The following is a 134,806-nucleotide window of genomic DNA, read 5'->3' as shown; positions in this document are numbered from 1 at the left end:
AGTTACCCATTTCTACTTACAGATCTATAAAGTGTGCTTTATATATCTGAGGCCATTTTATTAAATGCATGCAAATGTAGAATTATTATATCTTCCTGGTGAATTGAAATTGTAAGAAGGAATCCTCTATCTGTAGGAATGCTTTTTGCTTATTTTTTTTCTGAAACTAATAACATCAGCTTCCTTTTTTTTAGATTTATTTATTTATTCATGAAAGACACAGAGAGAGAGAGAGACAGACAGAGGCAGAGACATAGGCAGAGGGAGAAGCAGGCTCCAGGCAGGAAGCCCAATGTGGGACTCGATCCTGGGGACTCCAGGATCATGCCCTGGGCCAAAGGCAGATGCTCAACCGCTGAGCCACCCAGGCATCCCCATCAGCTTCTTTTTAATTACTGTTATGTGGCATATCTATTTCCGTTCTTTGGCTCAATTTAAAGACCCAAAGATGTGCTTAGGTATGTGTTTCTTGGAGGTGTCTTTTGGAAATAGCATGTTGTGGTTTTAATATATATATATATATATATATATATATATATATATATATATATATAAATATAATTGGAGTTTGATTAGCCAACATATAGTATAACACCCAGCATTCATCCTGTCAAGTGCCCCCCTCAGTGCCCGTCACCCAGTCACCCCATCCCCCCGCCCACCTCCCCTTCCACTACCCCTTGTTCATTTCCCAAGTTAGGAGTCTCTCATTTGTCATCCTCTCTGATTTTTCCCACTCATTTTCTCTCCTTTCCCCTATAATCCCTTTCACTATTTTTTCTATTCCCCATATGAGTGAAACCATATAGTGATTGTCCTTCTCGGATTGACTTACTTCACTCAGCATAATACCCTCCAGTTCCATCCAGGTTAAGGCAAATGGTGGGTATTCATCGTTTCAATGGCTGAGTAATGTTGTAGTTTTAATCTAATCTGATAACTTCTTTTGATGGGAACATTAGGCCTTCCATATATACTTTTCAGTACATGTGAGCTTAAATCTTCTTCACTGCTTTCTATTTACCCACCTCACCTAGAGTTATGTAATCTTTTCTTGACTTCTTTCAGATTGGGTTAGAATTCTTCTGTTAGGATTCTATTACAATTAGTCTATTATTCTACTTTTCCCTCTATTGGTTTGGAAGTTATACACTTTTTCTCTTCTTTTACTGGCCAAGGACTTAAAAGATCCATTCTTGATTCATCAAAGCCTAATGTTAATTGGCACTTTTATCTTCATACTAGACAATGAAAGGATCTCAGAATACTTTAACTTCATTTACCTGTCATTATATATGCCGTTGTTTTTGTGAAATTTAATTATGTATATATAAAGGTATTTGGATATGTATTGTAATATAGTATTATTGTTTTCTATGCCAAATGTTTATTGAGATTTATCTTCATATTAACTATTTACTTCTCTACCTCCTCAACTTTCCATGTGAGGTCATTTTCCTTCTGTATGAAAAACATCCAGTAGGACATTCTATCCTGTTAGAGGTAACTCCTTCCAATCTTTGTTTACCTAAAAGTAGCTCTGTTCCACCTAATTCTTAAAAGATATTTCCCCTAGGAATAGAATTCTAGGTTTAGCATCTTTTGTCACAGTGGAAGCATCAAGCTAACAAGTTCTGACTTCCATACTGGCTGGTGAGCTGTTCATCTTCTTGTTTAATACATTCTTTGAAGTTTTTTCTGTGTCATTGGGTTATTCCAGTTTTACTATGATATGTATAGGTGTGGATGTTTTTAAGTAGTAATGCTGCTTCAGATTCTTTGCGCTTTTAAATTTGTGGATTCATATCTTCAGTTTTGGTAAATTCTCAGCTGTTAGGTACCCTCATTCTGTGACTCCAATAAAGGTATATTAGACCTTATCACCATAACCCCTATACCTCTTAATATCTCATTTTCATCCCTTTGTCCCCGCTACTCCCTCCTCAGGCTTCATTCTGGATATACCTTATATTTCAGTTCACTAAGTCAGTTCATTAGCTGTGCAATCTTCCATTAAATTGATATTCTGTTTTTCAGTTAGAGACTTTCCATTTGTTCCTTTTTTTATAGTATGTCAAATAGTATTCAAATTTGACTTTATCTTGCTTAAACATTATTTTAAAAACTGTATGTGTTGACATCTGGCAGGGGCTTTCTCTGATGCTGATCTCTGAGTCTGTCACAGATTTCCTGCATTAGTTTCCCTCTGCCCAAATACTTAGAGTACTTTCTGTTTTCCTAGTTGGAACCTGATACACTGCAATCTGCCAAGTTCTCAACCATGGGCCTTAAAACTTTCCACACATTTTTTTTTTCACTGCTCTCCTTTATATTTTGTTAACTTTCAGCGAAAGGGAACTTGGTTCAGGAGCCATATAATTGTGGTTTAAAGCCAGGAGTCTAATACATACTAGAAGAAAGAATCCCTTCTCAAAGAGTCCTAACCTTTGTAAATAATTTTTGGATAATATTTTTGGGGGGGGGGCACACTGCCATCCTCTCAATTTGTTTCAGTTGGCCTGTCATCAAGCAAATTCATCCTCTCCTTCCACAAAACAATATCTGAGATACAGATGTTAGTTATTAACTAAAAGTTAAATCATCTTGAAGCTATTTCAATTACATATTTAAAATTTATCATTCAGAAGTTACTTATTCCAAAAAAAAAAGTTATTTCTTAGAACTTGTCCTCTGAAGATACAATTAAAACAAAACAACACACTTCAATTAGCACAAACTTTGAACTCCTAGGTCCCAGCTTCTTTATCAGAAGGCTTTTTTTCCCTCTAAAAATAAAGATAAAAGCATGTTACAAAAAAATGCTAGAATAGCAATACTCTATAATTTTTTTCTTCCTGTGATCTTACTACCCTCTTTCTCATCAAAAAAAAAGAATTTTTTTTTGCTACTTTTATAGGAAGTTACATCATTTCCCAGTTCTGCTCTCACTTCCCCCCACATCTAGAATCTTTGATGTTACCTAGTTCATCTGTGGATATGCTGACTAGTGGGGCTTGGAGCAACCAGAACCTTCCTCCTCCCTTGGCTCCTTAGCTCTCTCTGAAGTTGACTGACCCTGTCATGGCCTGTGTGGGGATCTGCCCTTCTGCAAAGTAGTCCTTGACTTAGACTACTCTCTAAGTAGTGTGCCTAATCAGTCAGGGGGGAAGACAGCAGACAAACACCATAGTAGAACTTCTGCACAAACATAGTCTTGATGACTCAGTGACCCCATGCTAATTGCTGTGGGGCTTACACCTGCGGATCCCCACTTACTTCTTCCACCATCCTGACACCCTTTTTTAGCCAGTCCCAAACTGCAGTATTTCTGGTGGGCTGCCAACTAGTGTAAAGGTACCACAGACATACACCCCTTGTAGGGTTAGAATAAGCTCCTCATTTAATTAACAAACTTCAAAATCTTATGAGAAGCAAGATGGCATCTGGGCAGAGAAGAAGCAGATTCAGCACATCACAGTCATGTTCACCTCAGTGCCCAGGGTCCCTAAGTGGCTAGGATCTGACCAGATCTGGAACATATTTTTCTTGTCAGGACACAACCATTTTAAACTTAAGGATAACATAACTGTTTTTGGAATCTAAGCCAATAATCTGTGCATTTACACTTTTAAGAATTTATACAGATAAGAGGTTCTCACTGATCCTGAACCAGATCCAGCAACACCAGGGAGCAGATGAAGGAAGTATATTTGAGGTAGCACCATGCCCTGTTCAAAGAGACACTTTTGCTTCCAAACATTTGCTTTCGATTTTTCACAGAAACGAACCTTACTAAACATGCATTTATGTGGTTGTTCTCCTTTCTTTGTAAGGACATAGTCATCTTTTGCATTCTTTCGAAGCATTTCCTAATAACTTATGGCATAGTTATACCATAACTTAACCAGTCCTCAGTGATAAACATTTGGGTTGTTTCCAGTTTTTTTTTTTTTTTTTTTGCTAGTATAAGCAGTTTTGCAATAAAATATATTTTCTCACCCTTACAGATATTTATCTGAAAAATACATTTTTTTTCTTTTTTTAGAATCATAAAAATTAATCTCTTTTTTGGTTTAAGAAATTCTTTTATCTGAGTATAGCTGACAAACAATGTTACATTAGTTTGAGGAGTACAACATAATGATTTGATAAGTTTATACCTTATGATATGCAAGTGTCACCATACAACACTATATAATATCATTGGCTATATTTGAAGGTTACATTTCTTTTTTTTTTTTCTTTTAAAGATTTTTATTTATTTATTCATGAGAGAGAGAGAGAGATGCAGAGACATAGGGAGAGAGAGAAGCTGGCTCCCTGCAGGGAGCCCAATGCAGGACTCCATCCCCATACCTGGGATCACGTCCTGAGCCAAAAGCAGACGCTCAATGCCTTAGCCATCCAGGCATCCCTGAATGTTACATTTCTAAAGGCAGAATTGTTGAGTCAAAATTTGCCTTATATTTTTGATTGTGTGAACTTGCTATCCAAAAATATTGTAACAACTTACACTTCCAACAGTAGTGTATAGAACTTCCCAATTTCCCCATACCTTCACCAACACTAGGTATTATCAACATTTTTTATCTTTGACAAGCTAATATTTGAAAAATGGAATCTACTGGGTTTTTTTTTTAAATCTTGAAACTGGGGCAGCCCCAGTGGCTCAGTGGTTTAGTGCCGCCTTCAGCCCAGGGTGTGATCCTGGAGACCCTGGATTGAGTCCCATGTCGGGCTCCCTGAATGGAATCTGCTTCTCCCTTTGCCTGTGTCTCTGCCTCTCTCTGTGTGTGTCTCTCATGAATAAATAAATAAAATCTTTAAAAAAAGAAGTAAATCTTGAAACTGTCTCAAAGAAAAATGGGAAGTACAATATAAAACTTCATTTCTTCCTGAACCATTTGAAAACTAAATTGCTGACAAGACATCCTATAACCTTTGAATACTTTTAGTATATATTTTCTACAAGCAAGTATCTTCTACATAACAACCATAAAATCATAAAATTGTCAAAATCAGATTAACGTTGACTCAGTACTGCCACCCAATGGTCTGAACCCTTCCAAGTTTCTTTAATTGTCCCAGTAATGTCCTTTGTAATAAAAATATTCAGTTCATAATCATGCATTGCTAATTTAGTTTCTGCATCTTTTTGGTCTTCTTCAATCTAGAATAACGCTCCCATCTTAGAACAAGTGTCTCTCAAGCCTGTACAAGTATCAGAATCATGTGGTGAGCTTATTAAAACACAGACTACTGGGCCCCAGGGCTCTTGACTTAGGGATTGATTGGCTAAGAATTTGCAGAAATTCTCAGGTGATGTAGATTCTGTTGGTCCAGGGACAGAGCCTCTCCACATTAAGTCCACCAGCATGACTGGTCCCTGATTACTCATTACTCATGAGGCTTGTGCACAAAATGGAAGGTGAAGATGTAGTTGTATCTTCTTAGAATTTAAAATAATGCTTCATACTACCAATAAGTAATGTTTTTAAAAAAGAATTATTAAATGTGGTTATATTAGTTTTCCATTGCCACAATTTGGTGGCTTAAAACAACATAAACTTGTTATGTTAGAGTTCTGGAGACCAGAAGTCCCAAATAGATGTCTTTGGCCTAAAATCAGGGTGTCAGCTGAAGTTGCATTCTTTCAGGAGGTTATAGAGGAGAATCCATTCCTTGTCTTTTCCAGATTCTACAGGCTCTCTGTATCCTGCTCCTATGGCCTACTTCCACCTTTTTTTTTTTTTTTTAAGATTTTATTTATTTATTCATTCCTGAGAGAGAGAGAGAGGGAGAGGCAGAGACACAGAGGGAGAAGAAGGCTCCATATAGGGAACCGATGTGGGACTTGATCCCGGGTCTCCAGGATTACACCCTGGGCCGAAGGCAGGTGCTAAACCGCTGAGCCACCTAGGGATCCCCTCTACTTCCATCTTCTAAGCCAACAATGGCCAGACAAGAATTTCCCAGGCTGTATTAATTCTGACTCCCTCTTACAAGTATAAGAACTTCTCCCTCTGCCTATGTCTCTGCCTTTTCTCTGTGTCTAAATAAATATTTATTTATTTATTCATGAGAGACACAGACAGAGAGAGAGGCAGAGACAGGCAGAGGGAGAAGCAGTCTCCTCGCAGGGAGCCCAATGTGGGACTCGATCCCGGATCCTTGGATCACGCCCTGAGCCGAAGACAGGTGCGCCCAACCGCTGAGCCACACAGGCATCCCTAAATAGATAAAATATTAAAAAAAAAAAAAAAAAAAAGAACATTGAGCCACCAGGATAATATAGAATAACATCTTTATTTTATTTTTAATTTATTTATGATAGGCACACAGTGAGAGAGAGAGAGGCAGAGACACAGGCAGAGGGAGAAGCAGGCTCCATGCACCGGGAGCCCGATGTGGGATTCGATCCCGGGTCTCCGGGATCGTGCCCTGGGCCAAAGGCAGGCGCCAAACCGCTGCACCACCCAGGGATCCCCGAATAACATCTTTATTTCAAGATCTTAAACATCTGCAAAGTCTGTTTTGCCGTGTGAGGCAACGTATTTACAGATTTTGAGGATTAGGACATCTTTGGGGTCCATTACTCTACCTATCAGAGAAGACCACTAGCTGTTTACCAAACTGTTATTCCCTTCTATGGGCACACAGCTAGACTACATTTTCCATACTTATTTGCAGATGGGTGAGGTCTCTCAAAAGGAATGTGAGAGGCACCTGGGGGGCTCAGTGGTTAAGCGTCTGCCTTTGGCTCAGGTCGTGATCCCGGGGTCCTGGATAGAATCCCTCATCAAGCTCCCCAGCGGGGGGCCTGCTTCTCCCTCTGCCTGTCTCTGCCTCTCTCTGTGTCTCTCATGAATAGCTAAATAAAATCTAAAAAAAAAAAAAAAAAGGAATGTGAGTGGAACTGTGTGTTCTTTCCACATCAGGCCTACAAGAACCTCTTTTGGAGGTTCTTCCTGTTCTTTCTGCTTTCTCAGGACCTTAGAGGATGTGCTATCAAAGTACTTCCCTACTTCTCTGCCTCTTTCCACTATCAGATTTCATGAGCTGGGGCCTCACTTTGGTAGAAATCTGGAAATGGGAGGGAGTGGGGACTGACCTGGCCTGGGAGGTCAGGGAAAGACACAATGAAGAGGTAGTGTTCTAGCTGAGGGCTGAGCACTGAGGCTGAGGAGGCATTAGCCAAGAAAAGAAGGAAGAAGAAAGTCAACAGGCAGACACACTGCTAGAAAGAGGCTGAACTTAAAAGGCACCAGCAAATACATGTAGTAACTGGATAGGATGTATGTGAAAGAGAGAGGGAAAGTACTCTGGGGACAGGGCAGGGGTTGAAGGTGGGGTGTGAAGAAGAGCTGGTGAGTGAGGTGCACTAAAGATGGGGCTAGAGCTCCAAAGTCAGCCTGGATTGTTGACTCTGCAGAGCTGCAGTTGGAGCTCAAACCCTCAACCCAGCCAAAGCTGTCAGGCACCACCAGAAATGTGACCTGGTGCCTGGTGCCCTGCTCAGGTGCTCTAAGAAGCTTGGGTATCTGGGCTGTGACTGTGGGCCCATTCTAATATGTAAAAACATGAGGACAACTAAGAAGATGGGTGGAAGCAACTAAGGCTCCTTTTCTCCTGGCTTGTGTCCAGAAAGATTTCCATCCCAGCGGAGGTGCTTAGAAGACAGGTATGTGTGGACCTCTGAGCAGGGAAACCTTGGGTCTGTTTCACTGTCCCTATTCTTAGAGCCACGCTGTTCTAAGGCTGATTCAAAAAGATCCCAGATATGGAAGGGTAGGCTGTGAGCACTGCGGAAGAACTCTTTGCACATAACCACTTAGTCCAAACCCTGCATTAAGAGACCAGAAAAAATAGTAGCATAGTTTCTAACAGGTCAAATCCATGTCCCTGGGATGTCTACCACAGCCCCCTGAAGTTCCTGCATGAGAAAGCTTACAGCTGCCAGAAGAATTCAGTTTATTCCAGCCAACACATAAGGATAAGGTCCCTGTCTCCCAGTCTCTGCAAGAGAGTGGGAGCCTAGTTTTCATAAGCACTAGTTAGCAAATCCAGATGGCCTCATCCTGCACCTATATATTTCTACTTTCCTGATTCTGCTCACCACCCCCACTGCATTTCCCCCAGTGACCACACTCAAAGCAAGATGGGATTTTTCAATGTTGAGATTATTATTTTCTCCTGAGATTGAGAACTGTTTGAGTGTGGAAGAGGGATTGGGTGGGAAAGCAAATGAGCTTCCGTGTGAGGAGGTGCGGCCAGGCTCTGGACAGTTACCTCAGGTTCTGCTTGTCAGGATGGTGGTGACCAGGGAGTAGAGGTCCAGCTCTAAAGTATAACAAAGTGCCTCTAGCTAAGTCATTTCATTGATTTGAGATTCTCTTTCCACCTTGGCACACTGATCTGTAAAATGGTCTTCAAACTTTTTTATGTGTAGCAACTTATTTTTCAGATAGGAATTTAGATAATTCTCTCAAATAGATGACAATAGAGCTTCTTTAGTAGAGTGGAGAATTGAGAGGTTGCCCACTGGGTCTAACAGACTCTCCTGAGGGAACTGAATTACCTCCAAAGAACCTGCTACCACAGAAACTACTGTTCCAAGGCACCCAATCTCACCTTCTTCCACTTAGCAGTCAGACCCCACCCAGAAGAGTTTTGTCAGGGCACATGTCCAGCTTCCCTCAAGCTTCTAACCAAGTAAAAGGGCAGCTCTCAGGTAATTCCCTGAAAAGAAAGCTTAGTCCTCTGCTTCCTCTGCCTTTTTCCACCTGGCTGGGAGAGGGGATAATGGAGTGGCATCTTGAACCCACAGGTAGATACCATGTATTGATGGTGTAAAGTCAGTGTGTCAGCATCATTGCACAGTGACCTTGTGGAGCACAGCAACATTGTTCTGAACCACCCCCCTACCTACCACTATACTATTATTGGCTTGTCTTGTTAAAGGCAGTGTGTTTGGGTCTTTTCGGAAAGTGGATCAGCCAGTTGCTTAACCAGGAGAGCAAGGCTCAAAGGAGGAGTTTGATAACTTCTACATTACCTACTCTCAGCCTTCAGCCATGCTCAACTTACGGAAGGCCATTTCACTTATTATGACACATGTTCCCATGTGGCTTTGGCTCACTTTTAAAACTTCCTCAACTCTACCCCAATAAAGAAATCTGCAAGTTTGTTGAATGAGAGGATCAGAAGAGGGTTGGTTCATCCAATCAGTCATAAATGTAGATGCTAATTTCTAAAATGGTGTGAGAACACAAAGGAAATTAGTAGAAGATCTGATTTTTTTAAAATATTTTATTCATTTATTCATGAGAGACAGAGAGAGAGGCAGAGACACAGGCAGAGGGAGAAGCAGGCACCATGCAAGGAGCCCAATGCAGGACTCGATCCCGGGACTCCAGGATCACACCCTGGGCTGAAGGTAGGTGCCAAATCCCTGGGAAGCCACCCAGGGATCCCTGAAGATCTGATTTCTATTTCGTGCTCTTCTTGCATCAGTTCCTGCCAACTCCCACCTTTTATTTATGCTTACAATTCTTCCTCACTCCCCTTTCCCCTTGGATTTTTTCTGGAGTGCCTACATATGTTGTTCAAACATGTGACATCACATGGGTCCTGGCAGTAGGACACAGCTGACTCCTGGTAACTTGAGTACCAGGAAATGGTGATACCAAATGAGAGCAGTGCCGGGGAGGGGCGGGGGGGGGGGGGGGTGCTTCCTGCTGAGACACTGCCAAACCTCAGAGGGAAAACAAAAAAGGTCACGGGTCACCTACAAGAAAAAAAAGACAGCTGTAAAAAGAAATGTGACTTTAGCAACTTTATTTTCAGGTTGAAATCCTAGTAATTGCCATGATTTATGAGTCAGCCTAGGGTCTAGGTGTCTCATTATAGTTTTTTTTTTTAACTTTTTTAAATTTATTTTTTATTTATTCATGAGAGACACACAGAGAGAGAGAGGGAGAGACACAGGCAGAGGGAGAAGCAGGCTCCATGCAGGGAACTTGATGTGGGACTCCATCCGGGTCTTCAGGATCACACCCTGGGCTGAAGGCGGCACTAAACCGCCAAGCCCCTCAGGCTGCCCACATACACTATTTCTAATTTTTACAGAATTACTCAAGGTAAACATTCTTACTCTCATTTTATAAATGAAACAAGTTCAGAGGAAGATTAGGGATTTAAACCCAGCCTTGACCCTTTCCCCCCTCATGCCACCCTGCCTTCCACTTTAGACAAGAAATATGAAGTATTAAAAACTGACCTTGGAGAATGTGATTAATATTATGTGTCAATTTAGCTGACCATGGTGCCCAGTTATGTGATCAACTACCATTCTGGATGTTTCTGTGAGAGTGTTTTTGGTTGAGAGATTAACATTTAAATTGATATACCAAAGCAGATTGCCCTCCATCATATGGGTGGGGCTCATCTAATTGAAGACATGCATTGACCAGACAGACTGACCTCCCCTGAGCCAGGAGAAATTCCACCAGGATTGGGCATTCAGACTTCAAGTGCAGCGTCAGAGCTACTCCTTGGGTCTTCTTTCTGCAGGCCCACGCTGCAGATTTGGGAGAAAACTGTTCTCAGAGATGAATGCTGGTAGATTACAAACCAAAGGAACCAGAGAGAAAGTTGATACACCGCTATAGGCTGTTCTGAACTGCTTTCCTGCAGCTTCTGGGGTTTCTCTGTGAATGGCACAGGGGTAAGTGAGCCATGCAAAGATGCCGAGGTCAGACTAGTGGACTCTCTTCTTCCCAGTTTGTAAATATGCACCTGTGTCAGAGTTCCTCTTCCTGGGCTTACAAGAGGACTACATTTCCCAGTCTTCCTTGTAATTAGGGGTGATGATGGGACTGGGTTCTGTTCAATGAAATGTGGGTGGTGTGATGTAACTACATCCTGGTTTGGCCCACAAAAATTGTAATCCTCCAGCTCTCTCTTCCATTATTCCAGCAACCTGGGAGTTCATATTCAAAATGAGTTGACTAGAAGATGGAGAAGGGCCACCAGCACTATATTAGGCTTTGTATGAGCAAGAAATAAACCTTAAACACATTAATTCACTGAGATTTGGGGTTTACTGGTTTCCTCCCCCTAGGCTATTCTGTGCTGACAAAAGCAGCATCCAGTTAGTCTCTGTATTGTTCAGAAGGAGCCAGGCTGCTGTAACAAAGAGAGTCAATGATACAATGTTTTTAAAATACAACAGGCAACTGATCTGGTTTTTTTATATGTATATTTTCAATTGAAGTTCAGTTTGCCAACATATAACACCCAGTGCTCATCCCGTCAAGTGCCCTCCTCAGTGCCCGTCACCCAATCACTCCATCCCCCTGCCCACCTCCCCTTCCACTACCCCTTGTTTGTTTCCCAAAGTTAGGAGTCTCTCATGTTTTGTCACCCTCTCTAATTTTTCCCACTCAGTTTCCCTCCTTTCCCCTATAATCCCTTTCACTATTTCTTATATTCCCTGTATGAGTGAAACCATATAATGATTTTCCTCCAATTGACTTACTTCACTCAGCATAATACCCTCCAGTTCCATCCACATCAAAGCAAATGGTGGGTATTCATCCTTTCTGATGGCTGAGTAATATTTCATTGTATATATAGACCACATATTTATCCATTCATCTGTTGATAGACATCGAGGCTCCTTCCACAATTTGGCTATTGTGGACATTGCTGCTATAAACATTGGGGTGCAGTTGTCCCGGTGAAGCAACTGATCTGTTTACACAAGTTGTGCCATGTGATTATTTTCACAGGTATCTCAGTTTGGATGACAAATTATATGGATATCCTACTTAAGGAATAAAGAACTGTATATTTCTCTCACTTCACAGTCCAAAGTAAGCACTCCTGCCTGGCAGCTCTGTCCTGAGTTCCTTTTATGTAATTGCTCTGCAAATTTCAGGGAATTGTTGTCATCTGGATGGTTGGAGCTGGGCTACTGCCATGTGAGGTTGTCATCAGTGACTTTTTGAATTTTTTTTTTTTTTTGAGAAAGAGAAAGAATATGCACACAAGTCAGTGTGCTCGAGCAAGGGGGAGGGGCAGAGGGAGAGGGAGACAATCTCAAGGAAACCTTATGTTCAGTGCAAAGCCTGAGTGGGGCTCAATCTCATCACCCTGAGGTCATGACCTGAGCTGAAATCAAGAGTCGGATGCTTAACCAAGTGAGCCAACCTGGGGAATATAAATAATAGTGAAAGGGAATATAAGGGAAGGGAGAAGAAATGTGTGGGAAATATCAGAAAGGGAGACAGAACGTAAAGACTGCTAACTCTGGGAAACGAACTAGGGGTGATAGAAGGGGAGGAGGGCGGGGGGTGGGAGTGAATGGGTGACGGGCACTGGGGGTTATTCTGTATGTTAGTAAATTGAACACCAATAAAAAATAAATTTAAAAAATTAAAAAATAAATAAATAAATAAATAAATTAAAAAAAAAAAAAAGTCGGATGCTTAACCAAGTGAGCCAACCAGTGCCCTGACTTTCTGATGTTTTAATCTTCTGATTCCCATGGTTAATGAAAGACCAAAGTGGAGGCTACAGTTTGAATATACACCTAAGCCCAAACATTCTTAGTCACATAATCAAAACATAAAACTGTTCTGATTTTTCCAAAATGGTGATTCTGACCTTAACCAAAGTTAAGCTTTCTTCATGTTAGCATAACCTATAGTTTTCCTACTCACCTACACACAAATAAGCTTATGTTGTGCTTCTACTCTAAAAAGAATATCAGTTTCTTCTAACCAATCACAATAGAAAACAATGTATTTCCTCATGCTCTATAAATTGAGCTGTAATAGCTGAGAGCCAGCTATAACCACTTTTGGTTTGAAGTCTTCCTGTTCATGAATAGTTTGTTTCTATCTCAAAATATTCATATCAAATAAGTTTCTCTGGATTTTCTCTTTACATCATTCTAGACTATAAGCACAAAGAGACCAGAATCCAATCTTTTTGTTTCTAACTTATTTTGAGATCATTAGATTCACAAGCAGCTGTAAGAACACAGAGATCTTTTACCTAGTTTCTCTATAATAGTAACATCTTACAAAAGTATTATATAATATCACAACTAGGATGTCTATATTGGTACAAGCAAAAGATCTTGTACAGATTTCCTCAGTTTTACTTGTACTTGTATGGGCATGTGCGTGTGTTATTTGGTTCTATGCAATTTTATCACATTTGTGACCACCACCACAGACGAGAGGCAGAAAGGCCAAATCACTTCCTCCCAGGCCTGGAGCAATGCCTGTCGCCAAGAAGTTGAATTAATTAATTAATTAATTAATTAATTAATACTGTCCTAGCTAGGGTTCTCAGAAGTGGTAACAGAGATGCAAAAATCCTCCAATGTAAATAACATACAGACAACAGTGCAGAGGTAGGACTGGTAGGGACAGTGGTGCCATATGCTTCTGGGCCAGGTGACTGCTGCAGCCCACCATGTCCTCCGCTGGTGGGCAGGGCAAAGTCAGTGCATGCCCAGTCCTTACAAGTGCAAGGCCTAGAGGTTGCACACATTGCTTCCCTCCCATCCCTTTGGCCAGAATGCAGTTGAAAGGACACAGCAAGCTACAAGGGAGGCTGAGGTTGATGGTGCTATATGCTTGCTACTCCTCCTTCCTTCCTGCCCTTGGTAAGGTTCCCCAAGATGAAGAGTACTTTCCTACGCCACTGATGTTCGGCTTTGGCCAGGGGAATGTGGGCAAAAGTGACAATGTGTTGGTTCTGAGCCAAGGCCTGAAGGGGCCTGTCACATTTCTCCTCATCCCACTGGCACAGTTGCCACCCTCTGTGAGAAGAGTCTGCTCAAATTAATATTGTGAAAATTTCAATGTTACCCAGGGCAATTTACATGTTTAATGCAATCCCTATCAAAATACCATGGACTTTCTTCAGAGAGTTAGAACAAATTATTTTAAGATTTGTGTGGAATCAGAAAAGACCCCGAAAATCCAGGGGAATTTTAAAAAAGAAAAACATAGCTGGGGGCATCACAATGCCAGATGTCAGGTTGTACTACAAAGCTGTGGTCATCAAGACAGTGTGGTACTGGCACAAAAACAGACACATAGATCAATGGAACAGAATAGAGAACCCAGAAGTGGACACTCAACTTTATGGTCAACTAATATTCGAAAAAGGAGGAAAGACTATCCACTGGAAGAAAGTCTCTTCAATAAATGGTGCTGGGAAAATTGGACATCCACATGCAGAAGAATGAAACTAGACCACCCTCTTGCACCAGCACCATACACAAAGATAAACTCAAAATGGATGAAAGATCTTAATGTGAGACAAGATTCCATCAAAATCCTAGAGGAGAACACAGGCAACACCCTTTTTGAACTCGGCCACAGTAACTTCTTGCAAGATACATCCACTAAGGCAAAAGAAACAAAAGCAAAAATGAACTATTGGGACTTCATCCAGATAAGAAGCTTTTGCACAGCAAAGGATACAGTCAACAAAACTCAAAGACAACCTACAGAATGGGAGAAGATATTTGCAAATGACGTATCAGATAAAGGGCTAGTTTCCAAGATCTATAAAGAACTTCTTAAACTCAACACCAAAGAAACAAACAATCCAATCATGAAATGGGCAAAAGACATGAAGAGAAATCTCACAGAGGAAGACATAGACATGGCCAACATGCACATGAGAAAATGCTCTGCATCACTGGCCATCAAGGAAATACAAATCAAAACCACAATGAGATACCACCTCACACCAGTGAGAATGGGGAAAATTAACAAGGCAGGGAAAATTAACAAGACAATAAACCACAAATGTTGGAGAGGATGCGGAGAAAAGGGAACCCTCTTGTACTGTTGGTGGGAATGTGAACTGGTTCAGCCACTCTGGAAAACTGTGTGGAGGTTCCTCAAAGAGTTAAAAATAGACCTGCCCTACGACCCAGCAATTGCACTGCTGGGGATTTACCCCAAAGACTCAGATGCAATGAAAAGCCGGGACACCTGCACCCAGGTGTTTCTAGCAGCAATGTTAACAATAGCCAGACTGGAAGGAGCCTCGGTGTCCATCGAAATATGAATGGATGAAGAAGATGTGGTTTATGTATACAATGGAATATTACTCAGCCATTAGAAACGACAAATACCCACCATTTGCTTCGATGTGGATGGAACTGGAGGGTATTATGCTGAGTGAAATGAGTCAATCGGAGAAGGACAAACATTATATGGTCTCATTCATTTGGGGAATATAAATAATAGTGAAAGGGAATAGAGGGGAAGGGAGAAGAAATGGGTAGGAAATATCAGAAAGGGAGACAGAACATGAGAGACTTCTAACTCTGGGAAAGGAACTAGGGGTGGTGGAAGGGGAGGTGGGCGGGGGATGGGGGTGACTGGGTGGCGGGCACTGAGGGGGCACTTGACGGAATGAGCGCTGGGGTGTTATTCTGTATGTAGGCAAATTGAAAACCAATAAAAAATAAATTTATTATTAAAAAAGAGAGAGAGAGAGAGAGAAGAGCTTGCCCAGGAAGGTAGTAGGATAAGACAAATGGAGATACCCTAAATCTGTTCATGGCCTGAGCAGAGCGGCCTCTGCTGAACTGCAAGAAAAACAAATGGCTTTTTTTTTTTTTTCAGTGGAGGAGCGGGGAGCCACTGAGATTTGGGTTGCTCATTTGCAGCATTAATGCAGCAGAAACTTCACGTATTAGCCATGAGTTCAGCCTTCACTGAGGAGCTCTGTGAGAAGAACACATATTAGTGTACCATAAGAATTTAGTGGGTATGAGAGGGGTCCTTCCTGGACAGAATGAAGGCAACCCAACCTGGGGGGGGGGGGGTCCTTTAGGAGTCCAAGGCATTGCCTAGTTGGCTTTTAGTTCCCATGAATATAATGTGAGAGGACCAAATTGTGAATGGAAGCCCTGGATATGGGCAGACCTGGGCCAACTGAAATGGAGAGAGCAGCCTGGGAGCTCCTCTGTATGGAGGCATCTTAAAAATGAAGTGCAGGTTCTTTGTGGGAGAATGATGATAATGGAAAATTGTGTCTGTCTTAAGACACAAGTGAAACTGTCACATTCACTAAAATGTTTGAAAGAGTTTTCTCTTTGAGTCAGGAGGTAGTGCTAATTAAAAAAAAGCCTGAAATAAATGTATTTCACCATATTAAATAGTTAATTAGTGTGTCTGTTGCTAGTATAGCTGTAGAGAAAGCTGCCATTCCAGTTGGCCTCCTATACAAGATTTGGAATGCATGCAAAGGCAACTGATGCATCTACCAGATCAATCAAACTTTGCCTCTAAAGGATCATTTCTCCATGGTGCCTGGGCACCTCAGCACTTAAAATCTGCATGATGAAAGCAGCCTTTTAAAGGAAGCTTAGCTGTCTGTACTACTTGCTGACTATCCTGCCAAGAATTCGGGTGTATAGAATTGGCATCCAATTTTTTCTGCCTGGGATACTGCTAGAAATATGCAAGAGGTAAAAAGCTTTTGAAAGCACAGCAATTTAGGAGTGAATATCCATTTTGAGGTAGATGAATTAGTCCCTGATAAAGTACTGGCTGCTTATTTGAAACTGAGGAAAATGAAACATAGCTTAAAACATTTCTTCAAATACAAATACATCCTAAATTTTACTTAGGTTGTTTTTGTTTGTTGTTTTTGTTTTTTGGTATTTATCATCAAACTTTTTGTTGTGAAAATTTAAAAACACTTAAAAATGCTTAAAGACTAGAACCACAAAGTCCTTCTATCTAGATTCATTGGTTGTCAATGTTTTAGCATATTTGCTTTTCCTCCTTCTCTCCCCTCTCCTCACACACCAAAATACACTAGTTTTGAAAATAAGAAGACATCATGATCTCTAATACTTCAGCATGATTCTCCTAAAAACAAGGGCAATCTCCTATATAACACAATGCCAGTATTACACTTAAGAAAATTAACAATCATTCTACAATCACAACTAATATCCCAGCCATATTTATTTATTTTAATATTTTATTTATTTATTCATGAGAGACACAGAGAAAGAGAGAGAGGCAGAGACACAGGCAGAGGGAGAAGCAGGCTCCATGCAGGGAGCCCGATGTGGGACTCGATCCTGGGACTCCAGGATCACACCCCGGGCTGAAGGCAGACGCTCAACCGCTGAGCCACCCAGGCGTCCCCCAGCCGTATTTAAATTTTCCCACTTGTCTCCTAAAGATTTCTATTCATTTCCCCAATGATCTAATTAAGGTTTACAGATTCCATCTGGAGGTTAATCTGGAAACTCTCCTCCATCTTCGGTTTGGCTTTGACTTATGCTGATTTTTCAAGAATCCAGACCAAATAACTTATAGAAAGTCACACATTCGTCTGATTGTATTTGGATGGTGTTCTCTTTTACTTTTAAACCTGTATTATCCTTAAAATGAAGTTAAGTCTGGAGACTTGATTAGGTTTAGGTTAAACTTTTCTTTTCTTTTTTTTTTTTTTTGAATACCTCAGAGGCATCTCATAAGAATGTTCATACACTGGGTTTTCTCCACTAGTGGTTATGCTGAAAGTGATGGCTTGGTTAAGACAGTGACTGCCAAACCACCACAAGGAAGTGTCTCCCTGGAAATGGAGACTGAGGCAAAGTTCACAGGCTAAAGTTTTATGACAAGTGCAATCCTATTAATGCAAAAAAGGTGGAAAAACAGAATTGAAGCAGAAAAAGAGAGAAAATGAATACCATGTGGTTTGTTGCCAAGCTGGCTCTGGTTTCATAAGCAGCTCCACTTGGTCATGTGAGACATCTTTGGAGGTGCTCTGTGGCACCACTGCTTCTTTTTTTTTTTTTTTTTTTTGGCACCACTGCTTCTGGGTAGAGTCCTTCTCTGGCACAAAGTGTGCAGTGTGTTAATGCCCCTGTACTTCTGAGTGTTACCAGTGCTTGTGGGCAGCTGCTGGGAAAGCCAGGGCTTCTGTAGGTCCCGTGTTGGACTTGGGCATGGGAGCTTCTGTCTACCTTTCTGGTGTAATGACAGCCTTGCCAAAGACAGAGATGTCTTGTAGGAGGTGAGGTGACAAGATGGAGGCTGGAGCTTTACAACCATCACTGGGGCCAGGAATCAGGACAAGTGGGTCTTGAGAAGTAAGCAGGGCTAAAAGCATCTGTGTGAATGGGCACATATTGGGTCCAATACCAAAAGAAACATCTTTCTCTTTGAAATTAGTAATGATCTGTGGAGTGCTATTTTGCCCCTGTAGGAATATTCTATGGCCCAACTACTTTTTATGTAATGGTTTTAGTACCCATTGATTATTCTTGTCTGAACCAGTTATAACATCAGGAGTTGCATGGTATGGGGGCTAGTTGTGCTCACTGCTATACCAGGGTGTCATTTCTTCTAGACTCTTCAGGGACACAAGTAGGAATATATTTGTGTGTGTGTGTGTGTGTGTGTGTGTGTGTGTGTGTGTGTGTATGAAGTAGCATGAGTTCATATTGTTTTTTTTGTTGTTGTTGTTTTTATTCATGAGAGAAACAGAGAGAGAGAGAGAGAGAGAGAGGCAGAGAGACACAGGCAGAGGGAGAAGCAGGCTCCATGCAGGTAGCCCAACATGGGACTCAATCCTGGGACTCTAGGATCACATCCTGGGCTGAAGGCAGCGCTAAACCTCTGAGCCACCCAGGCTGCCGGAGTTCATATTGTTATTGGCATTATTAAACAGTATTTTTCTTAAAATTCTTTTTATATTTTCTTTTTCCTTTGATGTTGGAAATTCTTGGTTACCAATAATATTAATGTAGGGTATAGTCAGAATAGTATGTTAAGTTACCCAAAATAACTTTCTCTTTCCTTGTTGGTTCAGTAACTAGTTTTATATAGAGTTAGGTTATTTGTTTCTTTTAAGCTCCAGGTTTAATGGATTTTCTTTATGATTAACTTTTGTTTTTGAGGTTGTTGTTTTTTAAGATTTTATTCATTTATTCATTACACACACACACACACACACACAGAGGCAGAGACACAGGCAGAGGGAGAAGAAGGCTCCATACAGGGAGCCCGATGTGGAACTTGATACTGGGACTCCAGGATCACGCCCTGGGCCAAAGGCAGGTGCTAAACTGCTGAGCCACCCAGGGATCCCCTGTTTTTGAGTTAAAAAAAAATATATGGTTCAAAAATCAATCAACACATTTAGTTAGAGAAGCCTCACTCCCATGCGCATCTTCTTCACTCTGTTTTATTTTCATTCATTTCTGATTTCTCCTTTCCTGCATTTCTTTTTGCAAAAATCAGCAAATATGGAGTTACAGTTGTGGAACAACACAAGGATTAAGGATATGGTCTCCCTCAAAACTTAACTACTAATATCTCACTATAGTATTATATACTGTATCCTTGTGATAAAATAAGCTTGAGAAAAGGTTATTAAGGAAATCATAAGGAAGAGAAAATACATTTACAGTATTGTATTGTACTATACTGTACTTATATAAGTGAACCCATTCAATTCAAATTGTATTGTTCAAGGGTTAATACACATTTTAATTTCCCCTTTTTTCTTAGCAAAATGGAGAACACTAAATACTCTGTTCTTTGTCTAGACTTTTTTTCTTTTAATAACATATATGCAAGGAATTGTTCCATATTGGTTCATAGATAGCTTAAATGCTAAAATTCACTGTTTACTATATACATATGTCAAGTGTATTAGGGTAGGCCAGGCAATGTTGCAATAACAGAGAAATCCCCAATTCTTCACAAATAAAGGTTGGTTTCTCGCTCACATAAAGTCCTATATGGGGGAGCACTGGGTGGCTCAGTGGTTGAGCTTCTGCCTTTGGCTCAGGGTGTGATCTTGGAGTTCTGGGATAGAGTCCTGCATGGGGGGCTCCCCACAGGGAGCCTGCTTCTCTCTCTGCCTATGTCTGTGTCTGTCTCTCTCTCTCTGTGCCTCTCATGAATAAATAAAATCTCTAAAAGAAAGTCCTATGTGGGGTAGGACACCCTCCTATGCCTTACAGCCACATGACTTGGAGCATATGTCCCCCATGATAGCCAGGCTGGGTAGCCAAGCCTGGAAACAGCCCATGCCACATGGCCCCAGAGCAATACAAGGGAGGTTGAAAATGTGTCTCATTCGTCATGAAGGGGAAACAGAAACAGGATTTGGTGAATTATATAGCATCATCTCTGCCACAACAGACTTCACATTCATCCTCTTATATAAACCCCACAACAGTTCTACAAGTTAAGTACTTTTATTATGCCCATCTTACAGCAGAGGACATTGAAGCTTCAAGCTTTTTAAAAATTTTATTTATTAATTCATGAGAGGCACACAGAGAGAGGCAAAGACACAGGCAGGGAGAAAAACAGGCTTTCTGTGGGGAGCCCAATGTGGGATTCAATCCCAGGATCCTGGGATCATGACCTGAGCCAAAGGCAGATGCTCAACCACTGAGCCACCCAGGCGTCCCGAGGCATCAAGCTTCTATATTCCTTTCAAAATTAGAGTGTTCCTGTGTGTCAAGATTAATTTCAGATCCAGGTGTATCTGGTATAGCCCACTAAGAAACCACAGCAAACCCATTTCATCCATGCATAAAAGCAAAATTTGCAGAAACGGAGATCAGAGCAATTGGTGTAGGAAATAAATATTTAGACTTAGGATTCATAAGCTATTTCTTACAAAAAAGTGCAAAATAAAAATTAAACCCCTGGAACCATAAAGACTAAAGCATCACAGGACTCGGTGTTTCAGTAACATTGGATGATAAAACAGCTTTATTTATAATTTCTGAATCACGAGCTAAATGTTATAGAATTTTTTTGAAGTACAAAGTGAGATTGTAAACACTTTCTTCCTCTTCCTAAGTAAAAGCATCATATGTTCACTGGATGTTAGAAATAATGACTCTTTCAAAACCATTTGGGATAGTTCTGAGGAATTAAACCAGGTAATCTCCATAGAATTTTAAGTTGAAAAACCTTCCTTTTAGAGGAGGAAATAAATAAAATTTAAAGGCCATTTGGACAGTGCTTTTAGTATCACATTTATTATATTTATATTTTTAAGAATTTTATTTATTTATTCATGAGAGACACAGAGACAGAGGCTGAGACATAAGCAGAGGGAGAAGAAGGCTCCCTGTGGGGAGCCCAATGTGGGGCTCAACTGCTGAGCCACCCAGGCATCCCCTTCCTTAACGTTTTTAATGGGGAAACAATGTATTATTCTTGGAATGCCTATGCTATTTTCCATTACCCTACAAACTTGGTCCTCTGGGCTCAAATTTGTACAATTTACAACTTCATTTCTAACATTTTACTATGTATCTATGAGACTATGGCCGATCTCTTTTTAGGGATTTGGCTTACTGGAATCTGTAAATTTCACTCAGGTTTTAGCCCAAAGTCCTTCCTCATTCACTGTGTCATGTTTCTGTTCTCATTTTCTCAAAATGATTAGGTTAAGTCTTCAGCATTCTGTATCTCTCTCCCACTCCTCTTAGTTTTGATTCCACACCTTCCCAGGCAGGATTTCCATATAGTGCTTCATTAAAACTTTGGTTTCCTCTGTGGCTGCTCCCATCTAGTGACACCTTACAGCTGTTCACTCTCCACTCCAGTCCCCCAAGATATTGCTGGGGGTTGGATGGTACTAAAGAAGATGGAAAGGAATAAGACTAGGGACAGCTGCACCACAATAAATTCCAATACAAGGCAAAGAAGAATCAGTGCTGACAATTATGGTGGTCTCAAAGAGGGAGTAGCATTTGAGATGGTAATAAAAGACTTCCAAAGATTTTGTGGGAGAAGAGAAGAATGAAGTAGAACCCAGCCTAAGGGAGGGGAGATGAATTCGGAGTCTCCATGTCTCTCAGACCAAAGATCCCTGGTCTCTTCCCTGGAATGAAGTGCCTGTGGTATTCTAGGTATTGTCAAAGTCCAGAAAAAAGTAAGTTATTTTTTTATACACAAACACACACATATACACACAAACATACACATCCCATTCTCTACTGAAATTCTATTGTTTTTTGCCCACTCAAGAAAGTATCTTAGAATTAAAGCATGTGGGATGCCTGGATGGCTTGTAGGTCAAGCATCCAACTCCTGGTTTCAGCTCAGGTCATGATCTCATGGTCATGGGATCCAGCCCCTTGTTGAGTCCTGCATTGGGCTTTCTGCTCAGTAGAGAGTCTGCTTGAGATTCTTCTTCTTTTTAAATATTTTATTTAAATTCAATTTGCCAACACATAGTATAACACCCAGTGTTCATCTCATCAAGTGCCCTCCTTAGTAACCCTCTGCTTGGGATTCTTTCTCCCCTTTCCCTCTGCCCCTCCTCCTTGCGCACATGCTCTCTTTCAAATACATAAATATATTTTTTAAAGATTTTATTTATTTATTCATGAGAGACGAGAGAGAGAGAGAGGCAGAGACACAGGCAGAGGGAGAAGCAGGCTTCATGCAGGGAGCCTGACGTGGGACTCGATCCCAGATCCCCAGGATCAGGCCCTGGACTGAAGGCGGCACTAAACCGCTGAGCCACCAGGGCTGCCCCTACATAAATAAATCTTAAAAAAAACAAACAAAAAACCAAAAACCTGCAAGCATGCAAGCTTGATATTTCCACAGACAAGATCTCAAATGGGTCTGATTATTTAGCTGGGCCAGCCTGCTAACAGGTACTAGGACTGAATCAGTGCGTGACACAGCACACAGGTGACTGCCACACTGAGTGAGACAGCTGGGAGTTGCTAGGCACAGGAAAGGATTATTAACTCCCAGAAGCCTGTGGCTTCTTTTTTTCTTTTCCCCCTTAAACAGTTTCCAGATGATTCCAGATGAGTGTTTGCTGGGGTGTTGGGTTGCCTTTAACTTAGATTCCTCCATTATTCTGAAGTAGCCTATTGCGGGGGTGGGGTGGAGTTGGGGGGATGGGAGACACTTGTGGACCACACCCTTGTCCCAGAGTAAGATAGAAAACAGCAAATCACACATCTAGCAAAAGATCAGAGATGGTACTTTGAAAGATTTATGTTATGTCCTTTACTATTTATGACTAATCAATATTACTAAAAGTTATTTAAAATGTTTCTAATAATTAGAATGACCATTCTGGTTTAAAACTCATTTCAAAAAAGATAAATTATGATGAGGTTCTAATGATAGTTTGGGGGTAATAGTTGTAACTTTTCTCCCAATTACTTTCAAGTGCTCCTGTATGAGGAGAAGCTTTGAAGGATTTGGTTGCAGTATGTGAGAGCTGGTCACTGCAGTCAGGACCTTTAGGATCCAAGCACCCCGACACCCAAACCAGCTTAGATTATAAGGAGTAGGAATATTCCTGTTTGAGCTTGATTCTGCTTGAAGTAAAGCATTCCTGACCCCAAACTAGGAGCTACTCTCTCCTTCCCATTAAGACCTTGCTGGTGACCCACGTAACACCTGGAGGTACTCTGAATTGACTTTTTGTCCTTCTAAACACTTTACTTTAGTACTTCTGAAATGTCTTCAGTTTTATACTTGTAAATTTCTTTTTTCTTTCTTGAGAGTAAGTCTCCTCTTTCCCTCTGACATTCAGTATGAGGGAAATACTGAATATTTATCAGTATTCAGATAAATACTGAAGGCAAAAGGCACTTCTGTTTTGGACTGTGCTCCCTTGACTTCTCCCTTCTCCTTTTCCTCTTTCTCTCTCCCAGCTACCCCCACCATCTTTGGAGGCTCAGGAGGGAAGCCTCAGCCTCTTGGCATCTGGAGCCAAGGTTTTTTTATACTCACTAGGTAAATGGACAACTTCAATAATGGAGCTGGTTTAAGGAAGTACTAATCTGAGCAAAATGCTCTTTGTTTAAATGCAAATTCACAGATTTAAAAACAAACCAACACAGTGATAGAATTTATCATTGTTAAAGAAAGGTGTTTAAAAACAGATCAGCTTTCACTATGACCCGTCATACTTTGAGAGCCCTGAGAAAGGGACAGGCCAGGTGAGAAATAGAGTAGCTTCCTAAGGGGGAACAGGGGAAGGTGGGCCTCAGGGCTTTCTCTTTCCTTGGATGGAGAGGGCATTAAGTGATTGCTCATGAAAACTCAGTGTGACCACCACCGTGGCATTTTCTGATTGCTATCTGTAAACCTCTAAACCCCATAGATATTTACATTTCTGTTTGCAGTTTTAAGAGTTCCCACAGCCCTTGTTCCATTTGATCCTCAAGAATACCTTGGCAGGGGTGAAGGATAGATTTCATTATCTGCACCTCGGAAAAGAAAACCTAATCTTCCACCACAGAAATCAGAGGAGCCAGGATCTGAGCTGGCAGGTAAATAAATGTTCACTGAATTAAACCAATACAGAAATATGTGAGTGTTTTAAGGTACCAGGTCTCTGTCCTAAAGAAACTCATAATCTATTTGGGGAGAAATGCTCAAAATTAAAATAAATTAAAATAATAATACCATTTATTAAAGAAAGACCAGATACAAAATGGTCTTTCATTGTGACATGAAGAAAGTGCTGTGACTCTAAGTGTACTTAAGTAGATTTCATCCCATGACTGAATTGAAATACCCAGTATCTTGCACCTGCCACTCATCTCAAGTTGCTTCTTAATATTCTGGGATTTACTAGGATTCCTTACAGTGTCTTTAAGAAGTCCAGCTTTACACTTAACTGTGGTGATGTCTGAGCTTGTTACATCCTCCTCAGTCCTATATTCGAAGTGCAACTCTGGCTCTCCCCACTCTCCTTTTTTTAATTTTAAATTTTTAAAGCCAAAAGGAACATGAAAAAGGGAGTAGGTGTTATCTGTCTTCAGTGTTCCAGAAAAGGCCAACCTCAACTCCTGGATTTGCTGCAGGAAGTAGAGTTTAGAAAATGGTCTGATTTTAGTCAATCAGATTTTATTGGAGGCATTTAGAAGGAGGGTGTTTTAGGAAAGAACACTCACCAGGCCAAAGAGAATGAGAGAAGACAAAGTCAGAACATGCTCACGGTCAGGACTATATCCACCTGACACAGAAGAATAATGGCGTGATAATTATGTGTGTATGGATAGGGATAATTAATAGGGATAACATATTTAAAATTGTTATCTCCAAAAGTCTAGGATGGCACTAGCTGTCAATGCTCTCCAGAAAATGCAAATTATCCCCAAACATCTTCATCTGGGGATTCGTGGCTTTTTATGTGGAGACTATGGTCCCATCCCCTTATTTGCTCCTTGTATCACATTGGCAAAAACAGATACAAACGTTTCTAGTGTACTCCTAAATATTTATTCTGAAGGCAGAGCATGAGCAGCAAGACCAGACTTCTGGCCTAACTGCTGCTGACACCTGCAATGTCAAATTAGCACAAAGATAGACTTGAAAGGCAAGTAACAAGCTGGGAAAATATTTGCAATATAAGTAACAATATTTTATTTTATATTCTATAAAGAGTTCTTACAAATGAGTGACACAAAGATAAGTCCAAATGGGCAAAACTGAAAGTAGGCAATTGAAAAGAGTGATATAAAAACAGGTTCCACTTTACCAGTAATGAAGAAAACACACCTTATAAACAATACAAAACCACTCTTCTATCAGATTGGCAGAGATGACAAAGAATGGTAAGACAGTGCTGGTAGGAAGGCAGAGAAAAGGAGTCTCCCACCTGCTGGTGTTAAAGCAGTCTCACTTTTATGTAGGTCTCTTGAGAACATGAATCAAAAGCCTTCAATCATGAGTGCACCTCTTGACAACAGTTCCAGGATTTTATCCTGAGGAAATAATTAGGGATGTGCACAGAGATGTAGCTACAAGTAATTTTGTGAAATGCTGGAAACAACCTAAATGTAAAAAAGACAGGGACTAGAATTATGGTACATTTGTATAATGGGATATGAAGCAGTCTTTAAAAATGACACAGAAGTATTTTTTTGACATGGAAAAATGTTCATAATATATTAATCTAATTATAATATGATCATAGGCTTGATTATTTCTAGATGTTTTTATTTTTCATTTTGCTTATTTACAGTTTACTGTTTTTCTGTAATGAATGTCCATTTCTTTTATAATAATTTTAAAGACCGGGTAATTATGTGAAGATAAAAGGATAGAAAAAAAGGCATTAATAAATTCTGAATTCACTGGAAGTAAACTGTAACTAATCATTAATAAACATTTACTTCTAGCATTTACCTTGAATTAACTAGATTGTTTTCCTGCCATCAGAGCTAAGAAGGCCTAGAATAAAAAATAACTTGAGTTATAAAAAATAAAGGTAGAATTTAGGCATTACCTGTCTTTGAACTGTGAAATCTGTACCTGTTATGTGTCTGTATGTGTGTCTAGAAAATATTTGGAGGGATATCCACTAAATTTAAAAGTAGTGCCCTTCAGCAGGGTGGGATTAGAGGGGGAAGGAAGCTAATTTTTTTCTTGACACTACTCTCTGTATTGTTTGACTTATTAGAACAAGCATGCAAAAATCTATCCTTAAAAAGCATATTATGGGGATCCCTGGGTGGCGCAGCGGTTTGGCGCCTGCCTTTGGCCCAGGGCGCGATCCTGGAGACGCGGGATCGAATCCCACGTCGGGCTCCCGGTGCATGGAGCCTGCTTCTCCCTCTGCCTGTGTCTCTGCCTCTCTCTCTCTCTCTCTCTGTGTGTGACTATCATAAACAAATAAAAAATAAAAAAAAAGCATATTATGAATATTTAGAAATGTGAACAGTATCCATGGTATGGTGAGAAAAAAATCATAATGCAAAGTATACTGTACTTATAGTTTCTCTCTACATGTGAGAATACTCATGAAAATAGCTGTTCAAGTTTATTTATTTGTTCATTTATCCCACAAATATCTGTTAAGCACCTACTAAGGGCTCTGCATTGGGATAAAGCAAGGAATCAAAAGCCAAATATGTCTATTAGAAAGCCATAAATTCCAAATATGGAATTTATATTCTAGCTGGGATAGACAAACAAGAAGTAGTAATCATAATGCATGTTCGTTGATAAGTGAGTGCTATGGAAAATTGGACCTGATTAAGATAGACTGGCACTGCTGTGAGGGGGTTACATGGGTTGGTTAGGGAAGGCCTCACTGAGGTGACATTTAAGAAAATGTTTAAAAGAGGTGAGGGCGTATATTAGGCAAATATCTGGAAGAGCTTTATAAGCAGAGGGAACAGCCAGTACAAAGCCCTTGAGATGGGTTCAAGGAAAAGCAATGAAGGCAGTGTGGCTGAGTCAGAATCAGCAAAGGGAGAGCAGGTCAGAGAAAACCAGGGCAGTTAGGTGGTGTTGGGCTCTTTAAGGACTTTGGATTTTTTTTCCAAGTGAACTGGGAAGCCACTGTGTGGTTTTGAGTGGAGAAATGCCAGGATCCTTTTGGCTGTTGTATGGTGATCAGGCTTTTGGGGGTAGGGGAATACAGCAGAGACCTGGTTGTTTGGGTGAGGGATGGAGGTTGCTGTGGGGATGCTGAGGTGTTAGATACTAGATATAGTTTGAAAGTAGGGTCACACGGCCTTAGCCTGGCTCCTCGCTGGGCCCCTGCCCCTTGGATGCCTTTTATTTCTTTATTTTTTTCCCCCTGTCTTCCTACCTTGATAGAAGCGCGAACTCTTCTCACTGTGGCATTCTAGCTGTTCTCTCTTTAAATCTCAAGCCAAATTCGTAGGTTTTCAGGATGATTTGAAAGTTATCTAGGTAATTTGGTGGGGACAGGGGACTTGGGGACCCTACTCTTCCGCCACCATGTGGGTACAGGATGTAAGAGAAGTGTATGAGGATGGCTCTAAAGGTTTGGGCCTGAGTAAATCAAGTGGAGTTGCCATTAAGTCAGAAGAGAAAGACAGCTGTATCGAATATGTCTGAGTTGGGAAAGAACTTATTTGTGGATCTGTTATGTTTGACTGTAATAGCAATATAAATTCTGTTTTAAGAATGTTTCTAATACTGTGATGACATCTTCCCAAATAAATCATTTCAAGACTCTTGACATTCCCAGTACATTTCTGGTACTAAAAATATACCTTAGTCAGTGCTAGTGATCTGGAGAAATCATGGGAATAGAATATATGCTAGAAGACTGGGGCCTAGGCTTCAATTTTCAAAAAATGGGGAAAAAAACAAGGGTTGCAAGGGCTGCAAATCCATCTACAGAACATGTGAACTCCAAAAATTACTTATAGGTCCTCTTGGATTCAGCTTGGAGTTGAGCAAGTCAGACTAATATATGTACTAGAAAAATCCAGACTTTCCTTCCATAGGTCTTTTCTACTCTATACAACTCTTCACTTCTGATGCCCTCTAACACCAAATGTGTGGTTTTTTTTCCTCCCACAAAGCAATTTTCTGTGATGCCAGCTGGTTGTCCTACAATTTAACTGACTCCTGACACTATCTACCTGGAGGTAGCTATTGCATTAGGTCCCACAGTCCCATGAGACTGACCCCACTTCAGATAACCAATCATAAGGATCAGGTGCCCAAGTTACCCACAGTTTCTGTCTGACTTGGCTACAAATTGGCGGATCCCAGGATCTCCTCCCTTTGGATTTGATTATTTGCTAGAGCAGCTCACAGAACTCAGGAAAACACTTATTTACATTCACCAATTTATTAAAGGATACAGATGAACAGCCAGATGAAGAGATACATAGGGTGGGGTGTGGGAGGGTGTAAAGTAGAGAAGCTTCTGTACCCAAGGAACCACAGTCAATGACCAAATATTGGAACAAATGATGCTCCTAGTGCTCTTATCACTTAAGAAATTCCAAGGTTTTTTAGGAACTTTGAGCCAGGAATGAAATGAAGACCAAATATACATATTCCTTCTCGTAAATAATAAGAAGATATGCCAGAAGTCTGAAGCTCAGGGTAGCATTTTCAGAAAGGAGGAAAAAACAGAGGCTGCCAATCCGTTCCTAGTCTTGGCAAGGTTCTAAGATATGTCATTAAAGGAATGAGATATGAACTCCAAAAATTAGCAGTGGCTCCTTCTGGGATTCAAGTTGAATTTAAGAGTAAGTCAGGCCAATATATTTAGGAAAAAACAAACAACAATCAGGGCCATTTTGGGTCTTGGAAGTCCCCTGCAGGCATGGAAATGTTTCTTCCGGGAGAGGTCTCAGATGGAACATGATAGTGGCAGCACCCGGTAGTGTTACAGACTGGGAGGCTGGAGGCCACCTCTACTGCTTTCTAGTCCTGAAATTGCAGGCTGGCTCTCTGCTGTTCTGGGATGGTAACCGAGTATTAATACTAGGAGTATGAATATTATTAATACTTCGCAAGTATTAATACTTTAAAGTATTATTACTTTAAGCCAAGTCAGACAGAAGTTGTGGGTAACTTGGGCACCTGCTACTTATGATTTAAAGTATTAATACTGGGGATCCCTGGGTGGCTCAGCGGTTCGGCGCCTGCCTTTGGCCCAGGGCACGATCCTGCAGTCCCGGGATCGAGTCCCGCGTCCGGCTCCTTGCACGGAGCCTGCTTCTCCCTCTGCCTGTGTCTCTGCCTCTCTCTCTCTCTCTATGTCTATCATGAGTAAATAAAACCTTCAAATAAATAAAGTATTAATACTTTACTCGAGTATTAATGCTTGTAAACTGCTTCGCACAGCGTGTACGTTACTGAGGGCGCGGGGCAGGGGGCATTCATTTTAGAGTACTCTTCTTACCCTTTTCTTTCTCTTTTCTGACCCAAGGAACCGTCTTGCCTGAGCGAGAGAGGCAGCGAGAAAAAGTGAGCGATGAAGAAAATAAAACTTTCCTTCGGTCCTGCCGCAGAGCTGTCAGCACGGGAACGGCTAACACGGCCCTCGGCGCTTCCGGAATTGTTCCTCGCCGGGAGCACCCACAGCCGGAGCCCTCGGCAGCTTCCGGTCCGCGGGCGGTTGCTAGGCGACCTCGGGCCAGCAGCGGCCAAGCTGCCCACCCCCTCCCCGCCCCAGTCCCACCCGCAGACCCGCCAGGCGTCCACACGGGCGACCCGCCGAGGCGCCAGGACGCATGCGCACTTGTCACTGCGCTGTGCGAGCGACGCGAGCTCCCGCCCTTCGCCGTGCTCTGTGCCCCGCCCCTTCTCGTGCTGTAGCCCCGAGCTCCGTTCTGTTTCAGACCTGGCCCTGCCCACGCCTCGTCTTCAGTCTTGGGAACAGTGCGGACCCACGTCCCGCGCTCTCGTGGTGGCGGTGGTGGTGGGTGGGATGGAGAAGGGTACGGTGGCAGAATGAGGCCAGAGCAGGGGAGGCGGCACTTGCGGACTCACTTCCGGACCACGGGCGGAAGCGGATGCGGCGGAGGGTGGGAGGGGGGCCCCGAGCGCGAGGGGAGGGTCCGGCCGCCGCGGGTCCAGGGGGTGGGGTCTGGGCCGCCTGTCCGGACCCAGCTTGGGGCCTGGACTCGGACCTGGGAGGGCCTCGGCTTCCGGCTGACACCCGGCCGGCGGGACCCAGGTAACGAGGCAGATGGGGCGAGGGTCGTCCGGGCTGTAGAGCGTGCGGGCGGGGGCGACCAGGGAGGGTCGCAGTGTCACTCCTTTCTGCGGCGAACACAGAGCACTGGGTTCGGAGGAGAAGGGTGGGAGGAGTTAAACTCGTGGCGGGGGGCGGGGGTCATGTGAACGCCACGCCCCTACAGGAAGGAAGGGTGTGTGTGTGTGTGTGTGTGTGTGTGCGCGCGCGCGCCTTTAGGAATGAATTTAGAAGGGAGGGGGCGACTGGCAAGGGTCTTCCCAACTGTGTAGCTATTGCTGGCAGGACTCAGGCCTCTATTCCAGGACGGTTCTCCCAGTGGCCCCGGGAAGAGTTTGAGATGAGGAATCACATCCCTGGCACAGTCTTGGAGGCAGAGGGGGAGATGAGGGTGAAGGGAAAGGAGCGAAGAATGTATGTGCAAGGTGCCAGCATCTAGGTCTGGGATGGATTTAGTTCATTCAGGGAGAGCTGATTAAAAAACTGAACACTCTAAGAAGCTTGGGAGATGCAGGAGATTAGTGTGTGGCAAGAACAAGAGAGCGGGGAGAAGGATGTTCTTTTCTCTGTTTTTTACAAGACAGTCGATTGATGATAGAGCAGAGTAAAGGAATCTAATTTAGGTAAGGGAAGGAGAGGTGGGCGGGGGGATGGGGTGACTGGGTGACGGGCACTGACGGGAGCACTTGATGGGATGAGCACTGGGTGTTACGCTATATGTTGGCAAATCGAACTCCAATAAAAAAATGTACAAAAAAACAATTTAGTTAAGGGGTCTTAGGAATCCATTTGGGCAAATAATAGATTAGAAAATGTCATAATGTCTAAATATTCCACAGGTTAACACTGAAATCAGCCTCTGGCCATGCCGGTTCAATGGCTTGTTTCTTCTCATGAACCCCAGCAGAAGACAGACGGGCCGGCCCTCACAGTGGATGGCTTCCCTTCCCTGAGCAAGAGATGGGATAGAACCTGGGATCTGCCAGACACCAGACTCTGGGCTAAATAAACCAGCTGAATGAAGGAATGTAACAGACCCCTGAGAGGGACACTGAACCCTGCAGTGGGGGGGGAGGGGCCTGGACATACCCCTTCCCCCCCCCCCAGACTCCTCCCCTTCAGAGTCCACTCAGCCATGGACTTTGGACCTGGATAAGAGGAGAGAAACTGCACTTTGGTGTATCTGATTTGGTATTCTAAGTTTTGGAAATGGACTGCTGGAAGGGGGTTTGGTGATCTCCAGGGTAGCAGCTAAGAGAAGAGAAGAAAGGTAAGTCTCGTGTCTCACTTCCCACTTGGTGCCTTTTTGCTTGCTGCTCTTGTGCAGAAAATGTTCAGTGGGGCAAATCTGGGGACACTGCCATTTAGGAAGTGCCTGATGAGAACCCTTACCACATGGGTACAAAGGAAGCTTCAATCTGTTTCACTCTCTTAGAATGCAGACTTGTTTCCAGCCTCTCTTTACCCAGGCAGAAGGAGCACCTTCTAAGGGGTTGTGTGCAATGGCAGTTGTGAAATCAGGCCTAGGAGAACATGAAAACAATTTAGGCTTCTGAAGAGAGGTTGAATTAGATTATAAGGGCTAACGCTGATTCAACACATTAGGGCTAAGTAAGACTCTAGATTACCCAGGCAGATGCAGGCTGCTGTGTTTTGGGGAACTAACTGAATAGAGCTGCCTTGGCGGGGAGGATTGAAGATGGTCTAGATAACTTCCTAAATTATCTCTCTTTCTCCTCTGTCTATAAGGGGGTTTAGGCCATGAAACTTCAGGTGACAGCAGAGGAACAGAATACATGTTTGAGATCAGTTGAATTTTTATTCTAGCTCTGACTTTGTTAGTGTGCACCCTAGATATGTCAGTTTATTTCTGCCACGTTTTGTTCACCCAAAAGACGGGCATAACTAACTTTATACATCTCTCACACGTTGTTACTGGAAGCAAACGAAAGGATAGATTTTGAAAAGTATCCAGGGCCATGTACATGTAAAACAGTACCATTGACATTGCTTGATGATGCTTGTATAATTGTTACATACAAAAACTGAATTAGGGGTTCTGTTCTTTTCTTGAATTAGTGTACTGGCAAAAACCTTTGATGTCTTCAATTAAAAGCCTACCCTGAATTTATCTCATTTTGTTGCTGTTAAACAGTACTTGAGATCATCAAGTGATGGTGGAAAAGGTGCATAAGTCCAGGAGAACTTAGGTTGAGGGATTCTGGTCCTTAGGGCTCTCCACACTTGTGACAAGTGTGCTTCTTGGGGGTAGCAGATTAAAGAGGGGTGGAGGAAAGTATAAGTCTGAAGGGCCAAGTGTGTGGTTAGGAGACAGAGCCCCATTTCTTGGAGTAATTGCTGAGCCTTTTCTTCTGGTGGCATACCCTGGTATTTTCTCCTGCTCTTTAAGATGACAGTTTTTTTGGACTGCCATCTTTTTAGCCCTTTATATTTTTTGCAGGTTCTCTTCCCATTTAAGCAGGGAACTGCTTCTTGTCACTCCTTGTTGCTCCTTCCTTGAACTCCGGTTCAAGATAGGCATAGTGACGACAAACAGGAGATGTGTTGAGAATTTTGATAGAGGGCTGTGGTGACCTGGTGCCGGGGCAGGAAGCCTGGCTTCTAGCATATCTTTGCCTCTCACTGGATGTGTAACATCTCATATTCATTGGGGGCTGGCAGCAAGAACTAAGGTCCTTTGCAAGCTGAAAATGATAGTATTTATGACTTAGTTTCTTTTTCCCTCCTCCTTCTTTTCTTGCCTGCCTTCCCCCAGTAGTGAGCTGTTTCTTCTCTGGTGTGAGGCTTACTTGGGGCTATACCTTTCAGGCCAAGCTTCTACTTTAGAAGGTCTGGATGTCAGGGTAGCATGTCACCTACCCCAGCTGGGCCCAGCAAATTCCTGGTGCCAGTCCTTGCAAGGCATACCTGGTCCAGGATGCATCTGCAACTCTCATCTTACCTGGAAGGCCTCTGAGCACTTAGAAGCATTTAAAGTACCACAGAGTTGTGCTGTATTTACATGGTGTTCATGTTACATGAAGCGTCCAGGCTGTTGTGTCACTTTTCTGTCACCATGTTGTTGTAAGGAAGAGAACAGGGATTATTTCCCCAGTTTGATATTTAAGGGGAAGGAAGCTACAGAAGCCCTGAGCATAAAGGGCTTTCCTAAGTGTGGAGAAGCAGACACTGTAATTGCCTGCCCAGTGTGGTGCTGTGTCTACAGCATCTGACCTGATAAGGGCCATCTGGATTCTGCTGCAAACCTTCAGGGAGGGGAATTCAGTGCCCTATCAGACAGCATCTCTGGTAAGACATTTCCTTCCTAGACTTAACCAGAATTCCTCTCCTCTGTCATTTTTACTGAAAGCTCTAGTCCTGACCCTTTGACAAGACAGCCTTCTCAAGACAGTCATCTGCCTTCTCACATCATCCTCATACTAGGATCTCAGACCACTTAGCCAAGACCAGTGATAGACCTAACCAAAAGTTATGTATGTGTTTTAACTGAATTTATTTATACCATTCTGTCATACAAAAGGAATTCTATGTGGCTAACCAAAAGTTTCGTTTTACAGATAATGCTCACTGGTCATTGTATTCATCTCTTTTTTCTTTGATCTTGATGGGCTGTTTCTCTGGGTATCCACGGGGAGTAGGGATGTTGGGAGAATGGGAGAAGGAAAAATAGACACAGATCTAAACCTTTGATTTTACTTCTGATAGTTTCCAGCCAAAATCTGCCTTAAGTTCAGAGCATGAATTCTTTCCAAATTGTAAACAATTTCAGGTATCTTAGGTATGGTTTATGGGAAGTTGGAACAATTTTCACTTCCTTCTCCTCATCTCTCCAGTCTTCTCTCGGAGGTAGTGGGGGTGAGCAGGATACACTATTTTTGCTTCTAATTCTCTCTTATCTCATGAGCAGATCTTCCTGTTTCTTCCATTTTCACATACTCCGATTCCAATTTCATTCCCAGAATCCAGGCACCTAGCTCCTTGTTTCTGCCCTTCTTCCCTGTGCCCCCACTTCCCACCCCAAAAACACCTCCTCATGAAATCTCCGTCAAAAGCCCAGGGCCTCTTTTTCCAGGTCAATGTGGCACTTACCACCCTGGCTTCTTACCTCTCAGACCAAATGTTTTCTCTTGTTTCCATCTAGAATTCAGCACAAACCACTTCTCTAACCAGGCTCTTTCTGCTTGGGATAGTCCTTTTGCAGCTGGGGAATTTCTACCCTTAGATCTTCCTGGGAGCCTTGGAATTTCAACAAAGGATTGTAGTCATTGGATGTGAGTTATGGTGCACAAACAGTTCCCCATTCTTGTCCTCTTTGAACTGCCTTCAATAGAGAAGGATTATTGTTAGAGATGGGAACATTACATCTCATGGGCTGGTTGGTCCTCCCTACCTTTCAGCATCTCACTATGTCCTTTGTCCTGGAGGGTGATTTTAGCTCCTGATATCTTGGGTCTACAAACCAGTATTTCTCAACTCGTTACACTTTTAGGAATGATCATTTTCCTTCTTACCTTGACATGGAGTGTGAGTGTGTAGGTCTCCCATATCTCACAATTCCCTTCATAAAGAAAGCATAAAGAGAGGGCAAAGGTGCAGAGACAGTGGCTACTGGCTGACATATGAGTGTGGGCGTGCATTTCTTACCATGGTCCATGAAGTCAGCTCAGCTGGAGACCTTGGACACACACACACACACACACACACACACACAGAGTCCAGCCTCAGTGATGTGTCAGCTCTTTTCTCTGCTCCTTCAGGGCTAGCTCCAGTTGCTTCTACCAGGACTTCCCTGCTGCCCCACTGTGCACCTGTCATTCTGGACACATGGCCATCTCAGAGCATTTGCACCCAAGAATATATAAGAGGAAGGAATGAGTGCATGAATGCCTGGGTCTAAACCTGGCCATGCCCTTCATCATGTCTTGTGACCTTCAGCCAGTTGGCACTTACTCTGAGATTCACACTCCTGATCTGTAGAATGGGATGATAATTAATGCACACTCTGCAGACTGCTGGGAGGGTTCCACAAGTGGAGGCCTCTGTGCAACTAGTTTATTTCCTTAGCTCCAGGCTGAGGAGGAGGCCCTGCCATTTTGTTTCTCTAAAACCGTTCATGATTCCTGGTTTCCTGTAGAAACAAGTTCGTAAGCAAAATCAGTAACCACACACTGCTAAGTTCCTGCCTGCTGTGTGGAACACAGAGGGAAGTGGATTCGGGGAAGGCCCGGTGCCTGTAGAATGTGTCCTGGTCACATGGTAGGGCTGGCCCTAGCCTGAGTGTGCATGAGTAGCCAGTAGATTCTCACTTCCCAGGATTAGATGAAGACATCAAGGCTTTTCCAGGGTGCTGCCTCACCCCCTTTCACAAAATTCTAAGATTAATTCCTTTACTCCTTAAGACTCATGGTTCTTATCCCAGAACAAGTCTGTCTCTGCTCTTATACTCAGAGCGAACAGCTCTCATTCCCCACATCGAAAGGAAAAAACAAAGTATTTAAAAAAAAAAAAAGAAAAATGGAAAACAGCTGGCCCCTTCGGCTTTTGGCAGCAGGTGTTTCCTCTTTGGCGTCTTTTTTTGGTACCGTGGTTCTTGTCCTCACAGCCCTGCTGCACCCTTTGGCCCCTCCGTTGTCCCAACTCCTCCCTCTAGGAAGCTCGAGTTTAGCAGGTTGATGAGAGCTGAGCTGTGGGGCTGGCCGGCCCACCTCACGTTGGGATCCCCATCAACTCCTTGAGGCTGTAGGGCTTGGGAGCGCAAAACTCCGGAAGTCTCCACCGGGTCGGGTTCAGGGTTGTGAGCAGGGAAGGGCCCAGTGTAACAACTGTCAACACAGCGCCTCCCGAGGTTGGGAACCCTGAAAAACTTGGGATCCTGATGGCTGCTAACTGCCAAGCCCCGCGGAGGAGGCCGGCCAGGAGGAAGGGGCCCCGCGAGTACTGGCAGCAGGTCCCGCCCCTCGGCCCTTCCCCGTCCCGCCCTTCCCGGGGAAGGGCCACGTTGCTCGCCTGGCGGGCGGGCCGGGCGAATGTAGGAAGGGGCCGGCCGGGAGGTAGGCACCGGCATCCGCGCGAGTGGTTGGAACGCGCCGGGCCCCCGGGCTCGTTCCTCGCGCCCCGGGGCGCTCCAAGTTGAGGGCCAGGGAGTGCGGAGGACCCGGTGAGTAGGGGCCCGAAACGTCGGCGTCCGTCGGTTCCGAGGCTTGTCTCGGGGAGGGGATGGAGGTCCCCGCGGGAGCGGAGAGGGCGCCCCAGGGGCTGGGTCCCGGCTGGAGAAGCGGCTCTTCTCCGAGCGCTTCGGGTGCCCGGAAGCCGCGGGCTTCGGCCGCGCACCACTCCCGACCCGGGAAGTGGAACTTAGAGTTGGGCTCTTGAAGTCCCGGGCCTCCAGCTGCGGGAGGGAGGGCGGGCTCCGCGGGGAGGGAGGCCGTTGTGAAACTTGGTGGTTGGGCGTGCGTGGGTGCGGGGCTGCGGGAGGTGTGATTGTTGGAGAGGTTTGGGGAGTGGGAAGGGGAGGTCGCTTTCCCTAAACTCCACCCCAGGGTAGTTTCCACTGGTACTAACTAGGGTTCTTTCCCCTCAGCCGCAAAGAAGAATGGACTCAATGTAAAAATAGTAAATTGGAGAGAAAACATTTTCCTACCTGTTAGGGTGTGGGGTGTTGGGGGCTCCTCAGATGTACAGGGCTCCCATCTTACAAATCGGAGCAGAAAGGCTGTGTGGCCAGCTGATCGGCGTTTGTACTTAGTTGGCAGCCCCCGGGTGAGGCTTCCACCTTGGTTAACCCTTGCCCCTATGGCCTGTTTAATTACTCTTTGCTTTAGATCATCACTGGCTGAGAGATCCAGCTTTATTCTCTGTCGTTTGTAGCAGTTTTCAGACCATGGAGTCTTTTAGATGCTTACATACCTTCAGTCTGCCTCCCATGGTGAGTCACCCCTGTCTGACCCCGTTACTGGAGACCCATGAGATCTTCTGGATTCCTGCTTCCGTGTCCTTTTCGCAGAGTTAGGAAGCATTGAAGTTATGTTTAGTCTCAGTGGCATATGTGACACCTTAAACTCACTTCCTGTTTGGGACTTTGGGAAAGTTGTCGCTATCCTTTTCATCATCAGAAGCCAGGGAACCCGAGGAAGATCCAAATCAACTCTTTCCCTGTTCAAATAAGGGAACTAAGATACAAGTGGGTCCAGCAACTTGCCCAAAGTTACCGGGTTTCTCAGGCCTTCATGCTTTTTTGGTGCACTGACATCATACTTCCTTTTAGTCTTTCCTTTTTCAGGATGAATAACCTGCATCCCTTCCTCATAGGTCTTATTCTCTAAGCTCTTGAATTATTTAGTGTATCTTCTCAACTTCTTTTCATTTCTTCCGTCCTTGTGAAAGTATGGAGCCTGATAACATGATGTGGGAGTCTAGCAGAAGTCTAATAATGAACAAGAAAGTAAATCAGTTAGGTCTCCATTAACTGTAGTGTATTTCATACTTTGAATTTTTTAGGCAGTGCTTTTTAACATACTTAGCAAGACAAAGGTAGAAAGGAAAGCCTGTCAATATTACTTAACTCCCATACTTTTCTTGAAGCTAAGTATGATTTCTTCATTATTGCTTATGGGGATCCCTGGGTGGCGCAGTGCTTTAGCGCCTGCCTTTGGCCCAGGGCGCGATCCTGGAGACCCGGGATCGAATCCCACGTCGGGCTCCCGGTGCATGGAGCCTGCTTCTCCCTCTGCTTGTGTCTCTGCTTCTCTCTCTCTCTCTCTCTCTTTCTCTGTGACTATCATAAATAAATTAAAAATTCATTAGGAATTTTTTTCAAAATTCCTTGCTTATGAAAGGAAGTTGACAATCTGGTATCTTGCTGTTTAAAAAATATTTTTACCAGGGCCAGGAAGGGGGATGAGGAGGCACTGGCTGCAGAATACCATGGAATCAGTGTTAGAAAGGATCTCACAGCTTCTAGACAGTCCTTCAGAGAAGAAATTGAGACCTACAGGGCTTGGTGGGACCCGCTCAGAGCCTCCTGGGATTTGGCTGAGGGTTTTACACATTAAAAATACTCTTCAGGGCAGCCCCGGTGGCTCAGCGGTTTAGTGCCGCCTTCAGTCCAGGGTGTGATCCCAGAGACCAGGGATCGAGTCCCACGTCAGGCTCCCTGCATGGGGCCTGCTTCTCCCTCTGCCTGTGTCTCTGCCTCTCTCTCTCCTCTCTGTGTATTCTCATGAATAAATAAATAAAATCTTTAAAAAAAAAATACTCTTCATCTCCTACCACAGTGCAGATGTCTTTGTACTTGGTGGTGTGGATCAGCTGTGTCACTTACCTGAAAGAGTGTGAAAACTAGCATATCAGAACGAGTTTTGAATCTGTTCCTTGCAGGCAAATGTCATTAATAACAGAACATAGAAACTCAGTTCAAGGTTAAGGACTATTGCATTTTAGAAAAGGAAGATGTGGCACATTGTATTTTCCCAAATTGGTCATCCCATAAATATCCCATTCCTCTTGTTAGAATTGGACATTGTTCTCCACTCACAAGTGGTGAGATCTGTGGTTTTCTCCCTTGGAGTGTGGTTAGGGACTCATGATTCCTCTGACCTACAAGTAAAAGGCAGAAGTGATCCAAGGCTAGATCATGAAAAGGATACAGTTTCACCTGGTTTACTCTCTTTTTTGGGACACTCATCTTTGGAACCCAGCCATCAAGTTCAGAGGAAACCCAGGCCAAGTGAAGAGACTACATGGAGGTGTTGCAGCTAGCACTCCAGCTAACCATGCTAACATCAACCTGCAGATGTGTGACAGAATATGCCTTTGAGGGGGAATCAACCCCTCAGCTTTTGAGTCTTCTAGCTGAGGTCCCAGACATCATGCAGCAGAGACATGTCATCCCCTCTGCACCTCACTGTCCAAATTTCTGACCTGTTGAAACTGAGAGGAAATAAATGATTGCTATTGATTTAAGCCCTTAAGTGTTTTTTTTATTTTTCAATAATAGTTACTGATAAGGAAGGTAATATGAATGGAAGCAGGCCCTCAGATTTTGAACTTGGGGCCTGAGCACAGAGGACAGAAGGAACACTTTGCTGTGCTTATCAAGGGTACATAGATTCTGTTTTACTCATTATTTCAGGTACTTATTGTTGTATCACACATCACCCCAGAACTTAATGGTTTAAAACAGCAGAATCATTTTATTTCTATCTTAGCTATGTGGTTCTTGCTCGTGGTCTTTCATGCAGTTGCAGTCTGATGTGGCCAGAGCTGGGATCATCTGAAAGGCTTCCTCCCATGTCTAGTGGTTGATGCTTGCTGTTGGCTAGAACCTTAGCTTGGATTGTGAGCTGGAATACCTGTAGGTGTTCTATCCGTGTGGCTTGGGTTTCCTCTAACCTTTGTGGCCATATTCAAAGAGCATGCATCTCAGCAGCAACAGGTGGAAACTGTATCGCCTTTCTTTCTTTTATTTTCTTTTTTAAAGATTTTATTTATTTATTCATGAGAGACATGAGAGAGAGGCAGAGACATAGGCCAAATGAGAAGCAGGCTCCTGCAGGGAGCCCAATGTGGAATTCCATCCCAGGACCCTAGGATCATGGCCTGAACCAAAGGCAGATGCTCAACCACTGAGCCACCCAGGTGCCCGTGTATTGCCTTTCGTGGACTAGTTTTGCAAATCTTGCATGATCACTTCCTTGATAGTCACAGATCAAAGAGAGGGAACAGAGACCCCACATCCCTCACCTCTACTGAGAGGAATGGCCTTACATCTTTGTTAAGAAGAGCATGTGAGGTGAATATGTGGTGATCATCTTTGGATGATCAGAACTTGTTTTCCACTTGAAACTTTTAAAAGAAGGACAACTGTTTGAATTTTTGCATCTGATGAGTAAGAAAGTTTATCTTAGTATAGTTTAATTTGCATTTTTCTTACTATAAGTGAAATTGAGTATCTTTTCATGTATCCAAGGACCAATTCAGTATCTTTTTGTGAATTGCCCTTGTCTAACTAAAGATAAGGAGTTTTGGCTTTTTACCCCCTCAGTTTAAAAGTTTTTTGTCAGACTATTGGCTTTTTATTTGTGATATATATTGCAAATATTCTCTCCCAGTTTGTCTTTCAACTTGGCCAATTGTGTTTATATCATGCAAGTGTTTTACTTATTACTGCATCTAGATTTTGAATCAAACTTAGCCTTTTTTTGTATGCAGGTTATAGAGGAATTGATGTGTATTTTCTTCTAGCACTTGTATAGTTAGATTTTTTATATTTAGAACTCTAATCCACTTGGGAGTTATTCTGTACAGTTATATAATTTTGTTTTTCCAAATAGCTGTATAGTTGTTATAACAACTAATAGACCATTTTTTTTGCCTTAGTAATTTTAAATATCACCTGTATCTTCTATTGGGTTTCTACACATATTTGGGTCTGTTTTTGTAGTTTAAATTGTATTCCTTTGGATCTATTTATTTACCTACTAGCATCACATCGTTTTAATTATAGAAGCTTTGTAATGTGTAGTATTTTAATGGTTGGTAGGCTAATGAGCAAAACCTTGCTCATGTAGGTTTTGAATATTCCTTGTTAAGTTTATTCTTACATAGTTTATAATTTTTATGGCTGTTGTAAATAGGGTTTTCTCAAGCATTGTGACTTCTAATGAGTTATTTTTTGTGTATAGGAAGGCTACTGATTTGTGCCTGTTAGTTTTATATCCTGCTACTATGCTCAATTCTTCAGTTGTTTGGGTTTATCATTGATTCTATCAGTTTCCCAGGCATATTCTTACAGTATCAACAAATAGATAGTCATGCTTCTTTTTCCACTTCTGTAGTCCATTCACATTGGCTGATCCCTCCAAGAGAATGTTAAATTGTCATATAGATGGTGGGCAGCTTGGCTTTGCCCCTGACTTTTGTGGGAATGCCGCTAGTGCTTCCTTATTAGATAAGGTCTGACTTTAGCCTAGAGGTGTGATATTAAGAGTTTTTATTTTTATTTTTTTAAAGATTTTATTTATTTATTTGAGAGAGCGAAAGCGTGGGCCTGTGAGCTAGGGGCAGAGGGAGAGAAATTGGAGCAGGCTCCCTGCTGAGCCTGGAGCCCCTCTGGGGCTTGATCTCACCACCCTGAGATCAAGACCTGAGCTGGTACCAAGAGTCCTATGCTTAACTGACTGAGCTTCCCAGGCACCCCTAATATTAGGGTTTTAAAATCAGTAATCTGTGAGCAATTTGATTTGAGGAATGGGAGGCAGAAAGACTCACCTCCATCCTTGCCCCTAAAACTCTGCAGAGAAGTTGAAACTGAAGTCTTTCACGTATGGGAGGAAAAGTAGGGTTCTGTTGCTTCCTCCTTAACAACATCACGCTTTATTTCTCACTCAAACCATATTGCTTTTCTGAGGCTCATGGACTCATTTTGGAGTGGGGGAAGTGTGTTGTCCTATCCTCTTTATCCCAGATTAAGAGATGGGCAGCTCATTTCTAAGAGAGCTCTGGAGTCAACCTCTTGGCCTCCCACTTCCCCTACTGTTTCTCCTATTCTTGGATGCCCCTTCAGGCCCCATTCTTCCACCCCCAGGAGAGCTGCATGCCTTTGTGATGAAGGTTGGTTTTGTTTGTCTTCTCCTCAGGTGCATGGCTGCTTCCTGTTTCCAAAGGCCAGAGAAAGCATCCCTAGGGCTGTGGAAGTAAACTAGGCAAGCAAAGGGCAGCCTCGAGCCCCACCCTTGCTGCCCTCCCCTGTGGGGGCCAGGATGCTGAAGAAGCAATCTGCTGGGCTTGTGCTGTGGGGCGCCATCCTCTTTGTGGCCTGGAATGCCCTGCTGCTCCTTTTCTTCTGGACGCGCCCGTCACCCAGCAGGCTGCCCTCAGACAGCGCTCTCGATGATGACCCCGCCAGCCTCACCCGGGAGGTGATCCGTCTAGCCGAGGATGCAGAGGTGGAGTTGGAGCGCCAGAGAGGGCTGTTGCAGCAGATCAGGGAGCATCATGCTCGGTGGAGCCAGCGGTGGAGGGTGCCCACTGCTGCTCCACCTGCCCCACCGCGTGTGCCTGTGTCCTCCCCACCAGCTGTGATCCCCATCCTGGTCATCGCCTGTGACCGCAGCACTGTCCGGCGCTGCCTGGACAAGCTGCTGCATTACCGGCCCTCAGCCGAACACTTCCCCATAATTGTCAGTCAGGACTGCGGGCATGAGGAAACGGCCCAGGTCATCGCCTCCTACGGCAGTGCCATCACGCACATCCGGCAGCCAGACCTGAGTAGCATCACGGTGCCCCCAGACCACCGCAAGTTCCAGGGCTACTACAAGATTGCGCGGCACTACCGCTGGGCGCTGGGCCAGGTCTTCCACAAGTTTAAGTTCCCAGCAGCGGTGGTGGTGGAGGACGACCTGGAGGTGGCTCCAGACTTCTTTGAGTACTTTCAGGCCACATACCCGCTGCTGAGGGCCGACCCCTCCCTGTGGTGTGTGTCTGCCTGGAATGACAACGGCAAGGAGCAGATGGTGGACTCCAGCAAGCCAGAGCTGCTGTACCGCACTGACTTCTTCCCTGGCCTGGGCTGGCTGCTGCTGGCCGAGCTCTGGGCCGAACTGGAGCCCAAGTGGCCCAGAGCCTTTTGGGACGACTGGATGCGTAGGCCTGAGCAGCGGCAGGGCAGGGCCTGTGTGCGGCCTGAGATCTCCAGAACGATGACCTTTGGCCGCAAGGGTGTGAGCCATGGGCAGTTCTTTGACCAGCACCTCAAATTCATTAAGCTGAACCAGCACTTTGTGCCCTTCACCCAGCTGGATCTGTCATACTTACGGCAGGAGACCTATGACCGAGATTTCCTTGCCCGCGTCTATGGGGCTCCCCTGCTGCAGGTGGAAAAAGTGAGGACCAGTGAGCGCAGCGAGCTGGGGGAAGTGCGGGTCCAGTACACCGGCAGGGACAGCTTCAAGGCCTTTGCCAAAGCTCTGGGAGTCATGGACGACCTCAAGTCCGGTGTCCCCAGGGCCGGCTACCGGGGCATTGTCAGCTTCCTGTTCCGGGGCCGCCGTGTCCACCTGGCCCCCCCACAGACGTGGGATGGCTATGATCCTAGCTGGAATTAGCAGCGCCTGCCTGTCCCTCCTGGGCATCTTCCTTGTTATATCATGGGCTGAGATGGGCTGCATCGTCCTCTTTGTGTCTCTCTTGGGTACATTTATCTTTATCTTTTGTTTTCTTTTTTCGAGTGGCATTCAGGAGCACAGAGGATAGGGTGAGAGTTATTCTCCTGTTCTCAAGGGGGTCAAGTCGGGAAACTTTCTGGAGTACGTTGGGTGGTATTAAGCAAGAAACCACTGTGTGGTAGGGAGAGACTTGGGCATGTGGGAGCCACAGACTTCCATGTTCCAGGTTTTCTCCTAGAGCATCTGTAGAGAGGTTGGCAGCTCTCTTGACCAGCTCTCATTTTCCTTGTCCTTGCTCTTCCAACCAGGGTATGAGCTCATCCCCTTATATTTGCTCCCCATTCCCACCTTCCCCCAGTTTGAGGGGTTGTTGGCTTATTTGAAAAGGGGACTTACCTATGGCCAAAATGAGACTAACCAAAGGGGTTTCATCAGAGTCTGGGCGGAGCTGTTAGGCATTCAGGGTTTATTGCCATCCACCCTTATTTCTCTTTACCTGTCTCCTTATCCCTGACCTCCTTTCTGCTCTTCTTTCCTTGCAGCTTAGCAGTTTGTGATTCTAAGATGAAAAGTTGAAGAGAGAAACAAGACCTCTCCTCAGCTTATCTGAGGAATGGAGGGAAAGGTGGTAGGGGAAAGCCTTTGTGTAATAGGACATGCCTCCCTCATCCTGCCTCAAAGAAACAGACTCTGTTCCTGGATCCTGGCCTTTCTAAAAACGGATCCCTTCTCCATTACTGTAGGAGGTTTCATGCTGGCTTTTTGGAAGAGAGATTATTAGCTCCTTGTGTCCCCTTGCCCCTGGTGTTTGGTGCACAGGCTCCTCCATGAAGGTTGAGGCTTCTGGTGGCCCTCTCAGGGTGAGCGGTAGAGCAGCCAAGTCAGGATGGCTCCTGCCTTCCTCTTCTAGCAGACCCTGGGCATTCACTTGTCTGCTCAGATTAGGATGAGGATGGCAGATTGGAGAGCAATGTGTGTGTTTTTGCTTCTGGCCTGACCTCAATTCCTGGAAGAAAGTTGAAGCTACAGAATTATTTTCAAAAATAAAGGCTGAATTGTCTGAAAAACTGTGTGTTTGTATGTGTGTGTGTTTATATGTCCTGGGACAGGAGGAGGAGTAGAGAAGTTGGTGAAGAGTCAAGAAGAAGGAAAAAGAAGGAAGAACAGGACTGAAGGAAAGGCCTGGATGGCAGGAGGAAGTGGATCAGCTAAAGGAAGAAAGCAGATGAGCAGAAGACGGGAGCTGGGAGGGGTTGAGTGTGAAAGAAAGGCCAGGCTTGGAGGTGGAGGGGGTCCCAGGCTATAGTCACCTGCTGCTAATCTCTGGAGTTGGGCTGTGAACCCTTAGTGGATTTGAGCTTGCTGTAAGCCTGAAGGCCTGGTCTGAGAGAACCCAGGCAGTCCTTGATAAAGCAGGTCTATGTGCTGGGTGCTCCCCAGTGGCACAGACTCCATTTCCTGGGCCTCCTGGGGTGCTTCCTGAGCTCCCGGATGCTGAGCTGATGCCAGGGTAAGCTCTGTCAGTGACATTCAGAGACCTGACCATGATCCCAGTGAGGATGCCTTTTGTGCTGCCACCTAGAACACGCACATGGAGCTGGCAAACTTACTGAAACTTAGATCATGTAAAACACATTCTGAGAGTTTCGGTTCTGTATTTTTTTTTTTTTTTTTTATGTTTTATTAGTGGATTTGAAAACTCTGCGTAGGTGACTTTGTTCACAGATACCATTAACATGAGAGATTAACATGTATGAACTGTGGAGGGAGTGAGGTCACCGGGTCAGAAAGGGAGTAGCTCTGGCTTCCCTTTTCCTGGGCTTAAGAATGCTGAGTGTGCTGAGGGAATCGTGGTCAGACATTAATTTTAACCTTTTAGATTTTTGTAGAGCTAGTTTTGTCTTCCCATGTGCTCCTAGGTGGATTAATTTAACCCTGTTTTGGGGTAGGGAGATGGTCATTATCCATGATTTGTGGATAGTGACAGGTCCAGTGAGGCACTGAATCTGGCCCAACACACCGGCGCCAGGAGCACTTTGCCAAATTCCATGTTCTTAGCACTAAATGTACCAAACAATTGCTCACCAAGTGCATTGTCCTGTGTGCTCCGTAGTTAACATTAACTCATTTAATCCTCAAAGCAATTGGTGATAAGAACTCCTGTTTCAGAGATGAGGAAATGGGCACATAGAGGTTTCTTTGCCCAGGGTCACACATATGGTTGGGTGGAGTGGTGGATCTGAATGGGGCCCATGCTTTTAACTACCACCTAACACTGGACTATTCCCTTTCTATCCTTTACTACCCTCCTTCAGGATGGCCTCCTCAGCCTCCTTTGTACTTTGGTCTCCTGACCTTCAAGCCCCAGGGTAGTGAATGGGACCGGACTTCCTGGTTTGCCTAAGATGGTGGGCTGGCAGGGGCAGCCCTCCAGGAGAGATTTCAGAGGAAATGCCACTCTTAGAAGATTCCTCAGGTTTCTCCTGAAGCAAGGAGAACTTTAGATGTCTCTGTGTCGTTTCTTTTCCTTTTGATGTAGGTCCTCAGGCCACATTTACCCTGTTGAATCATTTTCAGGGGTGATTCATACGTACATGGCTGCCATCCATTCAGAACCATGATCCTCCTGCAGATGCAAAACGTGTAGAAATACCAAATGCAAAAGTACCATGCATTAAATATTTCAGGATTAACCTTCAGTTCAGAGATGTAAAGGTAATTCCAAAGAGTTCACCTAGCTCACTTCACCCCTGCCAGGTGGGCCCTCACTGAAATAGCTGGTGACCAACTAGCATGGCTGGTGCAGGCTGCAAGTTCCTGCAGGTGGAAGTTCTCAGTGGTATGCAGGGTCTCAGCTGCCTACAAAAGACTTGGCCCAGCAGCTCTCAGCCAGGCCAATACCCTGACTTGGCCTTTGCACTTCTGCCTCTGCCTGTAATCCACAGCCCTTCCTCCACTTACTGCCGTCCTCCTGCCCCTGGTTCCTGAGAACAGTGATTCTGCATTTCCACCATGAATCTTCCTTCCACCAGTCTCTTGGCCTTTGCCATTGTTAAATAGCAAATATTTAATCCAGTAAATTTTAAAGATCTAATTGGCCTTATTGAACAATTCATGATTGGGTAGAATCCCATCTAGCAAGTAGAGACAAGCTTTAAAAGGCTAAGAAAGGCAGGACAAGGTAGTCAGACAAAAACTGTTATTTTGGGCAAGGTCACCTCCCTTTGGTGGATTCCTTCATCAGTGCTGACCAGGAAATTCCAAACTAGTTAAAACTACATTCCTGGGGAAGATTGAAACTGCAATCAGTTAGGAATTAGGCCCTGTTTAGTGACAGGTTTAACACAAGTGACTCCACTTTGGATCTATTGTTTCTTTTTTAGTTTTCTCCCTTTACTGGGTCATCTTAGTGGAATCTCATTTGTGAGGTGGATCACATTCAGTGTGGACAAATGAGTCTTTGTGTTCTCCCTGAGCTGACCCACCCGAGTATGTTCAGAATCCTGCCAGGGCTGAGAGGCCAGGGCTAGGAGTGGGACCTGGGCACCAGGGCAGAGTAAGGACCACGGGTGGGAGCAGGGGTGGAGGCTGGGGCCCTGGCTGGGTTGGAGGAGTCTGTGTTTAATGTCAGATACAATGCCCTTTTAAAATGAAAGGTATAATTTCCTTTTTTCTTATTACAAAAGCAATACCTGTTCATTTTAGAAAACCAGAAAGCAGATAGTAATAGAAACATTCACACTTCCACATTCCTCTTCATCTCTCTTTATACCTACCAGGTTTCTTTCTTGCAAAATGAATGTATGAATGAATGAATGAATGAATGAATGAATGAATAAAACATTTATTTTTCAATAACATCATTTCTTGCAAAATGAATGTATGAATGAATGAATAAAACATTTATCAATAACAAAAATACAGAAATATTTATTTAGCCTTATCTGAGTTGAACATTTATATACCCCCTATACATTGTCTCATAACCATGTCAAATATTTACCTTCACCATAATTTTCCTCATTTACCCTCTTTCTTAATACTCTTTAACAAATGCTGGATATCAGGCTTCCTGACAGGATTTCTGTAGAGATCAGTGGTTTGCCTTCAGTGGGGCCCTTGAATCTCCATCTATTGTCCCATTTACTTTCTGGGTGACAATCACAGAGAGTTTATACTTGGAGCAGAGGTGAGAGGATGACCACCACCTCTTGTTCTGAGGCACAGAGACCAGGTCTGGCATGTGAAGGACTTAAGCTGGACCCAGCTCTGGCTCACTGCTTTTACATCTGATTCTGTACCAGCTACTTGTCCTGCCAGAGCCTCTTCCTGTGAGGCAGGGACAATAGTGCCTCCCTTTGGGGTGGTTGTGGAGATTAATATGTATGAAAACAACTGTCCAGATCCTAGAGAAATCTCTGTCTCTGGTGCTCTCTTTTCCTTGGTTTCATTTTTGATCCTGCCTTATGGTGGGAGGAAGCAGACATTGCTTTTGAGAGAAAGGGGCCTGGGTGGTCCCAAGGCTGTTCCTCTCTCCCCCACTGTCCCTTCAGCTTACTTGAAATATGGCTCTTTATACTAAAATGATGAGACAGTATATTGAATTAGATTCAGCTACATACAGCAGAAAACTTTAATCACAGTGCCTTATGTGAAAGCTAGGTACTGTAGGGCAGCATGACAATTCCTGTGTCATCAGGGGCCCAGCTGTCTTGTCTCTCTGTCTCCTTAGCATGAAGCTTCCATCCTAGAAGTTACTCTTTGACTGCAGGAGCTCTAATCAAAGTGCTCACATTTGAGAAGGAAAAAAGAAGAAGGAAGAAGGGCAAAAGGTGAATTCCTGCTGCCAGTGCTCCTTTCTTGGAAGCCAGCAAATACCCTGATTATACAACTCCCTAGCTGGAACTGGATCACACAGACATACTAGTCTGCTGCAAAAAGTAACTATTCAGCAGAATCAAATTATGATTCCTTTTACCAAGGAAGAAGGCAGTGATTGTGTGGGAAGTTTGGGACCTCTGGCACACACCAGGCTTGGGAGGCTGAACTTGTGAGTGATGGAGAGGATATGAGAGGAGAGGATGATGGGGAGATTTTGAGGACTGCATTAGGAAACTTGACCTGGAGAGGGGCAGAGTTTAAGCTTCCTATGGCCCTAATCCTAGTGGACTGCGTGAGAATCATAACCAATGTGCTTAAGGGGGCTAGGCTTTCCCAGGGTCATACATGACAACTGAAAATCTTAAAGGCCACTTAGCCCCAGAAATGCCTATTGACAAGGGAGCAGGTTATTTCTCCTTAAGTGTTTTTTAAAAAAAGATTGACTTATTTGTTTTAGAGAGAGATTGGGCACAAAAGCATAGAAGAAGAGCAGACAGAGAAGGAGAGAGAGAATCCACAAGCAGACCCCCTGCAAAATTCTACATTCAGGATTTGAGCACGATCTGAGTGATTGCCTCTATACTAAGTATCTTCTGGGAGTTTCCCTTCATGGCATTGTGGCTATTTCATCCTGGCCCACTCCTTGTTCACTGTGTGACCATGAACCAGACCTCAGGATTCCGTCCCAGACCTCAGGATTCTCAAACAGACAACGGATCTCAGCCTTTATTCCAAGACCTTTGAACTCTCGTTGCTGACCGGTTAGTAAGAAAGTGAGAAAAGAAGAGGCACATGAAAAGCTGTGAATGGGCCCAGAGTGCTTTTCATTCAGCAGAAGAAACTGGAAATTTGTGAGGGAGAGGGGGACAGGTCAGCTGTGTCTTGATTGTTAAGCTCCTGGAATATCTAGGCGTCTTGTTTTCTTGTCATCCTGTTATTTGGTCATTAACCCTGCAGCCCAGGAATTGAGTGCTGGAGGGACAAAGGGATAAAATTAAAACCAGTGAGGGAAAGGAAGTCAAAAGGCACAAACTTCCAATTGGAAGATAAATAAGTTCCTGGATGTGATATACAACATGATAACTATAAAAAATAAAATAAATTAAAAAAAATCCAATCCAATCCAATACAATCCAATACAATACAATGTGGGACTTGGTCCCAGGCCCTGAGATCATGACCTGAGCTGAAACCAAGGGTCAGCTGTCTGACCCACTGAGCCACCCAGGTGCCCCTCCTTGCCTGTTTTTGACAGTGTATACCCCACATTCTCCCTGGACCCTCTGCCTGCTGGTTTCACTGTTGTAGGAGAGCCTCCAGGAAAAGTTGGCCTGGCACATTCTGACTGATCCCCATTTGATGTTGTTATTCTTTTTTTTTTTTTTTTTTTTTTTTGGTGGTATTCTTCCTACCATTATTTCTTTCCAAGAGAAGGGGGAGGGATTTACATTCTTGTGACCACTGCCTATGCATGTGTGGAAGAAGTATTGGAACTCTCTGTGGCTTCCTCTCAGTTTTTATGTGAATAAATACTAATTTACCAATATAAGGTCTTTAAAAATGAAAGATTTGTTACATAAGCAGAGTGAAGAGGGGTCTCTCCAGCCGCAACACCAGCCACCTGAGCATGTACCAGGCCATCAACAAGAGTGCCAGCATTTTCTTTTTTTTAAAATAATTTATTTTTCATTGGTGTTCAATTTACCAACATATAGAATAACACCCAGTGTTCATCCCATCAAGTGCCCCCCTCAGTGCCCATCACCCAGTGACACCAACCCCCTCCCACCTGCCCTTCCACCACCCCTAGTTCTTTATCCAGTTAGGAGTCTCTCATGTTCTGTCTCCCTTTCTGATATTTCCTACCCATTTTTTCTCCTTTCCCCTTTATTCTGTTTCACTATTTTTTATACTCCCCAAATGAATGAGACCATATAATGTTTGTCCTTCTCCGATTGACTTATTTCACTCAGCATAATACCCTCCAGTTCTATCCACGTTGAAGCAAATGGCGGGTATTTGTCGTTTCTAAAGGCTGAGTAATATTCCATTGTATACATAAACCACATCTTCTTTATCCATTCATCTTTCGATGGACACCGAAGCTCCTTCCACAGTTTGGCTATTGTGGACATTGCTGCTAGAAACATCGGGGTGCAGGTGTCCTGGCATTTCATTGCGTCTGCATCTTTGGGGTAAATCCCCAACAGTGCAATTGCTGGGTCGTAGGGCAGGTCTATTTTTAACTCTTTGAGGAACCTCCACACAGTTTTCCAGAGTGGCTGCACCAGTTCACATTCCCACCAACAGTGTAAGAGGGTTCCCTTTTCTCCGCATCCTCTCCAACATTTGTGGTTTCCTGCCTTGTTAATTTTCCCCATTCTCACTGGTGTGAGGTTTTGATTTGTGGTTTTGATATGTATTTCCCTGATGGCAAGTGATGCAGAGCATTTTCTCATGTGCGTGTTGGCCATGTCTATGTCTTTCTCTGTGAGATTTCTCTTCATGTCTTTTGCCCATTTCATGATTGGATTGTTTGTTTCTTTGGTGTTGAGTTTAAGAAGTTCTTTATAGATCTTGGAAACTAGCCCTTTATCTGATATGTCATTTGCAAATATCTTCTCCCATTCTGTAGGTTGTCTTTGAGTTTTGTTGACTGTATCCTTTGCTGTGCAAAAGCTTCTTATCTGGATGAAGTCCCAATAGTTCATTTTTGCTTTTGTTTCTTTTGCCTTCGTGGATGTATCTTGCAAGAAGTTACTGTGGCCGAGTTCAAAAAGGGTGTTGCTTGTGTTCTCCTCTAGGATTTTGATGGAATCTTGTCTCACATTTAGATCTTTCATCCATTTTAAGTTTATCTTTGTGTATGGTGCTGGTGCAAGAGAGTGGTCTAGTTTCATTCTTCTGCATGTGGATGTCCAATTTTCCCAGCACCATTTATTGAAGAGACTGTCTTTTTTCCAGTGGATTGAAGAGACTGTCTTTTTTCCCCCTTTGTCAAATATTAGTTGACCATAAAGTTGAGGTTCCACTTCCGGATTCTCTATTCTGTTCCATTGATCTATGTGTCTGTTTTTTGCCAGTGCCACACTGACTTGATGACCACAGCTTTGTAGTACAACCTGAAATCTGGCATTGTGATGCCCCCAGATATGGTTTTCTTTTTTAAAATTCCCCTGGCTATTCGGGGTCTTTTCTGATTCCACACAAATCTTAAAATAATTTGTTTCAACTTTCTGAAGAAAGTCCATGGTATTTTGATAGGGATTGCATTAAACGTGTAAATTGCCCTGGGTAACATTGACATTTTCACAATATTAATTCTGCCAATCCACGAGCATGGAATATTTTTCCATCTCTTTGTGTCTTCCTCAATTTCTTTCAGAAGCGTTCTATAGTTTTTAGGGTATAGATCCTTTACCTCGTTGGTTAGGTTTATTCCTAGGTATCTTATGCTTTTGGGTGCAATTGTAAATGGGCTTGACTCCTTAATTTCTCTTTCTTCAGTCTCATTGTTAGTGTATAGAAATGCCATTGATTTCTGGGCACTGATTTTGTATCCTGACACGCTGCCAAATTGCTGTATGAGTTCTAGCAATCTTGGGGTGGAGACTTTTGGGTTTTCTATGTAGAGTATCATGTCATCAGCGAAGAGGGAGAGTTTGACTTCTTCTTTGCCAATGTGAATGCCCTTAATGTCTTTTTGTTGTCTGATTGCTGAGGCTAGGACTTCCAGTACTATGTTGAATAGCAGTGGTGAGAGTGGACATCCCTGTCTTGTTCCTGATCTTAGGGGAAAGGCTCCCAGTGCTTCCCCATTGAGAATGATATTTGCTGTGGGCTTTTCGTAGATGGCTTTTAAGATGTCGAGGTATGTTCCCTCTATCCTACACTCTGAAGAGTTTTGATCAGGAATGGATGCTGCATTTTGTCAAATGCTTTCTCTGCATCTATTGAGAGGATCATATGGTTCTTGGTTTTTCTCTTGCTGATATGATGAATCACATTGATTGTTTTACGAGTGTTGAACCAGCCTTGTGTCCCGGGGATAAATCCTACTTGGTCATGGTGAATAATCTTCTTAATGTATTGTTGGATCCTATTGGCTAGTATCTTGTTGAGAATTTTTGCATCCATGTTCATCAGGGATATTGGTCTGTAATTCTCCTTTTTAGTGGGGTCTTTGTCTGGTTTTGAAATTAAGGTGATGCTGGCCTCATAGAACGAATTTGGAAGTACTCCATCTCTTTCTATCTTTCCAAACAGCTTTAGGAGAATAGGTATGGTTTCTTCTTTAAACGTTTGATAGAATTCCCCTGGAAAGCCATCTGGCCCTGGACTTTTGTGTCTTGGGAGGTTTTTCATGACTGCTTCAATTTCCTCCCTGTTTATAGGCCTGTTCAGGTTTTCTATTTCTTCCAGTTCTGGTTTGGTCATTTGTGGTTTTCCAGAAATACATCCATTTCTTCTAGATTGCCTAATTTATTGGCGTATAGCTGTTCATAATATGTTTTTAGAATCGTTTGTATTTCCTTGGTGTTGGTAGTGATCTCTCCTTTCTCATTCATGATTTTATTGAGTCTTCTCTCTCTTCTTTTTAATAAGGCTGTGCCAGCATTTTCTATTTGTGATGTTTAAACAAAATACACCAACTAAAAATATAAATTAACAACAACAACAATAACAACAATGAAACCAAAGGCTGTTTCTTTGAAAAGATAAAGTCAAAAAGAGAAAACTTTAAACATACTTATAAAAACAAGAGGACTCAAATAAATAAAATATGAAAGAAAGGAGCCTGAGGTAGTCTGGGTGGCTCAGCGGTTTAGCCCTGCCTTTAGTCCAGGGTGTGATCCTGGAGACCCAGGATCAAGTTTGACGTCGAGCTCCCTGCATGGAGCCTGCTTCTCCCTCTGCTTGTGTCTCTGCCTCTCTCTCTCTCTGTGTCTCTCATGAATAAATAAAGAAAGTCTTAAGGAAAAAAGAAATAAAGGAGCCTAAGTAACAACAAAAACACAGAAAAGTATAGGATTATAATATAATATTGAGAAAAATTATATTCCAGCACACTGGAAAATCTAGAAGAAATAAATTCCTAGAAGTATACCATCTTTCAAAATGCAATAAAAAGTAAATAGAAAATCTGAACAGATCATTAATAATTAAATTGAATCAATAATCAAAAAGCACCTGACAAACGAAACTGCAGGACCCAATGGCTTCACAGGTGATTTCTACCGAACTTTTATTCATTTTATTTATTTTTTAAAAAAATTTTATTTATTCATGAGAGATACACAGAGAGAGGCAGAGGCATAGGCAGAGGAAGAAGCAGGCCCCATGCAGGGAGACCAAGGCGGGACTGGATCCCAGGACCCTTGGATCATACTCTGAGCTAAAGGCACTCAACTGCTGAGCCACCCAGGGATCCCAAATATTTTTTGTTTGTTTGTTTCATGTATTTACTTAAATTTCTAGTTGGTTAACATCTACCAAATGTTTAAAGAGTACTTAATGCTTATTATCAAACTATTGGGGGAAAATAGAAGAGGAAGAACTTTCTAATTTATTTTACAGGGCCAACATTATATAAATACAAAAACCAAATAAAGACACAAACAGTATATGGTTTCACACATATGAGGAATATAAAAAATAGTGAAAGGGATTATAGGGGAAAAGAAGGAAAATAAGTGGGAAAAATCAGAGAGGGTGACAGAGCATAAGAGACTCCTACCTTTGAGAAATGAACAAGGGTTAGTGGAAAGGGAGGTGGGCAGGAGGTTGGGGTGACAGGCACTGAGAGGGAAACTTGACAGGATGAGCACGGGGTGTTGTACTATATGTTGGCAAATTGAACTCCAAAAAATATATACAAAAAATGAAAACAAAAATCTACAGGCCAATATCTCTGATGAATATAGATGTAAAAATTCCACAACAAAATTTTACCAAATGAAATTCAATATTAAACTTAGAAAATCAAGGGCACCTCTGTGACTCAGTCAGTTAAGTGTCCTGCTTCAGCTCAGGTCATGTTCCAGGATCCTGGATTGAGCCCCACATCAGTATCCCTGCTTCTCCATCTCCCTCTGCCTGCCACTCCCCCAGCTCGTGCTTGCTCTCTTGCTTTCTCTAAAATAAAATCTTTTTTAAAAAAGTTAACCACTATAAAGTGAGATTTATTTTATGGATGCATGGGTGGTTCAAAATTTAATCAATGTGATGCATCATATTAACAAGATAAAGAATTAAAACTATGTGATCCATTTCAATAGATGCAGAAAATGCATTTGAGAAAATATGACATAGGGGGAGGAGCAAGATGGCGGAAGAGCAGGGTCCCCAAATCACCTGTCTCCACCAAACTACCTAGAAAACCTTCAAATTATCCTGAAAATCTATGAATTCGGCCTGAGATTTAAAGAGAGACCAGCTGGAATGCTACAGTGAGAAGAGTTCGCGCTTCTATCAAGGTAGGAAAATGGGGGAAAAGAAGTAAAGAAACAAAGGCCTCCAAGGGGGAGGGGCCCCGCGAGGAGCCGGGCTGAGGCCGGGGCGAGTGTCCCCAGGACAGGAGAGCCCCGTCCCGGAGGAGCAGGAGCTGCACCGACCTTCCCGGGCGGAAAGGGGCTCGCGGGGAGTTGGAGCAGGACCCAGAAGGGCGGGGATGCTCTCGGGCTCCCGGGGACAGTAACAGCAACTGCGCGCCCAGGAGAGTGCGCCGAGCTCCCTAAGGGCTGCAGCGCGCACGGCGGGACCCGGCGGGACCTGAGCAGCTGGAGGGGCTCGGGCGGCGGCTCCGCGGAGGGGGTTGCGCGGCCCGGGAGCGCGAATCCACCAGCGCAGGCTCCGGAGCACAGGGCGCCGGGACACAGCCCAGGATCTGGTCTCCCCCCGGGACAGGCAGAGGCCGGGAGGGCCCAGGACAGCGAGGACGCTCCTGCCCCGAGCTGAGCACATCAGCGGCCCCGCCCCGGAGCCTCCAGGCCCTGCAGACGGAGTTCCTGCCGGAGCTGAATCCAGGTTTCCAGAGCTGCCCCGCCACTGGGGCTGTTCCTCCTGCGGCCTCACGGGGTAAACAACCCCCACTGAGCCCTGCACCAGGCAGGGGCACAGCAGCTCCCCCAACTGCTAACACCTGAAAATCAGCACAACAGGCCCCTCCCCCAGAAGACCAGCTGGACAGACAAGTTCCAGGGGAAGTCAAGGGACTTAAAGTACACAGAATCAGAAGATACTCCCCGGTGGTTCTTTTTTTGTTTATTTGTTTTTGTTTTTGTTTTTGTTTTTGTTTTGTTTTGCTTTTTGATTTGTTTCCTTCCCCCACCCCCTTTTTTTTCTCCGTTCTTTTTCTTTCTCTTTTTCTTCTTTTTTTTTTTTTCGTTTTTTTTTCTTTTTCTTCCCTTTTTTTTTTTTCTCTTTCTCTTTTCTTTCCTTCTTTCTCTCCTCTCTTTTTCTCTTTTTCCCAATACAACTTGCTTTTGGCCACTCTGCACTGAGCAAAATGACTAGAAGGAAAACCTCACCTCAAAAGAAAGAATCAGAAACAGTCCTCTCTCCCACAGAGTTACAAAATCTGGATTACAATTCAATGTCAGAAAGCCAATTCAGAAGCACTATTATACAGCTACTGGTGGCTCTAGAAAAAAGTATAAAGGACTCAAGAGACTTCATGACTGCAGAATTTAGAGCTAATCAGGCAGAAATTAAAAATCAATTGAATGAGATGCAATCCAAACTAGAAGTCCTAACGACGAGGGTTAACGAGGTGGAAGAACGAGTGAGTGACATAGAAGACAAGTTGATAGCAAAGAGGGAAACTGAGGAAAAAAGAGACAAACAATTAAAAGACCATGAAGATAGATTAAGGGAAATAAACGACAGCCTGAGAAAGAAAAACCTACGTTTAATTGGGGTTCCCGAGGGCGCCGAAAGGGACAGAGGGCCAGAATATGTATTTGAACAAATTCTAGCTGAAAACTTTCCTAATCTGGGAAGGGAAACAGGCATTCAGATCCAGGAAATAGAGAGATCCCCCCCTAAAATCAATAAAAACCGTTCAACACCTCGACATTTAATTGTGAAGCTTGCAAATTCCAAAGATAAGGAGAAGATCCTTAAAGCAGCAAGAGACAAGAAATCCCTGACTTTTATGGGGAGGAGTATTAGGGTAACAGCAGACCTCTCCACAGAGACCTGGCAGGCCAGAAAGGGCTGGCAGGATATATTCAGGGTCCTAAATGAGAAGAACATGCAACCAAGAATACTTTATCCAGCAAGGCTCTCATTCAAAATGGAAGGAGAGATAAAGAGCTTCCAAGACAGGCAGCAACTAAAAGAATATGTGACCTCCAAACCAGCTCTGCAAGAAATTTTAAGGGGGCCTCTTAAAATTCCCCTTTAAGAAGAAGTTCAGTGGAACAGTCCACAAAAACAAAGACTGAATAGATATCATGATGACACTAAACTCATATCTCTCAATAGTAACTCTGAATGTGAACGGGCTTAATGACCCCATCAAAAGGCGCAGGGTTTCAGACTGGATAAAAAAGCAGGACCCATCTATTTGCTGTCTACAAGAGACTCATTTGAGACAGAAGGACACCTACAGCCTGAAAATAAAAGGTTGGAGAACCATTTACCATTCGAATGGTCCTCAAAAGAAAGCAGGGGTAGCCATCCTTATATCAGATAAACTAAAATTTACCCCAAAGACTGTAGTGAGAGATGAAGAGGGACACTATATCATACTTAAAGGATCTATTCAACAAGAGGACTTAACAATCCTCAATATATATGCTCCGAATGTGGGAGCTGCCAAATATATAAATCAATTATTAACCAAAGTGAAGAAATACTTAGATAATAATACACTTATACTTGGTGACTTCAATCTAGCTCTTTCTATACTCGATAGGTCTTCTAAGCAAAACATCTCCAAAGAAACGAGAGCTTTAAATGATACACTGGACCAGATGGATTTCACAGATATCTACAGAACTTTACATCCAAACTCAACTGAATACACATTCTTCTCAAGCGCACATGGAACTTTCTCCAGAATAGACCACATATTGGGTCACAAATCGGGTCTGAACCGATACCAAAAGATTGGGATTGTCCCCTACATATTCTCGGACCATAATGCCTTGAAATTAGAACTAAATCACAACAAGAAGTTTGGAAGGACCTCAAACACATGGAGGTTAAGGACCATCCTGCTAAAAGATAAAAGGGTCAACCAGGAAATTAAGGAAGAATTAAAAAGATTCATGGAAACTAATGAGAATGAAGATACAACCGTTCAAAATCTTTGGGATGCAGCAAAAGCAGTCCTAAGGGGGAAATACATCGCAATACAAGCATCCATTCAAAAACTGGAAAGAACTCAAATACAAAAGCTAACCTTACACATAAAGGAGCTAGAGAAAAAACAGCAAATAGATCCTACACCCAAGAGAAGAAGGGAGTTAATAAAGATTCGAGCAGAACTCAACGAAATCGAGACCAGAAGAACTGTGGAACAGATCAACAGAACCAGGAGTTGGTTCTTTGAAAGAATTAATAAGATAGATAAACCATTAGCCAGCCTTATTAAAAAGAAGAGAGAGAAGACTCAAATTAATAAAATCATGAATGAGAAAGGAGAGATCACTACCAACACCAAGGAAATACAAACGATTTTAAAAACATATTATGAACAGCTATACGCCAATAAATTAGGCAATCTAGAAGAAATGGACGCATTCCTGGAAAGCCACAAACTACCAAAACTGGAACAGGAAGAAATAGAAAACCTGAACAGGCCAATAACCAGGGAGGAAATTGAAGCAGTCATCAAAAACCTCCCAAGACACAAGAGTCCAGGGCCAGATGGCTTCCCAGGAGAATTTTATCAAACGTTTAAAGAAGAAATCATACCTATTCTCCTAAAGCTGTTTGGAAAGATAGAAAGAGATGGAGTACTTCCAAATTCGTTCTATGAAGCCAGCATCACCTTAATTCCAAAGCCAGACAAAGACCCCGCCAAAAAGGAGAATTACAGACCAATATCCCTGATGAACATGGATGCAAAAATTCTCAACAAGATACTGGCCAATAGGATCCAACCGTACATTAAGAAAATTATTCACCATGACCAAGTAGGATTTATCCCTGGGACACAAGGCTGGTTCAACACCCGTAAAACAATCAATGTGATTCATCATATCAGCAAGAGAAAAACCAAGAACCATATGATCCTCTCATTGGATGCAGAGAAAGCATTTGACAAAATACAGCATCCATTCCTGATTAAAACTCTTCAGAGTGTAGGGATAGAGGGAACATTCCTCGACATCTTAAAAGCCATCTATGAAAAGCCCACAGCAAATATCATTCTCAATGGGGAAGCACTGGGAGCCTTTCCCCTAAGATCAGGAACAAGACAGGGATGTCCACTCTCACCACTGCTATTCAACATAGTACTGGAAGTCCTAGCCTCAGCAATCAGACAACAAAAAGACATTAAAGGCATTCAAATTGGCAAAGAAGAAGTCAAACTCTCTCTCTTCGCCGATGACATGATACTCTACATAGAAAACCCAAAAGTCTCCACCCCAAGATTGCTAGAACTCATACAGCAATTCGGTAGCGTGGCAGGATACAAAATCAATGCCCAGAAGTCAGTGGCATTTCTATACACTAACAATGAGACTGAAGAAAGAGAAATTAAGGAGTCAATCCCATTTACAATTGCACCCAAAAGCATAAGATACCTAGGAATAAACCTCACCAAAGATGTAAAGGATCTATACCCTCAAAACTATAGAACACTTCTGAAAGAAATTGAGGAAGACACAAAGAGATGGAAAAATATTCCATGCTCATGGATTGGCAGAATTAATATTGTGAAAATGTCAATGTTACCCAGGGCAATATACACGTTTAATGCAATCCCTATCAAAATACCATGGACTTTCTTCAGAAAGTTAGAACAAATTATTTTAAGATTTGTGTGGAATCAGAAAAGACCCCGAATAGCCAGGGGAATTTTAAAAAAGAAAACCATATCTGGGGGCATCACAATGCCAGATTTCAGGTTGTACTACAAAGCTGTGGTCATCAAGACAGTGTGGTACTGGCACAAAAACAGACACATAGATCAGTGGAACAGAATAGAGAATCCAGAAGTGGACCCTGAACTTTATGGGCAACTAATATTCGATAAAGGAGGAAAGACTATCCATTGGAAGAAAGACAGTCTCTTCAATAAATGGTGCTGGGAAAATTGGACATCCACATGCAGAAGAATGAAACTAGACCACTCTCTTTCACCATACACAAAGATAAACTCAAAATGGATGAAAGATCTAAATGTGAGACAAGATTCCATCAAAATCCTAGAGAAGAACACAGGCAACACCCTTTTTGAACTCGGCCATAGTAACTTCTTGCAAGATACATCCACAAAGGCAAGAGAAAATATGACATACATTCATAATAATAATTCACAACAAAGCAGGGTTAGAGGGAACATAGTTCAATAATAAAGGCCATATATGAAAAAAGAAACCCATGCTAATATCAGATTCAGTGGTGAAAAAATGAAAGCCTTTCCTGGAAGATCAGGAAGGTGACATGATATCCACTTTCACAACTTTTATTCATCATAGTGCTGAAAGAAGTAGCCACAGCAATAGGACAAGAAAAAGGGTAAGAGGTATCCTAATTGGTAAGGAAGGAAGAAGTAACACTTTCACTGTTTGTAGATGAGATAACATTATACATGCAAAACTGTAAAGACTCAACAACAACAACAAAAAATCTATTGGAACTGAAAAGTGAATTCAGTAAAGACATGAGACTCAAAATGAATATACAGGAAACTGTTGGATTTCTATACACTGATAATTAAGTACCAGAAGGAGAAAACTAAGTTTTAAAAATCCCACTTACACTTGCATGAAAAAGAATAAAATATCCAGGAATAAATTTAGCCAATATGGTGAAAGGTATACTGTGAAAACTATAATACACTGATGAAATAAATAAGATACAAAACAAATAGAAAAATATACCATGTTCATGCACTGGGAGAATTAATATTATTAAAATGTCCATACTATCCAAGGCAATCTACAGATTCCATGCAATCCCTACCAAAATACCAAACACTTATCACAGAACTAGAAGAAATAATTATATAGTATGGAACAACAAAAGACCATGACTAGCCAAAGCATTTTGAAAAAGAAGGAAAAAGCTTGAGGTATCACAATTCCAGATTTCAAGATACACTACAGAGCTATAGAATACCAAACAGCATAATAATAGAAAAAATCGACACATAGATTGATAGAACAGGAGAGAGAGATTCCAGAAATAAACCATCTACATCAGCAATTAAAGTATAATAAAGAGGGAGTTAAGATGGTGGAGAAGTAGGAGGACCTTATCTGTGCATCATCCCTCAAACATAGCTAAAATGAGTATCAAATCATTCTGAACACCCAAGAAATTGATCTGAGTACTGAAAGAACAAACTACACTAGAAGGAGAAAAGATATTGTGGAAGGTAGGAGGTGCAGCTACATGATTTGGGGTAGAAAAGAATCACTGTACTGTGGAGGGGAGGGAGCCTTGATTAGAGAGAGTGGAGAGGGATCCCTGGGTGGCGCAGCGGTTTGGCGCCTGCCTTTGGCCCAGGGCGCGATCCTGGAGATCCGGGATCGAATCCCACATCGGGCTCCTGGTGCATGGAGCCTGCTTCTCCCTCTGCCTGTGTCTCTGCCTCTCTCTCTCTCTCTCTCTCTCTCTGTGACTATCATAAATAAATTAAAAAATTAAAAAAAAATTTAGAGAGAGTGGAGAGAGAGAGAGATTGGGAAAGGGAGAGAGAGCAGGACATAGGGTATTACACAAGAAAAACACTTCGCAATCATTGGGAAAATGAGAGGGGCTGATAATTGTAAGTTTTCACAAGCAGTAAAACTGAAAGTCTAAATTTTTAGAAGCCCATGCTATTGGCAGGGTGGAGCCTGGCCAATGTACAGGTGCTTCTATGGAGAAGGAGGGCAGAGGCCCAGGAGCACACAACGTGGCCTGAGGATCCCCTGTATCACAGTAAGAGAGACAGTTCTTCTTGCATTTAGGAGAGATAGCATTGCATTTCCAGGGAGAAAAGAGCCAGTGGGCACCATTAATCTGTCCCATTCATTATCATAGGAGCAGAGACACCTGCTCAAGTCATCTAACCTGAACACCAGCTTTTTGCTGCACTTACCATAAATTCCAAGCCCCTGCACTGTGGGCTGCCTCTGGGAAAAACCAGCACCAGCCTTTATGTGGTGAGACCCTTCCCCAGAGGATCAGCAAGTGTCTGTGCCATGCTGGGTCCCTAAAATTTGGAGTTTTGAAACCCATCGAGCATTCCTGAGATAAAACATAGGAACATAGTACCGCTGGGTGGGCAGATGGCTTAGACACAGACAGGGTGAAGGCAGGGATCTGATGGAAGTCTGGAATAAATGAGAGATTTTTGCTCTTCTATGAGGTGTTCCTAAACAGCAGTGGGGGTGAACTCTCTTCTCATGAGATGAGAGAGCCAGCTGATGCCATTTCCCCCCACCTACCAATAAGTACGGACAGACTTCAGTGAGCAGCATAGTACATACAGTAGAGGCCTGAGCCACTTACACCAAGCTCTATCCCTGTACTGTGGAGCGCTTCTGAACTAGGGCAAATGTACCTGAGAGACAGAGCAGAAGCATATCCCTCCCCTAGAAGATCAAGACAAAGCTTCCTACATGAATCAAGTCCACTGACCATAGTGAACTGGTCACTCACTACTAAAACTTCAACTTTAGCAGAAATAGGATCTAGCCTATTTTAACAAGCAGACCAAAATGCACCGAGTTAAAACTTGCTACACAGTGGAAAAGATCCAAATATTCCTCACTTGCAGGCAAGGAGTAACTGCAGAGGACTGACCTGAAAGATGCCAAAACACAATAGCAGAGTGCACAGAGCATGCACCAAAAACATTTCTGAAGATCCAGATCCTGGACAGTATAGGACCTTTTCTTAATACAGCCATTACTCTCAGAAGCAGGAAATATAACAGATTTTCATAAAACACAGAGACAGATACCTAAACAAAATGCCAAGACCATAGAATTCATCCACAACAAGAAAAAGAAGAGGTCACAGGCAGGGATTCTTTTTTTTTAATATAAATTTATTTTCTATTGGTGTTCAATTTGCCAACATATAGAATAACACCCAGTGCTCATCCGGTCAAGTGCCCCCCTCAGTGCCCGTCACCCAGTCACCCCCAACCCCTGCCCACCTCCCCTTCCACCACCCCTAGTTCGTTTCCCAGTTAGGAGTCTCTCGTGTTCTGTCTCCCTTTCTGATATTTCCCACTCATTTTTCTCCTTTCCCCTTTATTCCCTTTTACTATTATTTATATTCCCCAAATGAATGAGACCATATAAGGTTTGTCCTTCTCCGATTGATTTATTTCACTCAGCATAATACCCTCCAGTTCCACCCATGTCGAAGCAAATGGTGGGTACTTGTCATTTCTAATGGCTGAGTAATATTCCATTGTATACATAAACCACATCTTCTTTATCCATTCATCTTTCGATGGACACCGAGGCTCCTTCCACAGTTTGGCTATTGTGGACATTGCTGCTAGAAACATCGTGGTGCAGGTGTCCTGGCATTTCATTGCGTCTGTATATTTGGGGTAAATCCCCAACAGTGCAATTGCTGGGTCGTAGGGCAGGTCTATTTTTAACTCTTTGAGGAACCTCCACACAGTTTTCCAGAGTGGCTGCACCAGTTCACATTCCCACCAACAGTGCAGGAGGGTTCCCTTTTCTCCGCATCCTCTCCAACATTTGTGGTTTCCTGCCTTGTTAATTTTCCTCATTCTCACTGGTGTGAGGTTTTGATTTGTGGTTTTGATATGTATTTCCCTGATGGCAAGTGATGCAGAGCATTTTCTCATGTGCGTGTTGGCCATGTCTATGTCTTTCTCTGTGAGATTTCTCTTCATGTCTTTTGCCCATTTCATGATTGGATTGTTTGTTTCTTTGGTGTTGAGTTTAAGAAGTTCTTTATAGATCTTGGAAACTAGCCCTTTATCTGATATGTCATTTGCAAATATCTTCTCCCATTCTGTAGGTTGTCTTTGAGTTTTGTTGACTGTATCCTTTGCTGTGCAAAAGCTTCTTATCTGGATGAAGTCCCAATAGTTCATTTTTGCTTTTATTTCTTTTGCCTTCGTGGATGTATCTTGCAAGAAGTTACTGTGGCCGAGTTCAAAAAGGGTGTTGCTTGTGTTCTCCTCTAGGATTTTGATGGAATCTTGTCTCACATTTAGATCTTTCATCCATTTTAAGTTTATCTTTGTGTATGGTGCTGGTGCAAGAGAGTGGTCTAGTTTCATTCTTCTGCATGTGGATGTCCAATTTTCCCAGCACCATTTATTGAAGAGACTGTCTTTTTTCCAGTGGATAGTCTTTCCCCCTTTGTCAAATATTAGTTGACCATAAAGTTGAGGTTCCACTTCCGGATTCTCTATTCTGTTCCATTGATCTATGTGTCTGTTTTTTGCCAGTGCCACACTGACTTGATGACCACAGCTTTGTAGTACAACCTGAAATCTGGCATTGTGATGCCCCCAGCTATGGTTTTCTTTTTTAAAATTCCCCTGGCTATTCGGGGTCTTTTCTGATTCCACACAAATCTTAAAATAATTTGTTTCAACTTTCTGAAGAAAGTCCATGGTATTTTGATAGGGATACAGGCAGGGATTCTATTTTTTTTTTAATTTTTATTTATTTATGATAGTCACAGAGAGAGAGAGAGAGAGAGGCAGAGACACAGGCAGAGGAAGAAGCAGGCTCCATGCACCAGGAGCCCGATGTGGGATTCGATCCCGGGTCTCCAGGATCGCGCCCTGGGCCAAAGGCAGGCGCCAAACCGCTGCGCCACCCAGGGATCCCCAGGCAGGGATTCTAATCAAAACAGATATGCCTGAACCAGAATTTAAAATGACGATCATAAGGATACCTTCTGGGTCTCAGAAAAACATAGAAGACACCAAGAAGTCCCTTACCACAGTCTAAAAGACCTAAAAACTAGTCAAGCCAAAATTTTAAAATGCTATAACAGAGATGTGAAACCAACTGATGTATTGACAAGAGTGGAAGAAGCAGAGGAATGAATCAGTGATAAACAAGATAAAATTGTGGAAAATAACAAAGCTGAAAGGAAAAGGTAAAGATAAATATTGGATCACAAATGTAGAGTTAGGGAGCTCAGTGACTCCATAAAGCATAACATTCACATCACAGAAATCCCAAAAGAAGAGAGGGGAAAGGGGGTAAAAGATTTATTTGAGAAAATTATAGCTGAAAACTTTACTAATCTAGGAAAGGAAACAGACATCCAAATCCAGGAGGCACAGAGAACTCCACTCAAATTCAACAAAAGCTGGCCAACACCAAGACATATCACAGTAAAATTTAGAAAATACACAGAAAAGGAAAGAATCCTGAAAACAGCAAGGGGAAAAAAGTTCTTAACCTACAAGTGAAGACAAGTAACTTTTTTTTTAATTTATTTTTTATTGGTGTTCAATTTACTAACATACAGAATAACCCCCAGTGCCCGTCACCCATTCGCTCCCACCCCCCGCCCTCCTCCCCTTCCACCACCCCTAGTTCGTTTCCCAGAGTTAGCAGTCTTTACGTTCTGTCTCCCTTTCTGATATTTCCCACACATTTCTTCCCCCTTCCCTTATATTCCCTTTCACTATTATTTATATTCCCCAAATGAATGAGAACATATAATGTTTGTCCTTCTCCGACTGGCTTACTTCACTCAGCATAATACCCTCCAGTTCCATCCACGTTGAAGCAAATGGTGGGTATTTGTCGTTTCTAATGGCTGAGTAATATTCCATTGTATACATAAACCACATCTTCTTTATCCATTCATCTTTGTTTTTTTTTTAATTTTTTATTTATTTATGATAGTCACAGAGAGAGAGAGAGAGAGAGGCAGAGACATAGGCAGAGGGAGAAGCAGGCTCCAGGCACCAGGAGCCCGACGTGGGATTCGATCCCGGGTCTCCAGGATCGCGCCCTGGGCCAAAGGCAGGCGCCAAACTGCTGCGCCACCCAGGGATCCCTCCATTCATCTTTGGATGGACACCGAGGCTCCTTCCACAGTTTGGCTATCGTGGCCATTGCTGCTATAAACATCGGGGTGCAGGTGTCCCGGCGTTTCATTGCATTTGTATCTTTGGGGTAAATCCCCAACAGTGCAATTGCTGGGTCGTAGGGCAGGTCTATTTTTAACTGTTTGAGGAACCTCCACACAGTTTTCCAGAGTGGCTGCACCAGTTCACATTCCCACCAACAGTGTATGAGGGTAAGACAAGTAACTTTCGCAACAGATCTATCCACAGAAATTTGGCCAGCCAGAAGAGTGGCACTATCTATTCAATGTGATGAATGGAAAAAATATGAAGCCAAGAATACTTTATCCAGTAAATCTTTCATTCTGAATAGAAGGGGAGATAAAGAGTTTCCCAGATAAACAAAAACTAAGATTTTATGACTACTAAACCAGCCCCACAAGAGATATTAAAGGGGACTCTTTGAGGGGGAGAACAAGTAACAAAGACTAGAAAAGAACAGAGAAATTAACCAGAAACACTAACTTTACAGGTAATACATGTCACTAAATTCTTATCTATTAATAATTACTCTAAATTTAAATGGACTAAATGCTCCAATCCAAAGACATAATGTATCAGAATGGATAAGGGACACCAGGGTGGCTCAGTGGTTGAGCGTCTGCCTTCAGTTCAGGGCACGATCCTAGTCCAAGGATCGAGTTCTGCACTAGGCTCCCTGCAGGGAGCCTTCTTCTCTCTCTGTGTCTCTGCCTCTCTCTCTGTGTCTCTCATGAATAAATGAATAAAATCTTTAAAAAAAAGAATGGATAAAAACAAGACCCATCTATGTGCTGCCTACAAGAGACTTACTTAAAACCTAAAAACACATTGAGAGTAAGGAGATGGAGAATGACCTATCATGCTAATGGACATCAAAAGAAAGCCAGAGTAGCCAGACATACTAGATTTTAAACCAAAGACAGTAGCAAAGAGATGGAGAAAAATAGTATATGATAAAAAAGGGGTCTATCCAACAAGAAAATCTAACAATTGTAAATATTTATGCCCCCGACCTGGGAGCACCTAAATATATAAATAAATTAATAACAAACCTAAAGAAATTCATTGATAACAATACAATAATTGTAGGGATTTTAACACCTCTGTTGCAGAAATGGACAGATCATCTAAGCATAAAATCAACAAGCAAACAATAGCTTTGAATGACACACTAAACCAGATGGATTTAACAGATATATTCAGAATATTTCATCCTAAATCAGAATACACATTCTTTTTGAGTGCACATGGGATATTTTCCAAAATATTTCACACACTGGGTCACAAGTCAGGCCTCAACAAGTACAAGACTGAGATTATCATATGATGCTCCACAATGTTATAAAACTTGAAGTCAACCATAAGAAAAAATTTGGAAAGAATACAAATACATGGAGGTTAAAGAGCATCCTACTAAAGAATGAATAGGTTAACCAGGAAATTAAAGAAGAAATTTATAAGTCAGGAAAGAACAGACATTGGTGAGGATGCAAAGAAAGGGGGACCCTCTTACATTGTTGGTGGGAATTGAAGCTGGTGGAGCCACTCTGGAAAACAGTATGGAGGTTCCTCAAGAAGTTAAAAATGGAGGTACCCTATGACCTAGCAAATGTACTATTATGTATTTACCCAAAGAATACAATGATCTGAAGGGGTACCGGCACTCCAATATTGATAGCAAAGTCCACAGTAGCCAACTTATGGAAAGAGCCCAGATATCCTTTGACAGATATATAGATGAGGAAGCTGTGGTAAGGAGGTCAGGGCAAGATGGCAGAAGACTAGGGGTCCTTGACACACCTGGTCCCACTAACTTACCTAGATAACTTTCAAAACATCCTGAATACCTATGAATTCAACCAGAGATTTAAAGAGAGAACAGCCAGAATGCTATAGAGAGAAGGGTTTTCACTTCTAGCAAGGTAGGAAGGTGGAAAAAAAAAATAAAAAAGAATCAAGTGGGGAAGGGGAACCGCAAGAAGCTGCATCCTGGACAGTAAAGCCCAGCCCTGCAGAAGCCAGAACTTTAAAAATCCACACAGGAGTCTCCCTGGATGGAAAAGTGCTCAGCAGGGAAATTGGGCAGAATCCCAGGAGGGGCAGTGAAGCCTCCAGTTTCCCGGAGTCACTATTAGTGGAAGTGTGCCTGGGGGAAAGTGCCCCACAAAGTGTGGACCCATCTTGGTAAGGGGCTGGAGCCTGCAGCCTAGGGCATTTGGGAGAAGCCAGTTGGTTAGGCAGGCCAGCCCCAGATGGAGGTGGTAGTGCATCTGCTGCCTTCGGGAGCTGCATCCCCCGGGAGCTCTATTCCAGCAGCACAAGGTCCTGGATCCCCAGGGAGCCAAGGTGACAAAGCCCATGATCCTGCATTCCCCCTGGGACAGCAGGAAGCAGGGAGGGCACAGGACAGTGAGAACTCTCCTGCCACTGGGTGACCTGCAAGCTGTGCAGATCAGTGGACTTGCACCTGCCCTGGGAGCATCTAGGCCAGTGCAGACTGGGAGACTGCATTAGTTACTACCAGGGAGCTGACTCCAGAGCTGGAGATCTTGTGGCTGCAATTGTTGTTCTTCCTTGTTTCACCTTGCGCCTGGGAGAGGCCAGCTGCCAGGGAATAGAGGCATCACAGGATTAAACAGCTCCCACAGAGCTGTGCACACACTTGAGAATCAGCACAGCAGACCCCTCCCCCAGAAGACAAGCTGGATGAACAGGGGAAGAGCAAGGTCTTGACCAAGAAGCGCTGGAAAGCTCCAAGGGAAGTCAAGGGATTTTAGAATATAGAACTAGAGGGTACTCCCACCCTTCCCCCCTTTTCCGTTGCAACTCATTTTTATGTCAAACTAAAATTTTTCAATATTTTTCTCTTTTCCCACCTTAACTACAATATTATACACTTCTTCATTTTTAGGTTTCTTTCTTTTTGACTTTCATATTTCTACAATTATATGTCTTACATATATTAACTTTTTTTAAAATTTATTTTTATTGGAGTTCAATTTGCCAACATACAGCATAACACCCAGTGCTCATCCCATCAAGTGCCCCCCTCAGTGCCTATCACTCAGTCACCCCAACCCCCTGCCACCTCCCTTTCCACCACCCTTTGTTCATTTCCCAGAGTTAGGAGTCTCTCATGTTCTGTCACCTTCTCTGATATTTCCCACTCATTTTGTCTCCTTTCCCCTTTCTTCCCTTTCACTATTTTTTATATTCCCCAAATGAATGAGACCATATAATGTTTGTCCTTTTCTGATTGACTTATTTCACTCAGCATAATACCCTCCAGTTCCATCCACGTCAAAGCAAATGGTGGGTATTTGTCATTTCTAATGGCTGAGTAATATTCCATTGTATACATAGACCACATCTTTACTATTTAAAAATTTAATTTAAAAATGAAAATTTAAGAAGTTTGTTGGTGGCTGTCTGAGCTGGGTAAAAATACATATTGCATCTATATGCACAAAAAATAATGTGTAGGCTAATTCTCTTTTTAGTTCTTATTACAGGGAAAATTCTAGAAATGAGCACAGAACAGGCAAGAAGTGAATCAGGAGCCAGGGTTCTGGTGCTGGCTTGTTCACCAAACATCTGATGGTTGACTAGTCAACTCTCCTCACTCAAAAATGTTCACCTTTAAAATGGTTGAGTTGGATTAGATTGAGGTTCCTTCCAGAACATCGTTTGTGTTCAGACCCCAGGTCATAGCAGGCAAGATGAGAAGGCAAGTGCTGGTGACCAAGCTCAACTACGAATATGTTAGTCATGAGCCCAAGAGTTTCTTTAATCTGGCTTCCTCCTTGCCAGATGTCTTTTCAGTTGCCTCTCTTGGCCTGAACTGGAGAATACGATTTCTTTTTTTTTTTTTTTAATTTTTTTTTATTTATTTATGATAGTCACAGAGAGAGAGAGAGGGAGAGGCAGAGACACAGGCAGAGGGAGAAGCAGGCTCCATGCAGGGAGCCCGACGTGGGATTCGATCCCGGGTCTCCAGGATCGCGCCCTGGGCCAAAGGCAGGCGCCAAACCACTGTGCCACCCAGGGATCCCTGAGAATACGATTTCTAATGGGGGTGTCCCCTTGTGGTGATGTCCAGGGAGGACCCTAATGTCTCTTGGCCCTGTGTATACAAGGCACTGTATTTACAGAGCTGCACCCAGGAGATCTTGGAGCAGATGGTCTGTGGCTTCAACTATTCCAACTCCCTAGATAATTATCAGTTGCACCAGGCCACCAAGGATCAGTGCTGTTCTGAGCTGTGTATGGGAAGAGGGTTCTCCACCCAAATATGGCCCCCACACAAACATGGAGAGAAACCTGGGACCCTCCCATAGTGTTTCCACATGAGTGTCCCATGGCCTCAACCACAAAGTGACCTGAACCTCCACACCTAGCAACCAGCTACGTGATGAAGTGGGAAGACACTCTTCACCTATGTTGGAATGGTGCAGAATATATTTAATGTTTTTGAGGGTTTGGGGAGGGGTTGTTTTGTTTTGTTTTTCATGACCTGAGGCGTATCTTTGCGTTTTATTACTGTTTTTATTATTTCACCGACTCATCCCAGATAGCCTATGTAGAACCCAGATCCACTGTCCCTGCAGAACTTCTCCAAGCCCTTACAAATCATCACACTAAAGAGGGTGATTTAATGAAAAAGGAAAGGGTGGGATGAAGCCATTCTATATGTTTCTCTGTAACCTGTTCTCTCTCAGAACACACCAAATCATTGTAGGCCCAACAGGTCTATAACCAACAGGTTACAGATATTTGCAGTACTCTGTAAATGACGCTGTCTGCCACAGTGATTCAGCCTTTTAAGGCCCTTGGCACTTGCTTGACCTGATGCCATTCTTTTGCCATTTCTGCAGTGGCCTTACGTGTCCTCACAGACTGTTTTAGTTGCTAGATCTGCCATAACATGGAACCCCAGATTAGGGGGAAGACCTCTGATTCCTCCTGGCCCCAGTAGCTGACTCTGTATTTTTTTAGAGATCCACCCGGGAAATATTTAATGAGCTGCTCCAAGGGTTCAACTACTCCATCTCTCCTGAGAAGTACAGGTACATTAGGCCACCAACTACATCAAGTGTCGGTCTGGGGTGAGAACAGGTCCACATTCATGCCCATTGTCAAGACCCAAAGATGATAAGGACAATCCCAGAACCCAGACTAGAAACAACTTGCTCCCCTGAGGCCTGCTGAGGAACGTGGTTTTCCCCTGACCCTCTTTCCCCATGTCAGGAACAGACCAAGTCACATCAGCTTAGGAGAAATGCCATGCAGCCCATGCTGTGGAGAAATCTCAGGCCTAACATATGTGATCTTGAACAGCATTTGAGATTCTAACCCTCCGAGTTCTATCGGCAGTGGGAATGTTTACTGATGACTCAATGGCATACTGGTCTTCATAAAAGCTATTAGCTGAGAGAAACGCTGTTGTTGCTCAGGTAACATAATGTGTTGAAGTTACCAACGGTTTACCATGTCTCCCCTAAAACCAATGGTACTTTGAAGCCTGTAACCTTTTTCTGTGTGGGCACTCAAGTCCCTTGTCCTGTACAAGGTCCCAAAGGGATGGGAGTCTTTAGTCTGAGCGCCAGACCCTGATCTTCCTAGTGGTTCATGGTTTGGAAGCTGACTATGGTGCCCCTCCTTGTCTCTCTTGTGTGAAAAGGAATCAACCCTGCCCCTGGGTGAGGCCTGCACCATGCTGATGCTCAAGGAAGACATGATGGAGAATTTTATACAGTCCCTGTATATTCCATATTCCATATTCCAGTATAGAAACCTCTCAAACATCTCAATAATTACCTGCATATACCAGGTGTTCATCACAGCCCAACAGGTTCTGGGCCAGCAGTTCAACAGGTAAGTGACCACACCATGCACAGCACAGGGGGTGAGGCTTGCCTCTACTACTGGTATGTTTGGGAATGTCATTGCACCTCTCTAAGTTTCCTTTTCCTCTCCTGAAATGTGATGTAGTAAGAAGATGAACTTCATGGGGCTACTGTGGGAAATCATGGGAGAAAAACATGGCATAGACTTACCTGGTGCCTGGCTCAGTAGAAAGGGCTTCTGGACATGCTGGGCATGTGTAGTAGTTCTCTCTCCCCAGTGAAGAGGCTCTGACATCAACCCTCATGGCCTGTGGCCCTTCCGCCTTTACAGAAGTGCATGGGAAGGAGGCAGTTTTCCTATTTGTAAAGGACTTCTGGGATTCCATCTAACTGGTCCTGCTACTTGTCCTTTAAGTGACCAGATTAGAGGTCACTGGGGGCAGGCAGAAGAGCTCAAAGTCCACTCAGTATATGGAAAGTACTGGTTGGAATTCCTTCATCCAATAATATATATTATGCATCTAGTATTGAAGACACATTTCTAGTCACTAAGATAATTGAAGGAATAAAGTAGATACAATGTCTGGGTCTCAATTCTAATCAGAGGGTCAGACGGTCAATCACTCTACACGCCATAAGCACCCATGTCCATAGTTTGTTAGATGTGACATCTTCATGGCCATCTCGAGTGAGGAATGGATCCACCTGTATTTGGGCCATTATAATGGACGATAAGATCCACTGGGTGTCTCAGTCAGTTAGGACTCTGCCTTCAGGTCAATTCATGATCCTGGGTCCTGGGTTTGAGCCCTACATTGGGCTCTCTGCTCAGTAGGGAGTCTGCTTTTCCCATCCCCTTTGCTGTTTACCCTGCTTGTGTTCTCTCTCTCTCTCCAAATAAATAAATATACTTAAATTTTTTTTAAAGATTAAGTAAAACTTTGATTGATCTTTAGGTCCAGAAGGAGGGCCTTGCTGCCTCCACAGAGCACATTGGGAGACTACAGGGGTTGTGGCTGGGGAGGGACTTTCAGAGCCATGGAACTCCCAGATCTCTTGATTTCCATTTGGGAAGCCTTCATTTTGGGGACTTCCTGTGAAGAGGCAAATGAATCAAAGGGAGCTGCAAATGGGGTTCCAAGCCCTCTGGGAAGCAGAGCACAGTCTGGGCTGATTTGGTGCCCCAAACACCCATCCCTTCAACTGTCCTATTTTGCTCTACCTGCCCCTCTCCATACCACCTCTGCTGACCACCACACCTGGGGCTAAGAACAGAAGCTGTGGTGAGCAGACCACTCACCAATCTGCCACAAACCTAAGCCCTGGTACTGTTCTGCATGGAGTATGGAGTAGACGAGGCCCTTGGCCATGGCGAGAAAAGGATAAGTAGAAAAACAAGACTCATATAGGTTTTCTGGATGACCAGACCTTCCACTGCAAGGACAGCTATAGAAGGGTTGGAAGTCAGGCTGGGGCCATTCTCTGGAACCCATACAGAAAGAATGGTGCTATGGGAGTACCGTGTGGAAGGAAAGACCAGGCCTCTGACGCTACTCCACATGTGACTCTCCCCAGCACCTTCTCTCCCATCTTGGATACCTGGCCTGATGAGAAATTGCAGGATACCTGCACTATGCCTGTTTCAAAGTAAAGGAGGCCTGTGTGCATGCGAAGTTGCATGACTGGGACCTGAAATACCATGCCCTCCTTATCCTGATGCTGTGGGAACTTCTGGAGCTCACTGAGGCAGAGGCAGAGGGTAAGAAGGATTGCAAGCTGGGAAGACTATCTGGGATGGGGTTCAAGGGGTGGTTGTTCCTTTAACAGACATGGGATCTGTCCTGTTTTTGGAAGGGCACAGGGCAAGTCAGTCATGTGGACTAACATTTCTCTTTATCCTGTGCCAGTGCCAGCTCCATGGCTCCTTCCAGCTGCAGAACCAGAGAAAGGGTCTCCGATGGAGCTAGAGACACCCCTAGCTCTGTTTCAACCATCACCTCAAACGTCAGAGCCAACATCACCTCCATCAGTTGTTCCCGATCTGGAACAAGGGATTACATATTCTTTTGCATGTGTGCCTGGTCCTGAGCTGAAGTCAGTTTGACCACCAGATTTCCTGAGAATTGTGACTCCAACCCTAAAACTAGAGAGAGGCAACTCCAGCCCCAGAGGCTACCTGTCACTGGTGGGTAACTCCCAAGAACCAGTTGCATGAGGAGAAGCCCGGCCTCACGGACTTCCCTCCCAAGTTGGTGGCAGAGAAATTTACATCCATAGATGCAATGAGCAGCTGGGTTCTCAGGGCAGGGCTAGGGCAGTCTTTTCTTCTGCTATCCTCTGCCCCAGATCTGCCTTTCCCTGATGTGGGCTTGTATGGCCTGGGTCCAAATCTCAGTTCCATCACTTATCAACCACATCAACCTGTCCAACTCCTCAAACCCAAGCTTTCACCGTTCAGCTGCAGACTGTGTCCTTGGGTGGGGGAGGGAAATTCATGGTGTGTGTCCAAGTCCACGGGTCAGACATCCATCTGCCTTGGAGGCCGAGCACCCTCTGCACTTATTAGGCAACTGATGTGTGCTTAAGTACAGGAAAGGCAGACAAACCTGTGGTTTAGCTATCCTGTGAGAATGTGCAGCTGAAAGGGAAGTAGGACCAGAGGGATGAACAGTTGGAGGGGAAGATGCCCCCTTGTGAGGAGCCACCTTGAACTGCTACCTGGAGCTTGAAGTTAGGGAGAATGATCAGGATGCAAATGCCCTCCTTCCATCCCCTGCCAGTATCTTCTGGCTCATCCTGTACTGGGTTCCCTCATTGAAGAGGAATGGAATGCAATCCAGGGACTGCAACCGGGCTCAGGCTACATTCTCAGCTTGCTGAGCTCCAGCTCTGACCTGAGGCCATTAGTCTTGCCTGTGAAATGGCTGTGTGAGTGAACATCCCCCTATTCTCTAGGATCTGTTCAGGAAGGTGCTGCCCCATCAGTGCCTGGACTCCATCTGGTCCAAGCAGAATAAGCCTGGCAATGAGCATCTGGCACACACAGTCTGTGCCACCATCGTCAAGTTCGGTGGTCTGGCCAACTGCATCATCACCACCTGCCTTGACAACCCAAGCATAACATCCCAGGACAGGTCCATGGTGGTGGAGCACTGAATCAAGGTGGCCAAAGCATGCTATGGGAGGTCTAGCTAACATGCTCTCCTGAGCCTGGGGAACTTCTCTTCCCTTTATCAGTTCTCAAGGTTGAAGTCTCTGGTCTAAGCTCTTCCTTCCAGGGACATGCTGACCTTTACTTGCATGGCCCAATGTTGGGATGCTCAGTTCCTACCTGGCTCCTTCCTTGAGTGAGGTAAAATGCCCACTTTCCCTAGCAGTGCTACTCGTTGGGTCTTCCGTGTGCCCTTCTGCAGGTCCCTGGACATCTGTCTCATCCAGGAGGGGAGACTGACACTGAGGGATACTGTAGCTCTTGGGAAAATAGGGCTCTTGCTACCCACCTGACAGCTCATTATCTTCCCTTCCCAAGCCTGTCAAATCCTGTGGAGCTACTCACTGCATGCCATCCTCTCTGCTCTGCAGAGTGCCTCAATTCACTGCCTAAAGAAGACATGGGCCAAAGTTTCCTGGTGAGTGGGCCTCTTTCCAGAAGGACCAGGACAGATGAGGGATCTCCCATATGCCTGTCCTTTCTGCACCCCCTCAGTCAGCCTGGACTTCCTGAGAGGCAGCAAACCTTGACTACAGGACATGGGCAGGCAGGCAAGCAGGTGATTTTCTCAGCCTTCGTGGGGACCACCATGCCTCCTGCTTTAGAAATCATTTTTCCCAAATGTGGGATGCCTGGGTGGCTCAGCAGTTAAGCGTCTGCCTTCAGCCCAGGGTGTGATCCTGGAGACCTGGGAATCAAGTCCCGCATCGGGCTCCTTGCATGGAGCCTGATTCTGCCTGTGTCTCTGCCTCTCTCTCTCTCTCTCTCTCTCTCTCAGTCTGTATGTGTCTCTCATGAATGAGGAAATAAAATCTTATAAAAAATCATTTTTCCCAAATGTCCCTATTTTGGGTGACTGGGCTGAGCTGAATTAAAAGTTTTCAGATGTGTACTTTATAGCAACTAAAGTCTCTGCCCAATTGAAACCGAAATCAACCAAAGCAGAGCTGTTCAATTAATATGGGAATGGGGGCACTGGATGACCCTCACGAGAGCTCTCTCCCATGTCTTCCAACCACCTGAGTGCTCAGAGAAACTCAAAGAAAACCCTCATCCAGCAGTTTGACACTTTTGGGTTCTCAAATCAAAGGGACTTGCACTCAATCCTGTCACATTATTCCTACTATGATCATGCCTTCTTTCCCTCTATTCAGGAAGAGCTTTCAAAATTTTATTTTATTTTTTAATGATAAATTTATTTTTTATTGTTGTTCAATTTGCCAACATACAGAATAACACCCAGTGCTCATCCCGTCAAGTGCCCCCCTCAGTGCCTGCCACCCAGTCACCCCCATTCCCCGCCCACCTCCCCTTCCACCACCCTAGTTCCTTTTCCAGAGTTAGAAGTCTCTCATGTTCTGTCTCCCTTTCTGATATTTCCTACCCATTTCTTCTCCCTTCCCCTCTATTCCCTTTCACTATTATTTATATTCCCCAAATGAATGAGACCATATAATGTTTGTCCTTCTCCAATTGACTTATTTCACTCAGCATAATACCCTGCAGTTCCATCCACGTCGAAGCAAATGGTGGGTATTTGTCATTTGTAAAGGCTGAGTAATATTCCATTGTATACCTAGACCACATCTTCTTCATCCATTCATCTTTCGATGGACACTGAGGCTCCTTCCACAGTCTGGCTATTGTGGACATTGCTGCTAGAAACATCGGGGTGCAGGTGTCCTGGCATTTCATTGCATCTGCATCTTTGGGTAAATCCCCAACAGTGCAATTGCTGGGTCGTAGGGCAGGTCTATTTTTAACCCTTTGAGGAACCTCCACACAGTTTTCCAGAGTGGCTGCACCAGTTCACATTCCCACCAACGGTGCAAGAGGGTTCCCTCTTCTCCACATCGTCTCCAACATTTGTGGTTTCCTGCCTTGTTAATTTTCCCCATTCTCACTGGTGTGAGGTGGTATCTCATTGTGGTTTTGATTTGTATTTCCTTGATGGCAAGTGATGCATTTTCTCATGTACATGTTGGCCATGCCTATATCTTCCTCTGTGAGATTTCTCTTCATATCTTTTGCCCATTTCATGATTGGATTGTTTGTCTCTTTGCTGTTGAGTTTAATAAGTTCTTTATAGATCTTGGAAACTAGCCCTTTATCTGATAGGTCATTTGCAAATATCTTCTCCCATTCTGTAGTTTGTCTTTTAGTTTTGTTGACTGTATCCTTTGCTGTGCAAAAGCTTCTTATCTTGATGAAGTCCCAATAGTTCATTTTTGCTTTTGTTTCTTTTGCCTTCGTGGATGTATCTTGCAAGAAGTTACTGTGGCCGAGTTCAAAAAGGATGTTTCCTGTGTTCTCCTCTAGGATTTTGATGGAATCTTGTCTCACATTTAGATCTTTCATCCATTTTGAGTTTATCTTTGTGTATGGTGCAAGAGAGTGGTCTAGTTTCATTCTTCTGCATGTGGATGTCCAATTTTCCCAGCACCATTTACTGAAGAGACTGTCTTTCTTCCACTGGATAGTCTTTCCTCCCTTATCGAATATTAGTTGACCGTAAAGTTCTCAATGGGGAAGCACAGGGAGCCTTTCCCCTAAGATCAGGAACAAGACAGGGATGTCCAGTCTCACCACTGCTATTCAACATAGTACTAGAAGTCCTAGCCTCAGCAATCAGACAACAAAAAGACATTAAAGGCATTCGAATTGGCAAAGAAGAAGCCAAACTCTCCCTCTTCGCCGATGACATGATACTCTACATAGAAAACCCAAAAGACTCCACCTCAAGATTGCTAGAACTCATACAGCAATTTGGCAGTGTGGCAGGATACAAAATCAATGCCCAGAAGTCTGGCATTTCTATGCACTAACAATGAGACTGAAGAAGGCGAAATGAAGGAGTCAATCCCATTTACAATTGCACCCAAAAGCGTAAGATACCTAGTAATAAACCTATCCAAAGAGGTAAAGGATCTATACCCTAAAAACTATAGAACACTTCTGAAAGAAATTGAGGAAGACACAAAGAGATGGAAAAATATTCCATGCTCATGGATTGGCAGAATTAATATTGTGAAAATGTCAATGTTATCCAGGGCAATTTACACGTTCAATGCAATCCCTGTCAAAATACCATGGACTTTCTTCAGAGAGTTAGAACAAATTATTTTAAGATTTGTGTGGAATCAGAAAAGACCCCTAATAGCCAGGGGAATTTTAAAAAAGAGAACCATAGCTGGTGGCATCACAATGCCAGATTTCAGGTTGTACTATAAAGCTGTGGTCATCAAGACAGTGTGGTACTGGCACAAAAACAGACACATAGATCAATGGAACAGAATAGAGAACCCAGAAGTGGACCCTGAACTTTATGGCCAACTAATATTCGATAAAGGAGGAAAGACTATCCACTTCAAGAAAGACAGTCTCTTCAATAAATGGTGCTGGGAAAATTGGACATTCACATGCAGAAGAATGAAACTAGACCACTCTCTTGCACCATACACAAAGATAAACTCAAAATGGATGAAAGATCTAAATGTGAGACAAGAGTCCATCAAAATCCTAGAGGAAAACACAGGCAACACCCTTTTTGAACTCAGCCACAGTAACTTCTTGCAAGATACATCCACGAATGCAAAAGAAACAAAAGCAAAAATGAACTATTGGGACTTCATCCAGATAAGAAGCTTTTGCACAGCAAAGGATACAGTCAACAAAACTAAAAGACAACCTACAGAATGGGAGAAGATATTTGCAAATGACATATCAGATAAAGGGCTAGTTTCCATGATCTATAAAGAATTTATTAAACTCAACAGCAAAGAGACAAACAATCCAATCATGAAATGGGCAAAAGACATGAACAGAAATCTCACAGAGGAAGACATAGGCATGGCCAACATGCACATGAGAAAATGCTCTGCATCACTTGCCATCAAGGAAATACAAATCAAAACCTCAGTGAGATACCACCTCACACCAGTGAGAATGAGGAAAATTAACAAGGCAGGAAACCACAAATGTTGGAAACGATGCGGAGAAAAGGGAACCCTCTTACTGTTTGGTGGGAATGTGAACTGGTGCAGCCACTCTGGAAAACTGTGTGGAGGTTCCTCAAAGGGTTAAAAATAGACCTGCCCTACGACCCAGCAATTGCACTGCTGGGGATTTACCCCAAAGATTCAGATGCAATGAAACGCTGGGACACCTGCACCCCGATGTTTCTAGCAGCAATGTCCACAATAGCCAAACCGTGGAAAAAGCCTCGGTGTCCATCGAAAGATGAATGGATAAAGAAGATGGGGTTTATGTATACAATGGAATATTACTCAGCCATTAGAAACGACAAACATCTGCCATTTCCTTCAACGTGGATGGAACTGAAAGGTATTATGCTGAGTGAGATAAGTCAATTGGAGAAGGACAGTGTATGTTCTCATTCATTTGGGGAATATAAATAATAGTGAAAGGGAATATAAGGGAAGGGAGAAGAAATGTGTGGGAAATATCAGAAAGGGAGACAGAACATGAAAGACTCCTAACTCTGGGAAACGAACTAGGTGTGATGGAAGGGGAGGACTGCGGGGGGTGAGGGTGAATGGGTGACGGGCACCGAGGGGGGCACTTGACAGGATGAGCACTGGGTGTTATTCTGTATGTTGGCAAATTGAACACCAATAAAAAATAAATTATTATTTAAAAAAATTTCCTCCTTAAAAAAAGAAAAAAACAAAGTAAATCGTATAACTGTATAAAGGGTATTTAGAGACCAAAGCCCCTCCTTATCTCAGCTCAGGGGATCCCTACCATGTCTTTTCTCACCCCAGCAGAGGCCTGGAGTGTGATTCTCTGGAGAGGCCTCTGAATTGGTGGAGCCAGGCCATCCTTGAAACAACAATCAGAATATAGTGCTTAAAACTAACCCACCGACGATACGGGCAGTTCCAGATGCCAGGCACATGCCGAGACACAAACTCAAATTCTAAAGACAATAACCCTAACTCTAAACTTAATCCTAACCTTAATCTAACCATAGCACTAGATATATCACTAACAGAAAACCAAACACAAACCACAAACCCCTAAGACATACAACCGACCCTAATGCCAGCCCTAACCCTAACCCTGACCCTAACCCGTAACCCTAACCATGAACTTGGCCCTGACCTTGACCATGACCCTAACCGTGACTCTAACCCTACCCTGACCAAAACCTAACCATAACTATGACCCTGACCCTAACCTTAACCCCTAACCCCCACACTGACCCTAATCCTAACCCTACACCCTAACCCTGACCCCTAACCCTAACCACTAACACTGACTCTGACCCTGACCCTAACCCTAGAGCGCTAGTGTCTATGAGTTAACAATATCGGTTTGTCACTGCATCTCCACGTGAAAATTTTAGAAAGGTTCTAAATCATTCTGGTGATAGGCTATTTGCAAGCTGCAGGCCAGGAGAGATTCTTTCAGTATTAAACACCTGGCCTTTCCACTGAGCCAACACACCGAAGTGTGGGGCTATCTTTTAATGTCCCTCAGGTGTGAGTGCTCATTGAGGGGTACATCTGAGAAGGCTGGTTTCAAAGTGAAGCAGACCACCTTTCCACTGCCAGTAAGCAACCCTTGAAGAGGGGTCTACCTTCTTTTTGAAGAGGCCAGTGGAAACCTACATTCAATTATCTGTGGCTTCCCAGAGGCCCTCCAGTCCATATTTACCAGGCCTCCAAAACTGCCATAGATGTAGGTTTAAGCTTCCTTGATCGAGAAGCTAGCCAGCTAGGAATGCCTGAGTCACAGAATTAATACCAGCTCATTTCTAATGTGCCTCCACAGCTGCTGGGAATGTAAGGTTTAAATCACCTATAAGAGAGGCCTAATGCAGAGCTTCCCTCAGGAAAAGTTTTGTCCTTAGATATAAGTAGACTGCTTTCCCTTTGTGCTTCCAACACAGCTGAGGACACTAGGTTTCAACTCCCTGATGTGAGAAGCTAGTTGGAAGATGCATTCTAGAAAGCCTTGTCTCCAAGTGTGTTTTCCAGTGCATTTTAGTTCTCCTCCAAACACACTATGTAACTTCTAACCCCTTAATTGAGTGGCGAGTGAAAAGCTGCCTTCAGAGGATGCTCGTACCCAGGGTACTGGACAGCAAGTTTCATTGGGTCTCCAGTCCATCGTTGAGCCAAGGCCTACCTCCCTAAAGACAAAGGCTAGATGAAATTTCCTCCATAGAAGGCTGTGTCACAGAGTTCCTATATCTCCCTGTACCTGCACCTCCACACCAACATTTGAGAGAGGTTCTAACTCATTCTGGTGTTAGACTAGTTGCAAGCTGTAGGCCAGGAAAGCTTTTTCTAAGTGTTAAGTGCCTGGCTTTTCCACTCTGCCAACACACCAACGTGTGGGGTTAGCTGTTAAGCTCCCTCAGGGTGAGTGCTCGTTGAAGGGTACCTCTGGTAAGAGTTGGCTTTCTTCTTTTTTTTTTTTTTTAAGGGCTTGGCTCTCAAAGTGAAGCAGACAACATTCCACTGCCCATATGCAACCCTGTGGAGAGGGCTCTACCTTCTTTTTGAAGATGCTAGTATAAACCTGTATTCAAGGAAATGTGGTGTCCCCAGAGGCACCCTGGAGCATATGTACCACACCTCCAAATCTGTTGTTGAGATAGTTTTGAACTGCCTTGATGTAGGGGTTAGCCATCTAGAAAGCCGAGTCTCTAATTATGGCCAGTTCATTGCCACTGATCCTTCACAGCTGCTGTGGGGGTAGAGTCTATCTCACCTATGTGAGAAGCCTAGTGCAGAGCCTCCCTCAGAGAAAGATTTGTCCTCAGAGATAAGTAGACTGCTTTCCCTTTGCACCAGCACCACTGCTGAGACATATAATTTAAACTCCCTGATGTGAAAAGCTTATCAGAGGGGCATTCCAGGAAGACCTATATCCCCTAGGGGTGAGCAGCACCTTACATGGCCCCTCCAAACTTACTAAGGAGCTGGATTCAAAAACCACTCATTGAGAAGCCAGTGGATAGCTGACATTAAGGTAAGCTTCTGCTTAGGGTCCAAGACAGCCAGTTCCATTGCGTCTCAAGGCTAATGTGGGACCGGAGCCTACCACCCGCCTGGGAGGGGCTAACTGAAAGTTCCACTCAAGGGATGCTAGTTCCTCAGTGTTCAGGAGGTTGCAAGGAATATGCACCTCCACAACCACTGAGGAGAGGTTGTGCTAACTCACCCGGTGACAGATTCATGGTCAGCTACAGGAAAGCTGCTTTCTCATTGAAAAGTACCTGGCCTCTGCCCTTGCCCCTCCCCCACTGAGGTTGGACCTAGCTGCTAACCTCCCTCAGCTGTGAGGGCTGGCATGTTGAAAGGTTCCCTCCAGAAGAGTCTGGTTCTCACACTGAAGCCCACAGCCTTGCCACTGTCCAGGGTCCTCTGTCTGCTGGGCTGAGAGGTTTGACTTTCCTCATAGAAGGGGCCAGTGGAGAGCTAGACTCAGGTACTGTGGTGTCCCAGAGGCCCTCCAGCACTTGGGACAGCCCCTCCACACTTTGTGGAGAGATAGGTTTGAACTCCCCTCATCGAGAAGCTAGCCTTCTGGGAAGGTCTGAGCATCAGAACTCAGGCCAGCTCATTTTCATTTTCTCCCCACAGCTGCTGGGGAGGCATGGTCTCACAGGCCTCTGGGAGAGACCTAGGGGGTGAGCTTAGTCAGGGGGAGCTTTGTCCTCAGAGGAAAGTAGCCTGGTTTCCCTTGGTGCCACTATCACTGCTGAGATACTTGTTCCCACAACTAGAGATGAGAAGCTAGTCTTCAGGGGATGCTCCAGAAAGGCCTAGGGCCCCTAGGGGTGGACAGCACGTTCCAGGCCCCCCAAACATCTTGAGCACCTGGCTTCTCAAGCCCTTCCTGGAGAGGCCAGTGGAAAGTGGCCCTCTCAGGACCTTCGGCCCAGGGTTCAGGACAGCTTCTTCCATTGGGTCTGCAGCCTGAGGTGGGGCCAGAGCCACCTCCCAACTAGGGAGGCGGGCTAGCTGAAAGTTTCCCTCAAGGAAGGCTAGCTCCTCAGCTTTCAGAAGCTTGCAGAGTCATTTCACCTTCACAGACTGTGTGGAGAGGGTGTGCTAACTCAGTCCCATGACAGACTCCTGGTCAGCTGCAAGCCAGGAAATCTGCTTTCTCAATGAAAAGTACCTGGCCTCTGCCCTTGCCCCTCGCCAACCTAGGGTGGAGCTAGCTGCTAACCTCCTTCAGCTGTGAGGGCTCCTTGTAAAGTTCCCTCAGGGAGGGCTTGGTTCTCAGACTGAAGCCCCCAGCCTTGCCACTGCCTAGTCTTGTCTGCTGAGTGGAGAGGTTCAATCCTCCTCACAGAAGGGGCCAGTGGAGAGCAGGAGTCAAGGAACTGTGGTATCCCAGAGGCCCTACAGAGCTTTTTTGGACTACCCCTCCAAACATTCTGGGGGGAAAGGTTTAAACTCCCTTCCTTGAGAAGCTATCATTCTGGGAAGGCCTAAGCCTCAGAACTCAGGCCAGCTCATTTCCATTATGCCCCCACAGCTCCTGGGTAATCAGGGTCTTACAGGCCTCTGAGAGAGGCCTAGTGTGAGCTTAGTCTGGGAAAGCTGATGTGAGAAAGGGGGTTAAAATAGCCATTCACTACATAAATCCTGTTCTGGGATATCCATATAGTGCCTCTTGGGGTGAGGAGCACTGAAAAAGAGGTAATTATTGATCATGATCTTGTTTAGGATATAAAAGGGAAACAATGGGCAGAACTCCCTTTGTTCAAAACATTTTTCTTTCTCCTTTTAGTTTGTTTTGTTTTGTTTTTCTAGTCCAGGTATTTGAGGGCACCTGGTTGGCTCCATGTGACTCTTGATTGGTGGGGGTGGTGAGTTCCAGCCAGCACCATGTCTGTTGGATTGGTGTAGAGATCACTTGAAAGTAAAAAGCTTTCAGACACCTGGGTGGCTTGGCAGTTGAGGCTCTCCCTTTGACTCCAGGTGTAATTCCAGAGTGCAGGAATAAAGTCCCACATTGCACTCCCCGCAGTAAGCCTGCTTCTCCCTCTGCCTAGGTCTCTGCCTCTATCTCTCCCTCTCTTTCTGTGTGTTTCTCATGAAAAAGGTAATTTAAAAAAATCAATCACAATAAAAAGCTTTGAAAAACAAAAGAGGCCACAGGACAAGGAAAAGCAATAACTATCAAAGATATACACCTGCAAGCATTAAGAAGTCATAGGAAAACCTAAACAGTGGTGGCAGAGGATAGGACCCCAGAGGTGACAAAACATCCCATCTAGGTGCTATGGCACTTTAATGCTTTCTGGGACTAGTAGGGACCTTTCAAAAACTTCACCCTCCAATCCAGACAAGCCCCTCCAGCAAGAATTCCTCTGATTAAAGGTTAACTCTTTATCACGTTAGCATCAATTGGCCATTGGCTTTTAAGGGTTTCATTTCTGAGCCTCTCTTGGCCTTCTCACCTGTATGAATCCCTGATCCCACTTCACAGCATCCACCCACCCCAGGATGAAAACTGTTCCCTGTAAATCCTACATCCTGAGCACTATGAAAGCTACTGATGAGACACCCACAAGAGATCAATGAAGCAAGTCATGTGACTCAGAAGGCAGTTAAGTCTAGCATCTAGCGAGTTGAAAGCATTGACCAAACATCAGAAACTTGAAAAGAAGGATTTTCTTTCAAAGGAATCCTTCCTCATTTGGCTAAACTACGTGGATTCCTGGTATTTCCTCCACCTGGAAGGCAACTGAGCAGGAGGCTGCTCAGCAGAAGAAAGGTGAAGACTTCACGTTGGTTTCTCAAGGACATGTATTTCCTGGCTGTGGCTCCAACAGTCAGAGAGGCATGTGCCTCCACACATGATTGGTGCACCTCCTGAGTGCCAGCACCACGTCAGATGGGTGTAGAGATGACCTCGACAAGCTAGACAGGCAGAGGATTTAGAGACACTATGGCCCTCCCCTTTCGCCTCCTTTGGGTGACCCAGGACTGATCCCAGGGTGTGGGATTGTTGGATCCTCCAGTAAGAGCAAGTGCAGCTTGCAAAAGCAGTTCTTGAGGTGGCGGTGGAGAGCGGGGCAACACCCTGAAGGGAGGGAGGGAGGCCACGAAGGAGGTAGAATCCAAAGACGCTGGAAAGGAGGATGTCCCAGAGACACCACCTTAACCTCCACCCTCTCAGCGTCTGGGGCCTGACCCTGAGGATGACTGACCTTGGTGTCAGCCCTATAAACTGGGGCGGGGGAGCAGAAGAGTTTATCCCCAACAAGCTTCAGGTGGCAGAACCTTCCTGAGCAAAGACCCCAAGCAGTGGCAAACCCTAAATGCTTGTCTATTGGGTTGAACAAGATGACGAGATTTTGGAAAAGTAACTCAACTATGTGGGGAGGCTAAAAGAACATAATGATTTTCTTATTTTTTTTAAATAACAAGATGTTTGTCCAGAATTCTCATTCTCATGCTCAACTTCCTGTCCTTGAAGATAAGAATGTCATTACTACTCCCCTCCTGACACTCCCCTCCAAGTCATCTTCCAGGGGCATGGGAGGGGGTGTGCTTCTTGGGAGGAAAAGTAGGGGAGTCAGCACACTCTCTTTCCACCTGCTGGGGAGAGGTGGTGTACTTTTTGTGTTTCTTTGCTGCTGCAGCTACTTTTTAAGTGTCTATAATTCAAAAAAGTATTCTGGTTGCCTTTATATTCAAGTCTTATCTTTGATTTGACTTTTGATGGAAGGAGGGAGGGTGGGCCACATTTTCTTCTGCCATGGTGGAGAAGGATAAGATGGGCTCAGACCTGTGCATATTCTTTTCTGTCATTGGGGTGAGCAGAGGATTTGGATTCAGCTCTTGAAGGATGGAATCTAATTTTTCTGTCAACAGTCAGGCAAAATATCAGGCGAACAGAGGGTGAGTAAAGGTTAGAGAACATTGACAAGATTGATTATAGATGCTGGAGTTTCCAGAGCAATGATTTCATCAGAGGCATGTTAATGTCAAAGATTTCTGGGGACCATGTTTATAGATGCCTTGGCGTATAGGTCCTTTCAAATTGACAGTTACTTCCAGTTACTTTAGCATATTGTCTCCGGCTCAAGTGAGCAGTGTGGTCTTGAAATTATAATATGGGGGATGGAATTGTACCAGAGAAAGGGAGACAGCATCAAGTCATTGGGCCTAAGTCATGTATAAAAGAGTGACTCTCTACAGTAGATTGAGGCAGAAGGAGGCCAGCTAGGTTTTTGTTTTGTTGGTTGGGTATCTGTGGCAATGGGGTGGGTGTGGGTGGCTGTTGTTTGTTTTCTGGACGAGGTGAAAGAACTCTTCAAGTGGAAGTATTTGCACACAGGGTCTGGCAGGATGGGAGGGTGTGGGTCAGTCCATTCACTGAGAAAGCAGGAAAATCAGGCTTTTTAAGAATTAGGCAATGGGAAGAGTTTAGCTTTGCTCCTCTCAGCAAGTGCCAACTCAGCAGAAACAATAAAACATTCCCAGAATGAATTGATTTGCAGAAGCCAGTTCTTGAAAAAATGAAATGGAAGGAGCACCTGGCTGGCTCAGTCAGAAGAACACTCAACACTTGATCTCAGTCAGGGTCATGAGTTTGAGCCCTATGTTGTGTCTAGAGGTAATGAAAAATGAATGAACAAACTTTAAAACATTAAGTATGTATGAGGCGCCTGGGTGTCTCAGCAGTTGAGCATCTGCCTTCAGCTTGGGGTGTCATCCTGAGGTCCTGGGATTGAGTCTCACATCAGGTTCCCTGTAGGGAGCTTGCTTCTCTCCCTCTGGCTTTGTCTCTGCCTCTCTCTGTGTATGTCTCTCATGAATAAGAAATAAAATTTAAAAAATATAAAAATTTTAAAAATGGGACGGAAAGATAATGTGGTGAGAAGGATGTGAACCTACCTAAAATGCTCCATTGTAGGTGATGTCTATTTTTAACCACAACTTTAAAAAGGACTCTCTTTCCTTGGCTCAGAGTAAGGGAGTTCTTGGGTCAGGTTGGAGGGGGTCCTGTCATCCACAGTGTGGAAAAAGCAGGGTTCAGCAATCTGGAATATTTTCTTCCTCTCCATGTAGACAGACGTGGTCACTGATGTCATCCCTGTAAAGGCAAGGCAAGAAGGAAGAACTTCAGCCTTTCAAGCACCTTCTAGGGGTATCTGGGAGGAGCAGTCAGATTGAGCATCTGACTCTTGGTTTCATCTGCCAGGAGGTGGCGCTCTTGACTCACCCGGTAAGGCTGTGGGGAACTCTGCAAGGAAGGTATCCGGCCAACATTTTCCAAGGGGGCTTTACTGGCTCCAGAAAGTCCATCTGAGTTTCTTAAAGCTGTCTGAGATCCTATCCAAGTCTATGCATGTGTCTTAAGGATGAGATTCCAGGGGCACCTGGCCTGCTCAGTCAGTAGAAAGCATGACTCCTGACCTCAAGGTTGTGAGTTCAAGCCCTATGTTGGGAGTAGACATTACGTTACAAAATAAAACCGAGGGGGGAGGCGGGTGGGGTAGGAAGGGGCATGGGATGCCATTCCAGTCAAGGCCTTGGTAATGAGTTTAATAAGTTCTTTATAGATCTTGGAAACTAGCCTTTCATCTGACACGTCATTTGCAAATATCTTCTCCCATTCTGTAGGTTGTCTTTGAGTTTTGTTGACTGTATCCTTTGCTGTGCAAAAGCTTCTTATCTTGATGAAATCACAATTGTTCATTTTTGCTTTTGTTTCTTTTGCATTCGTGGATGTATCTTGCAAGAAGTTACTGTGGCCGAGTTCAAAAAGGGTGTTGCTTGTGTTCTCCTCTAGGATTTTGATGGACTCTTGTCTCACATTTAGATCTTTCATCCATTTTGAGTTTATCTTTGTGTCTGGTGAAAGAGAGTGGTCTAGTTTCATTCTTCTGCACGTGGATGTCCAATTTTCCCAGCACCATTTATTGAAGAGACTGTCTTTCTTGAAGTGGATAGTCTTCCCTCCTTTGTCGAATATTAGTTGACCATAAAGTTGAGGGTCCACTTCTGGATTCTCTATTCTGTTCCATTGATCTATGTGTCTGTTTTTGTGCCAGTACCACACTGTCTTGATGACCACAGCTTTGTAGTACAACCTGAAATCTGGCATTGTGGTGCCCCCAGCTATGGTTCTCTTTTTTAAAATTCCCCTGGCTATTCGGGGTCTTTTCTGATTCCACACAAATCTTAAAATAATTTGTTCCAACTCTCTGAAGAAAGTCCATGGTATTTTGATAGGGATTGCATTAAACATGTAAATTGCCCTGGGTAACATTGACATTTTCACAATATTAATTCTTCCAATCCATGAGCATGGAATATTTTTCCATCTCTTTGTGTCTTCCTCAATTTCTTTCAGAAGTGTTCTATAGTTTTGAGGGTATAATCTTTTACATCTTTGGTTAGGTTTATTCCTAGGTATCTTATGCTTTTGGGTGCAATTGTAAATGGGCTTGACTCCTTAATTTCTCTTTCTTCAGTCTCATTGTTAGTGTATAGAAATGCCATTGATTTCTGGGCATTGATTTTGTATCCTGCCACGCTGCCAAATTGCTGTATGAGTTCTAGCAATCTTTGGGGGGGGGGGGGGCTTTCGGGTTTTCTATGTAGAGTATCATGTCATCGGCAAAGAGGGAGAGTTTGACTTCTTCTTTGCCAATTTGAATGCCTTTAATGTCTTTTTGTTGTCTGACTGCTGAGGCTAGGACTTCCAGTACTATGTTGAATAGCAGTGGTGAGAGTGGACATCCCTGTCTTGTTCCTGATCTTAGGGGAAAGGCTCCCAGTGCTTCCCCATTGAGAATGATATTTGCTGTGGGCTTTTTGTAGATGGCTTTTAAGATGTCGAGGTATGTTCCCTCTATCCCTACACTCTGAAGAGTTTTGATCAGGAATGGATGCTGTATTTTGTCAAATGCTTTCTCTGCATCTAATGAGAGGATCATATGGTTCTTGGTTTTTCTCTTGCTGATATGAAGAACAAAAGCAAAAATGAACTATTGGGACTTCATCAAAATAAGAAGCTTTTGCACAGCAAAGGATACAGTCAACAAAACTCAAAGACAACCTACAGAATGGGAGAAGATATTTGCAAATGACGTATCAGATAGTTTCCAAGATCTATAAAGAACTTATTAAACTCAACACCAAAGAAACTAACAATCCAATCATGAAATGGGCAAAGGACATGAACAGAAATCTCACAGAGGAAGACATAGACATGGCCAACACACACATGAGAAAATGCTCTGCATCACTTGCCATCAAGGAAATACAAACCAAAACCACAAGGAGATACCACCTCACAGCAGTGAGAATGGGGAAAATTAACAAGACAGGAAACCACAAATGTTGGAGAGGATGCGGAGAAAAGGGAACCCTCTTGCACTGTTGGTGGGAATGTGAACTGGTGCAGCCACTCTGGAAAACTGTGTGGAGGTTCCTCAAAGAGTTAAAAATAGACCTGCCCCACGACCCAGCAATTGCACTGTTGGGGATTTACCCCAAAGATGCAGATGCAATGAAACGCCGGGACACCTGCACCCCGATGTTTCTAGCAGCAATGGCCACGATAGCCAAACTGTGGAAGGAGCCTCGGTGTCCATTGAAAGATGAATGGATAAAGAAGATGGGGTTTATGTATACAATGGAATATTACTCAGCCATTAGAAGTGACAAATACCCACCATTTGCTTCAACATGGATGGAACTAGAGGGTATTATGCTGAGTGAAATGAGTCAATAGGAGAAGGACAAACATTATATGTTCTCATTCATTTGGGGAATACAATAGTGAAAGGGAATAGAAGAGAAGGGAGAAGAAATGTGTGGGAAATATCAGAAAGGGAGACAGAACATAAAGACTTCTAACTCTGAGAAACGAACTGGTGGTGGAAGGGGAGGAGGGCGGGGGTTGGGGGTGAATGGGTGATGGGCACTGAGCGGGGCATTTGACAGGATGAGCACCGGGTGTTATTCTGTACGATGGCAAATTGAACACCAATAAAAAATAAATTTATTATATAAAAACAAAACAAAACAAAAAGTTCACATCATGAGGCACCTGGGTGGCTCAAAGGTTGAGCATCCATCTTTGGCTCAGGGCGTGATCCCAGGGTCCCGAGATTGAGTCCCTCATCAAGCTCCCCACAGGGAGCCTGCTTCTCCCTCTGCCTATGTTTCTGCTTCTGTGTGTGTGTCTCTCATGAGTAAATAAATAAAAATCTAAAAAAATTCTAAAAAAAAAAAAGAAAAAAATGTCTTTTCTTCTCTGTTACAATCTCTTATCAAGAGTAGACTAACAATGCAAGAAAATCTTGTCATTTTAACTGAGAGAAAAGGCAAATCTCTATATTATACCAGTGTACTTGTAAAACTCACTTCTCCCAATCTCAGTCAGTCCTGACCATGCATATAATTCCTTTTCAAAAAGTCTCCTTCAAGGGATATCTGGGTGGCTCAGTGGAAGGGCAGATGCCTTTGGCTCTGGTCGTGATCCTGGGATCTGGGATTGAGTCCCATATCAGGCTCTTGCGAGGAGCCTGCTTCTCCCTCTACCTATGTCTCTGCCTCTCTCTGTGTGTCTCTCATGAATAAATAAATCTTTTTTTTTTTTAAAGTGTCCTTCAGAAACACCTTCTACAACGTCCTTTTTCATTTGGAGTCAGTCTTAAGTTTTCTTTCTCTAAACAGCCAGGCTCTGGGACGTCTGGGTGGCTCAGCAGTTGAGCATCTGCCTTAGACTTAGGGCATGATCCCAGAGTCCCAGGATCCAGTCCCATATAGGGCTCCTTGTGTGGAGCCTGCTTCTCCCATTTCTGCCTCTCTGTCTGCTTTTCTCTCTGTCTCATGAATAAGTAAATAAAGTCTTTTTAAAAAATAGAGACACCTGGGTGGCTCAGCAGTTGGGCCTGTGCCTTAGGCTCAGGGCTTAATCCTGGAGTTCTGGGACATAGTCTCACACTGGGCTCCCTACAGGAAGCCTGCTTCACCCTCTGCCTATATCTCTGCCTTCTCTTTGTGTCTCTCATGAATAAATAAATAAAATCTTTAAAAAATAGCCAGGTTCATTTCATTTCAGGACAAAATTATTTTCTTTTCCCTCAAAATATATATTCTCTTGCCTTGGACCTCTTCTACATGTTTCTGCCTTCTCACACATGGAGTTGTTTTCCTTATTGTTTTTCAGCAGTCTTGATTCCATGTGGCAGACTTTATTTTAAATTGGATCTATTTACATTTTTTGGAGAGAGCACTTGTGTGAAGGAGGGAAGGGGGATGAAGGGAGACAGAGAGAGGGAGAATCTTTTTTTTTTATTTTGTTTATTCATTCATGAGAGACACACACATAGAGAAACAGCAAGAGACATAGGCAGAAGAAGGCTCCCTGAAAGCAGCCAGATGTGGTACTGGATCCCAGACCCCGTGATAATGCCCTGAGCCAAAGGCAGATGCTCAGCCACTGAGCCACCCAGGCATCCCCCATGTGGCAGATTTAAACTGCTAGGAACCTCAGTCTCTGATGAAAAGTCAGGAGGAACCAATGGCACACTGTCTATTGTACCAAACTTCTTTAGATTGGCAAATGTATGAATACATATCATAGTTTTTAGAAATACAGCATGTCTGAGTGTGTGTGTTTATAATACAATTTTTAAGAAAGCACGAGACATGTTTATTAATGCACCCAAGTATCTGCAGTTTTCCTGAATAAGACAAAAGATAAAAAGAGAAAAGGGGAGGAAGAAAAGGTGGGGGAGGAAGTAAAACACAATGAAACAAGACAAAAAACCACCTTGGGTGTCTTAGTGATTCATGCTTTAGTATTTTACCTTATGTTCAAAAGACATAGGTATCTGATGAATTCAACCCAATTGATCAATTAACCTAGCACAACTTCAAAGTTTCAGGTCACCAAAGATTTTGGAAGCTATTATAAAGGTTTCCCTATAAACCTTTTTTCTATTATTTTACCTATTTTCTCTTAACAATGAAAAGTATACAAGACAAACAAAATTGACCATTTTAAGTAGTTTCTGTGGACAAATCACAACAGGTACAATTTATCTAATCCACTGAGTTAACAGCAAAGTTGAGTAAGGCTTTCCTCGGACCTGGACCCTCCAGCATCTAGGTCAGCCCAGGTGGAAAAAGGGAATAAGTAGTTCTCATTTTCTTTTTGTGCCTGTTGTATAACAAGACAGTAAATGTGGTTTCTTTGTATAAAGGTGATGGAGTGGTCTATTTCAATTACCACCATTCGAGGCTCACAAAATGTGACGTGAGTGCAACACATCCCACCGCCCACCCCAATGGCTTGTAAGGCAGACAGAACTGAAAAGTAAGTGATTTTACAACTCAAGGGGGTGGGGAGGGGGGAGATAAAGCTTTATCACACATAAAGTATGATAAAGCTTTATCACACATAAAGTATGATGTGTGATGTTGATAACTCCAAAGACATGTCTTTTTAAAATAAACCAACAACCTTGAATTGGCTCAAGAGCCATATATGTCACCCCTGTGTCCACTAAAAATTCAATTTATTTGTCCCCCACTCCCAGTGTCAGGCTCCCATGGGAAAGTCTGAAGTGGGTGGTTTAAGTCCAGGGGATCCCTCAGGCCCCATCCTGCCTGCTGATTTGGGAGGTACTCCAACATGAACCTCAGAACGAGGTGGCCCAATAGCTTGGGGTGATTTTTGACCCTTGGTGGGGTGGGGAGGTGGGGAGATGGGGAGGTGGGGAGGAGATGGTGCCAGAGGCACCTGGGATGTCAGAGGGGTTGACCACTCCAGCCATGGAGTGGTGCAGAGACAGGGGAGGAGGAAGGAGAGACGGCGGAGGAGAGGGGGGAGGGAAGTGGGGGGGAGGGGGGCTGAGGCAGGGGCAGGTTTTTCTTTCTCAGGCTGTCGTTTATTTCCCTTAATCTATCCTCATGGTCTTTTAATTGTTTGTCTCTTTTTTCCTCAGTTTCCCTCTTTGCCATAAACTTGTCTTCTATGTCACTCACTCATTCTTCCACCTTGTTAACCCTCGGTGTTAGGACTTCTAGTTTGGATTGCATCTCATTCAATTGATTTTTAATTTCTGCCTGATTGGATCTAAATTCTGCAGTCATGAAGTTTCTGGAGTCCTTTATGCTTTTTTCTAGAGCCACCAGTAGCTGTATAATAGTGCTTCTGAATTGGCTTTCTGACATTGAATTGTAATCCAGATTTTGTAACTCTGTGGGAGAGAGGACTGTTTCTGATTCTTTCTTTTGAGGTGAGGTTTTCCTTCTAGTCATTTTGCTCAGTGCAGAGTGGCCAAAAACAAGTTGTATTGGGAAAAGGAGAAAAAGAGAGGAGAGAAGGAAGGAAAGAAAAGAGAAAAAGAAAAAAGAAAAAAGGAAGAAAAAAGAGAAGAAAAAGAGAAAGAAAAAGAAAGAAAGGGGAAAAAAGGGGTGGGGGAAGCAAACAGAAATCAAAAAGCAAAAACAAACAAACAAACATGGGGGAGTATCTTCTGATTCTGTGTACTTTAAGTCCCTTTACTTCCCCTGGAAATTGTCCGTCCAGCTGGTCTTCTGGGGGAGGGGCCTGTTGTGCTCATTTTCAGGTGTTAGCAGTTGGGGGAGCTGCTGTGCCCCTGCCTGGTGCAGGGCTCAGTGGGGGTTGTTTACCCTGTGAGGCCCCAGGAGGAACAACCCCAGTGGCGGGGCCAGCTCCAGAGCCCTGGATTCAGCTCCCGCAGGAACTCCGGAGCTCTCGGTCTGCAGGGCCTGGAGGCTCCGGGGCGGGGCCGCTGATCTGCTCAGCTGGGGCAGGAGCGTCCTTGCTGTCCTGGGCCCTCCCGGCCTCTGCCTGTCCCGGGGGAGGCCGGATCCTGGGCTGTGTCCCGGCGCCCTGTGCTCCGGGGCCTGCGCTGGTGGATTCACGCTCCCGCCCCGCAGCCCCCTCCGCGGAGCCGCCCCCGAGCCCCCCGAGCTGCTCCCGCCCCGCAGCCCCCTCCGCGGAGCCTCTTCCTCCGCCCGAGCCCCCCGAGCTGCTCCGGGTCCCGCCGTGCGCGCTGCAGCCCTTAGGGAGCTCGGCGCACTCTCCCGGGGCGCAGGTGCCTGTTAGTGTCCCGGGGAGCCCGAGGGCATCCCCGCCCTCCTGGGTCCTGCTCCAACTCCCTGCGAGCCCCTTTCCCCCGGGAAGGTCGGTGCAGCTCCTGCTCCTCCGGGACGGGTCTCTCCTGTCCTGGGGACACTCGCCCCGGCCTCAGCCCGGCTCCTCGCGGGGCCCCTCCCCCTTGGAGGCCTTTTGTTTCTTTATTTCTTTTTTCCCCCTCTTCGTACCTTGATAGAAGCGGGAACTCTTCTCACTGTAGCATTCCAGCTGGTCTCTCTTTAAATCTCAGGCAGAATTTGTAGATTTTCAGGATGATTTGAAGGTTATCTAGGTAATTTGGTGGGGACAGGTGATTTGGGGACCCTGCTCTTTCGCCATCTTGCCCCTCCTCCTATTTATTTTTTAATACTAAATTTATTTTTTATTGGTGTTCAATTTGCCAACATACAGAATAACACCCAGTGCTCATCCCCTCAAGTGCCCCCCTCAGTGCCCGTCACCCAGTCACCCCCACCGCCCCCCCGCCCTCCTCCCCTTCCACCACCCCTAGTTCGTTTCCCAGAGTTAGGAGTCTTCATCTTCTGTCTCCCTTTCTGATATTTCCTACCCATTTCTTCTCTCTTCCCTTCTATTCCCTTTCACTCTTATTTATATTCCCCAAATGAATGAGAACATATAATATTTGTCCTTCTCCTATTGACTTATTTCACTCAGCATAATACCCTCCAGTTCCATCCACGTTGAAGCAAATGGTGGGTATTTGTCGTTTCTAATGGCTGAGTAATATTCCATTGTATACCTAGACCACATCTTCTTTATCCATTCATCTTTTGATGGACACCGAGGCTCCTTCCACAGTTTGGCTATTGTGGACATTGCTGCTAAAAACATCGGGGTGCAGGTGTCCCAGCGTTTCATTGCATCTGTATCTTTGGGGTAAACCCCCAGCAGTGTAATTGCTGGGTCGTAGGGCAGATCTATTTTTTTAAGTTTTCTTTTAAAATTATTTATTTATTTATTTATGATAGTCACACACAGAGAGAGAGGCAGAGACATAGGCAGAGGGAGAAGCAGGCTCCATACACCGGGAGCCCAACGTGGGACTCGATCCCGAGTCTCCAGGATCGCGCCCTGGGCCAAAGGCAGGCACTAAACCACTGTGCCACCCAGGGATCCCGGGCAGATCTATTTTTAACTCTTTGAGGAACCTCCACATGGTTTTCCAAAGTGGCTGCACCAGTTCACATTCCCACCAACAGTGTAAGAGGGTTCCCTTTTCTCCACATCCTCTCCAACATTTGTGGTTTCCTGCCTTGTTAATTTTCCCCATGCTCACTGGTGTGAGGTGGTATCTCATTGTGGTTTTGATTTGTATTTCCCTGATGGCAAGTGATGCAGAGCATTTTCTCATGTGCATGTTGGCCACCTGATCATGGAACTTATAAAACATTGGGGCTCATCTTTAAATTTCTGAGCTGTACGGTGCCTGATTTTTATCCGTGTCTGCCTTTCAATTCATAAACTAGAGTTTCTTTACAAACAGATTTTAGCAATAGCATCCGGAAGCAGAGGAAACCTCTCCCACAGAGAACACATACAGACACCAACAAAATGCCAATGAACTCTGTCCTTTATGTCACCTCTATTTGTGGAGAGGTCATGAAAGACCCAATATTCCAATATCCTCCTTTTATGAAAACAACTCCAGATGCCAGGTAGTGTGAACATGTCTGGATCCCCTCCATCCACTGTTTTCAGTTTCCAATCAGAACAGGGTCAGTTTCCTGCAAAGATCCAAAAGCTTCAGCAACAAACCAACCAACCAAAGACCAGAGTGTTGCTCCAAGGGAACCGAGCATCGGTTCCTCCCCAAGTCAGGGCATTCCTGAGGGAACCATATGTCAGAGGCTAGTTGAAAGCTGCATTCAAGGAATGCTTGTTTCTGAGACTTAAGCACTTTCCATTGTGTCCCCACACCTACTGTTCAGATAGGTTCTTAACCAGTATGTGAGAGGCTAGTGGAAATCACATTCAAGGAAGGACCAATTCTCAGAGTTAACCCAAGGCCTTTCCCTTGAACCTCCAGTTAAGATACTTCTTAACTCCCTTATGTAAGAAGCTACTTGAATGATGCATTCAGAGAATGCTCCTTTCTCAAAGTTAAAAGGTAAAAATAGAGGTATCCTATGACCCAGCAATTGCACTACTGGGGATTTACCCCAAAGTTACAGATGCAGTGAAAAACCCAGACACCTGCATCCCAATGTTTATAGCAGCAATGTCCACAATAGCCAGACTGTGGAAGGAGCCTCGGTGTCCATCAAAAGATGAATGGATAAAGATGTGGTATATGTATACAATGGAATATTACTCAGCCATTAAAAACGACGAATGACCACCATTTGCTTCAATGTGGATGGAACTGGAGGGTATTATGCTGATTGAAGTAAGTCAATTGGAGAAGGACAAACATATGGTTTCACTCATACAGGGAATATAAAAAATAGTGAAAGGGATTATAGGGGGAAAGAAGGAAAATGATTGGGAAAAATCAGAGAGGGTGACAGAACATGAGAGACTTCTAACTCTGGGATATGAACGGGGGTAGTGGAAGGGGAGGTGGACAGGGGAATGGGGTGACTGGGGGTGGGCACTGAGTGGAGCACTTGACAGGATGAGCACTGGGTGTTATACTATATGTTGGCAAATCGAACTCCAATAAAAAAAATACCAAAAAAAATTTTTTTTAAAGTACAGCTCATTTCTGGTGCACCTCCACCACCTACTGTTGAGATAAAGTCGAGATAGAGTCAAGCTCCTTTTTCTTAGAGGCAAGCTAACAGCTGCCTTCAAGGAACCCTTTATTCTCAGAGTTATGTACAGTGCTTTTCCATTGCACTTCCACATTTTCTGTTGACATAGGATCTAACTCCCTTATGTGAGAGGTTAGTTAGAAGCTGGATGCAAGGAATGTTTTTTTTTTTTTTTTTTCAGAGTTAAGTATATCGTATAGCTGAAGATCTTGCCTCAAAAAGTTCATTTGATATAGGTTCTAAACCCTGTAGGTGAGAGGGGAGTGAAAAACTGCACTCAAACAATGCTGGTGGCTCACAGTATACCACATAGCATTGCCATGGCCCCACCACTCCTATGGAGATAGCGTCTACCATAGTGGGTGAAAGGACAGTGGAAAGCTGTAGACCCGCGTTGCTTGTGCCATAGATTTCAGTACAGCGCCTTTCCATGGCATTTCCTCATCTAGGGTGGAGCTAGCTTCAAACTCCCATATGTGAGAGACTAGCACTGAGGGGGGCACTTGACGGGATGAGCACTGGGTGTTATTCTGTATGTTGGCAAATTGAACACTAATAAAAAATAAATTTATTATTAAAAAAAAAGAAAGCCACGTCCAAGGAATGGTTCTTTCTAGGAGTTTGAGAATTTGGCCAATCCCTTGGGCCTACACATCCACTGTGGACAAAGCTTTTAACTTCCTTATGTTAGAGGCTTGTCAGAAGCTGCCTGCAAGGAACGCTTGTTTCTGAGTGCAGTAGGCCGCATTTCCCAAGAACCTCCACACTTGCATTTGATCTAGGTTCTAAGGGCGGTAGGTCAAAGGGAAGTGCAAACCTGCTCTCCAGATACGTTGGTTTCTCCCAGCTCACTTCATAGAATTACCATGGGCCCTCCACTCTTGTGCACCTAGCTTGTACATCCCGTGGTTGAGACACTAGTTGCAAGCTGCAAGCCCAGAAGGCTTGTGAGTCAGAGTTCAGTACAGAGATTTTCCATGTAATCTCCTCACCTAGTGTGGAGCTAGTTCAAACTCCCATAGATGACTGGCTAGTTGAAAGCTGTGTTCAAAGAATGCATCTTTCTGAGAGTTGAGCATAGGTCCTGTCCCTTGGGCCTCCCCACCTACTGCGGATATATGTTAGTGGCTTGTCAGAAGCTGCCTGCAAGGAACGCTTATTTCTCAAAGTAGGCCTCATTTCCCCTTAGCCTCCACAGGTGCCTTTGATCTAGATTTTAAGGCCGGTAGGTAAGACAATAGTTCAAACTACTCTTGAGGAATGCTGCTTGCTACGAGTCATAACAGAATTTCCATGGGCCCACCACTCCTGAGGAGCTAGGTTGTACCTCCCATGGGTGAAAGGCTAGTGGCAAGCTGAAGGCCCAAAATGCTTGTGTGTCAGAATTCAGTACAGCGCCTTTCCAAGGCACTTCCTCCTGAAGATTGGAGCTAGATTCTATAGCCATCCGTGAGAGGCTAGTTGAAAGATGTATTCAAGGAATGGTTTTTTTCAGAGTTGAGCATAGGGCTTGCCCCTCGGGGCTCCATATGTACGGTGGACATAGCTTCTAACTCCCTTATGTTAGAGGCATGTCAGAAGCTGCCTGCAAGGAATGCTTGTTTCTTAGATGCGGGGGGTGGGGGGAGGAATTCCCATAAGTTCCACTGGTGCATTTGATCTAGTTTCTAAGGTCAGTAGGTCAGGGGGTAGTGCAAAGCTGCTCTCAGAAAGCTGATTGCCACAGTTCACTAGATAGCATTTCCATGGGGCCTCCACAACTGTGTAGCTAACTTGTACCTCCGGTGGGGGAGAAGCTAGTGACAAGCTCCAGGCCCGGGATGCTTGCATCTCAGAGGTCAGTACAGAGCCATTTCACAGCACCTCCTCACCTAGAGTGGAGCTAGCATCTAACTCCCATAGGTGAGACACTAGTTGAAAGCTGAGTTCAAGGAAAGCTTCTTTTTGAGTGTTGAGCACAGGGCCTGTCCCTCGGGGTTCCATAGCTACTGTGGACATAGCATCCAACTCCCTTATGTTAGAGGCTTATCAGAAGCTGCCTGCAAGGAACCCTTGTGTCTCAGTGTGCAGTAGGCCACATTTCCCAAGAGCCTCTTCACGTGCTTTGGATCTAGGTTCTAAGGGCAGTAGTGAGCGTGTAGTGCAAAGCTGCTCTCCAGGAATGGTGGTAGCTCACAGTTCACTACATAGCATTTCCATGGGCCCTTCACTCTTGTGCAGCTAGCTTGTACCTCCCTTGGGTGAGTGGTGACTGGCAAGTGGCTGGCTCAGAATGCTTGTGTGTCAGAGTAGAGTGCAGCGCCTTTCCATGGCATGCCCTCCCTAGAGTGGAGCCAGTTTCTCAATCTCATAGGTGAAAGATGAGTGGAAAGCTGCCTTCAAGAAATGCTTTTTTTCTGAGAGTTGAGCACAGGACCAGCACATCTACTGTGGAAATAGTTTCTAACTCCATTATATTAGAGGCTTTTCAGAGACTGCCTTCAAGGAATACTTGTTTCTCAGAGTGCAGTAGGCTGCAATTCCCAAGAGCCTCCACACATGCATTTGATCTAGGTTCTAAGGCTGGTAGTCAAAGGGAAGTGCAAAGCTGCTTCCAGGAACATTGGCTTCTCCCAGGTCACTACATAGCATTTCCATGGGCCCTCCACTCTTGTGCAGATATCTTGTACATCCTATGGGTGAGATGCTAGTGGCAAGCTATAGGCCTGGAATGCTTGTTTGTCAGAGTTCAGTAGAGTGCCTTTCCGTGAAACCTTCTCAACTAGTGTGGAACTAGCTTGAAACCTCCAAAGGTGAGAGGCTAGTTGAAAGCTGCATTCAAGGAATGCTTCTTTCTGATAGTTGAGCATAGGGTCTGTACATTGGGCCTTCCCACTTCCTGAGGATATAGATTCTAACTCCCATATATTAGAGACTTGTCAGAAGCAGTATTCAAGGAATGTTTCTTTCTCAGAGTGCAGTAGGTCGCATTTCCCAAGAGCCTCCTCAGGTGCTTTTGATATAGGTTCTAAAGGCGATAGTGAGAGGGTAGTGCAAAGCTTCTCTCCAGGAACAGTGGTTGTGCACAGTTAACTACATAGCATTTCCATGGGTCCTCCCTCTTGTGCAACTAGCGTGGACCTCCCGTGGATAAGTGGGTAGTGGCATTCGGCTGGTGTGGAATGCTTGCTTGTGTCTCAGAGTTGAGTACAGTGCCTTTCCATGGCACCTCCTCCCCTAGAGTGGAGCCACCTTCTAATTCCCATAGGTGAGAGACTAGTTGAAAGCTGCTTTCAAGGAATGCTTTTTTTCTGAGAGTTGAGCAAAGGGCCAGCACGCCTACTGTGGAAACAGTTCTAACTCTCTTATGTTAGAGGCTTGTCAGAAGCTTCCTGCAAGGAACACTTGTTTCTCAGAGTGCGGTAGGCCATAATTCCCAAGAGCCTCCACATGTGCATTTGAGATAGCTTCTAAGGCCAGTAGGTCAAAGGGAAGTGCAAAGCTGTTCTCCAGGTACTTTGGTTTCTTGCAGCTCACTACTTAGCATTTTCATGGAATCTCCACTCCTGGGCAGATAGCTTGGACATCTTGTGGGTGAGATGCTAGTTGCACACTGCAGGCCTGGAATGCTTCTGTGTCAAAGTTCAGTACAGTGCCTGTCCATGGAACCTCCTCACCTAGTGTTCAGGTAGCTTCAAACTCCTATATATGAGCAGCTAGGTGAAAGCTGCATTCAAGGAATGCTTCATTCTGAGAGTTCGGTACAGGTCCTGTACCTTGGGACTCTCCACCTACTGCAGACATAGACTCTAACTCCCCTATGTTGGAGACTTGTCAGAAGCTGCACTCCAGGAATGATTCTTTCTCAGAGTGAAGTAGACTGCATTTCCTGAGAGCGTCCTCACGTGCTTTTGATCTAGGTTCTAAGGGCAGATGTGAGAGGGTAGTGCAAAGCTTCTCTCAAGGAATGGTGGTTGCTCCCTGCTCACTACATAGTATTTCCATGGGCCCTCAACTCCTGTGCAGATAGCTTGTACCTCCCATTGGTGAGACTCTAGTGGCAAGCTGCAGGCCATGTATCTTGTGTGTCAGCGTTCAGTACAGAGCCTTTCCATGGAATCTCCTCACCTAGTGTGGAGCTAGTCAAATTCCTGTAGATGAGTGGCTAGTTGAAACCTGTGTTCAAGTATTGCTTCCATTTGAGAGTTGAGCATAGGACCTGTCCCTGAGGGCTCCCCACCTACTGCAGACATAGTTTCTAACTCCCAGTGCTAGAGGCTTGTCAAAAGCTTCCTGCAAGGAACACTTGTTTCTCAGAGTGAAGTAGGCCTAATTTCCTGGGAAACCCAACAGGTGCCTTTGATCTAGATTTTAAGGCCAGTGGTGAGACGATAGTCCAAACTGCTCTTGAGGAATGCTGCTTACTCAGTTCATGACATAGAATTTCCATGGGCCCACCACTTCTGTGCAGATAGGTGAGAGGCTAGTGGCAAGCTGAAGGCCCAAAATGCTTGTGTGTCAGAATTCAGTATAGCGCCTTTCCAAGGCACCTCCTCATGTAGATCAGAGCAAATTTCTACAGCCATATGTGAGAGACTAGTTAAAATGCATTCAAGGAATGCTTCTTTCTGACTTGAGCACAGGGCTTGTCCCTTGGGGCTCCATACATAATGTGGACATAGCTTCTAACTCCCTTATATTAGAGTGGTCAGAAGCTGCCTGCAAGGAATGCTTCCTTCTCAGATGCAGGGGGACAAATTCCCATGTGTTCCAATGGTGCATTTGATCTAGGTACTAAGGTCAGTAGGTCAGAGGGTAGTGCAAAGCTGCTCTCCAGGAAAGCTGATTGCTCACAGTTCACTAGATAGCATTTCCATGGGGCTTCCACAACTGTGCAGGTAGCTTGTAACTCCAGTGGGGGAGAAGCTAGTTACAAGCTGTAGGCCCAGGATGCTTGCATCTAGGAGGTCAGTACAGCGCCATTTCATGGCATCTCCTCACCTAGAGTGGAGCTAGCATCTAACTCCCATAGCTGAGAGGTGAGTTGAAAGCTGGTTTCAAGGAAAGCTTCTTTCTGAGTGTTGAACACAGGTCCTGTCCCTCGGGGTTTCATAGCTACTGTGGACATAGCATCCAACTCCCTTATGTTAGAGGCTTGTCAGGAGCTGCCTGCAAGGAACCCTTGCTTCTCAGAGTGCAAAAGGCCACATTTCCTGAAAGCCTCCTCACATGCTTTAGATCTAAGTTCTAAGGGCAGTAGTGAGAGGGTAGTACAAAGCTGCTCTCTAGGAATGGTGGTTGCTCAAAGTTTACTACATAGCATTTCCATGGACCTTCCACTCTTGTGAGCTAGCTTCTACCTCCCAGGGTGAGAAGGTAGTGGTAAGCAGTTGGCTCGGAATGTTTGTGTCTCAGAGTTGAGTACAGCGCCTATCCTTGGCACCTCCTCCCCTATTTCAAAATACCATAGGTGAGAAACTGGTTGAAAGCCAGTTTCAAAATACCATAGGTGAGAAACTGGTTGAAAGCTTCCTTCAAGGAATGCTTGAGAGTTGAGCACATGTAAACACACCTACTGTGGAAATATTTCCTAAGTACCTTATGTTAAAGGCTTGTCAGAAGCTCTCTGCAAGGAATACCTGTTTCTCAGATTGCAGTAGGCCACAATTCCCAAGAGCCTCCACATGTGTTCATAATCTAAGTTCTAAGGCTGGTAGGTAAAAGGGAATTTCAAAACTGCTCTACAGGAACACTGGTTTCTCCCAGGACATTACATAGCATTTCCATAGGCCTCTACTGCTGTGTAGAGAATTTGTACATCCCTTGAGTGACACGCTAGTTGCAAGATGCAGGCCCAGAATGCTTCTATGTCAGAATTCAGTAGCGCCTTTCCATGGATCCTTCGCACCTAGTGTGGAGCTAGCTTCAAACTCCCATAGATGTGTGGCTAGGTGAAATTTTGCAGTCAAGGAATGCTTGCTTCTATCTGAGAATTGAGCATAGAGCCTGTCCCTTGTGCCCTCCCACCTACTGTGGACATAAATTCTAAATCCCCTTTGTAAGTGGCTTGCCAGAAGCTGCCTGCAAGGAACACTTGTTTGTCAGAGTGAAGTAGGCTTCATTTCCTGGGAGCATCCACAGGTGCCTTTGATCTAGATTCTAAGGCCAGTGGTGAGACAGTAGTCCAAACTGCTCTTGAGGAATGCTGGTTTCTCCGAGTTCATGACACAATTTTCCATGGTCCCACCACTCCTGTGCAGATACCTTCCATGAGTGAGAGGCTAGTGGCAAGCTGAAGGCCCAAAATGCTTGTGTGTCAGAATTCAGTATAGCACCTTTCCAAGGCAACTCCTCAGGTAGATTGGAGCTAGATTCTACAGCCATATGTGAGAGGCTAGTTGAAAGCTGCATTCAAGGAATGCTTCTTTCTGACTTAAGCACAGGACCTCTCCCTCAGGGCTCCATAGGTACTCCATCCATAGGTACTTCTAACTCCATATAACTGTTAGAGGCTTGCCAGAAGGTGCCTGCAAGGAACCCTTGTTTCTGAGTGCTGTAGGCCGTACTTCCCGAGAGCCTCCTCATGTGCTTTTGATCTCGGTTCTAAGAACCGTAGTGAGAGGTTAGTGCAAAGCTGCTCTCCAGGAATGGTGATTGCTCACAGTTCACTACATAGCATTTCCATGGGCCTTCCACTCTTGGAGCCAGCTTCTAGCTCCCATGGGTGAGTGGGTAGTGGTAAGCAGCTGGCTTGGAATGCTTCTGTCTCAGAGTTGAGCACAGCGCCCTTCCATGGCACCTCTTCCCCTAGCATGGAGCCATTTTCTAAATACCATATGTGAGAGACTAGTTGAAAGCTGCCTTCAAGGAATTCTTTTTTTTTTTTTTTTTTTGAGAGTTGAGCATAGGACCAGCACGCCTACTGTGGAAATAGTCTCTGACTCCATTATGTTAGAGGCTTGTCAGAAGCTGCCTGCAATGAATGTTGGTTTGTCATAGTACAGTAGACTGCAATTCCTGAGGGCCTCCACACATGCATTTGATCTAGGTTCTAAGGCTGGTAGGTCAAAGGGAAGTGCAAAACTGCTCTTCGGGAAAGTTGGATTCACCTTTCACACTACATAATATTTCCATGGGCTTCCACTCCTGTGCAGATAGCTTGTGCATCCCGTGATAAGATGCTAACTATGCTGCAGGCCCGGAGTGCCTGTGTGTCAGTTCAGTATAGCACCTTTCTATGGAACCTCCTCACCTAGTTTGGAGCTACCTTCAAACTCCCATAGATGAGTGTCAAATGAGCCCGGATCCTATGCTGTGTCCCCCGGTGCCCTGAGCTCTGGGGCCTGCGCTGCTGGAATCGCACTCCAGGGGCCCCACAGCTCCCTCCATGAGAAGTGGCCTCCAAGCTCCTCCCAAGCCCAGCGGGGCACATGCTGCAACCCTGATGGAGCTTGGCCGTGGTGTGTGGCCCACTCTCCCCCGTGGCGCAGGTCCTCTATTAGTGTCCCTGGGAGCCTGAGGGCATCCCCGGCTCTCCTGGAATCCTGCTCCACCTACCTACAAGCACCTTTGCATCCAAGAAGATTGGTGAAGCTCCTGCTTCTCCGGGATGGGGCTTTCCTGTCCTGGGAGCACACAGCGCGTGGCCTTAGCATGGTTCCTAATGGGGCCCCTCCTCCTTGGATACTTTTATTTATATATTTTTCAGTCTTCATCTCTTGAGAGAAGCGCGAAATCTTCTCACTGTAGCATTACACCTGATTTATCTTTAAATCTCAGGCCGAATTCAGAGTTTTCAGGATGATTTGAAAGTTATCTGGTAATTTGGTGGGGACAGGTGACTTGGGGAAACTACTCTTCTGCCATCTGCTCTGTAAGAGCTCTGTACTTCTTGGAGTTAGAACCTAACAACATTCTAGGTGAGGAGATTCCATGAAAAACTCTGTAATGTACTTGTAGACACAGGGCTTCAAGCCTGCAGCTTGCCACATGCCTCTCAAAGGCTTCTCACAGACATATAAAAGCAGAATGTTAGAAGCTACATTGAAAGGAACTGTGGAACTGCAGGAACAGTACATGTCCTCAACTCTCAGAAGTAAGTATGCCTTGAAGATAGGTTTCAACTAGCCTCTCTTATATTGGAGTTACTATGTAGCTCCATTCTAAGGGACGATGTTCCTGGGAAATCGCTATTTTGAGCTTGGAGACACAAAACTTATGGGCCTACAACTTCTAGTTCCCTATCACACAAGTTCAGTCTTGCATCGAAAATAAGCTTGGGGGAAGTTAAGTGTACAAGCAAATGGATGTGGGAGGTCCAGGCCATAAGGTAGCCTCTCATTTATGGGAGTTAGAACCAACTCCATTCTAATTGAAGATATTACTAGGAAATCCCTCCATTGAACTCAGATGCACATGACCCTGGGCCTGCCTCTACCACATGCGTTTCACACAACCTCTTCCAGAATCCAACATAAGATTTCAGAAGCAAGTTCGACAGGCATTCAGATTGTGGAAGGGTCCTGCTATGATCACAGCTCTCACAAAAAAGAATGCCGTGAAGCCTGCTTTCAGCCAGCTTCGTTGCTAACGTAAGATTTTTCAGAAGCTAGGTCGACAGACATTCAGGTTGTGGTAGGATCATGCTATGAGATCAGCTGGCACAAGTAAGAATGCTGTGAAGTCTGCTTCCAGCCAGCTTCGTTCCTATTGGAGATAGGATGTAGAAACACTGTAGGGGAAGAAGTTCCATGAATTGCGCTGTTCTTTCTTCGGAGACTCAAGTTTTCAAGCCTGCAGCTTGACACTTGCCTCTCACGAGCTTCTGACAAACATCTAAAATGAAGATGTTCGAAATTATATCCGCAGGAAATATGGAATTGCGAGGGACATGAAGGGTGCTCAACTCTAGGAAAGAAGTACGCCTTCAATACAGCTTTCCCGGCAGCCCCGGTTTAGCGCCACCTGCAGCCCAGGGCGTGACCCTGGAGACCGGGATCGAGTCCCACGTCAGGCTTCCTGCAGGGAGCCTGCTTCTCCCTCTGCCTGTGTCTTTGCCTCTGTGTGTGTGTGTGTGTGTCTCTATGAATAAATAAATAAATCTTTAAAAAAATACAGCTTTCAACTAGGCACTCTTTTATGGGAGTTACCATGTAGCTTTATTCGAATGGACAATGTTCCTGGGAAATCAATGTATTTGGCTTGGAAACAAAAATTTACGGACCTGCACCTTCCACTTGCCTCTCACACAAGTTCGGTCTAGCCTCGAAAATAGACTTCTCAGAAGCTAAGTTTACAAGCAATATGGATGTGGAAGGTACAGGCCAGAGCTCAACTATCTGAAGTAAGTACGCTGTGTCATCAGATATAAGGTAGCCTCTCATTTATGGGAGTAATGATCAACTCCTTTCTAATTGAAGATATTATTAGGAAATCGCTCCATTGAACTCGGATGCACATGATTCCTGGGCTTGCGTCTACCACATGCGTTTCACAAAACATCTTCCAGAATCCAACAAAAGATAGGCATTCAGGATGCGGGAGGGTCATTCTATGAGCTCAGATGTCACAAGGAAGAATGCTGTGAAGCCGGCTTTCACCCAGCTTTGTTGCTATCATAAGATTTTCAGAAGCTAGGTCGACAGGCATTCAGGTTGCGGGAGGCTCATGCTATGAGCTCAGCTCTCACATAGAATGCCTTTAAGCCTGCTTTCAGCTAGTTTCGTTCCTCTTCCTGATAACAAGTAGCAACATTGTACGTGAGAAGATTCCATGAATAGCGCTGTCCTGACCTGGGAGACTCAAGTCTTCAAGCCTGTAGCTTGCCACTTGCCTCTCACGAGCTTCTGACAAACAATTGAAATGATGATGTCGAAGCTATATATCCACAGGAACTGTAGACCTGCGAGGGACATGGCGTGTGCTCACCTCGCAGAAGGAAGTTCGCCTTGAAGACAGCTTTCAACTAGCCTCTCTTTTATGGGAGTTAGCATGTAGCTCCACTCTAAGGGAAGATGTTCCTGGGAAATTGCTGTATTGGGCTTGCACACGCAAAACTTATGGGCCTGTACCTTCCACTTGCCTCTCACACAAGTTCGGTCTAGCCTCAAAGATAGGCTCTTCCGACGTTAAGTGTACAGGCAATATGGATGTGAGAGGTTCAGGCCAGAAGCTCAAGTCACTGAAGTATGTACACTTCAGAGGCAGGTATAAGGTAACCTCTCATTGATTGGAGTAAGGAGCGACTCCATTCTAATTGAAGATATTACACAGAAATCACCCTTTTGAACTAGGATGCACATGACTACAGGACCTGCCACTTCCATATGCATTTCACACAACTTCTTCCAGAATCCAACATAAGATTTCAGAAGCAAGATCGACAGGCATTTAGGTTGTAGGAGGGTCCGGCTATGTTCTCAGCTCCGACAAATAAGAATGTGGTGAAACCTGCTTTCAGCCAGCTTCGTTGCTAACGTAAGATTTTCAGATGCTAGGTGGACAGGCTAGGTGAGGCTTCAGGGGGACATTGGGCCGTGTTCATGCTGACAGGAGTCCTGGTCTCCTCAGGATCCGCGGTTAGGCATCAGGAGGATGTGGGGCCACGTCCACACAACAGGACACTGACTTCCTCAGGACCCCCGGTGTAGACTTCGGGAAATATGGGGATGCGTCCATGCGGACAGAAGACCCCAGCCTTGTCAGGGCTGTGGTGAGGCCTAAGAAAGATGTGGGTGCCGCATCCACACTGACAGGAGTCTCCGGCCTCCTCAGGACGCACTGTGAAGGTTTGGGAAGATTTGGGGCCACATCCATGCTGACAGGAGCTCCCAGCCTCCTCAGGTCTTATGGTCAGGCTTGAGGAAAATGTGGGGCCACGTCAACACTGACAGGACCCCCGTCCTCCTCAGAACCTGCACTTTGGCTTCGGGACATATGGGGCTGCTTCTATGCTGACAGGAGCCCACAGCCTCCTCAGGACCCGCAGTGAGTATTCGGGAGAACGTGGGGCCATGTCCAGGCTGACAGGAGCCCCCGGCCTCCTGAGGACCTGCTGTGAGGCTTCCAGAGGATGTGAGGCATAGTCCACAGTGACAGGAGACCCAGCGTCCTCAGGACCCGCTGACTATGACTCAGGAACACATGGGGCCGCGTCCGCACTCACAGGAGCCCGGCTTCCTCAGGACCCCCTGGAGGACTCTGGAGGTGCCGTTGGGGGCCACGTCCACATCAGAAGGGACTACTCAGAACCACAGGGTAAGTGAATGGGTAGAATGAATGGTAGGGTCAGGGGAGGGGAGGCAGTTGGTGGTTAGGGTTAGGTGAGATGTTAGGGGTTAGTGATTATGCTTATGGTTATGGATTAGAGGTTAGGGTGAGGGATAAGGGTAAGGGTCAGTGGTTAGGAGTTAGGATGGGGGTTAGGGATTAGGGAAAGGGGTTAGGGTTAGGGTTAGGGACAGGATTTAGACTTAGGGTTAGGGTTTAAGCTTTAGGGATTAGGGCAGGAGGTTAGGAGTTGGGGTTAGGGTTATGGTTAGAGTTAGGGTTGGGCTTACGTTTGCAGTTAGGGTTAGGGGTAAGGGTGTGAGTTAGGGTTAGGGGTTAGGGTTAGGGGTTAGGGTTAGGGGTTAGGGTTAAAGTTAGGGCTAGTTTTAGGGTTAGGGTGAGGGTTAGGGTTAGGATAGGGGTTAGAGCTAGGGTTAGGGTTAGTGTTTGGTTAGGGGTTAGGGTTAGGGTCAGGTCAGGGTCAGGGTACGGTTTTGGAAAAGGGTAAGAGATAGGGTTAGGGAGTGGGTTAGGGGTTAGTTTTAGGGTACAGGTTAGGGTACACTTTGGGGTATGAGATAGGGTTAGTATTAGAGGGTTAGGGTTAGGGTACAGGTTAAGGTTAGGAATAGGATTTAAGTACATTAAGTTAAGGTTAGGGTTAGAGGTTAGGGTTAGGGTTAGATTTAAGTTAGGGGTCTTGGTTAAGGGTTTAGAATAGGTTTACAAGTTAGGGTGAAGGTTGGCATGAAGGCTCAGTGAATGTGTTTCGGTCTTGGGGTTTGTGTTTGGTTTTCGATTAGTGATAGGTCTTGTTTAAGGGTTAGGTTAACATTAGGCTTAAGTGTAGGGTTAGGGTTATGTCTGTGTATGGGTAGAGTTTGAGTCTTGACATGTGCCTGCACTGGGACTCCTAGCATCTTGGGCAGTTTAGTTTTATGCACTCTATTTAGGTTTTGGGTTCAAAGATAGCCTGACTCCACCAAGTCAGTGGCCTCCCCAGAGAATCAAAATCTAGGCTTCTGCTGGGGTCAGAATAGACATGGCAGGCTTCTCCTGAGCTGATCTAAGGAGGAGATTTGTGGCTCTAAATACTCTTTATTTGGATTTTCAGTTGCCTTTCTGATTTTATCTCTTGTGCACACATGTTTCATCAATACTACCAATTATTATTTTAAAGTTTTACTTGAATTCCTGTTTGTAAACACAGTATGATATAGTTTCAATTTACCACATAGTGATTCAACCCTTGGATACAACACCTGGTACTGGTCACAGGTGCCCTCCACTATCCCCATCCCCTGATTCCCCATCTGCCCCACCTTCCTCTGGTATTTATTAGTTTATTCTCTGTGGTTAAGAGTGTGTTTCTTGGTTTGCTTCTTTCATCCACCCCTCCGTCCCTTTGCCAGTTTGTTTGGTTTCTTAAAATACCCATGTGAATGTAATTGTGTGGTATTTGGTATCTGTCTTTCTCTGACTGAGTTCATTTAGCATAAGTCCTTTCCACTTCTCCCACGTCATTGTAAATGGCTTCATTTCATCCCTTCTGATGACTAAGTGATGTTGCAGTGTGTATATTAACCACATCGTCTCTGCCCATTCATCTGTCGATGGACATCTGGGCTGTATACACAGTTGGGCTGTTGTTGATAACGCTGCTACCAACACTGGGCTGCGTGTCCCTCTTCGAATCTACTAAACTACTTTTTTATCCTCGGGGTAAATACCTAGCTGTGCAATTTTGGAATCGTAGGGTAGCTCTACTTTTAACTTCTTGAGGACCCTCCACACTGTTTTCCACAGTGGCTGCACCTGTTTGCATGCCCACCGGAGTGTAAGGGGGTCCCCCTTCTCCATAGCCTCACCAACACCTGCTGTTTCTTGTGTTGTTAATTTTAGCCATTCTGACGGCTGTCAGGTGACATCTCATTGTGGTTTTGGTTTCCTTTTCCCTGATGATGGGTGACGCTGAGTGTCTTTCCATGTGTCTGGTGGCCATCTGGATGTCTTGTCAGAGACAAAGTCCATTCATGTCTTCTGCCCATCTGCAGTTGGATAATTTGTGTTTAGGATGCTGAGATTTATACTTGCTTTAAGTATTTTGGATACTAACTCTTTATTGGATGTGTTGTTTACAAATTTCTCCTCTCATTTTGTATGTTGCCTTTGAGCTTTGGTTGTTTCCTTCACTTTGCAGAAGCTTTTCAATTTGATGATTTCCCAATAGTATTCTTGCTTTTGTTTCCCTTGCCTCAGAGGCATATCTAGAAAGAAGATCCAGTGGCCAATGTCAAAGACGTTGCTGCCTATCTTTTCTTCTTTTTATGGTTTCAGGTCTCACATTTAGGTCTTTAATCCATTTTGAATTTATTTTTTATATATATGGTGTAAGAAAGTGGTCCAGTTTCATTCTTCTGCATGTGGCTGCCTGGTTTTCCCAACACCATTTGTTATTATCCTGGGGTCAGGGTTAGGGTTTGTTGAAGAGACTGTCTTTGTGCCATTGGATATTCCTTCCTGCTTTGTTGCAGATTAATGGATCACAGAGTTACAGGTTTGTATCTTGTTTCGGCTTTCCATTCTGTTCTATTGATCTAAGCGTCTCCTGTTGGGAGATTCTTGATTGCTGATTCAATTTCTTTGCTGGTTATCTGTCTGTTCAAGTTTCTTATTTCTTCCTTTTTCATTTTTGCTATGTTATATATTTCTAGGAATTGATCTATTTCTTCCAGGTTCTAGGTTGCTGGCATATAATTTTTCATAATGTTCTCTTATAATCATTTGTATTTCTCTAGTGTTGGTTGTTATTTCTCTTTTCTCATTTGTGATTTTATTTGGGTCCTTTCTCATCTTTTTATCTTTTTTCTTTTTTAAAGATTTTATTTATGTATTTATGAGAGACACAGAGAGGCAGAGGTATAGGCAGAGGGGAAATGAGGCTCCATGCGGGGAACCTGATGTGGGACTTGATCCCCCAGGACCCCGGGATAATGACCTGAGCCAAAGCAGATGCTCAACCACTGAAGCACCCAGGTCCTTGATGATTCAATTCCTTTGCTAGTTATGGGTCTGTTCACATTTTCTATTTCTTCCTATTTCAGTTTTCTCGTTTGCACATTTCTAGGGATTTGTCCATTTCTTCCAGGTCTCCCAGGTTGTTAGCGTATAATCTTTCATAGTATTCCCTTATAATTGTCTTATTTTTCTGGTGTTGATTGTGATCTCTTCTCTCACTTGTGATTTTATTTATTTAGGTCTTTTCTCTTTTCTCATTGATAAGGCTGGCTAGGGCTTGATCCATTTTATTAATTATTATGAAGAACCAGCTCTTAGTTTCGTTATTCCATTCTACTGTTTTGTTGTTTCTGCATTGTTTATTTCTGCTCTCATCTTTAGTTTTTCCCTTCGTCTGTAGGCTTTAGGCTTTGTTTGCTATTCCTTTTCCAGCTCCTTTAGGTGTAGGGTTAGATTGTGTATTGGAGACTTCTTGTTTCTTGAGGTAGGCCTGTATTACTATGTACTTCCCTCTTAGGACTGCCTTTGCTACATCCTAGAGGTTTGGAGAAACATGTTTTCATTTTCATTTGTTTTAAATATCCTCTTTAATTTCCTGGTTGCTCCGTTCATTCTCTAGTAGGATGTTCATAATCTCCACGTATTTTTGGTCTGTCCAAATTTTTTCTTGCTGTTTACTTCGAGTTTCATAGCGTCATGCTCCGAAAATATACAGGGTATGATATCCACCTTCTTGTACCTGTTGTACCTGTTGAGGGCTGATTTGTGGCCCATGATATGATCTGTTCTGGAGAATGTTCCATGTGCACTTGAAAGGAATGTGTATTCTGCTTTATGTTGAAATGTTCTGACTATATCTGTTGAGTCCCTGTGGTCCAGTGTGTCAAGGCTATTGTTCCCCTGTTGATTTTCTGCATAGAGGATCGGTCAACTGCCATAAGTGGGTGTGAAAATCCGCTACATTGTATTATTATCAGTGTGTTCCTGTACGTTTGTTGTTAATTGGTTTCTATATTTAGGTACTCCCATGTTGGCAGCATAAATATTTAGTTGTTTGATCTTGATAGTCTTTTTAATTATGAAATAATGCCCTTCTTCATCGCTTCTTACAGTATTTGTTCTTTCTTTTTTGAAATTTAAATATTTTATTTATTTATTCATGAGAGATACACAGAGAAGCAGAGGCAGAAACATAGGCAGAGGGACAGGCAGGCTCCCCAAAGGGAGGCCGATGTGGGACTCGATCCTGGCATCCCAGGATCACACCCAGAGCCGAAGGCAGATGCTCAACCACTGAGCCACCAGGTGTCCCCCAGAGTTTGGTTTCAAATCTCATTTGTCTGATATAAGTATGGGTCCTCCAGCTTTCTTTTGATGTCCATTAGCGTGATAGATGATTTTCCATCCCCTGGCTTTCAATCTGCTGGTGTCTATAGGTCTAAGGTAAGCATCTTGTAGGCAGCATACAGATGGATCTTGTTTTTTTAATAATGATTTTATTTATGAGAGAGTGAGAGAGAGAGAGAGAGAGAGAGAGGCAGAAAATTAGGCAGAGAGAGAAGCAGGCTCCCCACCAGGAGCCCAATATGGGTCTCGATCCCAGACTCCAGGATCACACCCTGAGTCAAAGGCAGAGGTCAACCCCTTAGCCACCCAGGCATCCTGGATCATGTTTTTTAAGCCACTATGATAGCCTATATCTTTTGATTGGAGCATTTAGTCTATCAGCATTCAGAGTGATTATTGAAAGATATGAACTTAGTGCCTTTGTGTTACCGGTAGAGTTGGTGTTTCTGGTGACGTTCTCTGGTCCTTTCTAGTCTTTGTTGCTTTTGGTCTCTTTTTTTCCCCCACTAGAAGAGTCCCTCTTAAAATTCCTTACTGGACTGGTTAAGTGGTCATGAACTCCTTTATATTTTGCCTGTCTGGGAAACTCTTTATCTCTCCTTCTATCCTGAATGACACCCTTGCTGAAGAAAGAATTCATATAAATTGGACTCCAATAAAAAGAAATTTAAAAACATAAAATAAATTTTTGCTATTATGATTGAGGAAAATGGCATTTTATGTTCAGAAATTTTTAATTTCTTCCTAGGGAGATTAAATAAATTTTGATGATTATTCTTAAAAAAACAAAAGAAAGAATTCTTGGCTGCATACTTTTCCCATTCAGCATATTGAATATTTCCTCCACTTCCTTCTGGCTTGCCAAGTTTGTGGACAGATCTGCTGCAAACTGATTCATCCTCCCTTGTAGGTTAAGGACTACCCCCTCCAAGCCCCACCTCCACTCCTTTCAGGATTCTTTTCTTGTCTGTGTATTTTGTGAGTTTGACTCAGATGTGCCTGGGTGATGGTCAGCTTCTGTTGAATTTATTGGGAGTTCTCTGTGCTCTCGATTTCAGTGTCTGTTTCCTTCCCCAGGTTAGAGAAGTTTACACAATTTGTTCAAATAATACTTCTGTCCCCTTTTCTCTCTCTTCATCTTCTGAGTCTCCTATGATATGAATGTTATTGTTTTAATAAGTGGCTGAGTTCCCTCAGTCTGCCTCTGTGGTCTATAACCTTTTTTGTCTTTAAGGTTTCCACTTGGGACTGCATCTCAGTTATAGCATTTTTAACGTTGGCCTGACTAGATTTTAGTTCTTTCATTTCTACAGGAAGGGATTCTCTAGTTTTCTTCTGTGCTCTTTTTCCAGCCCAGCTGCTATCTTTCTAATCATTGTTTTCAACTGTAGTTAGACATCATATATGTGTATTGATGAACTTCCTGGCTGTAAGTACTACCTCATGTTATTTTATGGAGGTGAATTTCTCCATCTCATTATTTTTTCCAGATAAGAAAGAAGGAAGAAAAAGAAAAACCAAGAAAAACAATAACAACTGCCCTCCCAGAAAAACACCAGATTCTGTGTTTATTTTGGCCTGCTTGTTAAAAGATTCTAAATCCCAAAATAAGAAACACAAAGTATCATGAAAGTAAACAGAAATAAGAAATATATAAGGTACATACATAAAAATTAAAATAAAGCAATTAATAAAAAAGAATCAAAGAAAATAAATGAAAATAAAGCACAAAGTACAAAGGAAGCTAGACTCTACTTTCCAGGCAGAGCTGAAGCTCTGCAGCCTCTGTGGTCCCACCACTTGGTGGCAGCGAGTGGTCTGTGTGGGGTCTGGGGACTGGCCCGTGGCACTGATTGTCAGGTGCACATCTGCCTGGGAGATGCACCTGCAGGGTCAGAGGCGGGGTGGACGTCAGCGCCTCTGGCCTCCAGCGGGCAGCGCTGTGCTGCTCCCTGAGACTCGGTGTTGATGGGCGGGATGCGGGTGGGGACGCTGGGTCCTCTGGCTCTGGGGCTGAGCATCCCACCCCCCAGTTTGCAGGGGCCTCCACAGAAGAGCCCCCAAGCCCCTGGGTCTCCGCCGCTTCTCTCAGAACCCTGCTTTCACTCTGCCTGCGTCCGAGCTTCTTTTGGTTTTGTTTTCTTATCTCAGACTGTTGTGCCAAAGATTGCGAATCCGAGAAAGCACCAAGGAGCCGACACCAATGCAAACATATGAGGGTTTATTTACAAGCTCGAGCTTGTGTCCAAGTATACCCCACACAGCGGAGCAGGAACTTGGACCCCGAGGTGGGTTCTAGCTGAGTTTTATGGGCTGATCTACCGGACCTCCAGAAGCGGGGGGAGGAATTTCTCAAGTTCTGTTTACATTCTGATATGGGGCTTTCAAGGGCATTGAGCTCTGTTCTCATTCTAATATGGGGCTTTCTGGGACCTTAAGCTGTAAGCTGTTTTTTTTCTTTTTTTCCTGTAACTGAAGTAATGTAAATTTTAGCTCTTAATCACAGGGGCCTGGGATGGCAGTACTTGTGCTAACAGGGAACTTAAAGTGGAACGACCTTAATTTTATTGCCTCCACACAGACAAGTGACTGAAGTTTAAAACTCCAAATTTTGGGGCTGCCCTGGTGGAGACCTGTGCTCTTCCTGCCCGGGAGGGTGTCCTCCCACTCCGGGCCTTTGCTGGTCTGTCCCAGGAACACGGTCCCGTGACTGCACAGGGGTTTGCAGCTTATGACCACACAGGGCAGACAGCTGGCCCAAGTCCCACTGCTCTCAGCTGGGTTCCCGCTCCTGTGCCTGGGAACAGTTGGCACCACCATCCTTGGGACCTCTGGGATCCTGAGCCCACCCTGTCGCTCCAGGGACTGCCCCCCAATTCTCCACCTGAACACCTTAAGGCTGGTGTGTCCCCCACTCTAGCAGACTTCTGAAAGTTCAGATTTTGTGCTCTGCTGCTTATAATATTGTGCATAGACCCCTTAGCTGTCTCCCTGCCCTTGTGGGATCTGGGGCTGTGTCTCCCCAAAATCAACTGATTGATATTTTTTTAAGATTTTATTTTTCTGTCATCTCTACATCCAACATGGGGCTTGAACTTGCTACCCCAAGAACAAGAGTCCCATGTTCTTACGAACCATACCAAGCTGGTCAGGCCTCCTTTGATTGATTGATACATGTTAATTGAAGCAGGGGTGTTGCATGTGTCAGGGCAGAAACTGAGCCCACGCTTTGAGGTGTGGTGGAGTCATTTGGACCTTGATCAATGTTAAAGAAACCATAGCTTCCCGGGAGCCCAGGGAGCAGGGCCCACACACGTGAAAAGTTGATAATTTCCTTTACTGTAGTAGTTATTTTACTGACTATTTACTTAAAGTGCTATTCAATGGTAAATGTCAATCTAGGATTGGGATACAGTGAGAACATTCTAGGATTTGGAGGTAACTAAAGCTCCCTGTCAAGGACTCAATGTTCCAGTTGGATGCAGAGATAGGCAAGGAAGCAAAGAGTTATGAAACATGGCACTGGGGTGCCTGGCTGGCCTGGTTGGGGATCTTGATCTCTGGATTGTGAGTTTGAACTCCATGTTGGCTATAGAGAGGACCTAAATCTAAAATATTTAACAAATAATAAGTGGATGAACAAATAAAGCATGACATCAAAGGTAAGTGCTTGCTTATGTCTCACCTGCAACCTATTCTTGATCGCCCCGCTTGCGCTACTTGGCCCAGATGACGTCCTCCACAAGGGACAGTCCCGCCCGAGTGGAAGTGGGCGTCTTTCATTGTAAGACCTGTGGTTCCCCTCGTGCTGCAGGGAGAGAAGAGCCGTGAAGGCACGAGTTCCGGGGATCAGCATACACCTAGGCAATGATCATTCCCGAACCCGGTAGCCAGAGCTCGGCCTCCTTTTAGGACTCGATGTCATAACAAAGCCTCTTTGGTCATTGTCTTGGATGCAGGGTGGAGGCTAAACTAGAATTAGGAAGAACAAAAGAGGAGGAAAACCAGAAGCTGAAAGAGAGGAGGACAGATTTCACCATCTGTAGCCTTCACAGGGACCTGGTGTCCTTTCCTAGGAGGGGCCCCCCCTCTGTAGGATGCTTCCTGCCCCTCTGCGTTCCTTGTTGGAACCCAGCAGGCACATCTCCGTGCCTCCAGCACCTCTGCAGTTGTGGTTTATAGCGTCTTCCATGTATCCTATTGGGAACCACAGTCGTGTATATAACCATCTGGCTGCTGTTTGGCAACATTGGGGGGATTCCGACTTTTGTTGGTTTTGGGGTGTGTGTGTGTGTGTCTATCACATGCAGCTATCACGTGCAGCTGTCTGATCTCTGGCAGTGTCACCCTAATGCCAAAATGGTTGGCACAACATCATTTCTGGTGCTGGCGCTGGGAAGCTAGCTGGGCTCTCCTGGCCGTTCCGGGGCTTGCTTGTGTAGTGACTTTCTGCTGGAGGGACAGCTGAGCTGGAAAGTCCGGCTCGGCCACATTCCCACGTGCGGCAGTGGGTCCTGCCGAGCGCCGGCTGCTTCTCTTCTCCCCGATGCCTCTCCAGCAGGGAGCCAGATCTCTGGGCCGCCCTGGGGGGAGCTCCTGAGGAGCTGGGCGCACATGACGGGGAGCCCTGGGGCTGCCTGTGTGTGGGAGTCGGGGTGGGGACGGGACTGGGGTTCCTCAGGCCCAGTGCTGCCTGGCCTTCAGGCCGAGCCCCATGCTCACCCAGCCCCTACTCACTAGGGTGAGGAGGGTGCCCTCCACACGCTGGTGTGAGAGATCCAGCACCAAAAGGTGTGCACGCTGAGTCCACCTGGTGAGGGTGGCCCAGGTGCGTGTGCTGCAAGTGTGGGACCCAGGAAATTTAACAAAAATCCCTTACCCCTGGACAAGCAGAGCAGGACTGATTCCATTTTGTGCTACACCTGCCACCTCCTGTATGACCCCCACATGACCTGATTATTGCTTAAGGTGCTGCCCCACCCTAGTCAAGCCGCTGGGCACACCCTAATCGGAAATCGGCTCATAACAATGTAACCCTGCTTTGTGCCCGCCAAAACTGCGTGCTGATTCTGACCAAAGTAATAGGCCAGCTCAAGTGGATACTATAGGGTAAGGTGTAATTCAATCGGCCACCTGCATGTGGACCAACAGGACTGTGCAACTTTCTGTGTATCCCATGGCCACTGGCCCCATAAAGCTGCTATGCCTCTTAGTCTTGGGGTCCAAGTCCCTGCTCCGCTGTGTCGGGTGCACTTGGACCCAAGCCCGAGCTTGTAAATAAACCCTCATGTGTTTACATCGGTGTCAGCTCCTTGGTGGTTTCCCGGGTTCGCAATCTTGGGCACAACATTTGATGGCTCGTCCAGGATCCAAGAAACCTCCAGGACTCCATCTGAGGGTTTCACGCATCGTGAGTGCACTCAGCTTTTTCCACCTTTTGCATGCATATTTTCTGAGAGCTCTGAACTGTACTGTACCTGTAGGAATTCCAAGCTGTATTAGGTCGTCATTGGCTTAGGTGGACGCGCTGGTGGGCCGTCGACCGGGTGTCTTGAGGAGACGTCCCTTGCTCCTGCCTGGAGGACTGAGGTCCTCATCTGTAGGTGACGGAGGTCCTCATCTGTAAGGAGGTTGGGGGTCCTCATCTGTAAGGAGGTCTGACTGTCAGCCCTTCGGGTTGCTTTCTGTTTTGTCTCTGCGGCCGCACTGGAACATTTGTCTGTGTTACCATGTCCTTGTTAACTTTTTTTTGCATTTGTCTGTGTTTTTGTGTCCTTGTTAATTGTCTTTACTGTCTGTGTCTTGGTGTGGATTGGGGACACAATGGGGGAGACAGAAACCACTCCCCTGTCTCTTATGCTCTCCCACTTCTCGGATGTTAGGGAAAGAGCTCGTATTCTGAGCATAGACATACAGAGAGAGAGATTCCAAATTTATTGCATATCAGAATGGCCAATCTTTGATGTGGGATGGCCCTGAGAAGGAACTTTTCACCTACCTATTATCTTACAGGTTAAGGCTGTAGTCTTCAGGGACAAACCGGATGGCCACTCTGACCAGGTGCCTACATCCTGATCTGGCAGGACTTGATCGAGAATCCCCCTCCTTGGTTAAAACCATTTTTATGGGGATCCCTGGGTGGCGCAGCGGTTTGGCGCCTGCCTTTGGCCCAGGGCGCGATCCTGGAGACCTGGGATCGAATCCCACGTCAGGCTCTCGGTGCATGGAGCCTGCTTCTCCCTCTGCCTGTGTCTCTGCCTCTCTCTCTCTCTCTCTCTCTGTGACTATCATAAATAAATAAAAATTAAAAAAAAAAAAAAAAACATTTTTACCCCCAAAGCAGGACCCACTGAGATTCTAGCCCTGCGGAAAGCCAAGAAGGAGATTGACTCTACGTCCCAAGTGCCCCTTTATCCGGTCTTCCAGGATTCCTTCCCGGAGGACCTGATTCTCCAGCCGCCCTACCAGGCACCCCCTCTTCCTTCTGCCCCTCCATTGGAGACACTGGGGGCTGCAGAAGGGGCACCACCCCTCCCTGATGAGGGAGTCCCTGTGCTCGGGCCAGCAGTGGGGACACACGATCGGACCCAGTTGACAGCCCCACCTCTGAATGTGAGGCCAGCCGACTCCACCACCCTTCCTCTCCGCACCATGGGGCCCCCCAACGAGACTGGTGAACAGCTAATGTTATATTGGCCATTCTCCACCAGTGATTTATATAATTGGAAAGCCCAAAATGCAAAGTTCTCTGATAATCTGAGAGATCTAATCAGGCTTTTAGATACTGTTCTCTTTACCCACCAGCCTACTTGGGATGACTGCCAACAGCTCTTGCAGGTTCTCTTCACCACTGAGGAGAACAACTTCAGGTGAAAGCCCGGAAGTCTGTCCTGGGAGAGGACAGACAGCCGACTCAAAACCCAGACCTCATAAATGCTGCCTTCCCTTTATCCCACCCCACCTGGGACTACAACTCAGCTGAAGGTAGGGAGAGGCTCCGGGTCCACCACCAGACTCTAATGGCAGATCCCAAGGCTGCCGCGCCCAAGCCTACCAATCTGGCCAAGGTCTATGATGTGAGACAGGGTAAGGATGAGAGTCCAGCAGCCTTCTTAGAGAGAGTCATAGAGGCTTTTAGGCAGTACACCTCTATGAACCCAGAAGCCCCAGAAACAAAGGCCGCAATTATCATGGCTTTTGTTAACCAGGCCGCTCCAGGCATTAAAAAGAAATTGCAAAGAGTAGAGAGACTGGGAGAGAAGAGCTTGCTGGACTTAGTGATAGTAGCAGAACGAGTCTATAATATGAGAGAAAGTCCGGAAGAACAAACAAAGTGACCGGCAGACCCAAAATCTGGCCAAGATCCTGCTGACCACAACCATGGACGACCCACAGGAAAGATGGAGGCACCTCAAGAAGCTGGCTTCAGGAACAGGTAAGGAGGATGGCCCTGGTCCCCCTTGGGAGCACCCTAAGCTGAACAAAAACCAATATGCCTATTGCAAAGAGGAGGGCCATTGGGTAAAAAGCTGCCCTAACAAAAGATCTAAGGCCCCTGCCAGGATCTTGGAAATGGAGGACCTGGACAATTAGGAGAGTCAGGGTTCAGCACCCCTCCCCGAGCCCAGGATAACTCTTAAAGTGGAGGGGCAACCTGTTGAATTCCTGGTGGACACTGGGGCACAACATTCGGTTTTATTACAACCCCAAGGGAAATTGGCAAACAAAACTTCATGGGTGCAAGGGGCCACCAGGCACCAGCAAAAGTTTGAATGGACAGAGCCCATGAACAGAGCCTTTAATGACCTTTAACAGGCCTTACTGTCTTCCCCGGCTCTTGGGTTGCCCGATCTAGTCAAGCCCTTCTACCTGTATGTGGATGAGAAAGGCAGGGTGGCAAAAGGGGTCCTTGTCCAGTACTTAGGTCCCTGGAAGAGACCCATAGCCTATCTCTCCAAAAAGCTGGGCACGGTGGCTGCTGGATGGCCCCCATGCTTAAAAATTATTGCTGTGGTGGTCACTATGGCTTCAGAAGTGGTCCCTAGTTGGCAGCACCTGGCCCTGGGATGATTAGACACCGGGGCTAACAAACTGGCCAAGGGGCAAGACAAACTGGCCATGGGGCAAGAACTGCATGTTACCACCCCACATGCTATTGAAGGGGTACTCAAACAGCCCCCAGACCGCTGGATCAGCAATGCCTGTCTGACCCATTATCAGAGCCTACTGCTGAACCCCACCAGAATTTCATTTAAGCCACCGACAGGGATCCCTGGGTGGCGCAGGGGTTTGGCGCCTGCCTTTGGCCCAGGGCACGATCCTGGAGACCCGGGATCGAATCCCACGTCGGGCTCCCGGTGCATGGAGCCTGCTTCTCCCTCTGCCTGTGTCTCTGCCTCTCTCTCTCTCTCTCTCTCTCTCTGTGACTATCACAAATAAATTTAAAAAATTTAATCTATAAAAAAAAAAAAATAAGCCACCGACAACCCTGAATCCGGCGACGCTACTCCCTAACCCAGACTAGGACCCCCACTGCATGACTGTCAAGAAAGTTTGGCACAGGTGTACGGAATCAGACCTGATCTCCAGGACCAGCCACTGCCGAATGCCGATGCCACCTGGTACACAGACGGCAGCAGTTTTGTCCGAGAAGGAGTCAGATATGCAGGGGCAGCCGTAACCACAGAAACGGAGACTGTCTGGGCGGGGCTGGAACGTCGGCTCAACAGGCAGAACTGATCGCAATGGCCAAGGCACTGAACATGGGGGAAGGTAAACGAATAAACATCTACACCGACAGCAGGTATGCCTTTGCCACCGCTCGCATCCACGGAGCGCTTTACAGAGAGAGAGAGCTTCTGACAGCAGAGGGAGAGACTGTTAAAAACCAAACGGAGATTCTTGAACTCCTGAGGGCCCTCTGGCTGCCCAAGGCCCTAGCCATCATCCACTGTCCGGGGCACCAAAAGGCAGACACACCAGTAGCCAGGGGAAACTGGCTAGCCGATTTAAAAGCAAAGGAGGCAGCCCTTTTGGTGACCGAAGTCTTAGAAACCACGTGACCTGATCCAGGAGCACCGACCCTGCCTGACACCCCCAACTATACTGATGCTGATTTAAACTGGATCAAACGTTTGCCTGTGACCCAGTGCTTGTGTGGCTGGTGGAGGGCCGCAGACTCCAGCATCATCTTGCCAGAGGAACTAGGACGGTGAGTCCTATCCAAAATGCATCCGAGTATTCCTATGGGAATAAGGAAGATGGAAGACCTCATATGACATGCAAAGATCACTATTAAAGACTCTTGAGCAAAGATCAAGCAGATTGTGGCAAGCTGCCATGCATGCCAGTTAACTAATGCCACCACCCATTGATCTAACCCGGGCACCTGGCTCCAAGGTGACCGCCCAGGGGCCTACTGGGAAGTGGACTTCACTGAGGTAAAACCTGGAAAATATGGATATAGGTATTTACTAGTGTTTGTAGATACTTTTTCAGGATGGACAGAGGCATTTCCCACCAAACATGAAATGGCACAGACCATTACCAAGAAACTGCTGGATGACATCTTACCGAGGTATGGTTTTCCTGTTAGGATCGGATCAGACAACGGCCCAGGATTCATCTCTAAGGTAACACGGGGAGTGACCCTAGTACTTGGGGCAAATTGGAAATGACATTGTGCATATAGGCCCCAGAGTACAGGATAGGTAGAGAGGATGAACAGAACATTAGAGGAGACCTTAACTAAATCAGCCCTGGAGACTGGCAGGGACTGGGTGACTCTCCTCCCCTTCACCCTATATAGGGTGAGGAACTCCCCATATAAGATGGGACTGACTCCCTACGAGATCATGTTCTGTCTTCCACCACCTGTTATCCCCAATTTAAAACCTGAGGTGCTTGCTGAATTTGATGATCACCAAATTCTTTTCTCCCTCCAAAGGTTACAACAAACCCATGAGCAGGTGTGGCCTAAGCTGAGGGCCCTCTATGAGACTGGGCCACCCCTGGATCCCCATCGATATCGGCCAGGTGACTGGGTGTACGTGCGGAGATACCAACACCGGACACTTCAACCTCGCTGGAAGGGACCTTACACCGTGATCCTTACCACTCCCACCGCTCTCAAGGTCGACGGGATTACTCCCTGGGTCCACTACACCCACGTCCGGCCAGCTGACCCACACACCGTTCTCAAGAACTTTGTTCCAGAATGGAAAAGCCAACCGGACAAGGACAATACCCTAAAGCTAAGACTGCGCCGTTCTCACTAATTTCGCACCTCCAAGACTCCCTAGTCTGAGGTTGTCCTTCAAAATAGAAGGGGATTAGACTTAGTCTTCTTACAACAAAGGGTGTGTGTGTGGGGTTATGTGCTGCCTTAAACGTAGAATGTTGCTTCGTCGCTGGAATATAAATGGGAGCGAGAACAGCAACAAGGCTGGTTAGAATCCTGGTTTAATCATTCCCCCTGGCTCACTCTAAGAGCAACCTAGACCTATGATTGAGTCCTGCATAGGATCCTCTGAAAAATGGGGGAATGCGGGACCCAGGATATTTAACAACAATCCCCTACCCCTGGACAAGCAGAGCAGGATTGATTCCATTTTGTACTACACCAGCCACCTCCTGTATGACCCCCACATGACCTGATTATTGCTTAAGGCGCTGCCCCACCCTAGTCAAGCCGCTGGGCACACCCTAATCGGAAATCCGCTCATAACAATGTAACCCTGCTTTGTGCCTGCCACAACTGCGCGCCGATTCTGACCAAAGTAATAGGCTAGCTCAAGTGGATACTATAGGGTAAGGTGTAATTCAATCAGCCACCTGCGTGTGGACTGACATGACTGTGCAACTTTCTGTGTATCCCATGGGCCACTGGCCCCTATAAAGCTGCTACGCCTCTTAGTCTCGGGGACCAAGTCCCTGCTCCGCTGTTTCGGGTACACTTGGACCCAAGCCCGAGCTTGTAAATAAACCCTCGTGTGTTTGCATCAATGTCGGCTCCTCGGTGGTTTCTCGGATTCGCAATCTTGGGAACAACAAAGCTCTCCCTCTTCGCCAATGACATGATACTCGACAGAGAAAACCCAAAAGCCTCCACTCCAAGATTGCTAGAACTCATACAGCAATTTGGCAGCGTGGCAGGATACAAAATCAATGCCCAGAAGTCAGTGGCATTTCTATACACTGAGACTGAAGAAAGAGAAATTAAGGAGTCAATTCCATTTACAGTTGCACCCAAAAGCATAAGATACCTAGGAATAAACCTAACCAAAGTGGTGAAGCATCTATATCCTAAACATTATAGAACACTTCTGAAAGATATTGAGGAAGACACAAAGAGATGGAAAAATATTCCATGCTCATGGATTGGCAGAATTAATATTATGAAAATGTCAATGTTACCAAGGACAATGTACACGTTTAATGCAATCCCTATCAAAATACCATGGACTTTCTTCAGAGAGTTAGAAAAAATTATTTTTTAAGATTTGTGTGGAATCAGGAAAGATCCCGAATAGCCAGGGGAATTTTAAAAAAGAAAACCATATCTAGAGGCATCACAATGCCAGATTTCAGGTTGTACTACAAAGCTGTGGTCATCAAGATAGTGTGGAACTGGCACAAAAACAGACACATAGATCAATGGAACAGAATAGAGACCCTGAACTTTATGGTCAACTGATATTCGATAAAGTAGGAAAGACTATCTATTGGAAGAAAGACAGTCTCTACAATATATGGTGCGGGGAAAATGGACATCCACAGTCAGAAGAATTAAACTAGACCACTCTCTTGCACCATACACAAAGATAAACTCAAAATGGATGAAAGATCTAAATGTGAGACAGGAGTCCATCAAAATCCTAGAGGAGAACACAGGCAACACCCTTTTTGAACTCGGCCACAGTAACTTCTTGCAAGATAAGTCCATGAAGGCAAAAGAAACAAATGAAATAATGAACTATTGGGACTTCATCAAAATAAGAAGCTTTTGCACAGCAAAGGATACAGTCAACAGAACTAAAAGACAACCTAAAGAATGGGAGAAGATATATGCAAAAGATGTATCAGATAAAGGGCTAGTTTCCAAGATCTATAAAGAACGTTTTAAACTCAAACCCAAGGAAACAAACAATCCAAACATTAAATGGGCAAAAGACATGAAGAGAAATTTCACAGAGGAAGACATTGACATGGCCAACATGCACATGAAAACATGCTCTGCATCACTTGCCATCAGGGAAATACAAATCAAAACCACAATGAGATACCACCTCACACCAGTGAGCATGGGGAAAATTAACAAGGCAGGAAACCACAAATGTTGGAGAGGATGCAGAGAAAAGGGAACCCTCTTACACTGTTGGTGGGAATGTGATCTGGTGCAGCCACTCTGGAAAACTATGTGGAGGTTCCTCAAAGAGATAAAAATTGACTTGCCCGACCACCCAGCAATTGCACTTTTGGGGATTTACCCCAAAGACTCAGATGCAAGGAAACGCCGGGACTCCTGCACCCCGATGTTTATAGCAGAATGTCCACAATAGCCAAACTGTGGAAGGAGCCTTGGTGTCCATTGAAAGATGAATGTGTAAAAAAGATGAGGTTTATGTATAAAATGGAATATTATTTAGTCATTAGAAACGACAAATACCCACCATTTGCTTCAACGTGGATGGAAGTGGAGGGTATTATGCTGAGTAAAGTAAGTCAATCGGAGAAGGACAAACAGTGTATGTTCTCATTCATTTGGATAATATAAATAATAGTGAAAGGGAATATAAGGGAATGGAGAAGCAACGTGTGGGAAATATCAAAAAGGGAGACAGAACATAAAAACTCCTAACTCTGAGAAAGGAACTAGGGATGCTTTAAGGGGAGGTGGATGGGGGGTGCGGGTGAATGGGTGAAGGGCACTGAGGGGGGCACTTGCCGGGATGAGGACTGGGTATTATTCTGTTTGTTGGTAAATTGAACACCATAAAAAATAAAATTATTTTTAAAAAAAGTTCAAACAACTAAATATTTATGCTGCCAACATGGGAGTACCTAAATATAGAAACCAATTAACAACAAACGTACAGAAAGTCACTGATAATAATACAATGACAAAGGGATTTTAACACCCACTTATGGCAATGGACCGATCGTCTATACACAAAATCAACAAGGGAAAAATAGCCTTGACACACTGGACCACAGGGACTCAACAGATATAGTCTGAACATTTCTTCCTAAAGCAGAATACACATTCCTTTCAGGTGTACATGGGACATTCTCCAGAACAGATCATATCATGGCCCACAAATCAGCCCTCAACAGGTACAACAGGTACAAGAAGGTTGATATCACACCCTGTACATTTTTGGACCACGGCACTATGAAACTCGAAGTTGAAAGTAAGAAAAATTTTGGACAGACCAAAAATACGTGGAGATTATGAACATACTACTAGAGAATGAATGGAGCAACTAGGAAATTAAAGAGGAAATTTAAAACAAAATGAAAACATGTTTCTTCAAACCTCTGGGATGTAGCAAAAGCAGTCCTTAGAGGGAAGTACATAGCAATACAGGCCTACCTCAAGAAAGAAGAAGTCTCCAATACACAGCCTAAACCTACACCTTAAGGAGCAAAACAAAAGGAATAGCAAACAAAGCCTAAAGCCTATAGAAGAGGGGGAAAATAAAGAGAGGAGAAATAAACAATACAGAAACAACAAAGCAGTAGAATGGAATAACGAAACAAAGGGATGGTTCTTCAAAATAATTAAGAAAATGGATCTAGCTCTAGCCAGCCTTATCAACGAGAAAAGAGAAAAGACCTAAATAAATAAAATCACAAATGAGAGAAGAGAGATCACAATCAACACCAGAAAAATAAGACAATTATAAGGGAATACTATGAAAGATTATATGCTAACATACTCGGAGACCTGGAAGAAATGGACAAATCCCCAGAAATGTGCAAATGAGCAAAACTGAAAAAGGAAGAAATAGAAAATGTGAACAGACCCATAACTAGCAAAGGAATTGAATCAGCTGGGCACCTGGGTGCCTCAGTGGTTGAGCATCTGCTTTGGCTCAGGTCATGATCCCGGGGTCCTGGGAATCAAGTCCCACATCAGGCTCCCCGCATGGAGCCTCAATTTCCCTGTGTCTATACCTCTGCCTCTCTGTGTCTCTCATGAATCCTTAAATAAATCTTTAAAAAATGCAAAAAGGTAAAAAGATGAGAAAGGACCCAAATAAAATCACAAATGAGAAAAGAGAAATAACAACCAACACTAGAGAAATACAAACGATTATAAGAGAACATTATGAAAAATTATATGCCAGCAACCTAGAACCTGGAAGAAATAGATCAATTCCTAGAAATATATAACATAGCAAAAATGAAAAAGGAAGAAATAAGAAACTTGAACACACAGATAACCAGCAGAGAAATTGAATCAGCAATCAAGAATCTCCCAACAGGAGATGCTTATATCAATAGAACAGAATGGAAAGCCGAAACAAGATACAAACCTGTAACTCTATGATCCAATAATCAACAAGGCAGGAAGGAATCTCCAAAGCACAAAGACAGTCTCTTCAACAAACCCTAACCCTGACCCCAGGATAAGAACAAATGGTGTTGGGAAAACCAGGCAGCCACATGCAGAAGAATGAAACTGGACCACTTTCTTACACCATGTATATAAAAATAAATTCAAAATGAATGAAAGACCTAAATGTGAGACCTGAAAGCATAAAAATAAGAAAAGATAGGCAGCAACGTCTTTGACATTGGCCATTGGATCTTCTTTCTAGATATGCCTCTGAGGTGAGGGAAACAAAAGCAAAAATTCTATTGGGACTTCATCAAATTGAAAAGCTTCCGCAAAGTGAAGGAAACAACCAAACCTAAAAGGCAATTTACCCCGAAGACTGTAGTGAGAGTTGAAGAGGGACACTAAATCATACATAAGGGATGTATCCAACAAGAGGACTTAACAATCCTCAATATATGCCCTGAATGTGGGAGCTGCCAAATATTTAAACCAATTAATAACCAAAGTGAAGAAATACTTAGATAATAATACACTTATACTTGGTGACTTCAATCTAGCTCTTTCTACCCTCGATAGGTCTTCTAAGCACAACATCTCCAAAGAAACAAGAGCTTTAAATGATACACTGGACCAGATGGATTTCACAGAAATCTACAGAACTTTACAGCCAAACTCAACTAAATGCACATTCTTCTCAAGTGCACATGGAACTTTCTCCAGAATAGACCACATACTGGGTCACAAATAGGGTCTGAACCAATACCAAAAGATTGGGATCGTCCCCTGCATATTCTCAGACCATAATGCCTTGAAATTAGAACTAAATCATAACAAGAAGTTTGGAATGGAGCTCAAACACGTGGAGATGAAGGATCATCCTGCTAAAAGATGAAAGTGTCAACCAGGAACTTAAGGAAGGATTAAAAAGATTCATGGAAACTAAAGAGAATGAACATACAACCGTTCAAAATCTTTGGGATGCAGCAAAAGCAGTCCTAAAGGGGAAATACATCACAATACAAGCATCTATTCAAAAACGGGAAACTACTGAAATACAAAAGCTAACCTTACACATAAAGAGTCTAGAGGAAAAAAAAGCAGATAGATCCTACACCCAACAGAAGAATAGAGTTAATTAAAATTCGAGCAGAACTCAAGGAAATCGAGACCAGAAGAACGCTGGAACAGATCAACAGAATGAGGACTTGGTTCTTTGAACGAATTAATAAGATAGATAAACCATTAGCCAACCTTATTAAAAAGAAGAGAGAGAATATTCAAATTAATAAAATCATGAATGAGAAAGGAGAGGTCACTACCAACACCAAGGAAATACAAACGATTTTAAAAACATATTATGAACAGCCATACACCAATAAATTAGGCAATCTAGAAGAAATGGACGCATTCCTGGAAAGCCAGAAACTACCAAAACTGGAACAGGAAGAAATACAAAACCTGAACAGGCCAATAACCAGGGAGGAAATTGAAGCAGTCATCAAAAATCACCCAAGACACAAGACTCCAGGGTCAGATAGCTTTCCAGGGGAATTCTATCAAACGTTTAAAGAAGAAACCATACCTATCCTACTAAAGCTGTTTGGAAAGTTAGAAAGAGATAGAGTACTTCCAAATTCCTTCTATAAGGCCAGCATCACCTTAATTCCAAAACCAGACAAAGATGCCACCAAAAAGGAGAATTACAGACCAATATCCCTGATGAACATGGATGCAAAAATTCTCAACAAGATACTAGACAATAGGATCCAAAAGTACATTAAGAAAATTATTCACCATGACCAAGTAGGATTTATCCTTGGAACACAAGGCTGGTTCAACACTCGTCAAACAATCAATGTGATTCATCATATCAGCAAGAGACAAACCAAGAACCATATGATCCTCTCATTAGATGCAGAGAAAGCATTTGACAAAATAGAGCATCCATTCCTGATCAAAACATTTCAGAGCATAGGGAGAGATGGAATATTTCTCGTCATCTTAAAAGCAATCTAGGAAAAGCCCACAGCAAATATCATTCTCAGCGGGGCAGCACTGGGAGCCTTTCCCCTAAGATCAGGAAAAAGACAGGGATGTCCACTCTCACCACTGCTATTCAACATAGTCTGGAAGTCCTACCCTTAGCAGTCAGACAGCAAAAAGACATTAAAGGCATTCAAATTCGCAAAGACGTAGTCAAACACTCCCTCTTCAAGATGACATGATACTCTACCTAGAAAACCCAAAAGCCTCCACTCCAAGATTGCTAGAACTCATGCAGCAATTTGGTAGCGTTGCAAGATAAAAACTCAATACCCAGAAATCAATGGCATTTCTATACACTGACAATGAGACTGAGGAAAAAGAAATTAAGGAGTCAATTTCATTTACAATTGCACCAAAAAGCTTAAGATACCTCGGAATAAACCTAACCAAGGAGGTAAAGGATATACCCTAAAAACAATAGAACACTTCTGGAAGAAATTGAAGAAGACACAAAGAGATGGAAAAATATTCCATGCTCATGGATTGGCAGAATTAACATTGTGAAAATGTCAATGGTACCCAGGCAATGTACACGTTTAATGCAAACCCTATCGAAATACCACGGACATTCATCAGAGAGTTAGAACAAATTATTTTAAGATTTGTGTGGAATCAGAAAAGATCCCGAATAGCCAGGGGAATTTTTAAAAAGACAACCATATCTGGGGGCATCACAATGCCAGATTTCAGGTTGTACTACAAAGCTGTGGTCATGAAGACAGTGTGCTACTGGCACAAAAACAGACACATAGATCAATGGAACAGAATAGAGAACCCAGAAGTGGACCCTGAAGTTTCTGGCCAACTAATATTCGATAAATGAGGAAAGACTATCCATTGGAAGAAAGACAGTCTCTTCAATAGATGGTGCTGTGAAAATGGTCATCCACATGGAGAAGAATGAAACTAGACCACTCTCTTTCACCATACACAAAGATAAACTCAAAAAGGATGAAAGATCTAAATGTGAGATAGGAGTCCATCAAAATCCTAGTGGAGAACACAGGCAACACCCATGTTGAACTCGGCCACAGTAACTTCTTGCAAGATTCATCCATGAAGCAAAAGAAACAAAAGCAAAAATGAACTATTGGGACTTCATCAAGATAGAAGCTTTTGCACAGCAAAGGATACAGTCAACAAAACTCAAAGACAACCTACAGAATGGGAGAAGATATTCGCAAAAGACGTATCAGATAAAGGGCTAGTTTCCGAGATCTATAAAGAACTTCTTAAACTCAACACCAAAGAAACAAACCATCCAATCATGAAATGGGCAAAAGACATGAAGAGAAATCTCACAGAGGAAGACATTGACATGGCCAACATGAACATGAAAAAATGCTCTGCATCACTTGCCATCAGGGAAATACAAATCAAAACCACAAAGAGAACCACCTCACACCAGTGAGAATGGGAAAATTAACAAGGCAGGAAACCACAAATGTTGGAGAGGATGCGGAGAAAAGGGAACCCTCTTACACTGTTGGTGGGAATGTGATCTGGTGCAGCCACTCTGGAAGACTGGGTAGAGGTTTCTCAAAGAGTTAAAAACAGACCTGCCCTACGACCCAGCAATTTACACTGTTGGGGATTTACCTCAAAGATTCAGATGCAATGAAACGCTGGGACCCCTGCACCCCGATGTTTATAGCACCAATGTCCAAAATAGCCAAAATGTGGAAGGAGGCTTGGAGTCCATTGAAAGATGAATGGATAAGGAATATGTGGTTTATGTATACAATGGTATATTACTCAGCCATTAGGAACGACAAATACCCACCATTTGCTTCAACATGGATGGAACTGGAGGGTATTATGCTGAGTGAACTCAATCGGAGGAGGACAAACAGTGTATGTTCTCATTCATTTGGTGAATATAAATAATAGTGAAAGGAATATAAGGGAATGGAGAAGAATTGTGTAGGAAATATCAGAAATAGAGACAGAACATAAAGTCTCCTAACTCTGGGAAACAAACTAGGGGTGGTAGAAGGGGAGAAGGAAGGGGGAAGGGGGTGAATGGGTGACGGGCCCTGAGGGGGGCAGTTGACAGGATGAGCATTGGGTGTCATTATGTATGTTGGTAAATTGACCACAAGTAAAAAATTAATTTATTAAGAAAAATATTCATGGAAATTAATACGAATGAAGATACTACCGTACAAAATCTTAGGAATGCAGCAAAAGCATTCTAAGGGGGAAATACATCACAGTACAAGCATCCATCCAAAAACTGGAATGAACTCAAATACAAAAGCTAACCTTACTCATAAAGGAGCTAGAGAAAAAGCTGCAGAGACATCCTACACCCAACAGAAGAGAATTAATTAAAATTCGAGCAGAACTCAAGGAAATTGATACCAGAAGAAATGTGGAACAGATAAACAGAACCAGGAGTTTGTTCTTTGAAAGAATTAATAAGATACATAAACCTTTAGCCAGCCTTATTAAGAAAAAGAGAGAATAAAGACTCAAATTAATAAAATCATGAATGAGAAAGGAGAGGTCACTACCAACACCAAGGAAATACAAACGATTTTAAAACGTATTATGAACAGCCATATGCCAATAAATTAGGCAATCTAGAAGAAATGGATGCATTCCTGGAAAGCCAGAAACTACCAAAACTGGAACAGGAAGAAATATAAAACCTGAACAGGCCAATAACCAGGGAGGTAATTGAAGCAGTCATCCAAAACATCCCAAGAAACAAAAGTCCAAAGCCAGATGGCTTCCCAGGGGAATTCTATCAAACGTTTAAGGAAGAAACCATACATATCCTACTAAAGCTGTTTGGAAAGATAGTAAGAGATGGAGTACTTCCAAATTCGTTCTATGAGGCCAGCATCACCTTAACTCCAAAACCAAAGACCCCACCAAAAAGGAGAATTACAGACCAATAGCCCTGATGAACATGGATGCAAAAATTCTCAACAAGATACTAGCCAATAGGATCCAAAAGTACATTAAGGGGATCCCTGGGTGGGGCAGCAGTTTGGCGCCTGCCTTTGGCCCAGGGCGCGATCCTGGAGACCCGGGATCGAATCCCACATCGGGCTCCCGGTGCATGGAGCCAGCTTCTCCCTCTGCCTGTGTCTCTGCCTCTCTCTCTCTCACTGTGTGCCTATCATAAATAAATAAAAAAAAAATTAAGAAAAAAAACAAAAGTACATTAAGAAAATTATTCAGCATGACCAAGTAGGATTTATCCTCGGAACACAAGGCTGGTTCAACACTTGTAAAATAATCAATGTGATTCATCATATCCGCAAGAGAAAAACCAAGAACCATATGATCTTCTCATTAGATGCAGAGAAAGCATTTGACAAATAAAGCATCCATTCCTGATCAAAACACTTCAGAGCGTAGGGATACAGGGAACATTCCTCGTCATCTTAAAAGCCATCACCGAAAAGCCCACAGCAAATATCATTCTCAATGGAGAAGCACTGAGAGCCTTTCCCCTAAGATAAGGAACAAGACAGGGATGTCCACTCTCACCACAGCAATTCAACATAGTACTGGAAGTCCTCGCCTCAGCAATCAGACAACAAAAAGACATTAAAGGCATTCAAATTGGCAAAGAAGTCAAACTCTCCCTCTTCGCTGATTACATGATACTCTACCTAGAAAAACCAAAAGCCTCCCCCCCAAGATTGCTAGAACTCATACAGGAATTTGGTAGCATTGGAGGATACAAAATCAATGCCCAGAAATCAATGGCATTTCTATACACTAACAATGAGACTGAAGAAAGAGAAATTAAGGAGTCAATCCCATTTACGATTGCACCCAAAAGCATAAGATACCTAGGAATAAACCTAACCAAAGAGGTGAAGCATCTATACCTTAAACATTATAGAACACTTCTGAAAGATATTAAGGAAGACACAAAGAGATGGAAAAATATTCCATGCTCATGGATTGGTAGAATTAATATTATGAAAATGTCAATGTTACCAAGGACAATGTACACGTTTAATGCAATCCCTATCAAAATACCATGCACTTTCTTCAGAGAGTTAGAACAAATTATTTTAAGATTTGTGTGGAATCAGGAAAGATCCCGAATAGCCAGCAGAATTTTAAAAAGAAAACGATTTCTCAAGGCATCACAATGCCAGATTTCAGGTTGTACTACAAAGCTGTGGTCATCAAGACAGTGTGGTACTGGCACAAAAACAGACACATAGATCAATGGAACAGAATAGAGACCCAGAACTTTATGGTCAACTAATATTCGATAAAGGGGGAAAGACTATCCATTGGAAGAAAGTCTCTTCATTAGATGGTGGTGGGAAAATTGGACATCCACATGCAGAAGAATGAAACTAGACCACTCTCTTGCACCGTAAACGAAGATAAACTCAAAATGGATGAAAGATCTAAATGTGAGACAGGAGTCCATCAAAATCCTAAAGGAGAACACAGGCAACACCCATTTTGAACTCGGCCACAGTAACTTCTTGTAAGATTCATCCATGAAGGCAAAAGAAACAAAAGCAAAAATGAACTATTGTGACTTCATCAAGATAAGAAGCTTTGCACAGCAAAGAATACAGTCAACAAAACTAAAAGACAACCTACAGAATGGGAGAAGATATTTGCAAAAGACATATCAGATAAAGGGCTAGTTTCCAAGATCTATAAAGAACTTCTTAAACTCGACACCAAAGAAACAAACCATCCAATCATGAAATGGGCAAAAGACATGAAGAGAAATCTCACAGAGGAAGACATAGACATGGCCAACATGCACATGAGAAAATGCTCTGCATCACGTGCCTCAGGGATATACAAATCAAAACTACAATGAGATACCACCTCACACCGGTGAGGATGGGGAAAATTAACAAGGCAGGAAACCACAAATGTTGGAGAGGATGCGGAGAAAAGGGAACCCTCTTACACTGTTGGTGGGAATGTAAACTGTTGCAGCCACTCTGGAAAACTATGTGGAGGTTCCTCAAAGAGTTAAAAATAGACCTGCCCTACGACCCAGCAATTGCACTGTTGGGGATTTACTCCAAAGATTCAGATGCAATGAAACGCCGGGACACCTGCACCCCGATGTTTTTAGCAGGAATGTCCACAATAGCAAAACTGTGGACAGAGCCATGGTGTCCATTGAAAGATGAATGGATAAAGAAGATGTGGTTTATGTATACAATGAAATATTACTCAGCCATTAGAAACGACAAATACTCTCCATTTGCTTCAACATGGATGGAACTGGAGGGTATTATGCTGAGTGAAGTAAGTCAATCGGAGAAGGACAAACGTGTGTTCTCATTCAGTTGGTTAATATAAATAATAGTGAAAGGGAATGTAAGGGAATGGAGAAGAAATGTGTGGGAATTATCCGAAAGGGAGACAGAAATTAAAGACTCCTAACTCTGAGAAAGGAACAAGGGAGCTGGAAGGGGAAGAGGGCAGGAGGTGCGGGTGAATGGGTGACGGGCACTGAGGGGGGCACTTGCCGGGATGAACACTGGGTGTTATTCTGTTTGTTGGTCAATTGAACACCAATAAAAAATAAATTTATTTTAAAAAAAAGTTCAAATAACTAAATATTTATGCTGCCAACATGGGAGTACCTAAATATAGAAACCAATTAACAACAAACGTACAGGAACTCACTGATAATAATACAATGACAGGGGATTTTAACACCCACTTATGGCAATGAACCGATCGTCTATGCAGAAAATCAACAGGGGAACAATAGCCTTGACACACTGGACCACAGGGACTCAACAGATATAGTCTGAACATTTCAACCTAAAGCAGAATACACATTTCTTTCAATTGC

The 134,806-nt window shown here is 44.2% G+C and overlaps 1 protein-coding gene and 2 long non-coding RNA genes across 9 annotated transcripts; 2 read left to right on the top strand and 1 right to left on the bottom strand.

Moving 5' to 3' along the window:
- Positions 1–25,424: 25,424 nt before the first annotated feature.
- LOC144321818 (uncharacterized) lies at positions 25,425–29,992 on the bottom strand. The gene is made up of 2 exons (XR_013387332.1): positions 26,214–29,992; positions 25,425–25,858 (listed from the first exon to the last, which is right to left on the bottom strand). It is a non-coding gene; the product is annotated as an uncharacterized LOC144321818 (long non-coding RNA).
- A 39-nt stretch (positions 29,993–30,031) lies between these two features.
- On the top strand, positions 30,032–75,692 carry MGAT1 (alpha-1,3-mannosyl-glycoprotein 2-beta-N-acetylglucosaminyltransferase). 7 transcript variants are annotated; one of them, XR_013387330.1, is made up of 6 exons: positions 30,032–30,483; positions 31,341–31,771; positions 71,489–71,682; positions 73,230–73,413; positions 73,562–73,839; positions 75,184–75,692. XR_013387330.1 is itself a non-coding variant. In XM_077911043.1 (4 exons), the coding sequence occupies exon 4, from the start codon at positions 42,282–42,284 to the stop codon at positions 43,623–43,625; it is 1,344 nt and encodes a 447-aa protein (XP_077767169.1). In that variant the 5' UTR covers positions 30,327–30,483; positions 31,341–31,771; positions 37,344–37,447; positions 42,159–42,281; the 3' UTR covers positions 43,626–44,752. The 7 variants fall into 7 exon arrangements, 5 of the variants coding, with proteins under 5 accessions (XP_077767169.1, XP_077767168.1, XP_077767170.1 ...); XR_013387331.1 differs by lacking the exons at positions 71,489–71,682; positions 73,230–73,413; positions 73,562–73,839; positions 75,184–75,692 and adding exons at positions 37,344–37,447; positions 39,219–39,478 and having other exon boundaries at positions 30,039–30,483; XM_077911043.1 differs by lacking the exons at positions 71,489–71,682; positions 73,230–73,413; positions 73,562–73,839; positions 75,184–75,692 and adding exons at positions 37,344–37,447; positions 42,159–44,752 and having other exon boundaries at positions 30,327–30,483.
- Positions 75,693–114,407: 38,715 nt separating this feature from the next.
- LOC144321815 (uncharacterized) lies at positions 114,408–123,383 on the top strand. Its single transcript, XR_013387329.1, has 3 exons — positions 114,408–114,667; positions 118,392–118,439; positions 118,720–123,383. It is a non-coding gene; the product is annotated as an uncharacterized LOC144321815 (long non-coding RNA).
- The last annotated feature ends 11,423 nt before the right edge of the window (positions 123,384–134,806 follow it).

This window comes from Canis aureus, chromosome 10, assembly GCF_053574225.1.
Source record: "Canis aureus isolate CA01 chromosome 10, VMU_Caureus_v.1.0, whole genome shotgun sequence".
Classification (NCBI taxonomy): domain Eukaryota; kingdom Metazoa; phylum Chordata; class Mammalia; order Carnivora; family Canidae; genus Canis; species Canis aureus.
This window is presented reverse-complemented; position numbering and strand designations above follow the sequence as displayed.

Excerpts from the sequence above, each read along its gene's own strand:
- MGAT1 (XM_077911042.1), top strand. The coding sequence starts at position 42,282 with ATGCTGAAGAAGCAATCTGCTGGGCTTGTGCTGTGGGGCGCCATCCTC.